The sequence below is a fragment of the Pistacia vera genome, unplaced genomic scaffold, assembly GCF_008641045.1.
Source record: "Pistacia vera cultivar Batoury unplaced genomic scaffold, PisVer_v2 Contig158, whole genome shotgun sequence".
Classification (NCBI taxonomy): domain Eukaryota; kingdom Viridiplantae; phylum Streptophyta; class Magnoliopsida; order Sapindales; family Anacardiaceae; genus Pistacia; species Pistacia vera.
In genome coordinates this window covers 810,426-950,737 of record NW_022195663.1, presented here as the reverse complement: position 1 = coordinate 950,737, position 140,312 = coordinate 810,426, and the positions used below count along the sequence as shown (strand labels likewise).

The window sequence follows — 140,312 nt, the reverse complement described above, 5'->3', positions numbered from 1 at the left end:
CCACGATGACGTTCTTCTTCTCCAAGATCACATCCGAATCAAACTTCTTCCGCTTTGCCTCAAACTCAGTATTTACAATGAACAAAGCACGACTCCGCTTAGAGAATGGCGATGGATCAAAGCCCAGTGACTCAAAAAAGACCTCATCGGCAACTGTAGACATATCCGAAAGTTCTACTAGAGCACATTCTCTTGCTCTGTTAATCAAAGAATTACCATCTCATTGACAAATATCTAAAGACTGGAGCCAAGCATCTAACCCAGTACTACGACTGTGCATATAAAGATTATAAAGTTGGGCAAGCGAATAAAGGCGGCAAAGCCAATCAATCTCAGTACTGTACGATCTCACCTCTTTCTCTTTTAAAGAAAGGCTTTCTAGTAGCTCCTTCTTAGGGAAGAGGAAGATAAGGGCATCCTATTTACGCGAAAATCCAGCAGGAAAGGAAGAAATCGCCCCAGCTTTTATAGCCGAATTCTTTTTTATTTTGCTGTTCGGCCAGAGAAAGAGGATGATCTCGTTTTCCTTATCTCGTGCAATTAAAGGGAAGGAGACTGGAAAGCCCAAACTGAGCCCGGCGGAGGAATGCTTACGGATACCGAAGCCGTTCCGCTCGTCCCTCTTTCGAGGAGGGACAAAGCAAAACTCTCAAGTTCTATACATACAAAAGTTTACCAACAACTGCATTTTTGTATGAGTATGATACGACAATTTTAATTCGATCACATTTCGCAACATGATATGAATTGTAGTACACGATAATAACCCAACCACATCATGCAACACGATGTAAACTGTAGCAGCACGATAGGACATGGTAGAACGATATGAACCCAATCCTGTATCAATACGATATGACTAAAGTAGAACGATATGAACACAATCCTGGAGCAGCAAAATACAAACGCAACACATATTTTTCACGCGGGGTTTACAAAACCAATTTACGTACATATCAATTAATCTTTAAAGTTTATTGAACATTCTATAAAGATAAAAAATTAGATAAATCACAATGTGATAAATAATTTTAAGATTTGAATCTAACAAATCAAATAAAACGAGTAAACCACCTTAATTGTGAGACCATCCCTTTGAGTTAAACTACTATAAACATTCATACATATTAAAATTGAAGAATTTCTTAATCTGCCAAAAAAAACAAAAAGCCACAGGATAATTGTTGGTCAAAAGTGTAGGCTCCTAGTCAACGAAACCATTCAACACTCGTACAAAAATGAAGGGGACCTCCACATCACATAATTAGAGTATCAACAAAGGAAAAGGTTTAACAAATGAGTTGCTTGTGGGGACAAAAGGCAGTCTGAGTGGCGTGGTCCCTGAGGCATTACACGTTGAAATGGGCCCAGCGCTCTCTCCTCAGAAGCCCATTTAGGAGACAAACCAGGTTTCCAATGCCTGCTTTGTCCTCAATTCTAGGAGCCATCCAAGTGTTTGATAAAATTATTTTACTCAATGCCATTTTGATTACCTCTTTCCATTAGTCCCTACAGAGCCTTTGCTTTCCAGTACAACACTAAGAAAAAGCTTTAGTTGATCCGATCATGGCAATTTGGTCTTCTGAAAATAATCTTAACAAACAACCCCAATTGGTAATATAGTTGATTAATTAGTCTCTCTACTTTATCTATCTTTCTCTCTTACAGATTTGAAGGTATCTTTTGCTTTACTTATCAAAGAGTATATTTGGGAGGATGTGTCGTTCCAAGAAACAAAAGCAAGTGCACAGCCCAATTCATTGAATTAAAAACAACACAAGCACAATACCAAATGCTTCAAGCTTCCTTGAAGTTTCTTCGAACAACGAGACAAAATATAACCCAAATCGGTGATTTAATCGATGTTGATGGTAAAGCAAGAACTTGGAATAACCTATAAATCCAATACAAAGGATTTTACATGATAAAATATATACCATTTACATATACTATCCAAAAAATGAGATATAGATGTTATACCAAAGGTTGCACGAATCTAATAGTTAATGAAAACTGAATAAATAAAAGGGTATTGAGAAGTTTTGCAAATCCCCATGAAGGTGGGTAGGATGGTAGTAATGGAGTAGCTAAATCATTTAACACATACTGGTTTGGAATGAGGCAATTACAACACCAACAAACAATAGCATGTGCTAATTTAAGGTTGAGTTGGCAAGTATATGGCTACATGATTTATACCACTACCAAGAAAGCTTATCAAAAATCAGTCGACAACAGGGCAGGGCAGGGCCCTCAAAACCATACTTTGTCTATATCATCATCCACTACCAATTCTTCTTGTATATATCATCAACACACAATTAGCCTCACTACACTCTCTCCACCAAGGAACAACGCACCCTTTAATAATAATGGAGAACCGCCGCCAAAAGTCGAGCTCCGGGGAGCTGTTCTCCTTCCCTAGTACCCGAAATCAAGACCAAGATTCTGACTTTGAATTTGGTTGCTTTACTCCTGACTCTCCCTCGCAAGACCCTTCAAGAAACTCACCTGCTGATCATCTTTTCTTCAACGGCCGCCTCTTGCCTCACTCTTTCCCATGCGATCAACGACCGTCTACTGACAACATTAATGCTGGTATATCTCGTGCGACAAGTCGAACGAGCAGTGTTAGTAGCAAGGATTCGCTCAGGTCGTCGAGAAGTAATAGTACTAACAGCAGGAGCAGTAGCTGCAGCAGCGCGAGAACGAGCTCGAGTGACAATTCGGAGAGGAGATTCTTGTATTACAATAACAAAAACACTGCATGCAAAGCGACGAAAGCGAGTAGAATCGTCACCGCTCAGCTGTATGGATCTTCGCAGAGGTGGCAACATCTGACGCCGGTGCCTGCTGCAGTGCTGAAACGCGAGACTTCGCAGAGGAGAAATGCCGGCGGAGCTGTGTTGAAAGATGGGTTGAGATCACCATCTTCATCATCATTAAATAGATCAGCTTCGCAAGGTACAGAAAGGAGGAGGAGTAGCCGTGACAGGGCGGCGGCGCAAGGGCTCTGCAAGAGATTTTTCATGTCGTTTTTGTTTGCTTGCAGAGAGTGCCATGCCATGGAACCATCCACGAAAGATGACATTTTGCAAGCAAGACATATAAAATTATAGTTTGGTATCTTGTTTTGGCATGTATTTTTGAGTAATTGTATATTTTTTCATCGAAAATATATAGTCATTTTCTGGAGTGAAGCTCATCTCTCTTACCTGAATGTCTACTAAATTTTTGTAGAATTACAAGATGGAGTAATGGTTTGAAAATGCTTTATTTTTGTACTTGGAAAGCTTTGTGATAGTATAATCGTTGAAGAGCTTGAGAAATGTACTTTGGCTGCAACAGAATTATGGATTTTCTGTTTTTCTTCTGCAAAAAGCCTGTACAATCATTTGGATCTATGTCCTTCCATTACTTATTCAAGTAATTAAGCATCAAGTTTGGCAACTCTATATACAGTAGTTATGATTAAGTTTAATTTTATTTAGTTAAAGTCTAATGCTTGCGTTTTTTCTTTTTTTGATGGCAGAAGGTGTTTAGGCCAATTTACGCACACCTCAACTAATCTTCTGGGATTTTGGAACTAAGAGTCACCCTACCTGAAACTACTAATCGAGTAAGAGCTCTAGTGACTACCTCTATTAGCACCTGATGAGAGACTCGAGATCGAGATCTCCTGAGTAATACACCCAAAAGACCTTATCGAATCGTTCGACTACCCAAAGGTAGCTGTCCAATGTTTGTGTTATTGATTGATATTCTATTCTAAAATAATATTCATGTCTTAAATCATTAGTGAATGGGTTTAAATTTTTATATCGATGTTTTACAACTTCATTAAAGTTGTGTTTGATACAATGTTGAAGGTGGGTTTGATGCCATCTTAAAAATTATATTTAAAATAATTTATAGTTAACTGAATTTTAATTGTTGGTATGAATTAAATTAGGGAGCTATAATTTAAGATTGACATGGTCAGTTTCTCAATAATTAGTGTCAATAATTTGAGGTAGATGATTGAGGTTGAAGCCAAAAAAGGCTCACTAGACCCACAGTTGAGCCATCAAACAAGCTTGGGGCCCAAATGTTGGGATAACATAAATACAAGTAAATGACCCAAATTTATAATTGGACCCGTCCTTTTCTACCATCAATTCAATTCAATTATTATTCTTGTTTGAACTGCAATCTTAAATTTAAGGTACCAAACAAAAGATTCATGAAGCCTGATGTTTTTTGTTTGTCTCTCAGCTACTTCCAGAAGCTTAAAACATGAAGATCCATTAAATTTGAATTAGTTCCTGGCCTTGCTCTAGTAACCATTGAGTTAATTTAATATTTATGTGATGTTCATGTGTCAATTTGTGATAATATTGATACAATACCAGTTTGCACACACACCTCAACTAATCCTTCAGAGTTCTGGAATTATCAACCAGATAACAGTCCCAATGGCCACCCCTATTAGTTACTAAAATGACCTCTTTTTACTCTTTTATCATCAGGTTATCCAGTGATGGTTAACTTCATCTAAGTTTATCTGCCTTCCGAGCTGCAGCACCACAGTTGCAATCTTGATTGATGTTCCACTTATGATTAAGTCATTGCAAACTATTGGATTGACATAATTGATGATATTATACTCAATTTTGTTATTGATATCATTGAGTTATCTCTTATAGGCATTAGGCAAATTGGGGGTTGAAAAATAAGTATCAAATGGTTGAACCCAAAGAAAAAGAAGCCTTGTTCCACTCTCCAGTACCGTTGAAACCGCCATAACTAGGATTTGATTGATGGGTGAAAGGAACTTATTCAACCTTTTAAGTTTGAAATTTGAATTAGGCCTAGCCTCAACCTAACATGCCAACATATAACGAACACACTGGAAGAACAAATTCTAAATTGTACCAGTATCCCAGAAAATTTGGTAACATGAAAAAAAAGAAAAAGGAAAATTTTATGGTAAAACTTATGTTAGGATAAACTACAACAAATGATTAGAAAATTTGTGAAAAGTACAAAAGAAACACAACATGGAAAAGGGCACTAAATTAAAACAAGCACAATAATTTAAGCAACAAAGAACCACCAAAAGCTTGCCTACCTACAATACAAATTCTCACCCATTTCTCCCCTCTAATACTGACTTTTCTAACTTCATTCCAAGAAGGTCTCCATAACATCATTGTACATCCCCGCCTCCGGATTCCTATATTCCATCGGTTGTTGTTGATGGTGATCGACTGATGTTGAGGAAGATGATGAAGCCATCCTTGCAGGCAAAGTAAAGCTCCTCTTAAACTTGTTGTCCATCTTCCTTGCATTCTCTGGATGACTGTCCAAGCTTAAGAACTCGTTTGGGTTTGCGCTGCCATCTGAATTCGGATTCAAATCTTTTCCCTCGAGAATGAGGTGATGATGACCTTGGTCTGGTTTGTTTCCAAAGCTTTCAGGGTTAAACAAGAGCTTGGCATCATCAGGCCTTGCAGTAAGAGCGTTGAAGAAAGACAACCCATTAGGCCACTTAATGTCGTTTTCATGTTCTCCCATCATGTCTTCCATTCGTGTTTCAGATGAATGAGGGAGGATAAACATGTGAGTCTCATCTTTGGTTTGTGGGAATCCAAGTCTAGCAGGATTCTGAAAATTGGGTGATGCTAGCATCGAAGTGGAAGACGGAATTGGCCTCTGACCCCAGTTGAAGAGGGGAGGAGGAGGCCGAGTTGGAATGGCAGATTGCTTCAAGGGAATCGAGGACGACGAAGAATTGTTTCTAGTCGACGAAAACAGCTGGGATAGATAGAAACCAGACTGATAGCCTAGAGACTCAAATGTATGCCTCATTCTTAGCACAAAATGCAGGTCTTCAGGTATCTGCATATGGACATTTTATTGCGCTTACGATATTTACATAATTATAGCAGATTTTAAATGAAATTACTCAATAAAAAGTTAAATCATTCAAAACTTAATTAACAAATCCTTCTTACAATCTTGCAGGAACCCAATTGCAGTAGACCGTGGCCAGCTTGAATTACAGCAATGGTCTAAAAAAGGAAAAAAAAATGAAACACCACAATGTCTAAGTACTACAAAAAAGGAAAGAAATTTGCAAACAGCCAAAGACTAACAATAGTAAAATACACTGTTTGAGTGCTGACCTGAATACCCGACTCAAATTGATCAGTCCATTCAGGAGGAAGCTGCAATTAATAACAACAAAAATAAAAGGTTAAGTATCAATAATTAAAAACTAAACATGGTGGCCACCAAATTCATGCTCTAAAAAAGATAAAATATTGATTTGTGGGAAGTTATTTACAGCATCAAAAGAACTCTGCCAGTAGTTGGAAATGTTTGGTTCACATTCTGTTGGCTCTTTGAACACCCATTTATGGCACTTATCCGAAGCAACCTTCCCCATTAACCTGCCCAAACATAAATTAATTCACCAATCAAAAGAAAACAGATGAAGAATCAATTTCTGCTCATTTTTTCACTCTATCCATAACTTTTCTGCAACAACTATACTTTTTATTTGCACATTCAGAGAGAGAAATTGAACCAAAAAAAATAATAGCACCTACCCAGTACCCACCCTTCTCCATAATTATATAATTGAATGGACATTTTGCTGAATGCTTTTCTGACAGGATCTTCACCATCCATCTCTTCCAAACAATCTGCAACTCTTCCTCGGCAAAACCCATCTTCCCACATCAACATCCTTCACAGAATTCCAGAAATCAGTATTTAACTCGTAAATCACAAATTAATACATACCAATCTGCCATTAACAACCATAAACTTGTTTTAATACTCAAAACACGTCTTTAATTAGCATTATTTATGGAATACTACTAAGCTAACTTGGGCTAAATTCTCATTTGACCCATTTCACATCTCTATTCACTACTCAAATGAAACAAAGCAAAAATTCTCGCAAGAAAGTAAGTAAAGAAAAAGAAAACTCACAAGCTGCCGTTATCGTCTCCAACCTTGCAGCCATTCCCACCTCGGACTCGCCTGCAAATTAAGATATAAAACAAACCCAGTTGAGTAAACATCTGAAAACACAAAGAGAAATTGAAATGATAGAAAAAGGAGAAGGTAAAGAGAGAAGTACGGTCGAGGACGAATAGTCCAGAAGACAGAATAAGTCCAGTCTGTGTTGAGACATACGCTTCTAAGGGCCTCATGAAGGGCCATCATCCCAACTGCTTCTTTGCTCCTATCTCCTGCTCCTGAGCCCACCATCTCTCTCTTTCCAGACCCCTCTATCTCTCTCAAAATATATATATTTATCAACAATTTTTCTTAGTCTTTATAAATTTTCTTTTCAAAACACTGCTCTTCTTGTATGTAAATGTAAGCAAGCAAGTGTAACTCCAACTCCAAGCTGAATTGCTTCTCTCTCTCTCTCTCTCCTTTATTGCAATACAGTACAAAATGCTTTTTAAGTGATTACTATTCTTTTCTGGGTTTAATTATATCACAAAGTAACAAGCTTTAGTAATCTTGACAACAGCCAGGTAAAAAGAAGACACAGAGAATGAGAAAAAAGAGATGAGTTTGGCAAGTGTTGTTTTAACCATGCAAAAAAATATATATATATTTTAAATTAAAAACCCAAGTGGGGACAACCTACCTTTTCTCTCTTTTTATCTTCTTCTTCTTCTTTCTCTCTTTGTTTCTCTCTAGAACACTACAGTACACAACAGTAAGAAAGAGGGAGACAGATGATTAGCTGGGAAGGAAAAAGAAAATGGTTGTGGTCCTTTGATAAAAGCGAAAAAATTACATTTTAATCCTTCGCCTATGGTGGGAATTTTAACTTAGACTGGTTAAGTATAGTTTGGTTTGGTTTGGTTTCATCTTCATTGACCTGGTTATGTTCTTGTACTGTAAAATCTTTTCCTTTTTTTTTTTTTTTTTTTTTTTTTTTGATGAAATATTCCAGCACATGATCTCCCATTCCAACCACTTTCTTTAATTTTTTAAAGGATAAATCTCTACCTTAGGGAATTGTTATGCTAGGTGTTGAATTCTAAATCTCAATATCTTAGTAACACGTAACATTATACTATATAATATTACAAGTAAGTTTCTAGTCTTACCGCTTAACTTTATAATACCATGCTTAAATAATAAATATCACTACCATTATATGAGTGAAGTATTATTATTCATACCATCTTCAATGAGTCAAATGTCAATCTAATTTTTTTTTTTTCTCTTTCTCAGTCTTTAAATAATTGTGATAGATAGATATTAAATGTAATAATTACTTAGCACACGTGTATTAGATACAATGTCAGCATACCATTTTTTTTATTTTTTTTAAGCGGGGGTGGTGTCCCAATAGTTTACGTCCACCTCAACTAATCTCCCGAGATCCTAAAATTACTGATCGATTAACAGCTCTAATGGCACCTTATTAGTAACTGAGGAGAAACATTTTGAGTAATACACTCAAAAGTCTCTATCAAATCACTGATCACTCAGGGTTGGTTTCATCAACATATCATTGTGGTACCATAGATTTTCTTTACGACTTAACGCTATTTTGTGGAGAATTGTTAACATAACATGTTGGGAATTCTGAATAATGTATAACATCGTTTTTCATTTAAGCATATATCCAAATATTCCACTATTTTTTTTTTTTTTCCGGTTGGGTAAGGGAGAAGGTAATTTAATTGCATAAGCATAATCCCTGTTTGGAAAGTCCATGCTTGTATCCTTGAACAATTTTTATGTCATTAATCTCAAAATGCTTTAACATTGCATCAAAATGGTGGAGGTGAAAGCAATGTTTTTAACCACAATGGGAGCAATAATGTAGTTAAAAATAGTGCTTAATGAAAGAGCAACAAGAGAAAGTAAACCATCCAAAAAGCTACTTAAAACTGTATCAATATAAAGGCCCCTTGATAAAACCATTACTTCTACAAGAGGTAACCTAGAAGCATATAAAGCTTTCAAATCTAACTTCTAATTTATTCACTTATATACCCAATACAAACAATAAACTATGAACTCAAGAAAAATATTCTTATACATTATATTGCAATACAACTGGTCTATAAGGAAGTAAGCATATTTCATCCATACTGATATATCATACTCTAATTATATCTCTATACATCTTGTTACAATACAATTGATCAATGAAAAAACAGATGTGGCATTTTTTTTATTTTTTTTTTTAATGATCGAGGTGTTCAGACCAGTTTGTATGCACTTATATTAGTCTCCAGAACCCATTGAATACCCTACAAACTTAATATTCCAAAGTACGTCACAAATGTGATGGGCGATCCCAATATTCGAACTCAAGAAGTGAATAAAACGAGCTAACTTTTTTTACCGCTAGGCCAATCCCTTAGGGTTTAGATGTGGCATATTCTCATTAGTTACCCATATTACAACATGATGCATAAAAAACTTTATACTAAAAAAATGTTGATAATATTATTGGTCACGTATATATATATTACACTTTTAACTAAAGTTATGGTGAATAAAAAAAATGTTTGGGTTATAATATTCTTTTTGGGGGAAACATTTCATCAAGTCATTAGTGTGTTCTTAAAAGGTGTTTAGAAAGAGGATTTTGTAAACAATTCGTAAACTTTTAGATTTCTTTGCTACATTATTCAATAAAAGAGGCTGAGTGTTAGCTTTTTGAAGCACAATCTTTGGTTGCAAGAGTAGCACATTTAGCAACACTTTTAATGACATTTACTTTACATTTATGACCACAAAAATAATTTATGTATCATTATCTTCACATTAAAAAGGTCCAAATAATATTAAAATACATACTTCAATTATTTTGGGAGCTATTCATGATAAAACTCATCTAACATTTATAGAATATGAATGTTAGCAATAATCTGTTAATTTTCTAAATACTATTTAAATATCTCTTTATGGTTTAAAATACCCTTATATTTATATATATGTAATAAAAGAGTGGTCTTCATGAATGTTTTAAGATTATTTGGATATATATTTTATATAAAAATAAATAATAAATAATTTTTATTATCTCAGAATTCAATTTTATAAACTTTCTATTACAACCGTGTGTAGTAGTTCATAATTTTTCAATTCATAATTCTATAGATAAAATCTATTATAAGTTGACCAATAACAAACTATCATTTTGAGATTATGACCGAAATTTTATGAGATTGGTTGTTAGCCGATCGTTACTGTAAGGTAATTTATAATTACTGTTTACCGCTAAAGACAACGGTTAATTGGTAAAGTGGATTAAGAAGCAAAGACATGTGATGTAAAATGATTTTGTTGGATTAAATTAATTAAAAAAAACAAAGAGAATTGGTGAGGCACGGAATCTTGAATGGTCAAAGTATACTGAAAATTAGATTTGGATTTATTATTTTATTTTCAGTAATATGATTATCATATTCTTGATATGTCAGTTCGTAAGGGCAAATATTTAAGCCTAATCATAATCTTTTTGTACGCTTCTTATTTTAACTCTCTTCTCTGGCCTACCTTCTTCCTTAAGCTAATGCCCAATACCAAAACTGCCCTTCTCTTTCTTATAATTTTACTTTTTCAACTAATTTTCACTAATTTCTGTATAAAATTATGGGAAAATAATGAGAAAAATTCTAATTATAAATATCATTCAAAAAAATTGTAATTATCTCTATTTGAAATCAACTAATATCTAATGTTACTCCTTTCAAGTATATTATAAATACAAATCATGTTGGTAAAATGATTTTATCGAATATTCTTAGTAAGGTAGAATGTTTAAATTTTATCAAAACTTTAATTTTATTATAATTGTAAAGGTGAAGGATCGATGGTTAATTCTTTAATTAGAAATATTATCAAATATATTTTTGACGAAATTGATAGTTTACTAATGAATATAATGTTATACAAATTTAATTAGTTGTCTATTTCGATTATTTCTTTACAAATCTTATACTACCAATATGTATATTTAAAAAAAAAAAAACTCAAATAGCAGGAAGGTGGGTATAATTGTCTTTTCACAAACAGGATAGTGTAGTGAATACCAAAAGATGGAGTGCTCAATTCACTTCCCGAAAAGCAAGCACTCCGTATATTAAAAAAATAAAATGGAAGTAATTATCATCAACAAATTAAACAGTAAACACAGAGAATATATTCATACAATTCAGATTAACGAGGTCACGTGCGCACGTGCTTAGGCAGTGAGTCGGTGCATCGTTTCTCATAAAAATTAAAATAAAAAAAAGCCTTACGCGCACGCACGAATTGCGGGGCACTGCGTCCTCTACCAACGACATCTTCCCCTCTCCTCCCACGCTCCCTCTCCCGCGTCCACTCCAACTCCCAACCACAAGACTCCCTGTCGTTGGAGCGTGAAGGGAAAAGGGCGCGCGTGGAAGAGGAGAAACGGAGGCATCAATCTAAATCTCTTTGGCTCCGCATTGACCGCCCTAGGCTTCGCTCAAACCTGCCGCGACCGTATCTTTGGTGGGGCCACGGTTCTTTGTCACTGAGAATTGCTCTGTGACCTAACCCCATTAAAAATAAAAAATTAGTTTTTAAAAAATGACCTTATGTAATTAATTGTGACCGAATTTGAGAGCATACTATGAATTCAATGAAATTATTTTCTTTGGTTTTACTTTGACCATTTTGTAGTTGTACTAGACCACTAGTAGAGTGTTAGGTCGTTTTTACTGTTTTCGGGTGTGTGTAGTCCATTCTTGTTTGCCAACTTAATTGAGGGCGATTTGATAGGGTCACACGTGTAATTTATGTAGATTTGTATTGTACATGTCTTTGGATTGAGAAAGTTGGCAACTAAATATTATGTTTTGGATTCTTAAGGCGGACAAGGAGATTCTTCATTTTATTGAGGTTTTAGGTTTAAATTTTAAGGCCATTTATTATATTATGATTTATTTAATTTTTTGACTTCATAAGATTTAATGGATTCTAGATTAATTGAGGTTTGCACAAACTGCTCAAACACTCCAGTTATCAAAAAAAAAAAACTCAATATTACGGAAGTGATATCCAAGTTAAAATGTATATATGACACCACAATATTGTTTAAAGTGGTGGAGCTAAGATTTGATTTTATCGAGGATAAGAGTCAAAAGAAAGAAATTAGAACAAAAATGAGAAAAAAATAATTTTTAAATTATAATATGAGTAGTACTACTCTCACAACCTTTTTATACAAACTTTTTTTTCACAAACTTATGTGGCAAAAGATGATTGGGTGATTTAAAATAAACTTTCAATCAATCATCTTTTATTATACGATATATAATATATAAAAACTTTTTTATTGGTATATTCTATTCACACGATAAAAAAGAAAAAAAGAAATGAATTAAAATATAGTTGATGTTACATAAAATAAAATGAAAGTGGTGAATAATGCTTGCATTTTGGCTATATTGATTAAAACAAAAAAAATGTTACTGTCAAAAACCTAGAGTAAAAGGATAACATTGGAATTTTGCCAAAGTCACTGGGGGCATGAGCCACCACTCGGACCTTCATGGCTCTATCCTTGGCTATTACAAATCAATACATGCTTATCACATAATTATTGCATTTAATAATTATCTCTCACGTTTAATGTAGAAAAAAAAAATTATGTTATTTTAACCTCAATATTACGATACACCTTTTAATATAAGTTTAGATTACACAAATATTCGATTTGGAAAAGCGAAATAATAGTGTAAGAGATTCCATAAATTATTAGATTAGGATTAGCTTTTTCTTTGATTAAAAATGTTGTTCATGATTAATTAAAGATTTAAAAGGATGGAGTTGCGATTTGATTTCATATTAAACATGGATTAAAAATACTAATTAAGATTAAAACACAAATGTGGAAAAGGTGAGTCCAAATCATAACAATCACGAAGATAATGTGGAATTTAATGACATACAGCTTTGCTAAACATTAACATAGCTTAATTAGGCGCTGATTATGCTTTACTTTACTATAATATATTAATATTATAACACCCACCATCTTTATATCATAAAGTTGTAATAATATTTTAAGAGCTAATTACATTGTCACTCAAATTTGTCCAAATATTTATTCCTTTCCAATTTTGATAAATTCACGCTAACATCCCTAAGCAAAACATCATACTGATTAATCATACTCTAATTATATCTCTATACATCTTGTTACAATACAATTGATCAATGAAAAAACAGATTGGCATTTTTTATTTTTTTTTGATCGAGGGTGTTCGCAGTTTGTATACTTATTAGTTCTGAACCATTGAAACCCTACAACTTATTTCAAAGTACGTCACAATGTAGTGGGATCCCAATATTCGAACTCAAGAGTAATAAAACGAGCTAACTTTTACCGTAGGCCAATCCCTTAGGGTTTAAGTGTGCATATTCTCTTAGTTACGATATTCAACATGATCGTAAAAACTTTATACTAAAATATATATATTATTATACACTTTTAACTAAGTTATGGTGAATAAAAAAATGTTTGGGTTAATATTCTTTTTGGGGAAACATTGCATCAAGTCATTAGTGTTTCTTAAAAGGTGTTTAGAAAGAGGATTTGTAAACAATTCGTAAACTTTAGATTTCTTTGCTACATTATTCATAAAAGAGGCTGAGTGTTCTTTTTGAAGCACAATCTTTGGTTGCAAGAGTAGCACATTAGCAACACTTTTAATGACATTTACTTTACATTTATGACCACAAAATATGTATTTCTTCACATTAAAAAGGTCAAATAATATTAAAATACATACTTCAATTATTTTGGGAGCTATTCATGATAAACTCATCAACATTATAGAATATGAATGTTAGCAATAATCTGTTAATTTTCTAAATACTTTTTAAATATCTCTTTATGGTTTAAAATACCCTTATATATATATATATATGTATATAAAGGTGGTCTTCATGATGTTTTAAGATTATTTGGATATATATTTATATAAAAATAAAAAAATAATTTTATTATCCAAACAATTTTATAACTTTCTATTACAACCGTGTGTAGTATCATATTTTTCAATTCATAATTCTTAAATAAAATCTATTATAAGTTGACCAATACAACTATCATTTGAGATTATACGAAATTTTATGAGATTGGTTTTAGCCATCGTTATGTAAGGTAATTTATAATTACTGTTTACCGCTAAGACAACGGTTAATTGGTAAAGTGGATATAGAAGCAAAGACATGATGTAAATGATTTGTTGTAAATAATTAAAAAAAACAAAGAGAATTGGTGAGGCACGAATCTTGAATGGTCAAAGATACTGAAAATTAGATTTGGATTTATATTTTTTTTAGTAATATGATTATCATATTCTTTGATGTCAGTTCGGAGCAAATATTTAAGCTAATCATATCTTTTTGTACGCTTCTTATTTTAACCTCTTCTCTGGCCTACCTTCTTCCTTAGCTATGCCCAATACCAAAACTGCCCTTCTCTTTCTTATAATTTTACTTTTTCAACTATTTCACTAATTTCTGTATAAAATTATGGAAAATAATGAAAAAATTCTAATTATAATATCATTCAAAAAAATTGTCAATTCCACATGAGCTCCTCATTCCAACCACTTTTCTTTTAATTTTTTAAAGGATAAATCTCTACCTTAGGGAATTGTTATGCTATGGTGTTGAATTCTAAATCTCAATATCTTTAACTTATATCTTAGTAACACGTAACATTATACTTATATAATATTACAAGTAAGTTTCTAGTCTTACCGTCTTAACTTTATAATAGCCATGCTTAAATAATAAATATCACTACCATTATATGAGTGAAGTATTATATTATTCATACCATTCTTCAATGAGTCAAATGTCATATCTAATTTTTTTTTTTTTTCTCTTTTCTCAGTCTTTAAATTAATTGTGATAGATAGATATTAAATGTAATAATTACTTAGCACACGTGTATTTAGATACAATGTCAGCATACCATTTTTTTTTATTTTTTTTAAGCGGGGTGGTGTCCCAATTAGTTTACGTCCACCTCAACTAATCTCCCGAGATCCTAAAATTACTGATCGATTAACAGCTCTAATGGTCACCTTATTAGTAACTGAGGAGAAACATTTTGAGTAATACACTCAAAAGTCTCTATCAAATCACTCGATCACTCAGGGTTGGTTTCATCAACATATCATTGTGGTACCATAGATTTTCTTTACGACTTAACGCTATTTTGTGGATGAATTGTTAACATAACATGTTAGGGAATTCTGAATAATGTATAACATCGTTTTTCATTTAAGCATATATCCAAATATTCCACTATTTTTTTTTTTTTTCCGGTTGGGTAAGGGAGAAGGTAATTTAATTGCATAAGCATAATCCCTGTTTGGAAAGTCCATGCTTGTATCCTTGAACAATTTTTATGTCATTAATCTCAAAATGCTTTAACATTGCATCAAAATGGTGGAGGTGAAAGCAATGTTTTTAACCACAATGGGAGCAATAATGTAGTTAAAATAGTCCTTAATGAAAGAGCAACAAGAGAAAGTAAACCATCTAAAAAGCTACTTAAAACTATATCAATATAAAGGCCCCTTGATAAAACCATTACTTCTACAAGAGGCAACCTAGAAGCATATAAAGCTTTCAAATCTAACTTCTAATTTATTCACTTATATACCCAATACAAACAATAAACTATGAACTCAAGAAAAATATTCTTATACATTATATTGCANATATATATATATATATTTTTTTTTTATCAAGGTTAATAACATTAATCCCCTTAAGATTTCGAAAATAACAAAAATCTCATTGTCATTATGGTTTTAGACAATGTTCTGAAAACTGGACAGGGCCTTAACCTGTTTAAGGGTCCCGTTCCCAGTTTGATCTGTTTGATTGGTTTGATTGGTTGGATCGGTCGGTTGGACCGTATCCTACAAAATTATTTTTAGTCTCTAAATGTTTGAAATTCATCAAAAACACCCCTAAATAATTATGCATGTGTCTCTAAAGGTTTGAAATCTATCCAAAACACCATTGTTGGTCGAAAAGACTGGTGAGTGATGGTGGCAACGGCGATCGATGGCCAATTGAAGTTTGAAATGATGGGGACTTTTGATGTATAAGTGCCAACGAATCTTATGGTGGTGTCAAGGAGTCCTAACGACACCAAAATTTTTCGAAATCAAGAAGGAAGGGTGACAGTTGCATGAACAATAGGTGGACAGCGATTGACGGCCAATCGAAGTTTGGAATGATGAGGCTTTTGATGTAGAGGTGCCAACATATTTTATGGTGGTGTTAGGGAGGTCTAACAGCGCTGAAATTTGCCAGAATCAAGAAGGAAGGTTGACGGTTGTGTGAACAATAGGTGGACAGCGAGCAACGAAAGGCTGAACAACAGCCACTAAAAATGGATGAGTTTTGTTGTGGAGATGTCGCCAAGTCTTATGGTGGTGTTATCTCCCTCGAACGATGTTGGATTCGACATGATTGACTCGCGATTAGACCACGATTTGGCACTATTCCGACGGTCCAACCATGACTCAATTCGGTTTGATTAAGAATACTGGTTTTCAGGGGAAATCGGACCGGAGATGACACCGATCCCCCGGTCTGGTCCGACTTTCAGAACACTGGTTTTAGGTGTTAAAATAATCGATAAGAGGGTAATTTGGTAATATTTATTGACTCATAACAACTTAAATTTTAAAGGCCTGCTAATAATTCANATATTATCAAGGTTAACAACATTAATCCCCTTGAGATTTCGAAAATAACAAAAATCTCATCGTCATTATGGTTTTAGGCAATGTTCTAAAGACCGGACAGGGCCTTGACCTGTTCAAGGGTCTCGTTTCTGGTTTGATCGGTTTGATTGGTTTGATTGGTTGGATCGGTCGGTTGGACCGTATCCTATAAAAAATTTTTAGTCCCTAAATGTTTGAAATTCATCAAAAACACCCCAAAATAATTATGCATGAGTCTCTAAAGGTTTGAAATCTATCCAAAACACCATTGTTGCTCGAAGAGACTGGTGAGTGGTGGCGGCAGCGGTGATCGATGGCCAATTGAAGTTTGAAATGATGGGGACTTTTGATGTATAGGTGCCAAAGAATCTTATGGTGGTGTCAAAGAGTTCTAACGGTACCAGAATTTTTCGGAATCAAGAAGGAAGGGTGATAGTTGCATGAACAATAGGTAGACAGTGATTGACGGCCAATCGAAGTTTGGAATGATGGAGCTTTTGATGTAGAGGTGCCAACATATTTTATGGTGGTGTCAGGGAGGTCTAACGGCGTTGAAATTTGCCAGAATCAAGAAGAAAGGCTGACGGTTGTGTGAACAATAGGTGGACGGCAAGCAATAAAAGGATGGACAACAGCCACTAAAAATGGATGAGTTTTGCTGTGGAGATGTCGCCGAATCTTATGATGGTGTTATCTCCCTCGAACGATGCTGGATTTGACAGGATTGACTTGCGATTAGATCACGATTTGGCACTATTCCGACGGTCCAACACCGACTCAATTCGGTTTGATTAAGAATACCGGTTTTCAGGAGAAACCAGACCGGAGATGACTCCGATTCCCCGGTCTGGTCCGACTTTCAGAATACTGGTTTTAGGTGTTAAAATAATTGATAAGAGGGTAATTTGGTAATATTTATTGACTCATAACAACTTAAATTTTAAAGGCCTGCTAATAATTCACTAACTATAGATAAAATTTTGTTATTTTAGAAACTTTAGGGAAACTTTTATTATTATATTATACGTCAGGGGCGTCTATGTCTTCAAACCTTTTTTATTATTGTGAATATAAGATAAAAATCTTGAATTAGAGAGAATTTTAGATGATTAAGAAAAAAAATGTCATGAAAAAAATTAAGATAACAGTAGTTAATTTGGTTCATCCTTAATATATAATGTTGAGATGGATATGGGCTTGTTTTTTCCTTTCCATTCCATAAACCAATAATCTCGGCCCATGCCCATTCATTATTTTTTTTTTATAAATAGCACTACTGATAACAACACTCCCTTTTCTTTGGCACTAATAAATGACGTTGTACCTCGATGAGGTAATGGGCAAAACTTTGGCACATCATAAATGTGATTTTGGAAAAAAAAAATCTTTTATGGGTTCAATAGTAATACTTGTAGTATTTTTTTTTTTTTTTTTTAAATGAATTTTGCTATCTATAGCTCTACCAATTTATTTTTGCCTCTATTCTTGGTTTATTCTTAATTGCCTTTTATTCCATGTTCTCCGCGTTGATTTATTAGCATAATTGACACATTTATATGGTAATGGGTTGACCTTTAAGTTTCACCGACTTAAACTTAAATTATCAATTAAAAAACCTAATTTTTTAATCCAAAAAAAAAAAACTTAAATTCCTAATAATTATCCCAAAAAAAAAGGTCAAATTCGTAACAAAAACAAAAAGAATATTACCAAACGACAAAAGATGATTAATATGACATACCAATTTTAGAATATGGTTCCATTTAGCCAAACCCAACAATAATTTGGTGAAGAGAAAAAAAATAAAATAAAAAACCATGAAACTTTTCTAAAACGCAGCGTTTAATGAACAAGAAACAAACAATATTTGTTTGGGTTCTAAAAAAAATAATTGCAGAGAAGAAAATATAAAGAAAAAAAAAAAGAAAAAAAGGAAGGAAAAACAAAGGTATCGTCCCGTTGTAGCTCTCAAAGCGTCTCTGCAATCTCACATAACATAGAGTCACGAAAACGTAAAGAAATTGTAAGAACGAAAGATCCACATCATCATCATGTAATCGTCGAACTAACAGGTAATAAAACAAACATTTTCCACAAATCTTCTTAAATCTCTCTCGAAATTTAACATGTTTCGTTCGTCCCAGAACCACCACCACGTGTGTGTGCTGTTTGGCTATCATTACTGTCCTTAAACGAATTGAAATCTGGTGGGTTGTCACTTTAGACACATCCATCTTCACCTAATTCAGAAAGATTTAATTTTTATTTATTTGTAATTTCCGATTTTGCTTTGAGTGTAAAAATTCTTTGTGCAATGTGTGTTTCATTTTCTTTTTTTTATTTATTTATTGGGACATTGGATTGTTTTTGATCTGGGTTTTGTTGTTGTGTGTGAGTTTGTGATATGGTGTGCTGTGAATTGTGTTTCAGGATTGGTTTTGGGGCACAATATAGGGATTAAACACCATTTGGGCGAATTGAAGTGGGTAGTGCAGAATGTGGAGGAAGTCTTGAATTGTTTGGTATATTTGTAAGTTGTCGTGTGGTTCGGTTTTTGTAACGAGGTGTTGTGCAAATGGCTGATATTGCTGGCTTACAAGAGGCAGCTGGTTCTAGATTTTCTTCGCGGAGTTGATTGGGAGAGGATCTTCGGGGATGTCTATAAAGCGTAAGTGTTTATTGTGATTGGTGTTATGCATTTTAATTTATGTATTCTTGTTCACATTGTTGATGGTACTTTTGGTTTATGTTATTGTTCTATGAAAGCTTGCTTAAGTATTATGACATATGTTTTAATGGTTGATATGTGTTTCTTGCTTTGTTAATTTAGAACGATTTAGCTTTTAGATGTTCTGGATTTCAAAAATGTTTCATGGAATAGCCATCTTTATTATTTTTCTAGTGAGTCAAACATTGAAATATTCAATGGAATAGCCATCTCCGTACTTTTCCACATTTTCTTGATTTGAGAAATTTGTATGATTGATGGAAATTTAGGTAAAACTTGAATTGAATAGGAATACAATTGCAAAAGTTTGTTACACTTGAGAAATTAGCTTTTCAAAATTAAAACCCACTTTGTGGTTCAATGTGAGTACTTGATTTTTAGACACTTGAGAAGTGTGATTAGTATCTTTGATATGCACTCTAACATGGTAAGTTTTTATTATGCTGACTCCTTGGATATATAGTACTATGTTAAATACGCTTGAGGGTTGAGTTTAATTTCCTAAACCATGGATTGGTACTGTAATTGGTCTTACCATGCCCTCGTATTGCTACATGTCCCTTGTTAGATATTGTAGTAGATGGATGTCCTTAAGATGCATACAAATTGTGTTTGAATATATGTTGTTTAAATTAGGTTTTGCAAATACTGATTGTGAGGTATGCATATTTCTACTGGATATATGTCTTGTGAAATTTAATGTCTTATTTGCTTTTTATATATGCTGAAGTTTATCATTATAATTTGAAGCTTATTTCTGCTCTGAGCTAGTGTTCCTGATGCTTTCCTGATTTGCAGGTTTGATAAGGAGCTTAACAAAGAAGTTGCTATTAAAGTTATTGATTTGGAAGAATCGTAAGTTTTTACTGTTGTTTATGTTATTATTTGTTTTTTATAATGGCTTTCGGGTTAGGTGCTTTATACCAGTGAGCAATATTTGTTTATGATTTTAAATTCTTTGTTTGCTTATGAGCTCTCTCTATCTGGTGGTGCCTGAGAGGAATAACTGGAAAACATGAATTACAGCAGCCGTTCTTCTTTGATAAATTTGTGATACGAATGGAGGTGCCTTGGATCAACCAACACCAACTTTACTTTTTAATCATGAGAAACGATTAAGAAGCTTTGTTATCTGATATGGACAGTATAACATCTGCTAAGGACTAGTGTAAACTTACATCAGTGTAGCTACAAGATTTGTCCAATCTTAATTTTGGCTACACACTGAAATGGTGCTGTGATAAGTAAAAAGAAGAGCATTTCTTGTTCAGTATAACCTCCCCAATGTGTATTCTTCATAGGTTTTTCTGTTGCATAGAAATAACAAAGCAAGGTAGGGGCAGGATTTTTTCTTATGGTTGACATTAGCTGGAAAACTAAGAATATGGATGATCTTGACCCTGAAAACAAATTTCCTTGTCAGAATATCGAAAAGACACAAGATTGGTGGAAAATTATGTGCCTGAAAGCTGGATGCTGAGTTGTGCGTATGTGAGTATTGAAGTTTAACTAAGCCTTTTCAGTGTGGAAAATGTGTTTTAATTTCTTCCATGTGGCCATGAGAATGTAAGGGATTTTCAATTGGAGTTTATGACTATCATGTTGTTGAAGAGAAATATGTTGGGAAGCTTCAGGCAGCATGCAGTGCATTGGACATATTTTTATCTGCCAGAAAAGGGGATAAATTTTTCTTTCATTAAGAATTGTTTTAACTTTTATTGTTTTCTTTTTTTGATAGGAAACAATTGTTTATTGAAAATGAGAATTGAAGTATAATTTCTAAGTTACAGTTGCTTGAAGACTTTATCAAATCCAGCATAGTTGTATGTTTGTATGTATGCATTTTGTACTGGAGAAGTCCTTGTCTTTGTTGTAGCAAATGGAATTGACAATATTTAGAAGAATTGGCATGCTTTTTTTTTTTTTATCAGAAACTGAAATTGTATTGAAAGAGAAAAGACGTAGAAAGACGAAGTGGCACTTAACAAGCTTAATTTGACAGATTTGCTTAATTCCTATGAAAACAGTGTTAGGCTTTATGTGATACTCATAAATTTGATATTTAAGTAAATCGTGAGTTGAAATATTTTTTTCAGAAGTAGTTTTACCTAGGGATAAGTTACTCCCAGTTGGAAAAGTGAGATTGAATTGCTCAAGCCACAGAATGCCTGTTGGCATTTTTATTCTGAACTATAAATAAGATCTTTCAAGTTTCTGCCTGAAACTGTGAGGAGAGAGTTTTCGGTGGATTAAACACTTTATATGACTTTTAATCTTAAATCTATTTACTGTGGACCCAGTAAGTGACCATTCTAGATGGTGACTTTTGGCATCTACAGAATTACATGAAGTCAATTAATTTATATAGTTTCTTATCTCAAAAAAAAAAAGTTAATTTTCTTAAATGCCACGTGCTTGGGAAGTTAAATGTCCTTTGGGTGTTTACACTTCCTCTATTTTGTCTTTCCTAATGATGCAAATATGTTTGATGTCAGGGCATTATAACTAATCCTATGTTGGTGAATTATCCCTTTTTGATTATCTTAGGGCCTCTAGTTAGAAGCCTCTTTTGCTGTTTGTAACTTGTGATTTGTAGCAAGGGAGTTTTTGTAGTATATAACAATCTTCTTTCATTTGCTCATTATTTATGCGATTAATGCACTAAAGCTTGTTTTTACTTTGTCTTCTTCAGAGAGGATGAAATTGAGGACATTCAGAAGGTATTATCTCAAATTTAGTCAATCTGTATGCTAGCAGTGGAGTGGCTGCTTACGTTGCTCATGTATTCATTGTTTTGCCAGGAAATTTCTGTTTTGTCACAATGCCGATCGCCATATATTACTGAGTACTATGGTTCTTATCTCCACCAGACAAAACTGTGGATAATTATGGAATATATGGCCGGTGGCTCTGTTGCTGACCTAGTAAGTTATACAGTTGGCTTCGCCGTTGGTTCTTCTTGTTTAATGCATGAGAATTGGTTCCTTTATTTGTTGACTCAGGAGAAATATAAATGACTCTATTTTAGCTTGATTTTTGTGGTAAAACATATTGACCTATGTGAGTTCATTGTTCACCGAAGTATTTTTGTGAGAAATTTGGCATATAATAGTACAAGAGTTTGAATACTATATCTATTCTTGGAGGAAACAAAAAATGATAGTCTTTGGCTCTTTCCATATTCTATACTTTCGGTGAATTATGTACCACTTCTGAGACTGTAGAGAGCAGAGTGATGTTTTTTTTGTAGGCTTTTAGTTGTTTTTTCTGCCACATATTGCTTTTTGTTTTTTTAAATGGTAGATTTATTTTGTCTAATCATTTTATCCTCTAGAAAATAATGTTTTCTTTTTACCCTAAAGACTATAAATAAAAGAAAAAGCAATATTTGAAAGAATTAGGATCTTTTCATTTGCTTTCTTCTTTCTGATTTCTGTATAATTGTGTGTTCGACATGGAGCAGGAAGTTAATATAGCTTAACTTGTCTTTGTTTTTACGACCTTTAGAAAATTAATGATATAATAATTGAGTATATACGGAAATGAACATCATAATTAATATTCAAATAAGAACTTTTAATTGCAATGTTTTTGAAGATGGCCTCTTCTTCTTATTAGTACCATGACAAGCTCTTCTTGGCACGATTTTCAACATCAATGTGAGAGTTTTCTAGTAGCACTTGAAGGATAGAGTTCCTTTTGCTATTTGTTGTATATTTTATTATGTGTGTAGACACATGGACATAGATATTTATTTGTAAGGATGTTATTCATGTATGTTCATTATATGCTCTTCTTAAACAAATGAACTGCAATGTTTTTTTTTTCTAGAAGGCTAATGTAGGTCTTGCTCCTGCAGCTCCAATCAGGTCCGCCACTGGATGAAATGTCAATCGCTTGCATTTTACGTGATTTGCTGCATGCTATTGAATATTTACATACTGAAGGAAAAATTCACAGAGATATAAAAGGTACTTCCTAAAGTCAAATCTCAATGTATTGTGGTGTCATCTCATTGAAAGTCTTCCACCTTTTTTTGATTTGAACTTGATACTAATTTGTCTTGGTGTAGTTTGCCTAGTTTCATGGTAATCTTGGATTAATAGTAACCTTTGCAATATTATTTTGGCAGCGGCAAACATTTTATTGACAGAGAATGGTGATGTTAAGGTACTCTTTTTTGGCGCAAACAGGTCCATGATTGTTTTGAGTTGTTTGTGTAGAGTGACTATCTAGAAGGATATAAATAATATTGGTTGAGTTACATGTATTTGCTCCTGGTCATCAAAGTTACATTAGTGACCTTGTAACAGGTTGCAGATTTTGGCGTTTCTGCACAATTAACAAGGACAATATCAAGGAGAAAGGTACTATTTTTGTTATCCGACAGTTGTATTTGTCTAGTGGCTATTGTGGGTTATTGTTTATTTATTTATTTTTATCTTAAATGGCCTATCGTTTTCTACTTTATTTTTGTCTTAAACAAATGTAAATCTTAGACTTTTCATTATAGATTTTGAATCTAGTGTCTCTGCTCAGTGGTAATCATTTGCTCTTTTTCTCTCTCTTTCTCTTGGTAAAAACATATCTTTTGGAAGCCATGATATCTGTATATCTTAGGGGTGAATGTGTCAGTGAAAGGGAGAACAATATATAGATTGCTACCTTATTAATTTTTACTTTCCCAGTTTTGCCACTATTTTTTTAAGTACCCTTACCATTGGCCCTTGATTTTCTTTTTATAGGTTGTTGTAATGTCTGAAACCAGCTTTTTGTAACAACATGTCCTTTAGTTTTAATTAGTGCTTCTAATTTTGGAGGATATATTTTCTTTTAATAATGAAAACAAGAATGGCTCTTCTTCTTTAGTTGTGATCTCTGATTAGTCATTGATATAGAGCTTAATGAGCTAATTTTAATGGAAGTTTACTTTAGCTTTCTAGTTTGCAATGCCATCTGGGCCACATTATTTTTGTGGTGTTCATATATGTCTTCATATTATTATGGAAACCTATATATTTTTTTGTCATGACTTGTGAGCAATGTAACAGATGGTGTAGTTTAGACATTTGGTCAGTGGTGCACTAATTTGTTTGACAATTACAGACATTTGTAGGAACTCCATTCTGGATGGCACCAGAGGTGATTCAAAATTCAGAAGGGTACAACGAGAAGGTAACTTTTTGAAGAAGCCCATGGGATCTTTTTTTTTTTTTTTGATGTCATATTGTTATCATGCAACCCCTCCATTCCCTCACTCTTTGTTCCCATTTTCGCTTTTTAGTTATAAACATTGCTTTACTGGATTGTTCGCTTGATACAGGCAGATATCTGGTCTCTGGGAATAACTGTGATTGAGATGGCGAAAGGAGAGCCCCCACTTGCAGATCTTCACCCAATGAGAGTTCTTTTTATAATACCTCGAGAAAATCCACCGCAGGTTTTCTAATCATGCTATGTTGTCTCACAGTTAGATACTTTGTTAAATTATTATTAAAGCAAAAAAAGGCTTAATGACTGAACGTAAGTAATATTTACTGTTTGTTTGGATTGTGCAGTTGGATGAACATTTTTCTCGCCCTATGAAAGAGTTTGTTTCATTGTGTTTGAAGAAAGTACCTGCTGAGGCAAGCATTTTACACTCTCCAATCCACTTTCGTTTGCATTTTCTTTGTCATTTCAATATTCTGGATTGGACAATGTAGATTTGATTGATTTCATATGAAATTTTAGATTCTGAGAATCTAATTTCTCTTAGGGTATATATTAGTTTGAGTTATTTTTGTGTATTTTATTAGATAGGAAGGGCCATGAACATTCCTTTTCATTCATAATGAATTCGAATGTTTATTGGCCTGCATATCATCATGCCATTTGTTTGCTATATTCTTTTAATTTTGTTTAATTGGAAATGGAGTGAAATTTACAATGTGGTTTGTATTTGTAAAAAATCTTTTTAATTTATCTAAAGTGAAAAACAGGAGTGAAATTCATCTTGTCTTCCAAAACTGTTTTGATGTGTATTGGATAAAGTGGTGATATCATCCCCTTTGTGAGGTTTGATTCTATTTGAATTTTTTTTGCTTTTGATGTTTTTTTTTTTTTTCTTAATTTTTACTACTTCGATTGCAGAGGCAAAGTGCGAAGGAACTTCTCAAGCATCGATTTATCAGGAATGCTAGGAAGAGTCCAAGGCTTCAGGAGAGAATAAGGTGTAATATGTTGCTATGGATCTCATTACTTGAGCATCTTTATAGTCTCTGGATTTTCTTTTTCTTGATTAAGGTTCTATCTCGAACACATTATTTGATGTCTAAAAAGCGTGAAGCACACTCGAAGATTAAGGCATTAATTCATCTAACATCTTTAATACATATATGTCTTTTTTGTTGTTTTTTGTGGCAAAGAAATTCGTAGTAATGTGCTTCCTTGTTACATTGGTGAGCTTAGAGTTGACATTCTCTATTTTCTTATTGATAGAGAGCGGCCAAAGTACCAAATAAAGGAAGATCCAGATACACCAATAAATGGTGTTAGATCTGTAGGAGACGGGTCTGGCACTGTGAAGGTGGCAAGAGATGTGAGAAGTGATGAAACCGTTCGAGCCAGGTCTATTGAAGCTGTTGATTGCTAGTTTTTTTCTTTTCATGATTGATGTTGACTTCTTGTGTCTGCAGTAGTCAGGGGCAAACCACTAGAAATGCTGGGTGGGACTTCAGTATTAGTGGATCACAGAGTACAGGAACTGTCAGAAGTGCTGTAAGGCCACCTCAGATTAGAGAAAGGAAACCAGAAGTTTCGTATAATCAAGCTACCCAAAGGAGAACTTTAGAGGGTGATAACCAGTGGTCTGGAAGTGCATTTCGTGAATCGCTAGAACTTTCTTCTGGAAAAGATGCTAGGGATTTATATCATGATGACTACGAGGATAATAGCTATGAAGATGTAAGTCTCTCTCTTTGATGCAACCTCCTCCAGTTTTTTGATGAGCTATGAGATTTTGTTCTTCTTTTACCATTTCATTCAGTTCTAAACTGGAAACTACTTTTAGTATTGGACCTTACAAAATATTTGGGTGGTTATTTCCCAAGTAGGTGTCTCCATTGGTTGAAACCAAATGCCTTAACCACCCAACTCAACCCTTGAGATTTGGTTTATTGGTTCTTTGACTTATATGGGGATAAAAGTGTCAGTAATTTTTGGGATGTTAACTACTGCATCTATATATTTGCCAGTTGATGGGTAATTGAATAAGAAATTCCAGTTAGCTCTTGATTTTAATGGTGCTGTCCAACCGTTTGCATGTTTGTTATTTCTTTATGCATCCATTTACTCTCATTGTAATTGGAAATTTGATATGCCTTAATTGTAGTATGTATGCTCCCACTAATTTTACCATGTGAAAAATCAGCTTGATCTTTAAATTGCGGTGGTTATTTTTGGCAATTGTTTCAGAAATTATCCGAACTGAGTTATCATCAATGTATGTTATAGTAGTATGATATATTAATACACAGAATTTCTGCTTGTATCCACTAAAAGTTGTTTGAAGTGCTCAATTTCCAGGATGAGGTGAGTGGCTCAGGAACCGTTGTTATAAGAAGCCCAAAAAAATCTCAATCATCTGGTCTCTTCCATGATCGAAGTAGTCTGGTATAGTTGTCCTGTTAATATGAGATTTAGTTAATTTAGTCCAGTGTTTTAGCTGTTGTAGCCATTTCATTAATTTTAGAATATTATTTATTGTGTAGTCTAGCAGCATGTATTCTGCTGTTGAAGACGCTTCTACCAGTGGAACTGTTGTGTATCGTGGTCAACATGATGAGCCTGATTATATTCGCACTCCAAAATCCAGACTAGGAATTCAAGAGAGAACTGCAAGTGCCTCACTTGAAGACAGTTCACAAAACCTAGCGGAGGTGGTTTTAGTTCTTGTCTTTTACAATGACTTTAAATGTTTTCAGTGTTTTAAGAAAGAATTTGGAAAAATCACAAAACTCCTTTCACTTCTCCAAAATACTAATACAATAATCTTTGAATTCTAGACAATAGATGGAATGAATACACAAGGACAGATATTTGAGTATGATTTGCTACTATATCAGAGATTCCGACCCTTTATCAGTAGATAACAATTTGCAACTATGGAAAACTGATTTTGCCTTTTCTAAATCTTGTTTTCTGAAATACAATCTGGAAGGGGTTTTTTTTTTTTTTTTCATTAAAAAAAAAAATGTAAAAACAGTAATGAACAGCCCCTAATTGTTGTTAAGTTTTCTAGTATTTATGTGAAATCCCTGAATTATTTTTATTGCTTTCAATAGTTTTCTTATTCTTGAAAGTATTTGTCTTCTGTAAATTTAAACGTGTTCCCTTGTCTGTTCTCAGACTTTTCATGTAGGGTGTTCTCACTGAAATTTTGTTGTATTCTATTTCCTGTTACTGGTTTTTTTTTTTTTAAACAATGTTGACGTGGTTCTTGTTATTAAGCTTCTATTGTTGGTTGATACATTGTTTAGGCAAAAGCTGCTATTCAGAGTGGGTTTAGGAAAGGGAATGCTAGAGAAAGATTAGGGCTGGGCAAGATCAATAATGATGGGCAGGAATATCGAAGAAGAGAGCAAATAACAAGCAGCTCTGATTCTTCCAGGTAAATCTAACAGTCACTTCTGCTAGTTTATCTGCCTCACATAATGGGATGTGTTTGATTATTCCAATTTCTGAGATACAATGCTCCTACCTCAGAGATTCCCGGGACTACTTTGATGCACAAAGAGCATTTTCTAGATCACGCCAAGCAAGTGATGATGAAGATAGTGCAAGAATAACATCATCATCTGCACCATTGTCAGTTTTGCTTATCCCTTCCTTAAAAGAGGTAAGCACTAAGATGATACCATTGTAATTAGTTTGATAGAGATAACCCATTAATAATCTAATTAATGACAGTACATAGCTGTTTGTGCAGAGACTAACATTTTGCATTGAGGGACCTGGTTAATGTTGCCAATTCAAACGTGGGGTAGCTTCTAATCAAATTAGGATGTTCATGTAGATGAAAAGAATTATTTTCTCTGATAATATGGGGAACATGAAACTGAGTTATTAATTGTGGGATCAAACTTAGAAGCTCATAATTCTTGTGAGAATCACTTCAGTAATGTCAGAGCACTCATTCAGTATAATGGTAAAAGCCTTGATCTGTACGCCGAGGGTTAGAGTGGGACCATCATTTTTTTTTTAATGCTCATTAATCTCTGTGAGAATGTTGATATGCAATTCACGTAGTTTTAGTGTTTGGCATCTGCTTATGAGCAATGATCACTTTGGCTTGCTGTTTTTCCTCTTACAGTTTGACTGCTTTTATGTTTAGGCAGTTGCTGATGATGCAGAAGGACCTGTTGTGCATCAGGTCATAAGTTCATTAATGAATATGGAACGCATGAAGCCAGGTTCTTGTGAAGTTCTTGTCAGAAAGTTGCTTCAGCAATTAGCAAGGTTTAAAACTTAATATTCTCTCACCAACCACCCCAATAAAATAAAAACAACAAACTCCTTTCTTACTTATTGAAATGTGATTCCTGTAAGCGATATTACTTAATCTCAAATTGAAGTAAATTTATGCAGTTCAAAAGAGTCTTCGATGAAAGATATCCAGGAGCTGGCTGCTCGCATCTTCGCAAAGTTCAAAACAACATCTGAATTAACACAAAATGTAAATTCCGAGGCTGATAACAAGAAAAAGCAACAAACAAAGGAAGTACCATCAAACGCTAATTTAAGCCCACTTGCGAGGTTTCTACTCTCAAGGTACATCAGTTGTTTTCGCCGAGATTTTTTATTTTGATTCTGGAAATTTTGATAAATTTCCCAACTTATGGCTATATTTATCCTCATATTTCCTTCTGTTTATGTTTATAAACATTTTATATGAAATATATGGTGGTGTGTAAAATTGGCGACTTTCTTACGCAGATGGCAAGGGCAAGCTTCTCGGGATCTCAACCCAACTTAAAACCGGATGTTGGAACGGCAATTACATCTTTGTTAGTGTGTTTTCTGTTTATGCATTTATTCTGATTTGATGTACATAACATTGTAAGAAATTGTGTATTTATTATCCACCATTATTATTTTTCTATCTCAAAATTTTGTTTTGCAGTTGCAGAAGCTTTGGTGCATAATTAGGTTTGCTATTATTAGCATTGTAATTTCACTAACATTAATTTTATCAATCAAGAATTCTCATTTTGCAATAACTTAATGAATGATTGTGCTTACATTAGTCTTTTCTACTTCTTTACTTGCCTCATCTGGTTGCTCATAACGTATGAAGCAAATCTGGAAACCTTCAAGATCATCATCTTAGCTTAAAATCCAGTTTCCAGATTTTGGTCTTCTTCTGGGTCCATGTTACCAATTCGAAATTGACCCACTTTGTGCTCTAATGATATCAATTCTCTCTGAAAATTATAAAATACTTGAAAGGCCAAAAGCATTAGTGATCTTAACTTCCATATCAGAACCAGTTTGGTTTGCCACAAAAACTTTAAAGGGTTGAAGTTGAACTATTCCTGACCTGGAATCAATAATTCCACCAGAAAAATAACATGAAATCTCAAAATTCCAGGGAATTGGTATTACAGTACTCTATATATTGGAATGTATTTTTACAAAAGGGTTACTTCTTCTCTCTTCTTCAAAAATAATATGCAAACCAACCAAGATATTGTATACTTACATATTGAATGTCAAAGTCAAACTGAAATCAGAATCTATCTGGCTTGCTAAGCGATTCATGATTTTTTTTTTTTTTTTTTTTGGTATAAAAGAGATTAGTCAATGATATAGCATTGCTTATATAAAAGCGACACTGGAACATAAAAATAATGATTCCTGTAATAACATTAAACTCCCAGCTATTTTTGTAGCACGCAAACTTGTTGATCTCTTGCAGCAAAACCAAACTCAAACCGAACTCTCTATCATCATATATTTATTGCTACCTGCCCCGAGAAGGTTGCTTTTGAGAAGCAAGCTTCCGGAATGCAGCATGCAAAATCATAACTACAGTACAGTATAAAATTTATCAGCTCAGAAAAGGAATGGCGACATCCATAAAAATGATCAAGAATATCTAGTATCTAATCTTTACCTGTGTAACCGACAGAGAGTGCATAGAAGAGAGCCATCTGAACATTCAAACATATCAAAATAATCACAGTAGCTGCAAAGATAAGAAGCAATTGATACTGTGAGATACAGAACCATTATGAGCATTCATACACTTCAAAGAAAGAATTGTTCAGAAATATTAAAGAGAAAAGACAAATCAGAGTGATACAAAAAAATTATGCTACCATCAATGGTGAATTTCCTAGCATCTTATATAATATATATAGACGAAAGCCAGCCTCAGAAAGGAGAGATAAGTGTAATTTTTTGAACCAGAGACCAATTTGCATATATAGCTAATGAAGAAAATATTAACACCGTATCAATGACATCTCAGATCATTGTATTACACTGATCCATAACGAGAGCTAATTGATCATGAATCATAACTATGATTTCCAGTAAAATGCCAGTGTGTACAACCTTTCTTGCTTATTTTGTAGTCAGAAAATTCTTAGTAAAATGGTCGAACCAAAATGTTTATTCTAGATAGTGACTGTTCTCGACTTTGACACTTGAACATAACATACTTCCCCCCGAAGTGCGATATTTTCTCAAGAAGTGATTAATGGAACCTATACTTTTCTTGTCTCATCTCATTTGCTTTTGTTAGCTTTATGGATTCTTTCTATTATATTAATTTTTAAAGTCCCTTACTTCCTAACCAGAACTTCACTAGCATTTTTTCTAACAAAACCAAAATCTACAAAATTTTAACCCCTAATCAAAACACAAAGAACAATAGTTCATACTGTACCCCAATAAGCAAGTTATGCGCTAACATTAACTATGCCCTCAGCTGCCCCATAAACATGGTTACTTTTCATAAATTTCACAACACTAGAACTAGATAGGAAGTCCTAAATTAAGTTCCATAACTGAAAGTACAACAGTTCATTACTATGGCATCGATATATGATGATGAAGAGAAGACCACATCAAGTTCTCTCATTGAAGGCAGCCATATATGGAAGATATGAGAACTCACCACATTGCGCAATACGAATCAGAATTTGCCGAATCACAGGATATCGATCAAATTTCCATTTATCACTACTGAACTTGAACAAATCCCAAATCGCCAAACTTGAGATCAACCCAAGAAGAGCTAGCGGCATCTGGTACCTATAATCACAAAGACAAAGAAAGTCTAACTAAACAAACAGAAACAAAAATCACATAAATTAACATTAAAAAAGAAAGAAAGTACCATATAAACATTAAATTTCAATCTTCACATTCTAAGGCCCAAGACAGAAATGATAAAATTACCAAAAAACGACTATTTTACTCATCAAGACACACAATTTCGAAATTTGACCACTTTCCTCAACACCCACAAGGAACTAAACAAGAACCCACGTATAAAAACACAAACAGAGAGAAAGAGAATAAAGATTCTTACAAGGAGCAGGCAAAGAAGAGAATAAACAAAGTAGCATAATTTCTGGCATATCGTTTGACGTTCTCTTGAACCCTCAATTTGAGAGTGTCTGGCGACGAGGGGAAGGAGTAAGAGCCTGCGAAGCCAAAAAACTCGTGCGTCCAAGAGGGGGTGCGGGCGGAGAAATCATCGGTGGTCAGCTTAGCAAAGGGGTTGACTGTGAGGAGAGAAAAAAAGGTCCATAAATAATGAAAGAGGCTGTGGGTAATAGTGGCACTGGTGGTGGTTGCGGTGGTGGAGGAAGTGGTGGATAAGGCGGCGGAGTTGGTGTCGAGAAGTTCAAGGTAGCCAGAGTCACGTAGCCATGACTCGAATGCCGGGTCAGGGAGGCTTAAAGATAAAGGGTTCGATGAGAAAGCCCTTCCCATTAACAACACCGCTAAATTACAGGGCTTTCGCGTCTTGTTTTGTTATATAGATATGGGCAGCGCCACACTGTTTAGTTAGTTGATGCTGAAATAATTATCGATATATTTAATCAAATTTAATACTCTTATTAGTCTATTTTAGGTAAATTAATTTCAGTAAATGAAAATTTGGAGGCTTGAAATAAATAAAATATCAATTTATAATTTTTTTTGGGTATTATTCGTATTAAAACCTTTCCTCAAAATGTGGAACACACAAGACACAACTCAGTTGAACTGCTTGTACCTTACTTGAGTTTTGATAAAGCAGTTAGTAATGTCTATGTCATTGAGACATTTCTTCAAACACTTTCCGTACACACTCGCCCGTTACTTAACTCACCCGCCATATCAGTATGCGGCTCCGCTTTCTCTCCTCTCAACTCTTTCCTTCAGAAACTACGAACCCACAAACCATTCAACACCCTCTTCGCTCTTCACTAAGAAGTTTTCCATTTCTTCTTCTGTTTATACTTCGCTGGACACTTCCTCCTCTCCTGCTTATCTTTCAGTTCGCATTCGCTGTCAGAAACATCTCATTGTTAGATTCTCTTCTTCTTTATAATTACTTGGATTACAAGGCATTGTTATTGCAAAAAACCCACGTTGCTGTTTTGGTTTATGAACTTGAACTGAGATAATTGAGTTTGGTACCACTGTTAGAATTAATGGTTTTCGCGATCCCAAATGACCATTTTAGTTAAAATATTAACAAAATTTATCTAACTATATTTGTGCTTCCTTTTGTTTTACAGGATGATTTTTCGGAAGCTCTTCTGTGTTTTGGTGCAAGTTCTACAAGCGTGGATGAAGAAGATGGATGTGAGAGTTCTGATGAGGTGAAAATTCTTGTTATATATATAGCGAATAATTTTATGTTTGAATTATTAAAGATGAAGTTATGACTGAGGATATGTATTAAAATGATAGCGAATTAATGATAACAAAGAGGTATTCTAGTGAAATTTCATTTGAAGGTTTGGTATTAATGATGTCAAAGTGAGTTTCAGAGTCTACCCTTTGAGACAAATTTTAGTGGATATAATGTAGGTAGATTGTCTTTAATTACTCTGTTCACTAGTTTGAAAAGGCAATAAGGAACAGAAATTTGTTGTTTTAAATTATGATAGCTTTTTTATGCAGATCTTCATTGATTCTATATTTCCTGAAAGCGAAGATGTGGACACATGCATCTCATGTGCTGTGGATTCCATAGGCTTAAAAGAGATACCAAGTTATGAAGTTAAAATTGGTGATCAATACAACTGGATACAGAAAACTCAGGTTCATCTACTTGTCTGTTCTTTGTCATCAATTGCATAATTGGTGTCAGTTTTAATGTTAGTAAGATGGTGCCATTTCATTTGATTGAGTTGTTTCTCTGCCTTCCACTTCATTTTGATGTAACCGGTTGGAAGGCAAACTTACTAATGAAAAGAATTTTGAAACAGATTTTTGTGCAGATTATGCCCCAGATCTTAGGAGTTAAAACCTGAAATTTAATTCATAAACAATTGACTTCAACGTTGACCTCATTCTGTCTAACTTGCATTTATGGAAATTAGACTCAAGGAAGCCAATGTGATCCTACATGAGCTATCTTTGATTTTCAAGAGAATACTGCTTTGCAATGATTTTTGAGGTACTTACAGCACTAGGAATACAAAAATGTGATTATTCCTTTAAAGGTGATGAACGCTCGTAATTTATTGTCATCTGGTTCTGTACTTTTGTTCTGCAACCTTTTTTCAATACCTTAACTATTTATTGTTTCCAATGTACTCTACCTCGCTTTGAGGATCAACTTCTGACTTGAGCTGTATGTGAATTTCTGTAAAATTATCAGGTTATGTCGAAAAATACAGGGATAACTAAATTTATTGTTTACTATCAATTATAATAGTTAGGTGTGCATAATTCTTTTTTCAGTACTTTATTGATAATGTTTTATGAATTTATTGCAGGAATCATTTCATCCTGTTAAGGTTACAAAAGGACTATGGATTGTACCTGAGTGGAGAACTCCCCCAGTATGATTTATAACTCTTACCTTTTTGGAGGTTTTATTTGTTGCAGTCGTTTCTGACTGTATATAATTAGCTCTTTTCTTCATTACTTTTATTTAAATCTTATAAGCTTGTTTCCTATGAACATTTCAAAATCACACTGTTAAAATTTCTTACACTAGTCAAGTATTTGATATTGCAACTTCTATTACGGTTGAACTCTCCATCTGATGGGCTAAGCATTTGAATTTGATTTGTAGATGATTAAGAAAAGTCATGAGGATACAAGCACTTGTACACACATTTCTGAATCAAGGTTCCTGATAGGATAGTCTGACTCTTTTGCTCATGAAACCTTTTGCAATTCAACTATTGTTAAAGCACATATTATTTATGAATAATAGTATTTTTGCTTCATCACTACAGGATGGTGAAGCAACAAATATAATTTTGAATCCCGGATTAGCATTTGGGACAGGGGAGCATCCTACTACTATGTTGTGTCTATTGTTGCTACAAGGCTTGATAAAAGGGGGAGAACTCTTCTTGGACTATGGCACTGGTTCTGGAATTCTTGCAATTGCTGCAATTAAGGTAATCAACCTTGATTTTAAGAGACGGTAGAACCTCATTGTGTAGAGTTGCTTACAAATATTTTTATGTCTTATATATATGTGTTATTGTTTAGTTTATGAGAAATTTCACCCATTCCTAATTTCTTCTTGAAGTCAGTGACGAGGAATGTTTTTATATTTCCCTTATCCATTATACTTTTTCCATGTCATGCCAACTGATTCTCAAATCCTAATTTATTGACTGGGAATACAGTTTGGTGCTGCCTTATCTGTTGGAGTTGATATAGATCCCCAAGCAATCACATCTGCGAGTCATAATGCTGCTGTTAATAACATTGGACCTGATAAATTGAAATTAGTCCTAGTTCCTGACAACACACGTCCTCCCTCCAAAGATGAAAGGGAAGATGGACTGAAGAACGATCATAACTCATATCAAACGGGAGCTGTCGCTGAGATAGACAAGTATGACGTGGTTATAGCAAATATACTTCTAAATCCATTATTGGAATTAGCAGATGATATTGTTTCTCATGCTAAGCCTGGGGCAGTAGTTGGCATCTCTGGTATCTTATCTGAGCAGGTATCTTCTTAGTCTTCATCAATGTTATTGATTATGTACTATTAAGTGATAAGCAGTTACCAGTTAGCAGCAATTGAATCAAAGTGGCTGCATTCTGTAAAGCTGAGATAGGAATGCTCACTGTCATTGACACATTTTACAATACTATATCCTGCTTCAATGATCAGACATCGATGTCCAAGTTTCTGTCTGTTACTAAAACAACACAATTCATCAAAACTCTGAATATCCATAAGAGATAAAAGGGTCTGCCATTTTTATTTCCAAAGCTCTTTGGAATGAGTTTGTACATACTTGAACCTGACTTCGTTGTCAAATCTTTTGCAGCTTTCACATATCATTGATAGATATTCAACATTACTGGAAGGCATATCGGTGTCACAGATGGATGACTGGGCCTGTGTAAGTGGCACAAAGAAAACAAATCCTGCTGACAGCTGAGGAAAATCATTAGCGTTGAACTGCAATCATACACAATAAACTCAACTCGGAAACTGGTGCATTATATTGTGGCTACCCCATTGTCGGTGTTCGCTGTCTAGCCCGTGGTATTGCGAAGAACTTGGAAGCAAGTTGCTACAAAAGCATCACAACCCAAAAATGTTTTGCAGTTTATGTAATTAATTTTCGTTGGCACCACTTCTGTGCCTGCCGAAGCTGGAATTGTTTAATTTATAGCTCTGTGGTTTGTCCTCAGAAAACAAAAAGCAGACCATAATAGTGGGATTCTAGTAGAAATTTTCTGGAACTGATGTTCGAAGACAAATTATTGAAGAGCTGAATTAACAACCTATATTACCTCGATGACCCTAATTAAACATGTACATACATGTTTTTATACAAGTGATTTGCATATAAATGTATGAGTATCAACTATCAAGAAACAATGTTAAAAAAGGAAATAAAAAGCATTTTCTTAAGTGTTTAAATGCAATAAAAAAAACCACTTCTGAGTGGCCGAATAGTTGAACAAAGATTCTAAATCTTAAATGTATTATTCAAGAAGTCTTGAATTCATCTCAGTTACTAATAAAGATGGTCATTTGAGAGTATATCTCAGTTACTAATAAGGATGATCATTTGAAAGTATACCCAATCATTATCTTTAAGACTTCAAGAGTTAATCGAGGTATGTACGAATTGATCCGGACACTCTAGTCTCTAGACTCCAATCACCAAAAAAAAAAATGCAATAAAAAAGAGGTCACAACTCACACAAAACTAAGGATATTCCAATTAATATTATCAGTTTATCACAGCCAAGGAGAAGTCACCAATAAACAAACTAATATATGAAAGAAAGCTAAAATAAACAGAGATTATAATTTAAAAGAAAAAATTACACGAAACAAGTTATTGCTACTTTTAAAATAAACGTCATAAAGATAGTCATCCTTGTGGCCAGAATAGATTACATTCTTTTAATGAACCTATGGTTACTAGTATTAGTATATACTGCAAGCCGGAATTCCCCAAGCTCTTAACTTCAGGTTCTGCATGAGACGTCAATCCAGAATGATAGTGTATCTCTTTCAAAGTTGCAAACAAAACGGTTGTATCTCTTTTTGTAAAGCTTTCTAATCAGTGCCTACTCAGACCAAAATTGTTGATGAGACATCAACGTTTGAGCGGCCTCCGAGACAAGGCGGGGGCTTTCTTAGGAATGTAGACCTTGTAGCTTACCTGGCCAAACATAAGAAGCATGAAATCAGACTTTGGCACATAACACGAAAAAAATTACATACAACATTAACAGCTTATAGTTTTGAGATGCAGAGGTCTATAGTCTATATCAAATTAAAATACTTACCTCTACCAGTTCACCACCCCGCATTACAGTCATAGTCTTCTGCTCTAACTGTGAATCGTCCTTGGCCTCATCTTGTGGTTTATTAGAGCTAATGCCTCCAGATATAGATTTTAAGCAAGAAGTATCATCAGAAGCAGAACTGCGGGCGTTATTAACTTCTTCACAATTAGTTTTGCCAAGTTGGTCGATCTCAGTTTGTGCTGTTTCTACCTTACAGTGAGCTACGCTATTCCCAGTAATTGACTTTGCTTGAGGGGGTTCCTCTCGCAAAGCAGATTCTTGCTTCTTGTTGATGGAAGCATTTGATGGTTCTCGCCTTGATGCTAATGAAATCAACCTTGGTTTATAAGATTCAGAACCGAAAGTCTTGTTGACCTTGTTGGGGCTGCTAGCAAGAGCAACCCGATCTGGTGGATGTGCAACATCATGCTTAGCCCCATTATTTTTGTACCCATTGTTCCCATCAGAAAGATTTTTATCATTCTGTGAAATCTCTGTAGGACTTTTACTTGCTGCAGGAATACTGTCATCCCCTGCTACTTGGCTTGTAACGACTGCTCTAGCACCCCCTCCCTTGGAGGATTTATTTTGAAACAATTCAGCCTTTGTGGAGGACAGTCTCTTCACATCACTATGAATTAGATCTTTCTGATTGACAGGAGCCTTTGCATCTGTCTGGTGCCCCCTTCGGAATGTCCTTAGATTTTCCAAAGCCTTTTGTCTTAAAATTGACTCCAAATTATATGCGTTTGGACTATCAGCAACACCAGAATCATCATTCCTTTTTTCCTCTAGAACATCATTCATCTTAAACCCATCACAAGGACTATTCTCGTCATAGTCATCACTGTCCTTGTCGGTTTCTGTGACTTTACCACTTCTGATGTTAGAAACAACTTCTCCTTTTTCATCTTCTGCATGCCTTTTCTCCTTTGTTGTGACATGATAATTATGGACAAACTCTCTCTTGCTCCCCCCATCATTACTATCATTGCTTCTGCTAGGAGGATAATCATCATAATCATATACCATCTCTTCTTTATGCTCATCTTCATTCATCCCTCTCTCCTCATTTCCCTCTCTAACAACAGTAATAACTGATCTCAGCCGTCTAACATTAACCTCACCTGTCAATTGTTCATCACTCCTGTAATCATTATACCTACTGCATGATGAAAAACTCCTCGACCTAGATCTGCTCCTTTTACTTCCACTTTTAACCTTTTCCACTCTTCTCCTATCTTTATCTCTTCTTTCAGACCAGCCTCTATTTTTCTCCACTTCGCTCTCATCACTGCTACCACTCCCACCCTGACAAGTAGAGCAACTCCATGACCCACTACTTGTGGAACTAACACTTACCTCCCATTTAGACTTATTCTTCTTCTTCTTCTTCTCCTTCTTCTTCTCCTTCAGCTTCTTCTTCTTCTTCTCATGGGTTTTTTTCCTCACCTGAAAATCACCATTTTTCTTTGATCCCTTTCTTTTTTTAAAAAGAGGAGCGTCTTCAGTCTTTTCACTGCTAGAGGACTGTCTTCGAGCCCTCTTCTTACTGCTCTTCACATCTTTTCTTGTTCTTGAACGAGATCTTCTACTTCTATGGTCATCCTCAGAACAAGAGGATGAAACAGATACCGAATTCATGGAATCATCACTATCGCTTGAATAAGATACAGAATCATCACGATGGGGAAGCTTCTTGGACTTACTCTTTCTCCTGGTCCTACTTTTACTTCTTTTCTTAATTCGCCCCTAAACACCCAACACACCCACATACATACAGCAATTTTAGATTGAAATCACAGAAATCAGAAAAAAAAAAAAAAAAAGGGCCATGTCCAGATTCTAATTTACAAATTGTTCAATCAATCAGAGTCTTGTTTCTCAGAAACCAAACAGAGCATTAAATCATATAACGTAAAACATCACACTGTTTAAAACTAATCTCTCTCAACAAACAAAACTGCGGCTAAAAAAATCTTTTTCTTATTCTACATAATCAAATTAAAGAACTTGTCCATACCTAAATTCCTGAGCAAAAAATTAAAAAAGGGCAAGAGATTTGAGCAACTTAACCATAGAACAATAAAATAATCATAGAAAAAACAGTAGATTGAGAAAGTACCCGAGAGGAAGAAACTTTCGATCTCTTCTTCTTAATAGAAGAAGACGATGTCTTTCCCATCTGGGTTGTGTTCTCTCAACCTGCAAGAACCAAAAATCAAACAGAAAAAGAAATATATGAAGACTGAGACAAAGAAGAAGAAAACAAGAGCGTTAATGGTAATGGGTTAGAATAGAATTGGGCATTGAAGAATAGGGTGATAAAGCCACTGCTTTTTCCCTCTTTTCTTCTCAAAGAACCGCAAAAACTCGAGCCAAAAACTGATATTGCTAAAACGACTGCCCATTTAATACCAATTTTGACGTCTAATATTTTAAGGCTGTGTTTGGAATACTTTTCTTCCAACATAAATCAATTAACCAAAAACATTAATAATATCTGTCAAAATTAGTTAATAAATGCTTTAATTAAAAAAAAAAAATTGTAATCCAATTGTTAGAACTTAGAAGAGGGTAATTAAAATAAGTACTTTTATAGATAAATTCATCAACTTTTAAATTATTAGATTAAAAAAATCTTAATAGAATTAATACATGTGACACTTTAATTATATATGCGATACACAAAGTGATTGACTCCTTACACATACATTTGCCTAACTATAAAGTTTATTTAATCTAAAACATTAACTAACATATTTACCAATTTTTTTATTTAATGACCGAGGTGTTCGGACCAGTTTACGTGTACCTCAATTAATCTCCATAATCTATTAAATATCGTACAAGTTCAATATTTCAAGTTAAACCACAAACATGATAGATGATCTCAGGATAGTTGAAACCCAAAAAGTCAATGAAGAGAGCAAACATATTTGTGCTGGGCCAACTTCTTGGGGTTTATTTTTACCAAATTATTAATGGAATGAAGTTATGTCATACTTGAATATATATTTAAGATGATATACACATTGTTGAGCTTCAAAATAAAATAAAAAAGAAAGTCTTCACCTTCCATCCATAAAAATCCTTATAACTGTAGGTTTAGAGATGTCTCTTCTGCAGCTCAGCTTCTTTATTCAACACAACAGTGAAGCTTCGTTATCTTAATTCCTTTTTTTTTCACTGGTTTTTAAGAGGCTTTTGGTTGATTATATGTATGGTTACTTGGGACCTCTTTAGTTGTTCAAGACAATTTGCCCTTTTCATTCTTAATTATATTTAACCTTGTTTTCTAGCACCATCACTAAAACACAAAAACTCCACAAGCTCTTAACTGAAAGTTGAAAGTGTTAAACAGATGCTCATTCCTGGAGATGGAGATGTTGCTAATTAAAAAATCAAAGAACTGGGAAGGAGAGAGATGAAAGAGCATAAATCTACGCAAAATTAAAGTGATAATACAATACTAGTACTTGTACATGAGAATCAAACTAGAACGCTGAGGTTTCCTAAAAATTGTACAGTCCACACATATACACAAGGGAAGTGCATCTGCTCTTATTGACAAATTATTTGGTGCAACTAGTTATAGAAATGATGCTACATCCTAGACATCTTCATTCTTCAGTGTCACTCACACTAGGACGAGTATCGATGTAGACTTCCGAAGAAAAGTCAATTTCATCAACAATCCTCCCTCTGTTTTATATAAATGCAACAAATTTAACAAGTCAATGGTACTGCCGGCCAAGTGGGAAAAATAAAATTATACCTTCATTTACTATTTAAATAAGAAGTACCTTTCAAGAACAAATTTCCCTTCTTTATACTTCTGGCTTTTCTCATGAGCTGCCTCCTGCAAGGATTGATAATGGTAGGAACAAGTTACCAAGAGCTAGCATGAACAGAAAGAAGGTAGCTGCTTATGTGTGTGTGTATGTGCATGAGACGAAGAAACACAGGAAGATGTATTACATATTTCCAGCCAACAATTTGGCCACAACAGCAGCAAAATACATCTCCCACGGTATGCATTCCTGAAAGCATCATCCTCTCCTCTAAAGTTCCAACTGTGACGTTCACCCTGAAATCAAATGCCAATGAGAACAATTAAATTTAGGAGCATACAGCTTGATTATGATTCATTCCTCTGAAATATATTTATTTAGGGAAAAGACTAGAAATGAGTCTACATGATTTCTCTCTTGCATCAGATATGGATGACCAAAAAAAAGGTATCAGTCACTATTACAGTTTCTTCTGAAACAACAAATTAATTTCCTAGTATTATTTACCAGTCCTAGTGAAGGTATAAATTTATAGCATGGTATGATGATCAAGCGAGAAATGAGCGCTGTGATCTCAGGTGAAGTTACCTCCTTCAGCTGGCCGGTATTTTCATGCCTATCTTCTAGTTTGTCCATTATCACAACATTATCACACAGTTGTTTTGCATTTGACTTAGCTTGTGTGACTGTACAACTGAAATATGTACTAAAGAAAAAGAAAAGCATACAATATGTTGAAACAATGTAGAAGTACAGCAGCAATATGCAAGCCAGGAGCCTAATCCAATTTTATTTTAGTATAAACAGCACCATAACATTGACAACTTAAGAAAAAAAATTGAAACCTAAAAAATTCAACATGTTCTGTAACAAAACAATCCGTGAAAGAACTTTATAGAACTTACGCATTATTGAAGAGGTATGCTTTTCCTCTGCGACAATGAAAAGCCTGAACAAATCAACCAAAAAGAGTTTATCAATCCAGAAGAGCAGCTAAATCACAATTCCAATATATCTAGAATGAACTTAGAACAATCAACAATTTCGAAATCATATAGAAAATGTAACGAAATGTTGCATGATAAATTGGATAAATTAGTGTATGCCTAGACCTAGAAAAGAGGGCTGGGGCAGGGTGACCCAAGGCCAGTCTATCTGTTTGTTTTAACAGTTGAGTATTATCCTGATGATTGGAGAAAGTAAATGAAAGGGTTGAATTTTTCTTTCGATCAAGAGTTGTGATATATTTAATCTAATCTTCAAAGACGATTTACTTCTTCGAGATGGTAAGCTGAATGGTATGTCTATCAAAGGAAGCTTTGGTGATTTGTTTACACAAATGAATTAAGCTCTAATATGCCCTCTCAGGTGCAAATGTCAAATTACTTAATGCACTTATCACGGTGATCAAGCACAAACACAAATTCAAAAACTACAGAAAAATTTCCATTTCCCTGAGCCTCCTCTGGAGTTCAGGAAACTGTCATGAGCAACTGAATAACGCACGGGAAGAATATACCTCCATTGAGTTACAGTAAACTTACTTTCCTGACTAAAAGAAGCAAACACACTTGTATGATTATTTATGCACTCTCTTTAACAAGTGAACTTCAACATAATTCTTGATCATTTAAGCACTTCAAATATCCGATAAAACATGATATAAATTACAAATCTTGGTGATTTATTTCCCATTTCCCTCACACATTCTTACTTATAAATACACAAGCTCTACATAATAAACCCAGATCAACTCAACAAAATCCCTTAACCAAGACAATCACTTTTCATGTTCAAGCAAAGACATTTGCAGCCAAAGACTAACCAAAAAATTCATATAATTCTAGACTTAATTTATACAAACACTAACAAAATCAATTTAAAAAAAAAAAAAAAAAAAAAAAGAGAAAAAAAAGGACTACCCTGGAAGCAAGATCTTCAGGAAGGGCCAAGTGGGTTTTGCAGAATTTGCATCTATAAGACCTTCCTTCTAGCTCCACCACAAAAATTCTTCCCATCTTCTTCTTCTTCTTCTTCTTCTTGTTGGGGTTAAGTTCAGAGAGAGGAGTTCCTGACACGGTGACACATGCCTTTGTGTTAAAGGAGTTTGGTTTCAGACAGTGTTGAAGATAAGAGTTGGGTGTGTCAATTGGGCAAGCTCCCAATGTCCTGTAAAATTATGAGTTGAGGTGGGCTGGGGTTGTTACAGCCCACTCAATCTTCTGGTTTTCACCATCTCATATATGTCAATTGGGCCAAAGGTTGGTGACTTGATGATTTACTTCCATGTAGTTTGTTTGTTTTATGATATAATGGTTGATATTCTTTTTATTTTTTTCAATCTTATTTTCACCAAACTCATTCGCACTCTCTCAAGTTTTAAAATATTGTGACACATAACAACCATTGGGTCCACTAGGTGGCCTAGCCGTCAACTAAGACTCTTGGGTGTATTACTCAAGAGGTCATGAGTTTGACTTACCTAGGTTGCTAATAGAGGTAGCCACTGAGAAGATTTATCCGACTGTCAACTTTAAGGTCTAGGGGATCAGTTAAGGTATGCGCAAGTTAGCCCAGACACTCTCGATCACCAAAAAAAAAATATTTGTGACACATCTAGATTACGATTTTGATACCATAGAATCCATACCATAGTCAAGGTCCATTTGTTTCAATATTTTTCCCTATCCTATTCCTATCATTTCCAAAATACACATTTATTTCCCTATTCTGAAAAATATTACTATATTTTATTCAATTATTTTTTAAATCCCCTAAGTTTGTTAATTTAACTAAACACCCTCCAAAAAAAAGTTTAGAAATTGACAAAAAACACTCCCACCACTCATATTTGCTAGATTCCGGCCACCACCACCGCAAGGTGGTTGAAATCTAGTATAATACTATAATGGAGCACTACCAGTTGAATCTAGTCGGTATTCTACCGATATAGCCTTTTTCGGCCAGATCTACCGTGGACCTAGCCAAAAAAGACTAGATCTATGGCTAAAGATCTACCGTGGACCTAGCCAAAAAAGACTAGATCTATGGCTAAAGATCTGGCCGTTGATGGCTAGATCTTTGGCCGTAACTAATCGTCAATAACGTCGTATTTTTGACTGTCGTTGACAATCAAATGTGATCTGGCTAGATCCACAATGGATCTGGCTAAAAAATGTCATCTCGGTGCACGATCAGCCATATCTAGCTAGTTGTGCGTCGATATGGCAACTCCGGCCACCTTCCGGCGATGGTAGCTAGCTACCGGTATTTAATAGGTAGGTGAAGGTGTTTTTGTAATTTTTAATATTTTTATTACAAGGGTATTTAGTAAATTAATAAACTTATGTGATGTTTTTGTTAATTTTTAAATCCTACCTCGTTATTCCCACTCAACTTTTACTTTTTTAAAAAGAGCAAACGACATAATCCCACCCGAAGTTTGGGGAAATCCCAAGTTGGTACCACTGGTTCAATTTATCCCGTTTTGCCACTCTTAATCTAACACCGTTCACTTGGTTTTAACAGCAAAAGGGTAAATTAAAAATGACATTAGGATAAATTAATTCAAATAATAAAGAAGCCTAGGGAAATGTTGCCAATTAAATTCAATAATAAAAAATAATAAAAGCCTAGGAATGTTGCAAAATTGTAAGTAAGATAGTATGACGGCTGGAGTATTGCAATGTCAGGTGAAATTTTTTTTTTTTCTCTAATATCTTTCGTTTTCTCTTTCAAATGAAAATGCTTCTCTGAAAAACTAACCCATAGACATTAACCCACGAACCTCATCACTTGTGAACAAAAATTGCAGCATAATCCTTCTGACCTTCTTCCCATCCATAGTCGAACTCGTAAGCCTCACCGAATCCTTGCGCTGTTTTTTTCTGCTTTGACTCCTAAACGAAACGACAACCAAACCTAGACCCATTAACCCGAAACATCGTACCGGTCGCGCAAACACAACCTTGGGAGGAATACAAGCCATTAACGAGAAGAGAAATTCGTCGGTTAGAGGAAGACGAACGACGGGTAAAGAAAGACAACAGTTCGACGAGATGGACGATATGGCGAAGTGGTCTGTAACAAGGTATCACAGTTTATTTACGTATTTTTTTGTATTGGTTTGTGTTGGATTTTTCGTGGATTGGCTTTTTTGTTATGGTTGTGGTGGTGGTGATTGGTGTAAAGGTTGTGGTGGTGGCGTTAGGGTGGTTATTGGGTGGTGGTTGAGGATTAGTGGTGCATGTTTGGTGGTTCAATGGGGTATGTTGGTGGTCGGTTGGTAACGGTGATTGTATAATGGCGTTAGAGTGGTTGTTGGGTGGTGGTAAGATGGTGATGGTGGTAGTATGAGGCTTTAAGACTACGGTTAGGGTTTTGGTGTAGTGGTGGTTTAGGATATTGGTGTTGCATGGCCGTGTGTAGTATTGGTTGTTGTGTGTATATGGTGACATAGTGGTGGTATAGTTGACAGTGGTGTTAGGGTATTAGGGTCTGTGGTGGTATAGTGGTGATGGTGGTATTAGGGGGGCTTTAGGATTAGGATTAAAGTTTTGGTGTAGTGGGGGTTTAGGATATTGGTGTTGCATGGCACTGTTAGTATGGTGGTGGTGGTGTATGGTGGTATAGTGGTGGTAGAGTTGATGGTGGCGTTAGGGTGATTTTGGTATATTGGGGGAAACCAGTAACTGGCTTAAATGCTGCTAGCAGTGGTTGACGACATCTGGTGTAACAATGCCACGTACCTTGGGTGGTGGTAGGGTGGTGATGGCTGTTGTAGGGTGGTGGTAGTTGATTTTTTTATGGTGGGTTGGGGAGATTTTTGGTATATTGGCTGGAAAACTGGTAACTGTCTTAAATGCTGCCTAGCAGTGGTTGACGACATCTGGTGTAACAATGCCACGTACCTTGGGTGGTGGTAGGGTGGTGGCAGTTGATTTTTTTTATAATTGCTTGGTTGTGTGTGTTTATACAGGCTTAACCAAATTCCTATGACTTAAAGTTGAAGTGTTTAATTTAGAATATGAAATACTAAATGTTGATCCGGATGAGTATAGTTATATATGTTTATTAAAGATGTGAACGATGTGGGCTTCGGAGAATGAGGTTGTCGAAATGACCCTTATGAGAAGTTAAGGTAGAGGTTAAGCTACCCTTGTCAGGGGCTAGATACATGGGGGAAGGGGATGATGATATGGAATTTATATTTGAGCAATAAGAGTTTTGGCAAGCGAGTGATAAGAGTCTAGTAGAAGCCATACCAGTGGACTTTATGAACGTAGAACTTTATTAGTAGCCCAACCAGAGGACAATGAGGGTTTTTGGAGCAGGATAATGAGGAAGCGAAGAGGATATTCCAGATGAGTTCTATTGGAGTGTTTGGAGTGTTGAAAGTGATGAAAGTGATCATGAGAAAGACCATGAGAGTGGGCAGGATGGACAGGGAAGTGGGGTGGTTGAAGGAATGGAAACTGGACAGGAAAGGGGGTGGTAAGGAATTGAAATTGGGCAGGAAGTGGTGGGGTTGAGGGAAATCAAACTGGGCAAGGTAGTGGTGGGGTAGAGGACTGAAGTTCAAGGGAATGTCTGAATACCATGAGGACAGTTCATATGAAGGGTCTACTGATGATGAAGATGCAGTAACTAGGTTAGCAAGCACATGAAGGGTCACAGTTTGCATATGGGGATAATGGGAAAATCCACTTCAAAGTTGGTCAAGTGTTTGAGGGAGTTGATCACTTTAGGAAGGTGTTTCGAGATTATGTAATTCAGAGGGGGTTTTCTGTTAGGAAGATTCACAATGAGAGAAGAAGATTTAAGGCTAAATGTAAGCAAACAAACTGTCCATTTCATCTATATGCTTGCTTTGATGCCTGATGATGTGTCTTTTCAGTTAGGAAGTATAGGCACTTAAATACATGCACGAGGGTTTATAATAATAGAGAGGCAACAACTGCTTGGGGGGTTGAAAAAATGGGAGACTTCATCAGATCCCAAAAGGGTTCATCAATTAAGCCATTGTAGACGCGTTGGGTGGAAACACTACTACCGTTGTCTAGATCCAAACTTATAGAGCTAATAAGCTGGCAAATGGGAGGTCAGACAAGCCATGCAGAGTCCTTTACTGGTTTGTTGAAATATGATCACATTGTCAAACATACCAACCAGGTTCCATATATAATGTGAAATCTGTTAGTCCAGAAGGGATCCAAACTTTCAGAGTGTTTCCTAGGATTTGCAGCACAAAGAAAGAGTTATAAAGGGTTGTAGGCATTTTATAGGTGTGGATGGTTGCCATCTAAAGGGTCTTATGTGGGAGTACTATTGTCAGCAGTTCTATGGATGCTAACAGTGGCATTTTCCAGTAGCAATTACCATTTGTGAGATAAAAAACAAGGAATCTGGAGATACTTTATGACCTTGTTGAAGGAGTTTATAGGGGACATTGACCCTTCACTATCATGAGTGATAAGCAGAAGGGTTGGTGGATGCACAGACTTGTGGCCAAATGCTAGTGTTAGACATGTGCTAGGCATGTTTATGCTAACTTTAGGAAAAAATTCCCGGGTTGAGGTTAAGGAACTTGTTTTGGGTTGTTAGTAGGGTGCCAATATCATTGATTTTAGCAAGCCATGGAAAAGTTGAAGTTGTAGATAGAGAAGCTCATAGGTGGATAATTGAAAATGATGTGAGATCCTGGTCAAGGCATGCATTCGACCTTGATTCCAAATCTGATCATGTTACAAATAACATGTGTGAAGTCTTTATAGCTGGTGGGAGAGAATAGGAATTACCCATACTAAGCTTGTTAGAGCATTATAGGAGGAGGATTATGGTACGATGCAAGCTAGGGCAAAGGCTAGGAATGATTGGGTCACAAATGTTCCCCCTGTTGTACATAGGAAAATCAATGGTTAATTGAGTCTGCTAGGAATATTGAAGTATTTGGCCTGGAAGTGATGAGTTTGAAGTGGTGGATAACAACTGCCTCTAGTAGACACATCACATATTAAACCTTCAATCTCAAACTTGTGACTGTGGAATGTGGCAACTTTCTGGAGTCCCTTGTGTGCATGCAGTCCGCTGTTTGCTTTTTAGGAACATTAGAAATATGGAGGATTATGTGGATCTTCATTAAGGATCACTTCATACGAAAAAACATATGCTGATCACATTCACCCCATACTTGACCCACTTAGTTGGCCTGACTTGCTTGGGGGTAGGCAGCTGAATCCACCTATCAAACATACCAAGGTTGGGAGGCCCCAAAAAGGCTAGAAAAAAGGATGCTGATGAAGAACCAAGGATGAACAAAGGTGCAACACTTAGTGTGGGATCTGTGAACTTTAGGACATAACAGAGACGCTACCCACAAAATCATTCAAACAACAAGAATCAAAGGGTATTTTAAAGCTTTTATTAACGTGAATAGTATTGTTTTTGTAATAGATTTGCTGCATTAACATTGTTTTCTATGCTTTGTTTAGAGAGGAGAAGCTCATCAGCCCCAACAAGTTAGACATGTCAACATTGAAGCAACTGTCAAGGATAGCAGGTTAGTGTAACATCAGTCCTTCAAATTTTAACATTGTGACATTGCTTCAAACTGTCAAGGGCAGCCCTTAAATTGATTTTATGATTTTTTTCAGGTACTTAAGGAGTGTGGAGTTGAAGCATCATTTTGTTTTTGGGTGTGTTAAAACTGTAGAAGCATGATGTTGGTTTTTTTGGATGTGTGGAGTTGAAGTAGCTGCTGTATTTTGTAAAATCTGGGAAAGTTGTACATAGGACTTGTTTGTTAGTCTTGGCGTGCAAAGCTGCAAATATGGGTGTGATATGACAGATAGCAACTGATTTAAGTTGTCTATTGTGAATGTTGTAATTGATTTAGGACTGCTGCAGTAGGTTTTTTTGATGTAATATGCAGCTTTAATTTCTTTTTTTGGGCTGTTGATCATCACATTTCAAGGCCATTTCAAGGCCAAATTATGTATTTTTCATATATATATGTTCAATGCAAAAGTGTTGTTCTAGTATGTATGGTTTTAGTATGATCTTTGATGTTGGTTTTGTATAGGATGTGTTTGTGTTCAAACTTGAAACTTTTCAGGATGTATGTCAATTTTTAAGAAATATTACTTTGCCTATACAGCTAAACCCTCAACATTCAAACAATTGTGCTGAACTTCAAACGGTCTAGGGGCATTAGGGTAATTTCACTTTTTTGGAAAATAAATAAATATAGGGGCATTTTTGGTTTTTTACAGTCTATTTAGTTTATTTGTTAAATAATCTAAAGTCAAAGGTTCAAGGGTATTCAGTCATTGTTACTCATTGTCACTGTGTCAGATGCCTCGTTATTAACACTGGAGAATAAGGGTGACAAAAAAGGATAAATTGAACCAACCGTATTAACTTGGGATTTCCCCAAACTTCGGGTGGGATTATGTCGTTTGCTCTTTTAAAATATATCAAAATACTCAAAGAAACACACGTGATGATTCTACATCTCTAGTTTTTCTTTTCTCATCTATATTTAAATTAATCATGATTGATATAAAATCCAAAGGGATCTTAACTTGAACGTAATTAATTTTCTTTTAAACTGTTATATGTGATGTTTTTCTATCAAATTTTGTTTAGCAAAATTTGAGGTCAATAATTTAGGCTTCAACCACCAAACATACTCACATGCAAAGGGGAAGCTAGTTAAGGAATTGAAAGAATAAGCAAAGCTAAGCTGGCCTAACCTAACTAAAATCCTATATCCAAGCAGAGTAGGAAAAAATCTGCCGCGGTCAAACAAAACCGATTTTAGGTATCCCTATTCCCTACACTTACCCCACCACCTTCAGCAGCACTTTTAACGGACAGGCCGGTCACCTGACAGCCCAACAAACTACGGTTTTATTGCGGGTCACACACACCACATCACAGCACATCAGCCGCCCCAATTCAAGCCCCACCCTACCAACATTTTTATTTAATTTAAACCCCTATCTTTAATTACATCGCCACGTGGCTTTCATCTAACGCTTCTCTCTTACTCTATCGCCGACGCGCCGGCTTAAATACCTCTGTCACCTACCCACACGTCACGGCCAGACCCCCTCACTTCCTCTGTGTCGTCCGTACATGTGCCCATGTGAATTAGTGAGGTGGAGGAATAGGATTCGTGTGTGGTGTCTGTATCATGGTACCAGTGCATGGAACTCATGCATGGATGTAGTTGTTATAAAATTTAATAAATGAAAACTTTTTATAAAGGATAAATAAACAATCTTGTTGGTGGATTCCAGACGACACGATGACTGGGACCCATCAAGTGCGGCCGCCGCGCCTTCTGTTATGAGACTGTTTCACACGTGGATGGATTTTTTTATTTATTCAATATATGGTCTTAGGTTCTTTTCTTGCAAGCCCGGCCTATTTTGAGGTTTTTCATTTTGGTACCTTTTAACTTTTAAGTGCCTTTTCCTCTTAACTCTTTTTTATCTTTGACTTCACAAAATAATAATTAAAAACGACTTATAATTTTTTTAGAGTTTATTATATTTTCCCTTGTAGCTTGTCGGATCGATTAGTATTAAATTCGTTCGTTTTATTCAAAAAACGTTAAATTTTGTCTATAATTAGTAAAAACTCATTAAAAATGCCAAACACTCTCTTACAAAATTATTAAAAAAGTTATATAATTTTTTTTGTTATTAATTTTATCTCATTAATAAATTTTGATAATCTATATCTTATCAAATTTAAAACATGACCATCCTTTTAACTACCAAGTAGGCAAGTACACGTGGTTTTTCTAAAAAACACAGTAATTAGTTGAAAAGTTGGGGCCAAATGTAATAAAACAAATTTTTAATCGGACGGTCGAGGTCCACGTGAAGACAACCCGAATCCCAACATGTACCTCGTCAACACGGAATTACTCTAACGTGGCCCCCACCACTTAGCAGCTTGCCGTCTGATTCGCTCTAACCGGTTACATTGTCGGTGCCGCCTCTATTTAAAAAACTTCAATTAAAATGAAATCGATATATAGGCACAAACAATTACTTCTATACAACGGACCCACACGATACCTATCAAATTTCATCCGTCGGATCCTGAGATCCTAGAGATGCATGATAGGTAAACCGGAAACGAATAAGTATGTGAATCACGAGGACATTGAGTGCGGGCCCGCCTTGGTTTCTCATGATGAGGCCGCTCTCTTTCTTTCTCTATTGGATGCGTGAGTATGTGGCTAGAGATTTTTTTTTAAACGAGAATAATTACTCTTTTTTTATTTTCTTTTTATAACAAGTTACGTGGTGAAGTTTCGTGGCGTCCGTACAAGAGTGGGGACAATGATGACGTGAGCACGCAAATATTAATAGCGTGACTCCGAGTCCCTCGCTGGGCTGCTAAGAAACCAAAAATAAAAAAATAAAAAAATAATGATAAAAAAACACCCACGCCATGAAGCCTCCCCAGCCCTCACCCATGACCCAATAATGCCGGCGACATGTCTGTTCGATCATCAATGCACTTATATCATAATATCTTCCATTTATTTTTTTCTTTTTTAAGAATTACGATAAAAAATATTTGAATTCTGATGGTACATATACCCGACAAATGAAGATAATCATGGAACAAAGATTCACCATTGTTAAGAAAAAGAAAAAAAATACTATGTTCTTCAACACACAATAAAAATTATAGTCCTTGGTTTACAACATCTCGAATTGGATTCGATGATAAAAGATTGAAATTGTAATATCTTATTTCATATCCGGGAGTGTACGTATTTGACTTCAAGCCTGATGGTGTAAAAATCTTTCTCAGGTTGTATCTTTTTTGTTGATTTTCCAGGCAACGAAACAAGAGCTACACTGATAAACAAGCCTTCCACTAAAGACATAGTGATAACTGATAAATAAGAAATATTCTCTCGGTTTTGATTTATAGAAATATCAAAACAGATGACTGATACGTACTGACAATCATCGTCAAAACAACACTAAGAAAACTTTTCATAGAAATTTTTTCCGTTGCAAAAATAGGAAGATCGACCCAATCTTGACGCTCTTCAGTTACTATATACACAAATATCCATTATCTTCTTCATCCGAACCTGTCAGTTATCAAACTACTAAAATACCCAACAAAACTCATGCAACTTCGGGTGGGGGAGGGAGGTTAAGATCAAGATTTAGATTCACCAATGTCCTCTCCGAACTGTGGTGATGATCGTAATCGACGACACCGGATGACGAATCCGAGTCACTCTGGGCGGTCCCCACTGGACGATCAAACCTGCACGAGTCGCGTGAGAACACGTCGAAAAACAAAACCGGACGTCCAACCGCGACGGGGTAGCACCCCACCCCGAGGCTCATTTGGTTGAAGTCTACCGCCTGAGACGACGGTTGAGAAGGCAGCGGAGGTGAGGACGACTCCACGGTGCTGCTCTGGCTGGGGCTGCGCGTGAAGGTGGTCTCCTTTGGGGTGGGGAAATTGGTTTTGGCTTTCACGCCACGAAACTCACGCGCGGCCGCATCGTAGGCACGCGCTGCCTCCACTGCAGTGTCGAATGTGCCGAGCCAGACACGGGTTTTCTTCCCCGGGTCGCGGATCTCGGCGGCGTAGCGACCCCAGGGGCGCTTTCTCACGCCTCTGTATCGGATCTCCATGGAGTTCGATCTCAGGTTCGGGTTAGCCGGCGGGTTGCTGGGCCTTTCTCTCGGAGCCATAGTGGTAAATATTACTCTTTAAAGGAAGAGAAATAACAGAGAAGTTAGCTCTTGAAGAAGAGAGACAGGTTGTGGCGGCTTTTATAGAGGAGGAGGATAGAGGGAGATAAAGCGACGTCGCTTTTGGAGGAGAGAGAGCTTGCTCGCTTGTTGGGTACAGTCAAAGCAAGGGATGTGGCTTTTCTTGCACGAACTGAGTTCAGTTGAATTGTGTTGGCTAATAAGATGTGCCACGTGTCAACTAAAGTGATTCTTCATATCTTTGCATTCAAGTGATTGGTTTTTATTTTAATCTGCATGTGTATAAAGGCTATTTCATAAGTTTTGGTCAAACTTACATAATTAGTACAAATTAATTTCTCTTTAATTCACCGTGGATTTAGTAGATGAATTTTTTTTGAATATATATGGAATTAATTTTAATTTCGAGGGGGCCCCGCAAAAGCGCTCCTGGCATGCCTCTCACGTGCCACAAACAGCGCCTAAGGTAATTACGCGGCTCAGTCAACGAGGAGTTTGACTCAATTGTTAACAAAATTATTGTGGGCTCTAGACGCCCAGCCGCAGCAGCCACTAGTAGTTCCCACTGGGAATGATAACACATCGACACGTTGCAGCGGTCTTTTTGAAAACGTAGCGTCAGCGGGCTCCAATGGTCGGCGCAGGATAACGGCGGTTATGACGGTGTTTGTTTCTTAGTCGCTTCGTAAGAAACGGAAATAACGGCTGCTTTTTTCGCTACCTTATTTTATTTTAATTTTTAATATTTTGCTTTCGTAACTATAGTTGAAGATTGTTCTGTATTCTCCGGCCTCTCGCCGCGGAACCGGTTCGGATCAGCCCGACCGCTTAGATGTTGAGTGGTTGAATTGTGATGAGGTGTCTTCATATAATTGACACGTGGTTCTCAAAAGTCCACGACAATATTGACAATGAAAGCACGATGAATTCTAGGGGTAAAATTATGGGACGTACACATATCTTACCATTAATAGCGAATACCAGTCAAAAAAAAAAAAAAAAAAAATTGTTACAAAATTTCTTTAATTATTTAATATATCGAAACTATATTACCCACATTTAGCACAAAATAATAGTTTTGTTATTAATGAAGATAATGATAATTATTTAGGTTTTGAAGATTAATTATCAAGACAAAATTGGGTCTTGTAAATTTCCTTATTCCTTTGAATAGTTTGTTTGTATGAAAATGGAAAAATAATTGAAGTGAGAAATTTCTCAATTACGGCTTGAAATTTATTAGTATATATTTTACCATAAGTCACCAATCAACATCTCTACTCTCTTAGGCCTATCTTTACCAACTGCCACCAACCAAATCTAATTTAATATTAGGTGTAATTTATATTAAATTTTAAGTGAATTCATTGTATTGGGCACAAAAATTGGGAAAGGTCAAAATATTCGTATTGTTAACTATTATTGGGTAGTGGAGTGGTCAATTGAGATTTTTAAGTGTATTATTCAAAAGATTATGAGTTCGATTCACCTCAACTACTTATAGAGATAATCACTGGAGCTCTTCACTGACAGATAGTTTCAGGATTTCAGGGGATTAATTAAGGTGCGCGCAAACTAATCCGAACACCCCTAATCATAATATATATATAACATTCATATTCATTTTTAACAAAATAAGTTATATTGCCAGCGTATTGTATTATGAGGTAAAGCTTAATACAATATCATAGTGATCCATTGGTACTAATAAGATATCAATTACTCTCTTGTAATGACCCAAGTGCAACTTTACTCCACGAGCCACACCATCAAGGAGTTTATCGTCTTAAATCTTCCCAATTATTATTATTTTTTAAATAAATGCTACAAAAATCTATTTTATATTACACTTATGACTTATTTAATCTATCAAATAATGTCTATTTTTACACCATCTAATATTGTCGGCATATATTTTAGGACACACATTTTGTTGGAGTATTTAGAGTAAGGAACAAGTAGAAATAATTGGCAACCACATAGCTAAAATTGAAGCATAGTCCCACCTGTAATCAAAAAGAGCAACATTACCAAATTTTGAACCACTCCCTACCCTTTCTATATTAAAACAATTACCCACATTTACCACTAAATAACACCTCTTGTTATTAATGAAGATAATGATAATCTCTTGAGACCATCTATTACCTTATTCCTTTGAATAGGTTCTATAAAAAAAAAAGAAATTCATTTAGATGCCAAATTTCTCAATTAGGGCTAAAATTTATTGACAGATATTTTACCATCTATGACTAATCAACATCTCAGCGAATCTTTCCCAACTCTCATCAATTAAGTCTAATCTAAAATTAGGTATTATTAACCACCATTGGATGACTTGATAATAAAACAGCAAAGTTTAAGTCCCCCCATACCCTAATAGGGATGACCACTGGGGTACTTATCTTTGACAGTTACAAAACTTTGAGGGATTAATTAAGGTGCGTGTAAACTAGCCTGAGCACCCTTGATGATAAAAAAAAAAAAAAAAAAAAAATTAGGTGTCATTAATATTAGACAATAGATTTGGGTTTTTTTCTTATTTAAAAATAAATTTATTTTATGGACTCTAATTAGAGAAATGTAGTTAATAAAAATATCATGATTTGAGGAGAATTTTCAATTAATAATTATTGGGTTAAGGGTAAAGAGATTGATTTTTGATTTAAGACGAATTGGGTAATGTTATTGAGAAGAAAAACTAAAGGTCCGTTTGGTTGGGGGTGGGTAATGTTATTGAGAAGGAATATTTTAAATTAAGTGCTTTTATGAAAAGCACTTTTTTAAAGAACCTTTTTTTATTTGGCTTGCGTTCTTGCCTGAGGACCCATGTTTCAAAGTTCAAACAAGGCTAAGTCCGACTAAATATACTAAAATGCGTAGTCCGCAATTTCGACCGTCGATAGCATTTTCCCGGGAAAATCTTCAACAGAAATTCAAATTCTACATTCAATTCACAAACAAACCCTCAATAAAACAAATCTCTTATTACTCCATCATTTCACACGAAACCTTAAATCCTTACCTTAACCCCATTAACAACTTCCTAGGCAAAACCAGAACCGCTCTGTTTGTTCACTCCCTTGCTAATACTGACAATCACGCTAAGTTTCAACAATACCCAGATGGTGAAATTGTGTCAAAAGTCCAAAACATTCTCAAGAATCATGGAACTAGCTCAGAACAAGAGATTGAGAATGCTCTAGCTCAGTGTGAGCTTGATCCGAGTGATGATTTGGTTATAAATGTACTCAATCTAAACCGTTTTGATTGGAAGCCGGTGTACTTATTTTTCAAGTGGGTCTCTAGAAGAAGTGATTATTCACCTGGATGTAATGTTTACAATGAGATGCTTGATATTCTTGGGAGAACCGGGCGTTTTGAGGAATTGATCCAAGTGTTTGATGAAATGTCTCACGGAGAGGGACTTGTGAATGAGAGTACATATGGAATCCTGCTTCGCAGATACGCCGCTGCACATAAAGTAGAGGAAGCAATTGGTATCTTTAATAAGAGGAAAGAATTTGGGTTCAATGATGACCTGGTTGCTTTTCAGAGTCTTTTGATGTGGTTGTGTAGATATAAGCATGTGGATGATGCGGAGACGTTTTTCGAGTTGAAGAAGAAAGAGTTTGGTTTTGATATAAAGGCAAGGAATATTATTCTCAATGGATGGTGTGTATTGGGTAATGTACATGAGGCCAAAAGGTTTTGGAAGGATATTATTGCGTCTAAATGTGAGCCAGATTTGTTTACTTATGGAACTTTCATAAATGCGCTAACAAAGAAAGGGAAATTGAATCCGGCAATGAGGTTGTTTCGAGAAATGTGGGGGAAAGGGTGCAAACCAGATGTGGTTATTTGCAGTTGTGTCATTGATGCACTTTGTTTTAAGAGGAGGATTCCTGAAGCTTTGGAAGTTTTCAGGGAGATAAATGAGCGAGGCTGTCTCCCAAATGTCTCTACGTACAACTCACTTATCAAGCATCTATGCAAGATTCGGAGGATGGACAAAGTATACGAGCTTTTGGATGAAATGGAACTGAAGAAAGGAAGTTGTTTGCCTAATGACAGAACTTATAATTACCTGCTCAAGTCCTTGAAGAAACCCGAAGAAGTTTCTGGGGTTTTGGAGAGGATGGTGAGAAATGGATGCGAGATGAGTAGTGACATTTACAATCTGATTCTGAAGCTGTATATGAACTGGGATTATGAAGAAAAAGTAAGATATACTTGGGATGAGATGGAGAAGAAGGGGTTGGGACCTGACCGGCGATCTTATACTATTATGATTCATGGGCTCTATGACAAGGGAAGGTTAGAGAATTCTTTATCTTATTTTCATGAGATGACATCGAAGGGAATGGTACCTGAACCAAGAACTGAGATATTGGTGAATGCCATGAACATCAAGTTGAAAAAGAAAGAAGCAGAACACGACAAAGTGGGTGAAGCAAAGGATGAGAAACCATTGAGACCTATGCATAAAAGAAAAAAGAAGGTAAAAACTAGATAGTATTTCTGCTTGAAGGTACTGTTACCTTCACTAACAAAACGATTGAAGCAGCATAATTCAAATATTGCATTCTCTGGACTTATGATTCGTAAGCATTGTTCGATGAATAGATGTCATGTAATGGCGTTGCCAAATTCTTGGAACACTGTAAACTGATTTTTGTACTTCAAGTGGAGAGAGTATTTTCTTCACCTCTTGTTGCAATCTATTTTGGTCTTGAAAAATACTAATAATTTTAGAATTATAATTTCATAGCAATAAGACTTTCAGTATTCATTATTCTCGCTCAATTATGTCACTGAAGTCTTGTGATATAGAGAAGAGACCTCTGGCACTTAAACCTCATCTGGTGAATGACAAATTTGTTTTCTCGACGACAATGATCCCTCATATCTGTTCAAGCTGCACTCTAGAGCTTATCAAATTCTTAAGACAATTGAACTTTTAAGTCAAGACCTATTGCACATTCAGAATCCGGAAACGAGTTCATGTGAATATATTTGGATATCAAATTCCTTTTAACATGACAGTGAGTATAATCAAGCTTCAGTATAAACCAAAAAGAAAATACAATCTTCTAATGTACTGAACCAGGAAAAACAACTATACCATATTGAAGAAGCAAAAGAAGATGGACATATGTAGTCTACCCTAACCAAAACTGGAATTTCATTCTCTCTCACTTCATTTTTACTTCAGCAAACTTAACATGGCGTTTTATAGTAGGGTCATACTTCTTGATATCAAGTTTCTTCATGTTCTTCGTATTCTTTTTCTTGGCGTAGAAAAATCCTGTCCCAGCTGATGAAGCAAGCCTGATTACTTTTACATTCTTCTTCTTCCTTGTCTCACCCCTACCTTTCCTTTTCCCAGTCCTCTTCCTCTTCCTCGTCCTTTTCTTCTCCGGATCACCACCCCTTTTTCTGCTCTTCATCTGTGGAGGAAAAAACTCTTGTCAGGAGTATTCAATTAGTTGTAGTTTATGGATGAATATGGTGCTTTTAGTTGAACAAAACAGGGGCCATGAATCGAAATACAACGCTAAAGCAGCAACTCTGCTGCAAGCAAGATAAACCCTAGAAAAAGCACAGCAATAGATCACTCAAATTACAAGCCAAACTTCTACATTTTCTCCAAGGAATTGACATAAAATAAACAAGCGAAAACATGAAAAAAAAGTTTAACTAAATGAACCCTTTGATCTCCCTTCTTGTCATTATATTTTTGCATTCAACATCTGATTAGCTCTTGCTTTCGATGGCTTTTTAGCTAATATAAGGCTATGTAAATTGAAGTTAACATTTTTTTCCCCAAAAGCTTAAGAAATGCTTTAGAAAATATATATATATATAAAAAATGTTATAATGACAGCCAAATAAATAAACAAATCCATGAAGAAAAATGAGTTATCAAAAGTGGGTATACCTTTCTCAACCTAGAGTTGGGAGCATATCTTCTGGCCATGCAAATAACAGATTGACGGATTGGCCTTTCAACATTGATCATTGACAAACAACCTAATGAAAAAAACAATGAATAGAACCCAAAAGTTTTACACTTGAGATTGTTGGGACCAAAATATTTAACCCAAAACAAAAACTTGGCTCAATCGTGCAGGAAAACATTACTCCACATCTTGATTTTTTATGGGGTGAAAAGGGTTCTTTCATATATATATATATATATAAAGATCATAAACAAATTCAGGTGAGATAGAGCAAAGAGAGAGATTGGCTAAGTGAAAAAGATGTAACCTTTGAAGAAGACACTGTGAGTTAGAGTTGCGAAGAAACAGAGGGACCTCAGAGTGACCAGAGTTGACTGAGTGGAAAAGGAAGAGTTGGTACTGAGGATTGGGTTTCTTGGTTTGCACGAAAGAGAAAAGAAATGAATAGCAGATGACATTTCTCTCTTCCCTTTCTATTTGAAAGCAGAATTACAATTTCAAGTTGAAGCTTTACAAACTAGGATCTGGGTTTATCAATTTGCTATACAGTAAAATAGCAGAATCTGCACACCAGAATAATATATAAATAAAGCACTAAAGCAGTTGTGTGTTGTTTAATACAGAACATTTCCAAACTTAGTAGAGCCAATAAAAAAAAAGGTTTTATACGATTTTAAAAAAAAAAAATTGGTAAGAGTTTAAATTATCGATAAAAGACTTTTTATGTATTTTTCAAAATCCAATTTAAAATATATATATATATGAGCTCTTATTATGATTTACATGAATCATTTTTCTTTTTAATCCTTGCTATAAAATATAAACGTTATTCTATTTAATTTTAGTTTTGTAAAAACAGAAAGCAGCTTTTAAAATGGACCTTATATCTTTTATTAAAAAAAAAAAAAAAAAAAGGACCTTATAACTTCTTTCAATTCCCAAAACTGAATTAGAACGTCTGAAAATGTGTTTAAACATATTGGTAAGTCTTAAAGTTGCAATTTTGCTTCCAAATTTTGATTATCACTATGAATTTGAGAATTTTTAACCTTGTTTTTGCTTCATGACATGGGAAGTTTCATATTGAATTACCCATTATCCTCTCTTTACACTGAGTTTTAAGCATTATATCAACCTTATTTATGGAGCTGCAAGTCATTCATACAACACAATCTATTCTTACTTTCCCGTATTAGGATTCAGCGGTCCTCAACGTGGACCTTTATCCAGCCATGACCATTTGCAAAGTTAATGACATCTCTAATTCTAAATGCCTTAATAAAAGAGTGTCCTGGAAGAAGATGGAATACATTATATGATAACAAAAATGTCGAGCAGTTCACAACCTCTACATACGAAAACAGAAGACAATTCCCCACAGCTCCTTGTTGACTAGACAGTTTGTGCAGGAGCTGCCTCTGGGGTATACCAGCCATGGTGGATTTCCACAGCCTTTTTTCTTCTAGCAAGGCGAGACTTCCTGCGAGCTCCAGTATTCCTGTGAAGTGTTCCCACTTTTACTGCTTTGTCAATTACTGAATATGCCTCTGCAATCAGCTTCTCGATTGGAAGGACTTCCTCAGGTTGTGCTTCAGGTTTTTTCCTGAGCCCGTCCAGTGCTTCCAGAACCTGGAAAAACCAAATCAATGAAAACAATCACACATTTCATTAGGACAATCAGATTTCTGGATAGATTTTAAGAGCAAAATCTTACAGAAAACCCACCCCATCTTTTACTAGCATTCATCCAGATGGATTGCTATAGCATGCTAACTACACTAGCAATTTGTGAACACAATATACAACAATGTTTATATGCACAGACATATAACTGCATACATAAACTGATAAGAACGTGTGAGCTATAACCCACAATCAACAAACATATACAAGCACACACAGACACATGCGACAGAGAGAGAGAGAGAGAGAGAGAAATAACAGTTGCACATAGTCCCATAACAATAATCATCCATCCTGAGAAACTTAACTCCTACTGCTTTAGTGTGCCTCAAGAAATATCTTTATGAGCTAATTCTAAATTGGCATGAATATTGGAGTTCCCCTATGGATGAGGATGCAGGAAGCAAACATACTATTCCCTTAATAAGTACTAGGTAACATGGCCATATTTTGTGCTCAAGAAGTACCACCCTAGACGGAAATATTTACTTTCATTTGAATCCACATGTGTGAAGAAGAAAACACGGTAAGGAAAAAGCTAACAAATTCTTCCATTTATTCAGTAATGCAGCACAGGCAATAAACAAGTGAAAAAACTCATATCTTACACGACCATGTCCTGAATGCAATTGTTAAACGGATATAAGTGTCTCATTATAGAAATATGTGAAACAGTTAATGAAATCCACCTACTTTGCTAATAAAAATTAGCAATTATAATTGTCGGATTGAGATGTGGTTAACTCTAAAACAATTCAATGAATCGTAGACAACTAGCACTTGTTACTATTTCTCTTCGCTCCACAGAAATATAAATGAGCAGATAATAGCAGCCAAGGATCTATATCTTTTATACGCATCATAGGATTTTAGAAATTGATCTTGGGAAAAAAAAAAAATATCCTCCATCTGTGAAAAAGACATCAATTACCCATAACACACCAAATAGTACTGAAAGCTACAAGAGATAAGACACTTTGCAACATAATTCCCAGTATTTTTTTTTCTCAATATATTAGAAAAAAGAGTGAATAAGCAAACAGCATCCATCTCAAACATAACTTTGCAACAATGATACCTTCTTCATGCGGGTTCTGACTTCGGATTTCTTAGATTTGTTGTAAATGCGCCTTTTCTCAGCTTGACGGGCTCTTTTTGCAGCTGAATCAGCTTTCTTCGTTGGAGCTGCCTCGCAGACAACTGAATGATGAATTGGCCTCTGGATTGTGCTCATTGTCAAAGACCCTAAATCCACAACACACAAGGAAATTCACTCAAAAGCATCCAACCAAACTAATTGAGTTATTTTGGTTATTAAAAGACTCAAATATGACCGAACTACTTGTGAAATGGGGTTCGCATAAATCAAATTTAACATTTTTCTCTAGAATCAACTCCACCGACCAAACAAAGGACCTCGTAAACAAAATTTAGCGTCTTTGTCATAAAAAAACCCAACTTTATTCAACGACAACAACTACCGCACTAAACTGAAATGAGTTTTTCTTATTGCAAATACCTTAAACCCCGGAATTGAAACAGCAGTATCCAACATTATCTCAAGCATTTTCTTGCAAACCAAACAGAAACAAGAAAAAGAACAAAAAAGAGCGAAATAAAGAGATGGGCGTGTAGAGTTATAAGACATTACCTTTGGAGAAGAGATTGGGAGAGAGGTTGGAGGAGAAGCTGAGAGAGGTGAAAGGGGCCAAGTTTGAGTGATGACTAGAAGAGTTGTTGTTTAGTGAAAGGGTTTTGAATTTCGACTGAATGTTCAAACAAGAAGAAGATAAGCAGTGGATTGCACTTGCCATCTCTTCGGGATTTGATTTCGCTTTGCTTTCCTTTGCTTTGCCTTGTTTTTGTTTATCCACTCAAGAAGGGTGGGAATGGCCTGGATGGTGATTTGTGAAGTAGTTTTATCTCATCCTTATCAGAAAACGACTTGTCGCTTCAATATTCAAGATTTCCGCTACGACATGTCGTTTCAATACGCTGGAACGATTTATCCTTTTAAATCACTGGTCTAATGCTAAAAATTGCTTTACATTGGCTGTTTATATCAATTTCTGTGATATATCCAATTAAGGGTTTAATTAATGCTCTCTTATAATAATTATTATTTTATTTTCACTATAAATAGACTACCACGACTTTTTTCCACCAAAATAATAGTGAGTGATACTTTTTCCACTTATAAACTTTTAAAATATCACTTTATTACTCAAATTTATATTTCAACAACCAATATAGAACAAACTCATTTCAAGTTATTGAGGCTTTAAGAGGGAAGGCTGATGAGTCTTTTGGTGATGGAATATTGAATTTTAATAATTGAGATTGATCAAAATTTGAAGGTGGGATTTCAATGATTGAGATTGATCCAAATTTAACTTGAAAGAAACGATTATGCAAATCTTAATCGCTCAATTACTGACAATTGATATGGTCAACGGGAGTAGAGTTTAAAGGGTTTTGATGTGTGATGAGTAGAGAAGAGTATGATGGTGGTGCAGAATTACAACGATGCCAAAATCGAAAACGAAATATAAAATTAGACAATAAAATCGTATTTTAAAAGTTTATAGATGTAACCAATATTTTAAAACCCGGTCCAACGCGGTTGGTTTAACCGGTTTAATCGAGACCCGGAAGCTTCAACGGATCGTGTTTATATTTTTCTTATTCACCCAAAACCCTAGGATGTGGGAGGATGATCGATGAACAATTGACGACTGGGATGTTGAGGCTTTTGAAGATAAAATGCCGGTGAATGCAATGGTGGTGACAGAGTTGATTTCCGGTGAGTAAATCGATCGGAAATCAAACAAAACTGGCAACGACAACAACCAGCTTTTGTTGACGATTGGCAAGACTAACAAGGATGGAGTGAGGTGCGCTTTGGTCGGAAGGAAGAGAGGAGTAATTTCTTGGTGATGGGTAGGATTATCGATGTCGATGAGATCTAGCCTAGAATGCAAATACCGGCATCAGTGAGATTTAGCCGAAATTAAACTTATTGGGTATATTTTTAGGGGAATGAGCTCAAGGGGTAATTTGGGTTGCATTTGGGGTGTTGCCGCCACCAACCAAACACCGACCGATTTGTATTTGAGGTGTGTTTACTAAATTTTAAACCTATAAAGACTTAATGTCATTGTTTGGAGTGTATTTACTGAATTTTAGAAGTTTTTGTCAAACTAGTTTGACCGCCGATCAAACCAGGACCGAGCAACTTTGCCAGGTGCACCCCGGGTTAGGTTTTAAAACATTGGATGTAACATTAAGCCATTATTTTAAGTGAAAAAAAGTCGTTTGCTAGTACAATATAAAGCATTAAGAAAGCTATTGTGTATCTTCATTATCAATTTTTCCTCGTTCAATTTTATAATAAAAAAGAGTTCATTTTGAACTCATTTCTCTAGCAGTCAACCTTTCAAAAAATTTCATCCCTCAAAATTTCCGTTCTTAAATTTTCAAAAATCTTCAACTACGAATGAGTTTTTCCCATATTAATTGATGGCTGAACCCACATTCTTCTCAGCACTGTTTCCGCAAGAGATATCAGTTTAGTCTAGAAATGTTTCTGCACACTGAATGTCAACCAAGAGGTGGAAATCCCAAATTGTACACACAAAAATTTATAAAGGCCGTGCAGTTCAGAGTCAACCTAGAAGAAGATATAGAATCTAAAATCTATCGGCTGTCATCACCACAGGTTGTGTTTCATATTGCTTTCTCGCGAGATATGGACCCCTTCTCACAGCTTCCTCCAACTACACAAGCATATTTCATTGTCAACGAGGGGAGACGAGAAAAGTAGGGTAAAGATCACCAGAATTACATTAAAGAGAGATCTAACCTTTCCAGCTATCCCAGCAAGAGTAGGGTCACCGATGAGTTTACTTGATATGAAAGCCTTATGGATGGCCTTGCAACAATTGTATCTAGCTTCCATACCTTAAATTTTTTCAGTGAACTATTGTCAATGGAGAAGGATAGAGAAGAAAGACTTGTAACTCTAAGCGTGATGAAATAAGTACATTTAGAGCTTCTTCTTTTTTTCTTTTTTCCATGTACCCTATCCCACCCCTCCCCAAGCACAAACATAAAATTAAATTGAATCCTGCCAACGACCTATTCGTCACCTTCAGTCAAAACCGATTATGTCTAATCCAAATTCCCTTTTTCCAGGTTAACAAACAGTGATTGGAGTAACGAGCAAAGAGAATACTCAAAACATCCAATGTAGAAATCATTATAATGACAAGAACATAAGAGTGTTGAAAATAGACCTATTTTTGTCGATTCGGTATTTGCATCAGTTACTATATCAATAATCCCTGCTTTTGAGCAAATCTCCATCAAGCACCAAGGCCGAACCACCAACCCAGTTATCATTCTATATCCCTGAAAATATTCCATTATAGTGCCATATCAAATATCTTTGATTAAGCACTAAAATACAAACAATATCTACCAGAACAACTACATTGACTTGCAAGCTGAAGCATATAAATTTTATCAATATATTCCCAAATTACTCGGTTCCTTGGAGGAGCAAAAAATGTACACTTTAGGAAAGAAATTACGGAGATGTCAACTCAAACATTCTTATGAGATTCTTTATGCGGATTGCCTACCCACCTGATCTCCCAGTATGATTTCATAATATTAGTAAATTTTCTTGTTTGCATCAAAAAAAAGATATTGTGAAAATGTCAATTCAAACATTGTGGATATGAAAGTCTTACCGCCAAACGGATTTCTGCAGCTTGTTGAAGAACTGATGAGAACAGCCCCTGCAGTTGTACCAAAAACTTAATAGAACTTCTATTTGGGTAGTGTAAAATGACTAAGAAAAACCATATGAACAAATGTATATATTTAAAGAACAGAGAATGTGCACTTAAAATGATTCATAACTGTAATTTTTAAATTATTTAATGATACACTGGTGTGCAGACAGCCCACCAGCACCTCGAGAAAATATGGAAGCTTATTGTCCAATGCAGCCACATCATATACTCACTCAATTTGAATTACAGGATAAATATTAAACAGTCCCATAAAGTCAAAGAGATGTAAAATTTGCAAAATTATTCCAGTGTAACAAGCAAAAAGATAAGTACTATTGATTGATTGGAAAAGTAAAAGGCTTACTGATGGAGTCAGCTTTGAACTCCTGGATGCTACTTCATATATCAAGCGTCGTAGGCTTTCTTCTGCATTACTGTTAAGAATCATGTTGTGCTCTGGTCGAGATTCTCCAGCTATGTTTGCAAGAGCATGCAGAGCAGCCTGCTTTTCCATTAAGAATCATCTAACTAATATATAGGAGGGAATAAAAATAAAAAAAGGTGCAGCAACTAGAAGCTTTGCAGAATATTTTATACAAGATCACTTCGAGCACATTTCTTAGAGCCAGTTTAATTCATAATAATGAGGGTACATCATACTAAATTTCATGCTCTGTTCACAGCCAAGAGGTTTTAGTTCTTCTATTTCAAAGATTCATTTAGCTACACTTAGACACATTGTTCACAGTAAAATTTGATGTACCACAAGGTCAAGTAAAACTCCAAGGACTTGAATGTATAAACCTATGAAGTATAGGATGTCTATATCTTAGATGGAGTTTCCTTTTGAGAGCAACTCCAATGCTACAATTGTCTAATTCCCCGACTCCTTATCCCCCTGCATGGGGATGGATCAGTTTGATCAATACCAATGCCATGCTCCAATAGGCCAAAAGATACAAGGCTCAAGTTTATATCAAGTTATCTCACACAGGGAAATCCAGGATATTACATCAAATTATTTCACAGGCAGTGTGCCAGCACAACACCAACAACATGTTGGAAAAACCAACCAGCCCACAGAAAATGGCACCTTTCTGGAGGCCATTATCGTTATGAGAAAATCACCTTCCCTATGCTCCTAATTTCATTAGAGTTACATGAATATCATTTCCATCTTGCTTATCCCTGTGAGTTTTGATTTGAAGAATCCTCTCACATCCACATGTGACAGCAAACAATGGAGAGATAAATTAAAAGGATCCAATGCACTCACCAACTGCTTAGTGCCTCCCTGCTTATCAAAGGCAGCATCAATCACATGTCTCGCAGCAGGTGGCACACTCAAGAGTAATGATGTAGCTCCTTGAATGGCTGAAAGCAACACAAATCAGTTGAAGCAAATAAAAAATATTTTAGAGAGCTTAATTAAAACTACTTCCCTTTTATTTTATAGCTTAAACTTTTGCATCAAATGTTAACTTGACATGATATTAGAGCAAAACTCCTAAATGTGATCAAATATCAACTTGACATGATATTAAAGCAACACTCCTACATGTCACGACTCATGTGAGAGCATTTATATTTGCATTTGTATTGGTATTTGGTATCGGATATAATTTGTATGAACCTGAGCATGGTCCACATTACATGCGCGTGGACCTGATGCAGCGTTAACTACTCTGGGTCCTTATCTGATAGGTTAAAATTTTAGATCAAGTGNCCGACCAGCACCTCGAGAAAATATGGAAGCTTATTGTCCAATGCAGCCACATCATATACTCACTCAATTTGAATTACAGGATAAATATTAAACAGTCCCATAAAGTCAAAGAGATGTAAAATTTGCAAAATTATTCCAGTGTAACAAGCAAAAAGATGAGTACTATTGATTGATTGGAAAAGTAAAAGGCTTACTGATGGAGTCAGCTTTGAACTTCTGGATGCTACTTCATATATCAAGCGTCGTAGGCTTTCTTCTGCATTACTGTTAAGAATCGTGTTGTGTTCTGGTCGAGATTCTCCAGCTATGTTTGCAAGAGCATGCAGAGCAGCCTGCTTTTCCATTAAGAATCATCTAACTAACATATAGGAGGGGATAAAAATAAAAAAAGGTGCAGCAACTAGAAGCTTTGCAGAATATTTAATACAAGATCACTTCGAGCACATTTCTTAGAGCCAGTTTAATTCATAATAATGAGGGTACATCATACTAAATTTCATGCTCTGTTCACAGCCAAGAGGTTTTAGTTCTTCTATTTCAAAGATTCATTTAGCTACACTTAGACACATTGTTCACAGTAAAATTTGATGTACCACAAGGTCAAGTAAAACTCCAAGGACTTGAATGTATAAACCTATGAAGTATAGGATGTCTATATCTTAGATGGAGTTTCCTTTTGAGAGCAACTCCAATGCTACAATTGTCTAATTCCCTGACTCCTTATCCCCCTGCATGGGGATGGATCAGTTTGATCAATACCAATGCCATGCTCCAATAGGCCAAAAGATATAAGGCTCAAGTTTATATCAAGTTATCTCACACAGGGAAATCCAGGATATTACATCAAATTATTTCACAGGCAGTGTGCCAGCACAACACCAACAACATGTTGGAAAAACCAACCAGCCCACAGAAAATGGCACCTTTCTGGAGGCCATTATCGTTATGAGAAAACCACCTTCCCTATGCTCCTAATTTCATTAGAGTTACATGAATATCATTTCCATCTTGCTTATCCCTGTGAGTTTTGATTTGAAGAATCCTCTCACATCCACATGTGACAGCAAACAATGGAGAGATAAATTAAAAGGATCCAATGCACTCACCAACTGCTTACTGCCTCCCTGCTTATCAAAGGCAGCATCAATCACATGTCTCGCAGCAGGTGGCACACCCAAGAGTAATGATGTAGCCCCTTGAATGGCTGAAAGCAACACAAATCAGTTGAAGCAAATAAAAAATGTTTTAGAGAGCTTAAAACTACTTTCTCGACCCTTTTATTTTATAGCTTAAACTTTTGCATCAAATGTTAACTTGACATGACACTAGAGCAAAACTCCTAAATGTGATCAAATAACAACTTGACATGATATTAAAGCAACACTCCTACATGTCACAACTCATGTGAGAGCATTTATATTTACATTTGTATTGGTATTTGGTATCGGATATAATTTGTATGAACCTGAGCATGGTCCACGTTACATGCGCATGGACCTGATGCAGTGTTAAATACTCTTGGGTCCTTATCTGATAGGTTAAAATTTTAGATCAAGTGGTAGCTTAAAAAAGCTATTACAATATCAGGTATAAAGCTTCGCGGATTAAGCAAGCAATTTAAGAACTTCTAATATTATTTGCAAAAGATAAAGCAAAAAAACTCAGAAGACTAGCTGTCAGTATGTTCCAAAACCAACAACTTTTTTTCCATACAATTTTTATCATTTTTCCCAAACTTATTGATTTAAAACAATTCCACTAGGTTGAAAGGGATTCAAATTTCAATCCCCAAGACCTCTTGCAAAACCCAGAAGATCCAACCAACATAAGCTACCACCCACACAAAATGAATAATAATAAATAAATAAATAAAGGGAACAATTTGATATTGCAACTTGTTTTTATTTCAGTTACTCATCACAAGAATTCTTCCCACCCAAATAGAGGTAGCGGGTTAAGCCTGAATAGGTTTTTCAGAAGTTAAAAAGAGTAATAGGTACTTCCAATCGATAAAGTAGCTAAAATAAAGAAGCCCAGGCCGAAATGGGATGCATGGACTGTGGACACAAATCCCAGGTTGCAATGAGCATTCATGCTCATTATCAATGGGCAGAATCATCCTACACATTGGAATTCAAACTCAAGAAGGGACAGCTATTTACTCACACAGTCAATATCACTGAAGCCATGTTTAAAATTAACTAACTTGTAAAGAAGTGAATTAAGTGAAGATCACAAATATATACTCAGACAAATAAAATTGCTTTGTCGCCTGGTTGTTATCTTCTTAGTCTATGATAGCTAGGGGCACACTTACATGACCCTATTTGACCCAATGCTTCAAGTGCAGATTCACATTCGTCAGTATCTTGACTTTCCAAAAACCCAAGTCTTCCATCAATTGCTGAAATCACAGTATTAATGCCTGAAATGGGAAGAAAATTAGTACATTTACAAACCACCGTCCAACACTTTTCAAATAATATGTTTCATCAACATCTGGAGCTTCGGGAGTAAGCAAAAGTCTTACTAGATTCATCAATGAACATTCGTGCATTCTCATTGGATAGAAGCCTTCCACTTATCATCATTGCTCTTGATCTTAAAACCGTTTCCATAGCTGAATTGCTACCAAAGATATAATATGGGGACAAAAAATTAATTATCAAGCATATAAGAGATTCTAAAAGCTAGAGTGAAGAAAGATTCTCTCTCAAGTAAGTACCCAATGATAGAACAAAGTAGTTGAAGAAGGGTGGTCCTAGCCAAGAATTCTGCACCATGCTGGATCTCTGCCAACTTTATCCATTGACCACACATAACAAAAACAAATTAAAAAATGCAAAAGTTTTGAATTATAAAATAATAAAGAATATTAAATCAAGCATCAAGTATTATCTTCTATGTGGGAAATTCCTTTGTTTCATGTATTAATCTTATATAAACAATGCCAGATGTAACAGACTTCATCTCATTCAATAGCTCAAGTAACAGAAATATACTTCCATGAAACCTACTTCAACAAAAAGGTAATAAGATGAAAATTTTGAATATATGACAGATGACACTTCTACCCTAGTCTAATATGCAATAACTGTGACTTGCACTTCAAAATAAGTGTTTGCATCACTTAGACAAAGAGAAAAGTGACCACAGTTAAATGGGTTCTGTTAACATGTGTAACTGTTAAGAGCTAACACAGTTGACTTGTCCAGAAAGAATTCTTCATACAGAGAAGTCAGCATATACAAAAAAGACAATAAGTGGAGATACACACAGATATAGGAAAGCGAAAGACTTTATCAATATAATTAACAGCCAACCTCATACAGGAGCTCCATAATGCTTAAAGTTACAAGGGTATCATCTGTATTGCTCACTCCTGCCTCCATTAAACTAAGCAAATTTGAATTGCATATAACTGATGCCACAGAGCTTGAAACTGAGAATAGCTTCACTATCAAAGATAAAACACGAACCCGTCCCTGAAAAATTACATGACTGCATCAATAAAACCAGTACCAAAGTAGCTTGCCTCCAACACATCAGCCTCAAAATTCAAAACGCTACTCTAACTACTTGTTGAGTCAGAGAAAAAGCACTAAAGCCGACATTTTTACAGTAAAAGAAATAAACAGAACTGAAAATGTTTCCATGGCTTATATAAATCAACAAAACTGATAGGGCTCCAAAATTATGCCCATGAATACAAGCCACAATTTTGATAATCTTCAAAATTATTAAAAGTTGTCATGCCCAAATTACAGAGGATTTAATCCAACACAAGTCATCAATTCTCATACCAGAGATGAACATCGGGCTGCTAAGTTTCCAAGGTGTGTAGCTTCATCATTATTAGCTGGAAAGATGATGTCCTTCATAAAATTTGCATCACACCGTTAGTAATTAAATTAACACTCGTTAACTTTAATTGTTAGAAGTTAGACTAACAGACAAGAAAAATAGTAGCCAAATCCTTACAATGCTTTTTGGAAAGCCAGCTAACTTCTTTATTGCCTCCATTGATGCAGTTGCAACTTGCTCATTGCTACAGAGAAGGGGAAATGCATTCACAAATTTTGCACAAAAATAACTCTTAAATGATTTGTAATCTAATATCTCATCCTCAGCCACCAAGAATTTTTGAAATATGCAAAACACAAAAACCAATTAAAAACATTACATGCTACCAAAACTTACCTCCAAATTCAAAACTCCAATAAATCCTTTCACCTGTGATATCATATAAGAAAACTCTACCAAAGTTATTCCAACCAATGAGGTTTCCCATGAAATGATTGCACATGCCTATGTAAGATGAGATGAATATTTTTTCTTTCCCCTCTGTGGGGTGAGAAGGACAAAGAGAATAAATATACCATATTGATACTTTCTATAACTAATGAACTTGGACATAATTACTTCACAAGACAAAATTACTCAAAAGATGACCATCAAAACTTTCTTATCCGTGTCATGATATAAGGAATAAAGAATGAGGGCAAGAAAAATGCTAATTGAGGACTAACTACAAGAGACCACAAAAAACAATAGTACACGGAAGCAATCAAGGAAGGATAAATACTATCAACAGATTTGTGGCTTTCAAGGCAGAGTTGAGATGCCCAACAAGCTGATCCCAAAGAGATGGAAAAAAAATCAAACATAAAGGTACTAAGCAAATAAAAAATCTACTTTAGTCAAGACAATCATATATTCATCTATTTATTCTAGGGATAAAACTGATTTATATCACATAAATTTCTATAAGTGCTATTTTGATGATTACAAGCAACAAAACAATTATGATGGAACAGATGACCTCTAGGCATAACAGTCAGGTTATCTATATATAATCTATGCTTGATCAAGCTGTCAAATACTGTAATCAAATTACAACACAACAAATACCATGGTCTCGACTAGAAAGGTATAATAGCGCAGAATTTTATATCCAGATTTTGCTTCAACAAGTGCTAAGGCCTTCTCATTTTCCATTCTCTTTGGCCTTAAGTGGATTAGAAATAAAAAATAAAAAGAAAATAAAAACCAAAATTTCCTATCACAAAGAATTGAAAGACCTATTCCAAACCGTGACTTGGTAAATATCATTTCTTACCCGTCAATTACGCAATCTAGCAATAGTGGATATATCTCATAGTCAATGATCAACTCTATAGCATGAGTCTCTTCACCAGAAATATCCAGAAGGCAAGCAATCTGTGAGGCAGTCAGCATGACAGTATAGGAAATCAATAACAGTGATATGGAAACATCCATTACATCAGAAGCATATAATTAAACAAATGCATTTAAATATTACCAAGCAATCATAAGTTGCATCAAATTATCAATTCCATTTAGTAAGTTTACAATAAATTGCTTCATACTAGTAATATACTTGGACTTGAAGGGGTACTGATAAGAAACTTGAATGAAAAGAGAGAACTGATGGGAAGTAGCTAAGAAAAAGGTAGATCCATAAATACTATCCGAAATAGCAAAAGATGCCTAATAATAGTCCATCCGTTGAAAGCCAGTGAATACTAGAGACCAGTAAAACAGTAGCTACTAAAGCATAAACTGCTCATTTTTCCTTCCCCGCCAGTGTAGAATGATAAGCCCAAACTACAGCAATCACACAATAGCAATCTTACCAAATCATGTGCTTACTTTAAACTCAAGCAAATCTAGATCTCCTTCTTTTATTTATTTTTTTTTTCTAGTTAATGGACCAAGAAAAGAGCCCTTCCAAAAAGGAGCTTTTGTTTTTTGTTTTATCAATGCCCATAAAGATGGATAGGAACGCTATGCTAAGGGAGCCAGGTATATCTTCAGTTAATTCGTCTACAATTCTAACACAAGGATGAACTTGATGAAGAATGAAGTGAATACACCAAACAACTATTGTAATAAGAGTGAGAATTTCACAAGCAATTATAATTTATTTTTAAACATTGCTTAAGCAAAGCTGGAAAATAGTGGCAATGGTGAATGCAGAGCTTTATCACATAAAAGATCCAACAAGCAAGTGCCCATTTTATCAGCAACATCAAAGTAAGTAAAATTGTACATGTTACACATGAACTCACAGTGTTGCAGGCCAAACATCTGACTGATTGAGATTTCGCTTTCAGACCTACTTGTACAAAAGCCTGAACAAACAGCAAATACAGGAAAAGCATGAGGGAAATTTTTTAATAACCTTAGATCACAAAAACAAACCCTCATTTTGAGCAGGAATAAACACAGAACTTCATTCTCATTGTAAATTCTTCAAGGTTAAGAGATTTCAAGAGAATGAATTACAAACTTATTCCCAATTCAAGACATATGTTGTTGTCTTACAAAGAGATAATTTTCAATACTCTAGCAATATGCTCAAGGAAATGAGCAATTTTACTGGCTTTAGAACTTAACATAATATCCATATGAAAGAATACACAAAAACCAATTTTCGGGTAACTAAATGCAAATCTCACTCAACATATTCACTCCACGCTATCACTAAATAGCTGACATAGCCCAAAGAAAGATACCAAAATACAAATGAAAATTTTCATTCTGCAGAAAAAACAAATAAATAAATAAATAATTATTTGCATACCATGTACTCAGGGATAAGAGAGGCACCATACTTTGTTTTGAATATCCTTTCTAAACAAGCAACCAGGGTAGTTTCTAAACCAGGCACGTGGCCTTTCGTTTGTAAAGCACTGCAAATATTAGAAGAAAATTACATCAAAACCAAATTCCACACAAGATAGAAATATGTTATATGATATGTCTCCAAAACAAAGTTATATAGTTTATAACAAAGGAAAATAATTACAAAAGACCACAAACGCAATCTAAAAGTCAAATACTATTCAAAACTGAAGCAAGCTAGTGCAAGGAATTATGAAAGCCAACTTAGACAAGACAAGTTAAAATGAATGGCTGACTTATCAATCCAATTTCAATCAATAACATTTCAAGCTGAGCACAGGTTCATTCAAAAGAATGTGAAAAAACTCAGTAAATAAAAAATAAAAAAATAAACCATAATACTTTTATAATTCATATTACCTAAGAAATGCAAATATGAACGCAAAACTTGCAATGTTTCTTATAAAATGTTGCAAATGATCAGTAAATAATTTATAAACTAAAATATTCTTACAAACTTATTAAGCAAACTTTACATAATATAAGCCAATAAAAAAAAAAACAAACAAAACAAAAACAATGTATTACTTCACAAATGAACAAAAGTTTCAGTTACTGATTATGACGGGAAGAGGAAAGCGGTCGAGGAAGTCCTTAGTGCGGCGTCGCTTTGAACACCTGAAATGCAGTGATTACAAAAGATTATTAATATTCTCTCCTTCTCAGATTATGCAAAAAAAAAATAATAATCAATTCGATTAAATAGTTACCAGGATGATTAGCGAAGTCAGAAGCCGAGTCAAGTAACTGAGTCGGATCGGCTATTGCGAATTCTTGTCATTGCTGAGAAATCGCTAAAACTTTGCTTGCTGTGAAAGCTATACTGCGATGGTGTATAGTGAGCCAGAAAGCGAGTAAGAAAGAAAGGGAAAGGTTTGAAACGACGCGTGGCGATTGCTTTGGTTGCGTGTCACGATGTCGTGCTGGGGCAAACCGACGCAGATTACAATACGCGGGTCAGGAAAATCCGATATGCTTCGGCTCTTCTCTTTCAAATTTTAACACACGTTGTTTCAAATAAAATAAATAGGATATAATTAGCTAATAAAGTTTTACATTTATAATTATTTTCTTGTAGGTTTAACAAGATAAGGTTGATGTGGATGATCTTCCGACGATCAGATTCGTGCCACCTGTCCTCCTACTAAACTAGGATCGACGGTTGAGTCCTACTCAGGTGTACTGATAGATGACTTCTCCAACAAGTTTATCAATATTAAGATGGTGTGTTCAGACTTCAATATAAAGAAGTTGATTCATATCCGAATTATGGAGATTATGTGTGAAATCAACCCTGTAACAACAACTCCTCACCATGGTGTAGCCTCAAAAAGTCAAGCCTATGTCAGCACAATTAATGTCTCTCTATACCAGCTGCCAAGCCCATATCTCCAAAGATATTCTCACCAACTTTATCTCATTTCAAGGAGATGAATGGACGAGAGCCTTCCATGTGTCAAGGCAGTTTGCAAAAGCTCTCATTGCATTGAGTGCAAATGTGAATAAATGGATTTTTCTCTTCCCGAAGAAGAGAGGCTGGTGGCTGGGCTGAGATTTAGCTTCAATTCTTTCTCTCTGTAAAAACACTTTATTTCTTCATCTTTGTATGCCTTACGGGCAAATTCATAGAAATAGTAAGAGATCAATAAAATAACAGTGGATGTAGGAGTCGCTTGTTGAGCATCCGAACCACTATAAAAACCCCTCTTGCCAATCTTTTACTTATATTTTCTGCAAAATATATAATCTCAGTTCCATATTCAAATCTCATGGATCCATCACGTGTGTCTCCTGAGTCAGCTCAGCGTTTCCCACGTGCGAGTCGTTGGCGTCCAAAATCAAGCGTCAACACATGGTGTGTATAAAAATGAGAAACCGCCTTTTTTTTAGGGATGGATGATTCACACAAGAACAAGAAATCACTTAGAGAGAGTTTTAGCTCGCTATTGCCTGTTTCCTCCCTATAATTAGCGCTGTCAGTCGAGCCGAGCCGCTCCGTTAAATACTCGAACTCGGCTAGATTATAATCAAGTAGAGCCGGCTCGAATTCGACTCGAGTAAGTTACCGAGTCGAGTTCAAGTCTACCCTGACTCGGCTCGCGAGCCAATAGTGGCTCGTTTAGGTTTTTTTGCGCATAATACAAGTTTTTGGGTTTTTTGGTAATTTGACATGTAAAAGACTAAAAGGTTTAAAAAATCACAAATTAACCCTTAACCAAATAACCCCAATTAACCCAAAATCAAATCACGTAAATTCATTCTCCCCCAAATCAAGAACCCTGAAACAAGAAACCCCAAAAACAATTTCCCGATTATCACACCAAGCCACCCACAAACACAAGAACCATTGGAGATTCAACTTCCGGAAGTTTGAGTTCTATGCTGTTTTGAGCATAATTTTGATGTATTTTAATGGACATTTGTGTTTTTTTTTTTTTTTTTTTGGGTCTTGGATTGTATAATTTGTTGTGTAATAGGTTGTTTATGTTGATTTGGATGTGATTTATGTTGATTTAGATGCAAATTTATCAAAAATTGGATATGATTTGTGTAAAACAAGATCAGCATGTTATATTAAAAAAGGGCCAAACGAGCCATAATCGAGCTAATTCGAACTCGCGTTAAACGAGCCGAGTCACAAGCTGAATTTTCTTGACTCGGTCGACTCGTGACTCGACTCAAACTCGTCTAATGCTTAACCGAGTCAGGCTCGTTTAGGGTGATACTCAGCTCGTTTACACCCCTACCTGTAATCACCTTGTATATAAAGCAAATACAAAGCAATAATATAGTAGTGGACGTAAGTTTGATTCATACTTGCTGAACCACTTTAAAAACCTCTCTTGTCATTCCGTTGTTAATTTTTTAATCCATTTCAAACTGGTTATTCTTAATCACGCACACACTCTACCCAATCCCGTCGTGATCGATTAGGTATCACCCACTGTTATGAGTTTTCGTAACAACATGTTTATTGCAATGTCACCCTTTAGATTTGTCTCAAAAACCTTAAAATGGTATAAACTATAAAATATATTTTGATCCAGTTGTTAATATTTTCCCCTAAACAACTAGTTTTAATTAAAGGATTGACAATTTTGGACAAACCTTGAAAGTTTTGGTCGTACGGTTAATCGTTTTAATACTATTATAATTTTTGAAAGTAAAAATAATCAATTTTGACCAAAACCATCAATTAATTATTCAAAATGTCTTTTCTTTTTTGCGATGTTAAATCTAATGAACAGAACCTGGAGATGATAATAAAATTAGTTCGAAAAAATAATTTTAAATAAATTTTGAAATATTAAAAAAAAAAAAAAAAGAATCACAAATAGAATAAAAACAAACATGCATTGTCTTGTACATCAATTTTCTAAATAAAAATAAAGAATATATTCCATTTATTTTTTAAAGAATAGATAACATATCAAACAAAGTATGTAGCCCAAGAAGAAAATGCTTTTTGTTGAAGAAAATCCAGGAGGACAGAAAAGAAAAGATAGCCCACAATGTGATTTATTGGGCCTCATTTATTTTTGAACTTCATGTTTCACCGTTCATATCTACCATAAAAAGAAACACAAATGTCCAGTCATCCATGGCTGTGTCTCCTTCAAAATATGAAATGGGGCAAATTCCCAACACAAAATGTTAAAAGAAATGATCACATCAAAGAGTCTTAAGGCATGTAAAAGTTAAAACCAACTCAAATAATAATTCTCTTTCTCTTTACATAACATCCAAACCCCAGCTTTTGGTGTTTGGAATTTGGATATATTATTCAAGAGCAAACATTTCCTGCAGGGGGAAGTTAAGTTAAAGGCCAAAACTTTCATCAATATGGTACATGGCGTGCCATGCCATTTCTATGGCAGAAGCAAGCCACAAGCCAATGAAGGCACTGGTCCCAGTTGTTGGGCTGTCCCAGAAAACCCAAAATGTTACTGTACTGATTGCCTTGCCAATCATCCTCATATCACATGCCAGTTTTCCACCTTGTGGCTTGCTGTGAACAACCTGACCACCCCACCTCATCACCATCATTTCATTGGGAAGCATCAGCATTCTGCAGGCAGATCAGATCAGAGTTTGTGCAATCTTTGGCACTATGTACAATTTTAATTTCTTCAAGATTTTGAACTATAAACTCCTGACGAAATGGAATGTAATTTGGAGATTAACCACCTAAGTTTTGATCAGAGAATATGATATCTGAAAGCATAAATGAAATACCACAATGTGCCTGAATCTCTGCAGTTGTCATAAAGTTTGGACGATTATGGAGAACATTGTGGAGAAGAATCGGTACTAATTACTCAACTTGTGTGTATCTCCAACTTCCACAGTACAAAAAAATTATTAATTTAAATCTCCAAGCTAGTCGGCCATAGCCATTACTTGCCTATACATATATTTTTTATTTGCTTCATCGGTGAAAAATACTATCTCACTGGGTGTATTAGATTTGTCCCTTCTGCAAGTAGCAAATGAAGTCATGCTCTTGAAGCTCAAACATGAAGCAAACCAGACCCCACATAATAATTGTGGATATGATTTAGACATTTTAGCACATTCATTATGCACCAAATGGCCTAACCCCAACTACCCATTTAATGTTTCATTCAAGAAGACATTACATGGGATTGATTCTAAGTAGGAAACCAGACGCCATATTGTTAAACTTAAGTGTTTTAACACAACAGAAAATCATCCATCATTAATGCCTACAAGTAGTTAACCATCTGATACAGAAGCATATAAAAACATAAAACATATTGCTGGTACAAATAAGATTAACTTTAATGGACGATAATGAAAATTACACATTATGAAAAGTTTAAAAGCACACCACAAAAGGAAATCTCTCTATGGCTGGAGAAAAGCCGAGTCTCAGAAATTCAATTCCTGGAAACTCTTTCACGAGAGTTTCACTTAGTAAGTCCACATGCAATCAAGTTCAGTTGGCCCCACAGACATCCTGGCACCACCACCGGTTCCTCCTCCTCCGGCCATCATGTCTTGCATCACCGGCCAGTTTGAGGTACCACCCTGGAACGGCGGGGGAGGAGGTGGGGGAGGGTAAAAGAAGTTAGGCAAATGGAGATTCTCTTGCAAAGACCTCAAGCTGGGGAAGTTAGAGACGCCAAGGTTTCTTGAGAAACGACCAACTGGGTCAATCCCGTTGAGCGGTGGGGCCAGGTCAAAAGTGGGGTTGAATGTGGAAGCAGCAGCAGAAGCAGCAGCGGCTGCAATGGTGGAGAAACAGGACACGTGCTCAGTGGGAGCGTGATTGTCAAAGGAGCAACTTTCAGTAACGGCGGCGGTTGTGGTGGTGTTGGGGTGGTCAAGGAGAGGCGGCAGAGAGACCGAGGAGGGAGAACTCGGCTCTGGGTATGAAAGGTTTAGTGTTGAAGTTGCATTTGAGCAGTTCATGCGAGTTTTCTTGGAATTGTTCGCAGTGGAACCAATGCTCTTCTGAAACACCCTGGAAATCACCCATTCATCCTGAAGGTAAACAAAACTTGTCACATATCTTACTTATAATCTCAACAAATGACACAAAAAGTTAATATCCGACTCTGCATGATTATTATTGTCACAAAAAAAAAAAAAAAATTGTTACTTTGCGAAGTAAATGTTATAAAAGATTAGGTTATCTTGAGGTAATAAGGCAATGTGACCATAAACGACAAGATTAGGAGTAGTTAGTTTAAATAGACATGTGGGAAAATAAACATATAATCCATGGATTCTCACTCTTAACGCGAGAAATGAGAAGTGGGGAGCCATTAAAATGGGTGTAACAACTTGAATATTCTGAGAAGGAAGCTGTTTAAAGAGTAATGATAAAGTTATTGGGGGTTTAAACTCAATAAAAACATAAAGTCATTCCACTTTCTGCAATGTAGCAAAGTATTACTCCACTATTAATTCCGCACCCTTTCCTTTTTTAGCTCCTTCAAGGAGCAACTTTGTACCATCATCAACAAAATGTAATTGGGATTTTTAAGCTTATGCGATATACCTTGGAGCTCCTGGAGAGATAATGGTAAGAAAATTTGCCTTCAAGGCGATATTCATGCATAACCCAGTTGCTTTTTTCTCCTTTGGGGGCTCTCCCTTTGTAAAACACGAGAGTTTTCTTCATGCCCACAAGAGCACAGGTTCTTGAGCTGTAAATCTCTCTGTCTTTCCCAGTGGCCTTCCAGTAACCTGCTTCTGTGGCCCTGTTAGTTCTCAGCCCAGTTGGGTACTTCCTATCCCGTAGGCTAAAGAAGTACCACTCTTTCTCTCCCATCTTCGCCTTCTCTGCCAACGAAATTAAAAAAACAAAACAAAACGTCAAAACTTGTATCAACTAATAACTCGAGTTCAATAAATGAAAATTTTATGTTACCTGGAAGCTCCCAAGGCTCACACTTGTTGAGATCAACTTCAGCAATGGCTCGCCCGGAAAAGTTACTGTCAAGAACCTTCTTGAGAAGATAAAACGTGATGAGTTCTTCATCAGTGGGGTGAAACCGAAAGCCAGGAGGCAAATGGGCATCAGAGTTGTCAAAATGATGATGGAATGTATCCATGAAGAAGAAACAAAAGCTATATAGACTGAACTGAATACTCAACTAAAACACAAGAAGAAACAAAAAACCAAACTTGATCGCTTATATCTTGATGAAACTTGAAACTTCAGAACAAAGAGAGAACTTTTTCTTATGTTGCTTGTGGAACTTGGTTTGCGTAGTTGTGGGATAGTGTGGTTTGAGAGAGTTGAGTTATGTTATATTGGGTAGTTTCCATGGGGATTTGATGAATGGATTGACAGGGGAAAGGTTAAAAGAATAAAATAAAATAATTAATAAATAATAAATAACAACAATAATAAGGTATGATCTGGGGTTGGAAAAATCTCTCTATGTTTTCTCTGCAGTGTCCTATTGCGTTTTCTCTCTCTCTGTCTTATAGGGGCTCTGGCAAAAAAGCTGATCATAACACCATAGGTAGAGAGAAAGAGAGAGAGAGAGGATGATGTATGTTTCTGAAGAGTGGGGCTCTGTGGGGTACTGTTTTGAGTATGCGTGCGTGCGTGAGAAAGTGTGCAGGTATTCTCTATTAGTGAGGAAAATATAAGAGGGAACAGAAAGTAGTTTTATGAGAGGGGCCCTTTTGAGAGAGAGAGAGAGAGAGAGAGAGAGAGTAAATATAAAATAATAAAACCAAAAAATATGCATATATTATATATCTACAAGAGAAAGAGAGAGATACATTGAGATTTCACCATGTATCGATAAAGCTGTTTCGTATCTCTTCTGTCTGAACGGTACAAGATTAAATTATCAACTCCACAGAAACCCGTCTCATTTACACGCCACCTTCATATTATATCTTTTCTTTTATCTCTCTCATTTTATAATTTTCACTCTTTATTCATATGTGTTTGTGTTACTGTTGATTTGTTGAGGTTTTGGTAGTATTTCTGCAAGTAATTGTACAGCAGCTAGGAGCCACAGTTTTCAGCACAAGAGACAAAGAAATTTCCCACAGAATGAGGCTAAAAGCAAGATGGCAAAAGAGCTTTACCTTTACCCTTTACCATAATGAAATGATTTGATGATTTTGTTTTGTTTGTTTTTGTTTGTTTGTTGTAATTATTTGTGAAACTTTTAATACCTCTTTTCTTTTACCTACTCTTCCATGGTGGATACTGCATATTAAAGGTTCTGCACGATCCCCTACCCAGCTCTGTATTTATCTAATTTAGGTGAGAAGTTCTAATTTTTCAAGGCAATTAAATTAAATTAAATTTGACCAAGAACAACAGAACTTAAAGTATAGCTAAGTTATGGTGGTAGCTAGGTGTATTATATATGCGTATATATAGGCACCATCAATTCATGAATCAATTATTGAGGCTAAAATCTTAGGGTTTAAATTGATGTTTCAACAACTGTAAAACAGTGAAAATATATTGCATGCAAAATGAAGAAAGATTCCCAGTATCATTGTTGATTGAGATTGAAGCTGCTGAATATCCTTTTGTCTTCATCAAAAATCCCTGCTCTTAAACCTTCCTCATGTTACAAACAACACATAATTTTCATTACCCATCTCTTTCATATATCATGTCCAAAATAGCAAAATCACTTCTGATGATATGCAGAAAGACTACTCACCATCATCATCATCATCATCATCATCACCATCTTCAACTATTTCATCATATTTTTCATGTAAAAGTTTGATAGTAACCCCAACTTTTGTTGCCATATCTGCACTGAAAACTTCACCATTTCAAACGAAACTGGAGAGTATTTTTCAGATGTAGCTATCTAATAAAATAAGGTTTTATATTAGTGAAAAATGGTGAAAATGGAGTTTACAGTAATACAGGGAAACGACAAAAACTTCTATTTAATGTGAGTGATGGAAATGAAATGATTATTAACCTAGCTGACTACCCATCACCATGCATGATGCATCAAGTCAAGCAATCACATCCGTCCATCGCGTCCATCTATCTATCTATCAATCAGTTGATGCAATGGGATATTAACGCGTCATGCTCGGATTTTGATGGATACAACTCATTAACCCAAACAGAGGTGACCCATCCCCACCCTTTACATCAAATCTACTTCCTCTTGCTAATTCCTTTATTACCCTTTCCCTTTTTCACTCTAATTTAAAAAAAAAAAATGAAAAGAAAAAGCCAATGACATTGTTACTAACAAATGACATCAAAGAAATAAAAGATTGGATCCATTGCTTTTTATTTACGTTATCCGACGAGGTCAACGGCTTTTTTAATATTACAATATTTTATATTTAATTTACATAATTATTGGAGAGTTAACAGCCTTTTTCTATTCAAATAATAATTTAATAATATTTTTTCGTCCACAAACTTACAAAAAAAATTAATTTATTATTCAATTTTATATTCCAATAGTGAATAAAGAACAAACTCGATTCAAATTGTTAAAACTTTTGAAAAAAGGAAACCAATGAGTATTTTGATGGTAGATGTTTGGATTTTGATGATCGGGATTGATCGGAATTTGATTTGAGAGGAGCGACTGCACAAACCCTAATCATTCGATTGTCGGTAATTGAAGGGGTCAGTAGGAGTTGGGTTTGAAGGGTTTTAGTGTGTGATGATTATAAAAGAGAATGGTAGTGGTATGAGGTTACAACAATGCCAAAATAAAAAATGAAATATAAATTTAAATAATAAAATGATATTTTAAGAAGCTCAGTGTAAAAGTATTGTTAAGCTATTATTTTGATAGGAAAAAGTCATTAACTCATTATTAGATTTTCGTAGATAGCGCAGATGACCTTCAAGTCTTCAACTCCATCCCTAAACCGAACCCTAGTTTTTTGGGAGCATGCATAGGGGCAAGTAGAGGTGTAAACGAACCGAGTTTTAGGCTAATTGAGCTCAACTCATTTGTTATAGTGTCAATCTTGAGCCTAACCAAGCTTGAGCTCGAATCTTGAACCCACCAAAAAAACAAAAAACTCTCCAATTCTTCATTTTTTTTTTTTCCAATCGAGTTTAAGTTCAGAGTCAAAAACTGACGAACTCAAACTCTACTCAACATTGTAGCCGAGCCGAGCTTGAGTCCCTCGACTGACACCCTAGGGGGGTATCTCTGTTTAATATTTTAAGTTGTTTAAAATATTTAAGAATCAGTAAAATTTAATTTCTGATTTTTAATTTTGCGAAAACACAAAAATAGTAGTTATTAGAGTTCGTATCACGATGCGGCATGTGATGTGAAATAGTAAATGTGGCACGGGCTTCTCGCAATTTCAACATTAATAAATAATAATGTGGTTTAGGTTATGAAATTCAAGTCTTCTTTTTAATGTGCAACAACAATCCCTGTCTTCAATTAAATGTTGTTCCTTATATTATGACACAAATATATAAGCCAGTGACTCTGGTAGGATTTATTACATTACATGGACACACAATAATATTTGATATACATGTCATGTAGTTAGGAATTTATTTTAGATGGGGTCTGCCGGTCTGATATGAGTCCAACAGAATGAATTTAATTTTTTGACGATTATAATAAAGTCTGGAATTCCTATATTTAATATCACTCCTTCTGTCCTTTCCACTTTTACTTCTCCAAAATTATTATATCACTCCTCTTATTGGTATATTTTATAAAGTTATCATTTAATTATTTCGACTGAAAAGATGACTGATTAACAAAAAATAAAATAAATATATTATAAAAGATGTTACTAATTTGATTAAAATCTTGTATTTTATTAAATTATTTATACAAATTAATACGTGTTAATATAGGAGTGAAGTAGTATAATTTAAAATGATTTTAATAAATTAATCACGACAGCATCAAATTATATTATTTATAGGGTTATCACTTGTTAAAATCACTAATGCTTCGTTTGATTGGATTTTGGGAATACTACTTTTAGTATTCCCAAAAAAGTTAAACAGTAAAATACCAAAAAACTCACAATATTATTCAACTTTATTCAACATTTTTTAAACCCCTTAAATTTGTTAATTCAATTAAATACCCCTAAATATTTTTAATGTTTTTGTTACGGCGACTCCGGCCACTCTCCGGCGGTGATGGCCGGCTGTCCGTATTTGAGGGTGGATTAGGGGTGTTTTTGTTAACTTTTAATGTTTTATTATAAGGGGTGTTTTGTAAAAAAACAAACATAGGGGGTATTTTACAATTTGTAAATCCTACATCGTAATACCCGCCCAATTCAACTTTTTTTTAACTTTTTTCAAAAAACTTTTCCCAAAAACACAAAATTGTGAGCCAAACGGAGCCTAAAAGACTAAAATTTTACTCATTTACTTATTGTATAGAAAAAGACAAAAAAAAAATCGAATTATTGTAAAAATTTTATTTTAAGGCTTTTAATGTTACATTACATTAATTTAAATGAGAAATTTATACATAATGTAATGCAGGTAATATTATTTGGAACCAGGTGCATAGTCAAAGTATACTCACTACTCAGTGATGTCTGTTGACCCAATTAAAATTATTAAAAATAAGTATATATTTTATAATAATTAATAATTTTGATTTAGTTAAAATTACCCATATTTTATTGATCTCGAGATTAAAAAATATTTATATTTTTTTCCAAATTTCTCTTTTCCTCAGTTCCTCTCATCTTCTCTCATACTTTCTTCTTCTTTTGGTTTGATTAATCAAGAAAAATTACTCATTTGGAGGTCACAAGATAAGTTAATACTCATTTTTTTGTTATTTTACTTAAAAAAATCTCATTTTCTATCTTTCTTAGTTGATGAAAAATAGAAGAAGAGATTTTTTGACTTGGATATCTAATAATGAATTTTTGACATTAAATGGAATTTATGCTCTTGCTAAAAAGTTGGTTCAAACAAAGAAGACACATGGTGTATTACTTAGTTTATTTACTTATGAAATTATTAGTATTAAAAGAGTATTTTCTGCAATAAAGATTGTTAAAAATCAATTACAAAATTGAATAGGAAATCAATTATTAAATGATTGACTTATTAAATAAATTGAGAGATATATATTTGATGAAAAATAATCATTGATAATTATAGAATTGAAATTTGTATGTATACCTTTTAAATTTTTAGATTAATTTTTTTATACTTATTACTTTAATATATATTTTATTGTACATTGGTTCGTGAAGTTATATATATATATATATATAATTTCAATGACCTAAGATGGTTAATTATTTCTTAAATTTGATTTAATTAAAAAAAACAGATTTAAGTGAAACGACCATCATGTTTCAGTTAGGTTCACGTCCAGTTTAATTTGGATCCAAGGTTCCAACCAGACAAGTATTTGCTAACGCTGTCTAGTTATCTTTGCCGAACTACAACCACTGTTGTAACCAGATAGCAGTTGACTTCTAAATAAAATAATAATAAACTATATATAAATATACTACCAAGAACCCTAAATTATTATTGAGTTTTGTGCACTCCTCGTAATTTCAGAAAATCATTGACTATTTGCCCATTCTTCAATCTGTGTTCTTCACTTTTGAAACTGAACTGAAGAACTGAAATTCCATCCTGAAAAATGATGCAAATGATTCGCTTTATCAAATTCACCTTTTATTGTAACTTATTAAAATCACTCTTCCAATGAGTTTTTAGCACTTGTTTATTAAGAAATTTCCTATTTAAGTGGATTTTTAATTACTAATTAAGAAATATTAAGTGATGAAATAAAAAAATATAAAAAAAGTTTCTCATTATCAATACGAGAGTGGGAATAATTGAATACATACATGTTTATTAAATTATTTTTCATATACATTTTTATAAATTATTTACTATTATATCATAATAGTGTAAAGATGTACTTCATTAAAAAAATTATTACATCAATACAGTCTATCTATCAATACATACATAAATTTAAATGTTTTAATAACTAATAAAATCAAAATATATGTCAATACTATCCTTATTTTATGATATTTTTAAACAATAATATTATATTTATAATTTATAAAGAATTCTTATAAAAATTTTATATAAAGCGAGATGATAAAAAATGAAGAAAGAATAAAATAATAAATTTATTATATTCACTATTTTATTTAATTTTTGTTATATTACTTTAGATAGAGATTTTTGTAAGATTTGTGTGTAAGTGTATTATTAGAAACGATAGGGTTGTAAAAGATATCCACAGTCTAAAAATAATAAATGATTAAAAAAAACACAAGAGAACTCGGACATCGAGAGATAGAGAAAGAGAAATAGATATGAGATGACGAAAAGATGAAGTAAGCGGCGCCGCCCTCCGCCTACGCCTCTCCGTCCTCTGTGCTTAGTATTGCGAGTCCACTTTTGCAGTCTTTTAACTTCATCATCTGCTTCTGGGTTACCCATTCCCTCAGTTTTAAATTTCATCGTCCTTTTCTGTGATCTCCACCAATTATCTGCTCGTCTCCCTCCTTTCACTCCTGCTGATCTTTACACGTGTACGTCTTCTTGTGTTACCTACGTGTCAACAACTGTTCAACTAATCACTGTTTAACTTAATGAGTACATTCGTTGCAGCCAAGAAAGAAAGTTCCAAGGGATTTCAGAATTGGGCATCAAAATTCAAAGCTTTCTGGAAAATGAATCTCCACCGTTGAATTGATTTTTGAATTTAAAATATTGCATCAACGTCAGACTGAAACCAAATGTGGTAATTTAGTAATTATGTACATGTAAAAGAAATCGATTTTTTTTTGGTCCGTCTTGTTGATTATTATGATACTTTTATAATAAGATTTTGAAAAAAAGTTAGATTGAATGGCTATCACGGTATAGGATTTAAAAATTAATAAAAATATCTCATATGTTTATTTATTTATTTATTAAATATATTTATGATAAAATATTAAAAGTTAACAAAAACACCTCTAATCCACTCATTAAATACGGACAGTCGGTCACCAACGTCGAAGAATAGCCGGAGTCGTCGTATTGGCGCATGACTAATTGGATCTTGTCATTCGTACGTCGATATGATTTTTTTTTTTGGTCAGATCCACCAGAAAAGGCTAGATCTACAGTTAGATCTTGCCATTGACGGTCAGATCTAGTCGCATTTGGTCTTCAACGACTGCCAAAGATACGACCATCATTGATGACTAGCTACAGGCTACGACCAGATCTTTAGCCATAGATCTGGTTGAAAAAATGTTAGATCGGCGTATTACAAGCCAGATTCAGTAGGTAATACGCCATTATACCATATTTCGGTCAGCTTCTAGCAGTGGTGACCGAAATCTAGTAAATGTGGGTTATTGGGGTATTTTTATAATTTTTAAAAAAAATTAGGGATATTTAGTTAAATTAACAAATTTATAAGAGTTTAAAAGAAATTAAATAATATATAATAGTATTTTGAGAATAAACCAATTTTACCGTTTAATTTTATTAGGAAAAACCAAATAATATTCTCAAGAAGGTAACAAACAGGGCCCTAGATTTTGACTTACTGTAATGTATTAACTACAAGGAATTACTTTGTTAGTCAATAATATTTGATCTTTTCTTTCAGAGTTTAAATTTTTGAGTCATGTACTATAATAATATTGTAACTTATTTGATTTTTTAAGTCCGTAGAGTATTCAATAGACTCCAAAATTAATTTATGTATGTAAATCGCCCTCGAACACCTACTTAAAAAAAAAAAAAAAAAAAAACTGAATAATGTTTTAAAATGGATAGGCCCGTCCTTCGATGAAAGGAAAACGTTGAATGTGATTAACGCTACCCGTGACTATGAAACAACATTAATGTATTGTATTTTGAAATTTTGATAGGACAATCGAAAATCAAGGTCTCGTAATATAATTATCATGGGACGCTTGATTATGATTTCACTTCTCCATCCAATGGTGATCACATTACGTACTTCATTCAATTTATGAACGTGTGATAGCTGTACAAATATCTTGTCATTTGTACTAATTATCTTAATTTGAGTCCAATCAACCCAACTCAATTGTGCCCAATAAAATTGGTTACATCTCTTAAGTTGTTGGGTTTGGATTTCGGACCCAGCCCAAAGTTTAACACGAGAATCAGAACAAGAGAACCAAAATATATATATATATATATAAAAATAATAATAATAAATTGGAAATGAAAGGCGTCCATTGTGGCATTGTCTAATGGTTAGGAGTTAGGACAGAGGTCTTCCAAATTTTCTGTATAGGTTCAAATCCGCATGTTTACCTTAAAAAAAGCACGTGGGTTGGCACGGTATGGCACAAAACAAAACAAATAAAAATAAAAAAAATTTAATAAAAATGAAGATGCATAATAATTTTTAATCCTAATTTCTAAATTTGTATTTGTAATTTATAATTATAACTTATAAGTAATAAAAAATGTTGAAATTCAATTAATTTTTCAATGTCTCATTATTTTATTATATTTCATAGTAATTATATATTTTGTAATTAATATAAATACAAAATGTCACTAAATATAACATATAAAATATTTTTATAATAATTATTAATAATAAATCAAAATTATCATAATTTATAAATATTAAAATTAAATATTTTTACAAAGCACATGGATCGGCTGAAGGCACGACACGATATATAACAGGCCATGCCGTGGGCTTTCAAATCTGGTGGGTCAGCATGGCATGACAGGGCACAAATATTTGCTTGTCTTGGCATGGCACGACCCATGACACAATGATTCTTGAATTTTTAGGCATAGCATGACCCATTGCCATCTCTAACTCCAACATTTAGTTTAATACTTTAATTGGCAAGATACATGGACTTGGGGTCCCAAGCCATTAATGGTACCACTATGAGAGAGCTAAAATTCTAACCTTGTGTCACGACCATTTGAAATTTTCTATAACATCAACAAATTATTAACTTCCACGGTGTAAGAGAAGTTGTTTGTGAAATTAAAATTGAAGATAACCACCATTAAGTGGTCGAGCGGTCAACTAGGACAGTGACGGATCCATATTTTTGCCGAGAGAGGCCTCTACGGCTCTGTCATTATTTACCAATCAAGAGGTAAAAACTTTTAAAAAACCACTAAATCTTGAGCAAAATAAATAATGTAATAACACAATATTTTTCTATTTGAATAAATCCTTGAGAAGCAAAACCATGCGTAAATGTGTTGAAAATAACATTCAATTAACAAGGAAATACAATAAAATTTTTACACGGAAAAACCTCTTCAATGTAAAGAAAGCAAAAAATCCTAAATCCTAAACCCTGACTTAATTTGCCTTCAGTTCAAATTATTGTCTTACCAATTGATGTTATTGATATCTTATGGAAATTTGTGATGAACATGGAAGGGAAGAAGCAAGGACCGGATGGAAAAATAAGTTGAGTTATATGAATTTTTAAAGTAATATTTTATATGATTAAGTTTTTTTTTTTTTTTAATTAAATAGTAAACAATTATGTTTGTTCTTAACACTAGATTGCCATGGTAAAAGTTCAACGAATGATTCAATTGAAACATAATCTAATTATAATTTTTTAATTATGTTATGTCATTATCATTAGTTGGAGGGTATACTTGTAAAAAGAGTATAACATAATCATTTGAAATTTATTAAAACCATGGGAAGATAATGATAATTATTAAGTAAATTATTTGTTTATAGTTATATATTAATTTTTATTCTATTAAAAAGGGGCGTAAGTTACAGCATCAAATATTTGATTAGTAGAGGGAATGCATGTTTGTTAAATAATTAATTAGGTTGAGGGATGAAAGACAAAAATGAGGTAAGTAAGTATGAAATGAAAAAGAAGCCAGGTAATAGAATTAAAATTCGCAATATAGTGATTTGTGTGATATACTGTAGGGACTAAATTAGGGAAAAAGGGGAGGACAGAAAAGTCAAACTACTAAATGGAAGAGTTTCCCATAGAAAAAATGGTTTATTTTTTATTTAAGAGTAGATCTAGTCCACCATTAACTAGGATTTTTGGGTGTATAATCAATAGTATACTACTGAAGAGGTCTTATGTTCGATCTACCTCGACTATTGATAGAAACTGTTACTGGAGATTCAATCGTTAACTTTAAAACCCTAAGAGATTAGTTGTGCTAAACACAAATCCCAGCAATTAAAAAAAAAAAAAAAAATGAAGGTCCAATTTGGCAGTTTAATAGACAAAACTCAAAAGGGTGTGAATTACCATGCCACGTAGGCATGGATAAGCATGAGAATTGCATCTTGCGATTGCTGACTTGGCTCGCCAACTTGAAAACGTTGTCATTGGCATTGTTTTTCTTATTCCCAAATCAAAGAATGTGATTCAATGTATTCTCCAAGATAAACGTAATATATATATATTCAATTATTTTATTATTAATTAGGATATGATTGTGAACAAGATCATGTTTTAAGGTAACATAAAAATCAGGATTAATAAAATAAATTATGGGATCTAATAATATAAAAGTTTAATTCTATAAACCCACTTTGATTCATCCTATGTTGATGATAAGCATTAATATCTTATAATCGCTTGTTCTTGAAGGGGTTCCACGTATAAAAGACGTCCATGATCAGTGTTCTTCAAACTTATCCTTTAAATTACTTCAACACCCTTCACCATTTCTATATAATACTATTTCCCCTACAAACTTGGAACACATAAACACAATCAACAATTTTGTTTCAAATCTCTACCATTTTTGGTGCTTCCTTCAACTCATATCAACACTGCCTCTGCCTCAAAATTCAAGTTCAATCTCCCAATTTCCAGGTACTTTATTTCTTCTATTTTTATTCATAACTCGAGTTTCTTTAAGGTTTTTCAAATGAAAACTTAATAGTCGAAGGATTTATGTTTCTGTAATTTCAAAAATTTTAAAGCATTTTTTTGTTATTAAAAAAAAGGTGGTTTTTTTTTTAATGAAAAATGGAAAAAAAAAAATCCCCACAAGAGGAGAAAGCAAAATTGAAACTGGGCCGTGGGCCCATGAAGCGGTGTCACCGGGTGAGTAAGGACAATCTAGAAAAGACACCCTATAGAAGTGGGGCCAAAGACTTGTCACCATCAGGTGACAAGAAAAGACTAACAGTAGTAAAATTAAATGATAGATCGCGACGTATGTGAAAGTTTTCAGAGTCACTTTCTCGTTGGGCCTAGCTGGAAATGGTACTATGTAATTTCTATTTATAATTGCAAATTTTAGGTTCATATGATGAACAAAAATGATGACGAATTGCCACGTGGCGAGCAAGTGGTTAGTGATGGGATATTGTTGGTATCATCTTCGTGATGGTGATGTCCTTTATTTATTAAAGAGTTCTAAAATAGTGGGTATTTTTGCAATTAATAAAAGTACAATGTTTGGTGGACCGATGAAATGTTATCAATTTCAAAGTTTATTTGATAATGATGTAATATTTATTTAAATTTATGAACGCTGATGTCAATGTCTGTTACGTAGCTTACGTAACATTACAAAACAATTTTCTTCAATTTTTTTTTTTTTTTTTTTCAAAACACTCATTTATAAAATAAAGCTAATATAGAGTTAACACAGTAATCCCCTTGGAGTTTGATTGACTACAAAAATCTCCTGGCTTTTCGAATAATAAAGTTCTCTTGTGTCCCGAGGAATTTCATTTTTGAGGTTTTTTAAGTGCCCTTTGGTCTTGTGAATAATGATTTAGTCCTTGAAAAATGAAATTATCAAATCTTAGGACCAAGGCAGTACTAAAAAATCCTTATGACTAAAAGTGTTACTTATACCAAATCTTAAGGGAAATTGTAATTGCTTCTAATTATTTATATTTCTTAACGGTCCATTAATAACAGCAAGGGTTTTTGTATTTCAAAACTTAGGGCGAGTTTTGCTATTGCGTCAAAGCTCTAGCGGGGTCTAATGGGCCAGGATGGGGGATAGGCATTTATCCATTAATGGGCCATGATTCTACTCTGACAACTAACTTATTTTTTTTCTCAATTTCATTTTCGTTTTCACTTTCAGATTCCAATCCGATCGAAGAGCGAATAATTTCGTCATAAAAGGTAATTTATTATTTATTTTAATTTTTTCATAAAAATGTTGTATGCTTTTGTTAGAATTATAATATGATGAATACTAATATTGCAATTTGTATATGAAATTACAGTTTTGTGAAAAGAATTGTTTTCAAACTTTGTGAGAGGGAACCCCAATCCCACATGGCAAAAAACAATCAAAATGTACTTTGAAACACACAGAAACCAAACTTTCGTTTTCATTTTGAGAAATCGTTTTTTTGGCTAAACACGCGGAAACGAAATAGTAAAAGACGACGGCCGATTGGTTAGGAAAAGGACAAAATGGCTTTGTTTCTGCCTTCTGGATACAGAAAAGCCCACGTCGAAGTTTTATAGCTTTCACTAAAAAACGAAAACGAAAACGAGGTCAAAATCAAGAAAAAAACGAAATTTTCAAGATCAATCAAAAAGTTTCGTGTTCAATCAAAACGGATTTGTGGCCGCTAGAGGAAGTTCGTTTCGTTTCGAATTCTTTCTACTCGGCTTGTGAAACACTCGGCGACCAATTGGGTCAAACAACTTAATTATTCTAGAAAACAAATCAAACAAAATTTAATAATATTGTTGCTTGGAAATAGAAAAAAAAAAAAAAGTTGATTTTTAGTTTTAAATTCAATATTTATTCGATAATTTGTTTTTATGTATTATTTAATTAGATTTAATCTCAATTTATATATTATCATTGCAACGTGGTGTGAAAACATGAAAATAAAGTATTTTCATGATGCATTTTATGGAAACTTTTTATATTATTTTGTACTTTTTAATTCTCTTTCCTTTAGGCTAACATAATATGCATATATTAAACATATTTATGGAAACTTCATGTTATTTTATACTTTTAAGTAAAACACATTAAAATTTTTAGTCGTTAATCAATTTTTGGATAATATCGATATATATTTATGAATTTTACTATTGTGATGTGAAATATTTTGTCATTTGCAACTCAAATCGACTTTTGATATTATAAATTTATCTTTATCGTTACAATTTTACTACTAGCTTATCCTACATTAATAACATTTAAATATATATGAACTATAATTAACATTTATAATTCTTCGATATAAGTTAAGTCTAACATTTCATTAGAAGTTAGTGAGAAATTTAATGGTTCTTTTATGAGTTTTATGTTTCTATTTTATGTTTTTTAAAAACAGTGAAAAAGATTGAAAAGTGAGGAGAAATAAAAAGGCATTTGATATATTTATTTGGAAAAAAAAATGTAAAACACAAAATTTATCATTTATAAAATCGATAAAAAGCATTCAAATATTGTTATTTTATTCGTTTTGAAGAATTTGTCTCAAACATGTCAATTTTTTGTTGTATTTCTTTATGATTAAGATATTGATTTGAAGATAAAATTTTTATTTTATAAAAAAGAAGATAAAAAATAAAAGAAAAGTTAAATATTTTATTAAAATATTTCTCTCCTCACTTATAAATTCTGTGTTTTGTGAAAATAAAAACAGAAAATCATATCCCAACTAACAAGGGCTGCGTTTGGTAAACTTTTGGAATACTACTTTTAGTATTCCCAAAAAAGTTAAACAGTAAATTACCCAAAATTTCAGTTTTGGGAATACTACTCCCAAAATTATTCAATTTTTTTAAACCTTTAAATTTGATAATTTAATAATAAACCCCTAAATATTTTTTTTTAAATTACAAAAACTCCCCAAATCCAAATTACCAGATTCCGGCCACCACACCGAAAATGGCCGGAATCTGTAGTGTAGAATGCGCATACGGCTAAATCTGGCCGGCAGTGCGCCGATCTAGCCTTTTCCGGCCAGATCCACGGGGATCTGGCCGGAAAAGGCCAGATTCTTAAAAAATTAAACAAAACCAAAAAAAAAAAAACCTAACATTAAGTAAAAAACATCCAATTCCCCCACCAAAGTTAAATCCCCCCACCATCTTCCCATTCAAACCCAAGGCCAAAGATCTGGCCGTTGACGGCCAGATCTTTGGCGTAACACTCGGTCACGACGGCCAACAAACGGTCGTCGTTGACCATCAACGACGACCGTTGTTGGCCGCGTTGAGAGTAAATACGGCCAGATCTGGCGTTGACGGCAGATCTGACCGTAGATCTGGCCTTTTCGGCCAGATCCACCTGGATCTGGCCGGAAAAGGCCATAGCGACGCATGACCGGAAGATCCAACCGGTCATGCGCCCATATGGCGACTCCGGCCACCTCGGTGGTGGTCGCCGGGGGGGTGTTGAGGGTGGGTTAGGGGTATTTTTGTTAACTTAATGTTTATATAGGGGGTATTTTGTAAAAAAAACAAACATAAAGGAGATTTTATAATTTATAAATTTTACCTCGTAATACCGCCCAATTCAATTTTTTAACTTTTTTCAAAAAACTTTTCAAAACCCCCAAATTTTCAACCAAACGCAGCCAAGAACCTTTTTTTTGGGTAATTTCATATTATTTTTTGGGTAATTGATAATAAGCATATTTAGAAGGGATAAAAAATGAAAAAGGGACAAAACGATTAGGGTCCATTTGTCTACGAGGTTTGACCTCAGTAAAAACTCCACTCCAGTAGAAATTCCAGTAACATTTAGTCCGAAAAAGATTATTGGGTGTGTTATTTCCAGTAAAACCGGAATATAGTAGGAGTAAATGATATTTTAAAAATATATGGATAAAAAGTGTTATAAACTATTATTGGGTAGAAAAGTTTTAACTCTTAATTAACCATAAAATAATGTAAATAAAATTTGTTACTGTAAGATCACATCCAACATTTTTTATTTTTATTTTTTCCATATTTAACATTAATTAATTTATTTGGACGAAAAATTCATAGCCGTACTTCAAAATGATACGTTGTCTATAAAAGCCACAGATTTGTTTCATGCAGAGAGTACAACGGAAGCTGCAACGTGGCGGTGGGCGTGCACTTTCTCCAACATTTAAACTCTCAAAAGCTCGAGAATTATATTCAGAAGCCACAACTTAATGGGTTTTTAATTTTTCTTTGTTTTGTTTTTAAAAACTGTCAGTTTGAAACAAACATGGAAATTAATAACGGAACGATGAAACACGGAGTGGATACGAATTCTACATTACCATCAAGGGGATCTGAGTCTTTTAATGCAGAACAACTGATGACAGAGACGGTAAGAGAGTTCTCTCTCTGGGTATGGGTGACCCTTCTGCTTATTCTTGCTTCCACACTACTCATGTTGCTCCAGAAGCTGTTATTGACGCTCTTCAATCTGATAAATCAATGGCTATGCCCCCCATTCTGGTCTTCCCAAACAAGAAGGTATTTTTTTTTAATTTTTTTTACTTGGGTTCACATGCAAATTCTTGATTTTGGAGATTGGTATTTGTGTTGTATTTACTGTTCATTGCTGATTGTTTTCATGTGATTGATTGTGGATGTAATCCATTGAATCTAATCAAGAAATTACCTGGCCAAGTTCGATTTAGCTTTTGATTCTTTTTTGTGTTGGTTTTATTGGGTTGTTTGGTCCTAATTTATTTAATTATTCCGAGTTACATCTGGGTTGTTTAATGTTGTTCTTGATTTTCAATTTGAAGTTATCTAAGAGTATAGTGTGGGTTTATTGTTCATGAACTAGTGCAGGTTCTAATTTCTTAAAGTCTGAGTTCAAAGCCGGCAGTTTCTCTTGTGTTTGTTTAATATAGCTTCAGTTTCTCACTGATTAAGTTATCTTGAAGTTCCAGAAATTAGCAGCAAAGTACTGATTTGGCTGTCTCCGCTTGTTTTCCCCTGGAGATTTTTTTGGAGGGTTTTTACTCACTTCTGATTATTGTTCTTTTTTAAAGGGCTGTTGCTGAATATCTCTCTCGGGATCTTCCTTACAAGTTATCATCGGAAATGTATTTATCACTTGTGGTGCACGCAAGCCATAGATGTTGCAATGGCAATGCTTGCGCGCCCGGGTGCAAATATCTTGCTTCCAAGGCCAGGCTTCCCAATCTACGAAATTAGTGCTGGCTTTAGACATCTTGAGGTTCGGTATTTTGATCTTTTGCCTGAGAAAGGTTGGGAGGTTGATCTTGATGTGTTGAAGCTCTTGCAGATAAAAACACTGTAGCAGTGGTAGTTATAAACCCCGGCAATCCTTGTGGAATGTATTCTTACCAACATTTGAAGAAGGTTAGTCAATAAAGTGTTGCTTCAAGTGCTACAAAGATTATGTCTTCAGGGACAAAATTTACATTTAACTAAACAAGCGGAGTAATTCAATTTCCTGTTTTGTGCTTAGATTGCAGAAACTGCAAACAAGCTAAGAACTCTTGTCATCGCTGACGAAGTTTATGGGCACCTTGCTTTTGGGAGTAAGCCATTTGTGCAATGGGAGTTTTGGCTCGATTGTTCCCGTTCTTACTCTTGGATCTTTATCAAAGAGATGGATGTACCTGGATGGCGACTTGGTTGGTTCGTGACAAGTGACCCTTGCGGCATGTTTAGAAACCGAAGGTTTATCCTTGTCTCTTGTATATGTGATCAATGTTTTCTAGAACTGCTTAAGTGTGTGCTTTTAACTTCACAAAAAATGAACTTAATTAGCTATAAGTGATTTGAAGTCTTTGTATTCAAGCAGTCACACAGCATAAGAGAAGTGAGTTATTTAACAGATAAACTTCTCTCATCTTGACTGCACTAAATGGGTGCTGTAATGAGCTTCGTCCGAGTTCTATGGTTCATACTGTTTAAGGTCAGGCTAGTTGGATTTCAATTAGAGGATGCAACATTATGCAGAATTGGATTAGTTGTTTTTTGGTACTACGTCTAGTTCCAGTTGACCTTTGTTACCGAGGGGCAATGTCTTTTACTTTCTTCAAATACCTGGTAGTTCACTCCATTCCCTTTTGTTACAAGGGCTGGTTTTACTTCATATCATAATTTTTTTTACACCTTGTTTGCATTTTTTTACATCTCATGGAGTTGGTTTTCATCATGATCTCTTCTTCTCAGGTTGTTGAGCGTATTAAGAAGTACTTTGATCTCCTTGGGGGCCCTGCACCTTCATTCAGGTTTGTTTTTCAAATGCTTGTTTGAACACCTCAAGGCACTTTTCTTTATTGCAACGTATGTTTTATACCCAAATATATCATTAACAAGCAATTTTCATCACAAAGCAGTTGAAGTTTCTGAAGTCAATAATATGCTGAGAACAACAAATAAATAGAGGAAAATAATATGATAAAATAACATATCCATAGCTTCCTAGCAACTAAAGTTTTAATAAATCAACTACTATGAATGTACAAGTGCTTGTATTAGGTACCAAATTGTTTGGATAACTTGATCAAAAGGTTTGTTTCTCATCTATAAATGCATTTGTTGTGTCAGGCAGCCGTTCCTCGCATCATCGAGCAAACTGATGAGCTTTTCTTCCAGCAAACCATAAATATACTGAAGAATAGCTCAGTATCTGCTATGAATGGATAAAGGAGATTCCTTGCATTAGTTGCCCCTACAAACCAGAGGGTCATGGCTGTAATGGTAAGAAATAGCGAATTAGCGTTCTCGTAAACAAAAGCCTTATAAAATTAATCTTACAAATTTAATTTTTTTAATTTGATGCAGGTGAAACTTAATGTTTCATCCTACGATATCAGTGATGATATCGATTTCTGTTTCAAGCTGGCAAAAGAGGAATCTGTGATCATTCTTCCTGGTAAGAAACAAACAAATTTGAACATGTAACTTATCAGTCGTGGGCATTCAATTAAGTATACCATTCTGAATTATTAATATATCAATCAACTCATGGTTACCACAAATGGAATTGCATCGATTCTGTTTCGCAGGAACTGCTGTGGGGCTAAAAGATTGGCTCCGAATAACTTTTGCTGCTGAGAATACTCCCTCGAGGAAGCGTTAGGCAGGGTAAAATCTTTCTGTGAAAGGCATGCCAAGCAATTGGAAGTATATTAGAAAGCTCAAGTCAGTCAATAAGAATGCTATTAATCAACCTATTCGAATCCTTGCCATGGCTAATTGTTACAAAGACAATAGTATTTATCCAGTGGGTTCATTTATGTTGTTATATTTATTGGGTGTTAAATAATATTTACAACAAAATCAACACTACCAAAGCTGATATTTATCCAGCAAAATTTACTTTCAACTTTCAAATTGTTTCAGGCAATAGATGTAATAGCTTTCTGAATGTTGTCTTATTTGTTGTATGTAGCTTTGTGAAAGAACATAAAAGGGGTTGGTCTCAATCAGAACCAATTATCTTACATTATATAAAGTTCAGATTCTATAATGTCACGTTGTTTAATTGTGTTCTTTGAACACTAGAGTTTGAAAGAATGTAGCCATTAGCTAGAAGTTAAAATTTGGCCCAATTACATATACTCCGTGCCGGCCAACTAACACTTCAAGAGCATTATAAAAACAAAAAAAAGGGATTAAATTCCAATAGATTTATGTTGATTCTTATATTAAACGTATCAAGAAATATACTGCTTATTATAATAAGATTAGATTTCATGTAAAAAAGTTCGTTTCACAAGAGCTTTCCCATTTGTAGTAACCACTTCTCATTTTAACCATGTCTGGATGTCGAGTGATTTGATAGGACTCTTGGCTTATTACTCAAGAGGTCTTGAGTTCAAATCTATCATTGGTGCTAATAGGAATAGCTATTGGAGCTCTTGTCCGGTCAATAATTCAGGTGCTAATAGGGTCTTGAGGATTATTTGATGTGTGCGTAAGTTAGCCTGTATACCCTGATTAAAAAAAAAAAAAAAAAACTTCCCATTTTTTTGATACAATTTGTGAATTATATTGACAAGACGATGACGTGCAATCCCATAAACACACCATTAATATAACAACATATTCCTCTCTGTATTTGATTTATTTCTAAGTATGTTTTGATTTGGTCGATAATATAGCCAAAACCCCATGGTCAAAATGCAGACAGAACAAATGGCACTCCAAACTGAGAGTAATTGTGTTGAAGTTCAACTAATAACCAATCACTTTTCAATACTATAAGACAAAGTGCTAAGGTGCTGACACAAAAAGGATTCCATCTCATACATAATTTTTTTAAGCTTAAAGTCTTAATTATCTCTATTTAAGTCCTATATTTCTATGACTCTCTTCTTCAAACAGCAAAAGGGTCTCTCTCATTTCTAACCTAATCACTGTGGATAAAAAATCTGGTAATTTTGTTTATTTCGGTTAGAGGTTAATTATGTTTGGTGATTTATTGAATTTACTAGGTGCTTTGTTTTTTTTGATTTGAAGGTGAAATGGCTGCAGTGGAGGCTGAAATTGGCTGTGATTTTAAAGCTCACGTGTTCTCGTCCTCATCAGAAGTGGAAAACTCAGAACCCCATCTTTTCTATCACTTAGTTATTAATTTCTTTCAGTGTTTGAATATTGTGTTGTTGTATGAATTGTACTCTTTCATCCAGCTGAATTATTAATCATACATTATAGATATAATGAACATGGATAGCTTTGTGTGTTAGTTTCCTCCATAGAGATTAAGAATTCAAGAGTGAAAGTTTCTCTTCTAATATTGAAGTGTCAACTGCTTTGTCATTCTAATTCATTTTTTTTTTTTAATTTGTAGCTTTTTTGGAGAAATGCATTGTTTTTGACTTTCTTGTTGCTCTCATACTGTTTATAAAACCAGTTGCTTGAAAAGCTGCACGAGAAGTGGAGTTCAGTGGAAAAGAAACCATACCCAGCTATGTATTCCAGCATATTTGGTGGAATTATTCTTGATCCTGCTATGATGGTAATTCCCATTGATGATCACATGGTTCATCGAGGGCATGGGGTGTTTGATACTGCTATAATTTTAGATGGGTAGGCATAACTCATTTCTATTTGACTTGTGTGGTTAGAACTTGCAATTTCATTTTAAGCAGCAAATGATTGTAAAGTCTGATGATATTCTAGATTTGTTGGATCTCAGTAATGATGAAAATGTTTGCTTCTGATTACCGTAGATATCTGTATGAGCTTGATGTCCATCTAGATCGTTTTCTTAGATCAGCTGCAAAAGCGAGGATATCGTCTCCCTTCCCTCGAACAATGCTTCGAAGCATTCTTGTGCAATTAGCAGCTGCATCACAGTGCAAGAAAGGGACTCTAAGGTATTGGTTGAGTGCCGGTCCTGGGGACTTCTTGCTCTCGCCTGCAGGCTGTCTAACACCGGCATTCTATGCTGTAGTCATCGCTGATGACATTTTGCAATGCAAAGAAGGGGTTAATGTCATTACATCCAGTATCCCCATGAAGCCACCACTTTTCGCCACAATGAAGAATGTAAACTATCTCCCAAATGTCCTTGCAAAGATGGAAGCTGAAGAGCATGGAGCATCAGCTTCTATTTGGATTGACGAGGAAGGTTACATCGCGGAGGGTCCAAACGTTAATGTGGGTTTTATAACACATGATAAGGAGCTTATTTTGCCTCATTTTGATAAGATCCTTGGTGGATGCACTGCAAAGAGACTTCTAGAACTAGCACCCAAATTGGTTGAGCAAGGGAGATTGAAAAGCATCAAAACTGCCAATCTCACGATTGAGGAAGCTAAAAATGCAGCTGAAATGATGTACATAGGAAGCACACTTCCAATATTGCCTATCATCAAGTGGGATGAACAACCCATTGGAGATGGTAACAACAATCCTCAATCACTAATATTATTTACTTTAATCTTGGTAACTGCATTTTAGGGCTGCGCTGCTATATGTTTTTCCAAGAAGTATGAACTAGAAGTCATATTCTCACAAATTTTTGTTGTGTTTGTAACAGGTAAGGTGGGAGAATTGTCAATGGCACTGTCTGATCTGCTTTGGGAAGACATGGTAGCAGGGCCTGAAACACACAGGTTTCGTATTCCCTACACACAGTGAGGACAAGCCGACCAAGATTGCTGAATAAATGGTTTCATGTAGCACTTAGCCGCCTTATTGCTTTTTATTTTCTCGTGTACATTAGCTAAAAGAGCCTTGTGCTTGCCTTATCTGTGCTCTTGCTGTTTATGAATATAAAAGCAAGTTTGAATAAAAGTAAAACAATCTAGATGCTTGTTTGCATCATGAACCTCTTTACTTGAAGGTGACATTAACAAAATCATTCAAAAGCATATTTCTGTTGGTGAACTTGATTTCTGCACGCATAAATCATAACTCATAAAACCATGATACTTGAATATGATCATAGTTCTTGCAAAATAATTATGTTCAATGAATTATAAAACTGCAAGGTAATAAAGGGTATAGTTCATATTGAGTTTTCGACTCAATTAGCACAAGAACTGAATCTTTCTGCAGTTAGTTCTTCAATGTATTATGTTGCCATTCGCCATTTGCCAAAGCATGTTTCTGTTTTCCTTATGTGTGTTCGTATTCGATAAAGTTTAAGAAAATGCAAATGACAATGGAAGTGGTGAGCACAAGAATAATGAACAGGTAAAACAGAGTGAATGAACTCCAAAGAAAAACACCTTCAAACACAAAGCGTAGCTCTGTTTCTGATCCAGAGGCAAAAGCAAAGACAACATTTTTACAAGCACGTACTGAAAAATTCATGATACATAGATTTCAGTCATCTGAAGGGATAAGACGCAAACAAAATGTAATCTAAACATAGATAATAGATTTGAGAAAAGACCAATGGACATCAAGAGAGACTGGAGTTACTCGAGACAGATCAACATTGCAGGACTACTCCCAGCTCTACAAAACATCTTAAAAAAGAAAGAATAACTTTTCCCATGCCACCCATTTCGAGAAATGATGCAGTATTATTGATCTGAGCCTCATCATCAGTGGGTCTCCATGCTTCCATCACTTCCATTACAAAGCCTGGCAAAGTGATCTCTCACTCTATGCAAAACCAACACAAAAACAATGAAATGAAACGCTCTGATATTATCAATAGAGTGAGAGATCACCTTGCTGAACAATAATTTTCTTTTTTTTCTCTGTAAAAGAAGAAAGTGTAGGTGGAGTGGTTATAAATTGGAAATGATGCAATTCTTGAGTGGAGATGGAGAAATTTCACACCATGGAAAAAGCATCTTTCTCTTCTGCTATCATCATTTAAGCCATGCTTATCTTCAGTCCACATCTTGTTGTGTCCTTTATTGGGTAGTGGGGCTCAGGTTTTTGAGACTTTTCGGATGCATGGAAAATGGTTCATCTAGAAACTATTTTGACCCCCAACCTATGGCGAAATGACAAATTTCCCCAAATGTTGGAAATAGATTTAGTAGTCTCCAGTCTCCCTCTATCCCATCAAAATTAGTCTTTGGCCGGTTTTGATTATTAAAATACCATTCCATCATTAAAAAAAAAAAAAAAAATCTTATACTAACCCTTGATTAACCCATGAAAGGTTAATCGAATAATCAAGACTATGGTTTGCTCTCACAAAATCTAGGATTCGAGCTCTGAAAATGACCTTTTACCATGGAAGTTGACATTTGATATTTAAACATTGGGGCCGACTGACATTCCGTGTGGGGAAAATGTCTTTTGCCATAGATTCGGCCTTCTTAATTCATCATTTGCTCATTGAATCGACTTGTGTAGTCTGCAGCGGACGGTAGGTGGATAGTTTGTAGACTTACCCTTGCAATTAAACCCGATTCCTAAGGCATTGATTGAGTCCTTGGCAAAGCATGGTGATGATGCTTCATGTATTTTTCACACAAATTGCTCAGACCTCCCAACAATCAAACATGTCATTCAAATTTTCTTATGTCTTCCACAAGAGCCTTTCTCATCAACTCAAGCCAGAATTCATTAAAATTAGTGATGGTGCAGCAAATTTTAAAGATTTTCCTTTCTCACAGAGTAACAAGATATGACATGTCAAAAAAGATGTTAGTAACTTACCTGGTGGAAAGTTAGATAGGCAAAATATGATAGGCAAAATATCGAATTAGAAAGGCTATATTAATGCTTGTTTACATTCCACCTTCGACAAAGGCCCCAAGCCGTCCCTGCCAACACCTTACGAAACCCTAATCGATGGTAAGTCATACTGAATTAACAGCATTAAGTTTGCTTGTATTAACATCTATTAACTAATTCCGAACTAAATATACCAGTCATAACAAAATATTACCAAGCTGCAACGTATTACCAGGGAATCACAAAAAAAACTGTTGTAGTTTCAAAATTCTCAAGTACTCTTAGCTTCAAATATGGCTGTCAAGGGCTCCCCGTCACTCCTCTGCAACATTCACTAGCTCATACTCGACTAAAGAGAGATTGTTATCATCTTTGACAACAAATTCTGCAGGCTCTGTGACCTCAACACGGCCCCATTTGTCAACTGCTAGCCTCATAGATCCCTTAAACATGTCAATCTTTGCATTACGGAGAATAACAGTTGTACCAGGCTTCATCATGTCGACTGATCAATAAGCATCAGAAAACATTGGAAAGTTATTAAGGTAGAACAATTGAATTATAAAAAATGGACAAACTGTAACATTTCCCAGCCACTTAATTATCAAATAATTTGTATACCATATTCCAACTTAGCTACTTTCATTAAAATCAAGTAAACTGTTACATCAACATTCACTTAAAACACGAAAATAAAACAAGATTCCCTCCAGTCAATGAGGTCAACAATGATATATTGACCAGGAAAGGGAAAGATTGGATAATTTTACAGCATTCATCAGTGCAATGTTGGCAATGCTCTTCTAGTCAATGCTAATCTATGAGACGCACAATTATAAATTAATTTATACTTAAGAGGAAGTATAACATTTTAGATTGGTGTCAGAGTAAACATGTGCGATGCACACAGACTGTACTAGTAGGAAAGTAGACACACAAGTGGTATACAAATCTATACTATTAACACTATGGCACCTTCCACGAATGAATCTTCAGTCAGTGAGCCGTTAGCATACTACAATCAGCAAGAATTCAAGGCAAATAGTTTGTGCTGAGTTAGGCAAGAAAGAAATACCTTAGCCAAGACCTAGGCAGCAATTGAAATTACAACCCTCCTATCAAGGCTTCCAAAAGTTACCTCTTGCCACCAATCACATCACATCATAATTTTGAAAACATATTGAACCATAAACAGTTTTAAATTCGTGGTCTTCTACTATCAAGTGATTAGTAAAAGTACAGATCAAGAACTCAACGGTGGAATGTCCAAGATAAATAGTAATTGACCAAAAAAAGAACATTTAGGAGCAAACCGAATAATCAGCTTAACTTAACTAAGACATAAAGCATAGAGATAATCAGGAGGGTGTTGGGTGAGCTAGGGGAAGTAATCAACAGCTTCAAATTTTATAAGGTAAAATGCACTCCCAAGCACCAAGATATGAATATCAAAGAGACGATTAAAAAGGACAAACCCAATTTCACCAGCAACAAAGACACATTGGCACCTTTAAAAAACCAATAATTACAAAGGAATCATTCACATTAAACTGTAATTTTTCTTGCTTCTTTTACTGTTCTTCCAATCTCCCATCAAATAAAAAGAGCACGAAATACGAATCAAACACTGAATCTACAATAAATAGTTGTTAACAATACAACTTAGTACAAGGAGTGTCATGAATAATGTAGGTCCCATTATATCTATAATATTATTAAAATCTAAAAAATAAGAGAGCCAAGCCTAATCAGCAATCGCTACACATTTGTCACTGGCCAGGAATACCTCGTCACCACACAGCCTAATTTAACAAAAAATGTTTCCATTTCTCAATCCAAACAACAAGAACTTAAGATCCCATGCTAAACATTCTATAATGTCATCGTTGTTAATTGTGTTCTTTGAACACTAGAGTTTGAAAGAATGTAGCCATTAGCTAGAAGGTAAAATTTGGCCCAATTACATATACTCCGTGCCGGCCAACTAACACTTCAAGAGCATTTATAAAAACAAAAAAAAGGGATTAAATTCCAATAGATTTATGTTGATTCTTATATTAAACGTATCAAGAAATATACTGCTTATTATAAAAGATTAGATTTCATGTAAAAAAAGTTCGTTTCACAAGAGCTTTCCCATTTGTAGTAACCACTTCTCATTTTAACCATGTCTGGATGTCCGAGTGATTTGATAGGGACTCTTGGCTTATTACTCAAGAGGTCTTGAGTTCAAATCTATCATCTGGTGCTAATAGGAATAGCTATTGGAGCTCTTGTCCGGTCAATAATTCCAGGTGCTAATAGGGTCTTGAGGATTATTTGATGTGTGCGTAAGTTAGCCTGTATACCCTGATTAAAAAAAAAAAAAAAAACTTCCCATTTTTTGATACAATTTGTGAATTATATTGACAAGACGATGACGTGCAATCCCATTAAACACACCATTAATATAACAACATATTCCTCTCTGTATTTGATTTATTTCTAAGTATGTTTTGATTTGGTCGATAATATAGCCAAAACCCCATGGTCAAAATGCAGACAGAACAAATGGCACTCCAAACTGAGAGTAATTGTGTTGAAGTTCAACTAAAACCAATCACTTTTCAATACTATAAGACAAAGTGCTAAGGGCTGACACAAAAAGGATTCCATCTCATACACTAATTTTTTTAAGCTTAAAGTCTTAATTATCTCTATTTAAGTCCTATATTTCTATGACTCTCTTCTTCAAAACAGCAAAAGGGTCTCTCTCATTTCTAACCTAATCACGTGGATAAAAAATCTGGTAATTTTGTTTATTTCGGTTAGAGGTTAATTATGTTTGGTGATTTATTGAATTTACTAGGTGCTTTGTTTTTTTTGATTTGAAGGTGAAATGGCTGCAGTGGAGGCTGAAATTGGCTGTGATTTTAAAGCTCACGTGTTCTCGTCCTCATCAGAAGTGGAAAACTCAGAACCCCATCTTTTCTATCACTTAGTTATTAATTTCTTTCAGTGTTTGAATTTGTTGTTGTTGAATTGTACTCTTTCATCCAGCTGAATTATTAATCATACATTATAGATATAATGAACATGGATAGCTTTGTGTGTTATTTCCTCCATAGAGATTAAGAATTCAAGAGTGAAAGTTTCTCTTCTAATATTGAAGTGTCAACTGCTTTTGTCATTCTAATTCATTTTTTTTTTTAATTTGTAGCTTTTTTGAGAAATGCATTGTTTTTGACTTTCTTGTTGCTCTCATACTGTTTATAAAACCAGTTGCTTGAAAAGCTGCACGAGAAGTGGAGTTCAGTGGAAAAGAAACCATACCAGCTATGTATTCCAGCATATTTGGTGGAATATTCTTGTCCTGCTATGATGGTAATTCCATTGATGATCACATGGTTCATCGAGGGCATGGGTGTTTGATACTGCATATTTTAGATGGGTAGGCATAACCTTCTATTGACTTGTGTGTTAGAACTTGCAATTTCATTTTAAGCAGCAAATGATTGTAAAGTCTGATGATATTCTAGATTGTGGGATCTCAGTAATGATGAAAATGTTTGCTTCTGATTACCGTAGATATCTGTATGAGCTTGATGTCCATCTAGATCGTTTTCTTAGATCAGCTGCAAAAGCGAGGATATTCTCCCTTCCCTCGAACAATGCTTCGAAGCATTCTTGTGCAATTAGCAGCTGCATCACAGTGCAAGAAAGGACTCTAAGGTATTGGTTGAGTGCGGTCCGGGGACTTCTTGCTCTCGCCTGCAGGCTGTCTAACACCGGCATTCTATGCGTAGTCATCGCTGATGAATTTTGCAATGCAAAGAAGGGGTTAATGATTACATCCAGTATCCCATGAAGCCACCACTTTTCGCCACAATGAAAATGTAAACTATCTCCCAAATGTCCTTGCAAAGATGGAAGCTGAAGAGCATGGGCATCAGCTTCATTTGGATGACGAGGAGGTTACATCGCGGAGGGTCCAAACGTTAATGTGGGTTTTATAACACAGATAAGGAGCTTATTTTGCCTCATTTTGATAAGATCCTTGGTGGATGCACTGCAAAGAGACTTCTAGAACTAGCACCCAAATTGGTTGAGCAAGGGAGATTGAAAAGCATCAAAACTGCAATCTCACGATTGAGGAAGCTAAAAATGCAGCTGAAATGATGTACATAGGAAGCACACTTCCAATATGCCTATCATCAAGTGGGATGAACAACCCATTGGAGATGGTAACAACAATCCTCAATCACTAATATTATTCTTTATCTTGGTAACTGCATTTTAGGGCTGCGCTGCTATATGTTTTTCAAGAAGTATGAACTAGAAGTCATACTCTCACAAATTTTGTTGTTTTGTAACGGTAAGGTGGGAGAATTGTCAATGGCACTGTCTGATCGCTTTGGGAGACATGGTAGCAGGGCCTGAAAACACAGGTTTCGTATTCCCTACACACAGTGAGGACAAGCGACCAAGATGCTGAATAAATGGTTCATTAGCACTTAGCCGCCTATTGCTTTTTATTTCTTGTGTACATTAGCTAAGGCTTGTGCTGCCTTATCTGTGCTCCTGCTGTTTATGAATATAAAAGCAGTTTGAATAAAAGTAAACAATCTAGATGCTGTTTGCATCATGAACCTCTTACTTGAAGGTGACATTAACAAAATCATTCAAAAGCATATTTCTGTTGGTGAACTTGATCTGCACGCAAAATCATAACTCATAAAACCATGATACCTGAATAGATCATAGTTCTTGCCAATAATTATGTTCAATGAATATAAAACTGCAAGGTAATAAAGGGTATAGTTCATATTGAGTTTTCGACTCAATTGCACAAGAACTGAATCTTTCTGCAGTAGTTTCATGTATATGTGCATTCGCCATTTGCCAAAGCATGTTTCTGTTTTCCTTATGTGTGTTCGTATTCGATAAAGTTTAAGAAAATGCAAATGACAATGGAAGTGGTGAGACAAGAATAATGAACAGGAAAACAGAGTGAATGAACTCCAAAGAAAAACACCTTCAAACACAAAGCGTAGCTCTGTTTCTGATCCAGAGGCAAAAGCAAAGACAACATTTTTACAAGCACGTACTGAAAAATTCATGATACATAGATTTCAGTCATCTGAAGGGATAAGACACACAAAAATGTAATCTAAAAATAGATAATAGATTTGAGAAAAGACCAATGGACATCAAGAGAGACTGGAGTTACTCGAGACAGAGCACATTGCAGGACTACTCCCAGCTCTACAAAACATCTTAAAAAGAAAGAATAATTTTCCCATGCCACCCATTTCGAGAAATGATGCAGTATATTGATCTGAGCTCATCATCAGTGGGTCTCCATGCTTCCATCACTTCCATTACAAAGCCTGGCAAAGTGATCTCTCACTCTATGCAAAACCAACACAAAAACAATGAAATGAACGCTCTGATATTATCATAGAGTGAGGATCACTTGCTGAACAATAATTTTCTTTTTTTCTCTGTAAAAAGAGAAAGTGTAGGTGGAGTGGTTATAAATTGAAAGATGACAATTCTTGAGTGGAGTGAGAAATTTCACACCATGAAAAAGCATCTTTCTCTCTGCTATCATCATTTAAGCCATTCTTATCTTCAGTCCACATCTTGTTGTGTCTTATTGGGTAGTGGGGCTCAGGTTTTTGAGATTTCGATGCATGGAAATGGTTCATCTAGAAACTATTTGACCCCCAACTATGGCGAAATACAAATTTCCCAAATTTGGAAATAGATTTAGTAGTCTCCAGTATCCCTGGATCTTCCTTACAAGTTATCATCGGAAGATGTATTTATCACTTGTGGCTGCACGCAAGCCATAGATGTTGCAATGGCAATGCTTGCGCGCCCGGGTGCAAATATCTTGCTTCCAAGGCCAGGCTTCCCAATCTACGAACTTAGTGCTGGCTTTAGACATCTTGAGGTTCGGTATTTTGATCTTTTGCCTGAGAAGGGTTGGGAGGTTGATCTTGATGCTGTTGAAGCTCTTGCAGATAAAAACACTGTAGCAGTGGTAGTTATAAACCCCGGCAATCCTTGTGGAAATGTATATTCTTACCAACATTTGAAGAAGGTTAGTCAAATAAAGTGTTGCTTCAAGTGCTACAAAGATTATGTCTTCAGGGACAAAATTTACATTTAACTAAACAAGGAGTAATTCAATTTCCTGTGTATTGTGCTTAGATTGCAGAAACTGCAAACAAGCTAAGAACTCTTGTCATCGCTGACGAAGTTTATGGGCACCTTGCTTTTGGGAGTAAGCCATTTGTGCCAATGGGAGTTTTTGGCTCGATTGTTCCCGTTCTTACTCTTGGATCTTTATCAAAGAGATGGATTGTACCTGGATGGCGACTTGGTTGGTTCGTGACAAGTGACCCTTGCGGCATGTTTAGAAAACCGAAGGTTCTATCCTTGTCTCTCTTGTATATGTGATCAATGTTTTCTAGAACTGCTTAAGTGTGTGCTTTTTAACTTCACAACAATGAACTTAATTAGCTATAAGTGATTTGAAGTCTTCTTGTATTCAAGCAGTCACACAGCATAAGAGAAGTTGAGTTTATTTAGCAGATAAACTTCTCTCATCATTTGACTGCACTAAATGGTTGCTGTAATGAGCTTCGTCAGAGTTCTATGGTTCATACTGTTTAAGGTCAAGCTATAGTTGGATTTTCAATTATGAGGATGCAACCATTATGCAGAATTCGGATTAGTTGTTTTAGGTTACTACGTCTAGTTCTCAGTTGACCTTTGTTACCGAGGGGCAATGTCTTTTTACTTTCTTCAAATACCTGGTAGTTCTCACTCCATGTTCTCCTTTTGTTACAAGGGCTGGTTTTACTTCATATCATAATTTTTTCTTACACCTTGTTTGCATTTTTTACATCTCATGGAGTGTGGTTTTCATCATGATCTCTTCTTCTCAGGTTGTTGAGCGTATTAAGAAGTACTTTGATCTCCTTGGGGGCCCTGCAACCTTCATTCAGGTTTGTTTTTCAAATGCTTGTTTGAACACCTCAAGGCACTTTTCTTTATCTGCAACCGTATGTTTCTATACCAAAAATATATCATTTCATTAACAAGCAATTTTCATCACAAAGAAGTTGAAGTTTCTGAAGTCAATAATATGCTGAGAACAACAATTAAATAGAGGAAAATAATATGATAAAATAACATATCCATAGCTTCCTAGCAACTAAAGTTTTAATTAAATCAACTACTATGAATTGTACAAGTGCTTGTTATTAGGTACCAAATTGTTTTGGATAACTTGATCAAAGAGTTTGTTTCTCATCTATACAATGCATTTGTTGTGTCAGGCAGCCGTTCCTCGCATCATCGAGCAAACTGATGAGCTTTTCTTCCAGCAAACCATAAATATACTGAAGAATAGCTCAGATATCTGCTATGAATGGATAAAGGAGATTCCTTGCATTAGTTGCCCCTACAAACCAGAGGGATCTATGGCTGTAATGGTAAGAAATAGCGGAATTAGCTGTTCTCGTAAACAAAAGCCTTATAAAATTAATCTTACAAATTTAATTTTTTTAATTTGATGCAGGTGAAACTTAATGTTTCATTCCTCGACGATATCAGTGATGATATCGATTTCTGTTTCAAGCTGGCAAAAGAGGAATCTGTGATCATTCTTCCTGGTAAGAAACAAACAAATTTGAACATGTAACTTATCAGTCTGTGGCATTCAATTAAGTATACCATTCTGAACTTATTAAGTATATCAATCAACTCATGGTTACCAACAAATGGAATTGCATCGATTCTGTTTCGCAGGAACTGCTGTGGGGCTAAAAGATTGGCTCCGAATAACTTTTGCTGCTGATGAATACTCCCTCGAGGAAGCGTTAGGCAGGGTAAAATCTTTCTGTGAAAGGCATGCCAAGCAATTGGAAGTATATTAGAAAGCTCAAGTTCAGTCAATAAGAATGCTATTAATCGACCTATTCTGCATACTTGCCATGGCATAATTGTTACAAAGAATAATATTATTTATCCAGTGGGTTCATTTATGTTGTTATATTTATTGGGTTGTAAATAATATTTACAACAAAAATCAATCACTACCAAAGCTGATATTTATCCAGCAAAATTTACTTTCAACTTTCAAATTGTTTTCAGAGCAATAGATGTAATAGCTTTCTGAATGTTGTCTTATTTGTTGTATGTAGCTTTGTGAAAGAACAATAAAAGGGGTTGGTTCTCAATCATGAACCAATTATCTTACTATTATATTAAAGTTCAGATTCTATAATGTCATCTTTGTTTAATTGTGTTCTTTGAACACTAGAGTTAGGAAGAATGTAGCCATTAGCTAGAAGTTAAATATTTGGCCCAATTGCATATACTTCCGTGCCGGCCCAACTAACACTTCAAGAGCATTAATAAAAACAAAAAAATAGGGATTAAATTCCAATAGATGAGTCATTGATAAAATATTTGAGATTTATGTTGATTCTTATATTAAACATATCAAGAAATATACTGCTTATTCATAATAAGATTAGATTTCATGTTAAAAAAAGGTTCGTCTCACAAGAGCTTTCCCATGTGTAGTAACCACTTCTCATTTTAACCATGTCTGGATGTCCGAGTGATTTGATAGGGACTCTTGGCTATATTACTCAAGAGGTCTTGAGTTCAAATCTATCATCTGGTGCTAATAGGAATAGCTATTGGAGCTCTTGTCCGGTCAATAATTCCAGGTGCTAATAGGGTCTTGAAGGATTATTTGATGTGTGCGTAAGTTAGCCTGTATACCCTGATTAAAAAAAAAAAAAAAAACTTCCCATTTTTTGATACAATTTGTGAATTATATTGACAAGACGATGACGTGCAATCCCATTAAACACACCATTAATATAACAACATATTCCTCTCTGTATTTGATTTATTTCTTAAGTATGTTTTGATTTGGTCGATAATATAGCCAAAACCCCATGGTCAAAATGCAGACAGAACAAATGGCACTCCAAACTGAGAGTAATTGTGTTGAAGTTCAACTAATAACCAATCACTTTTCAATACTATAAGACAAAGTGCTAAGTGCTGACACAAAAATGGATTCCATCTCATACACTAATTTTTTTAAGCTTAAAGTCTCTTTAATTATCTCCTATTTAAGTCCTATATATTCTATGACTCTCTTCTTCAATCCACAGCAAAAGGGTCTCTCTCATTTCTAATCCTAATCACTGTGGATAAAAAATCTGGTAAATTTTGTTTATTTCTGTTCAGAGTTTTTGATTATGTTTGGTGATTTATTGAATTTACTAGGTGCTTTGTTTGTTGTTTGATTTGAAGGTGAAATGGCTGCAGTGGAGGCTGAAAATGGCTGTGATTTTAAAGCTCACGTGTTCTCATCATCATCAGAAGTGAAAACTCAGAACCCCATCTTTTCTATCACTCCGTTATTAATTTCTTTCAGTGCTTGAATGTTGTTGTTTGAATTGTACTCTTTCATCCAGCCTGAATTATTTAATCATACATTATTAGATATAATGAACATGGATATGCTTTGTGTGTTAATTTCCTCCATAAAGATTAAGAATTCAAGAGTGAAAGTTTCTCTTCTAATATTGAAGTGTCAACTTGCTTTTGTCATTCTAATTCATTTTTTTTTTTTTTTAATTTGTAGCTTTTTTGGAGAAATGCATTGTTTTATGACTTTCTTGTTGCTCTCATACTGTTTTATAAAACCAGTTGCTTGAAAAGCTGCACGAGAAGTGGAGTTCAGTGGAAAAGAAACCATACCCAGCTATGTATTCCAGCATATTTGGTGGAATATTCTTGTCCTGCTATGATGGTAATTCCATTGATGATCACATGGTTCATCGAGGGCATGGGGTGTTTGATACTGCTATATTTTAGATGGGTAGGCATAACCCCGTTCTATTGACTTGTGTGCTTAGAACTTGCAATTTCATTTTAAGCAGCAAATGATTGTAAAGTTGATGATATTCTAGATTGTGGATCTCAGTAATGATGAAAATGTTTGCTTCTGATTACGTAGATATCTGTATGAGCTTGATGTCCATCTAGATCGTTTTCTTAGATCAGCTGCAAAAGCGAGGATATCGTCTCCCTTCCCTCGAACAATGCTTCGAAGCATTCTTGTGCAATTAGCAGCTGCATCACATGCAAGAAAGGGACTCTAAGGTATTGGTTGAGTGCCGGTCCTGGGGACTTCTTGCTCTCGCCTGCAGGCTGTCTAACACCGGCATTCTATGCGTAGTCATCGCTGATGACATTTTGCAATGCAAAGAAGGGGTTAATGTCATTACATCCAGTATCCCATGAAGCCACCACTTTTCGCCACAATGAAAATGTAAACTATCTCCCAAATGTCCTTGCAAAGATGGAAGCTGAAGAGCATGGGCATCAGCTTCATTTGGATGACGAGGCAGGTTACATCGCGGAGGGTCCAAACGTTAATGTGGGTTTTATAACACAGATAAGGAGCTTATTTTGCCTCATTTTGATAAGATCCTTGGTGGATGCACTGCAAAGAGACTTCTAGAACTAGCACCCAAATTGGTTGAGCAAGGGAGATTGAAAAGCATCAAAACTGCAATCTCACGATTGAGGAAGCTAAAAATGCAGCTGAAATGATGTACATAGGAAGCAACACTTCCAATATGCCTATCATCAAGTGGGATGAACAACCCATTGGAGATGGTAACAACAATCCTCAATCACTAATATTATTGCTTTATCTTGGTAACTGCATTTTAGGGCTGCGCTGCTATATGTTTTTCGAAGAAGTATGAACTAGAAGTCATACTCTCACAAATTTTGTTGTATTTGTAAAGGTAAGGTGGGAGAATTGTCAATGGCACTGTCTGATCGCTTTGGGAGACATGGTAGCAGGGCCTGAAAAACACAGGTTTCGTATTCCCTACACACAGTGAGGACAAGCTGACCAAGATGGCTGAATAAATGGTTCATCTAGCACTTAGCCGCCATATTGCTTTTTATTTCTTGTGTACATTAGCTGAAGCGCTTGTGCTGCCTTATCTGTGCTCCTGCTGTTTATGAATATAAAAGCAGGTTTGAATAAAAGTAAAACAATCTAGATGCTGTTTGCATCATGAACCTCTTACTTGAAGGTGACATTAACAAAATCATTCAAAAGCATATTTCTGTTGGTGAACTTGATCCTGCACGCAGAAATCATAACTCATAAAACCATGATACCTGAATAGATCATAGTTCTTGCAATAATTATGTTCAATGAATATAAAACTGCAAGGTAATAAAGGGTATAGTTCATATTGAGTTTTCGACTCAATTGCACAAGAACTGAATCTTTCTGCAGTTAGGTCTTCAATGTATATGTGCATTGCCATTTGCCAAAGCATGTTTCTGTTTTCCTTATGTGTGTTCGTATTCGATAAAGTTTAAGAAAATGCAAATGACAATGGAAGTGGTGAGAACAAGAATGATGAACAGGTAAAACAGAGTGAATGAACTCCAAAGAAAAACACCTTCAAACACAAAGCGTAGCTCTGTTTCGATCCAGAGGCAAAAGCAAAGACAACAGTTTTTTTCAAGCACGTACTGAAAAAATTCATGATACATAGATTTCAGTCATCTGAAGGATAAGACACACAAAAATGTAATCTAAAAATAGATAATAGATTTGAGAAAAGACCAATGGACATCAAGAGAGACTGGAGTTACTCGAGACAGAGCGACATTGCAGGACTACTCCCAGCTCTACAAAACATCTTAAAAAAGAAAGAATAACTTTTCCCATGCCACCCATTTCGAGAAATGATGCAGTATATTGATCTGAGCTCATCATCAGTGGGTCTCCATGCTTCCATACTTCCATTACAAAGCCTGGCAAAGTGATCTCTCACTCTATGCAAAACCAACACAAAAACAATGAAATGGAACGCTCTGATATTATCCATAGAGTGAGGATCACCTTGCTGAACAATAATTTTCTTTTTTTTCTCTGTAAAAAGAGAAAGTGTAGGTGGAGTGGTTATAAATTGAAAGATGATACAATTCTTGAGTGGAGCTGAGAAATTTCACACCATTGAAAAAGCATCTTTCTCTACTGCTATCATCATTTAAGCCATTCTTATCTTCAGTCCACATCTTGTTGTGTCTTTATTGGGTAGTGGGGCTCAGGTTTTTGAGATATTCGGATGCATGGAAATGGTTCATCTAGAAAATATTTGACCCCCAACCTATGGCGAAATGACAAATTTCCCCAAATGTTGGAAATAGATTTAGTAGTCTCCAGTTCCCTCTATCCCATCAAAATTAGTCTTTGGCCGGTTTTGATTATTAAAATACCATTCCATCATTAAAAAAAAAAAAAAAAAAAAAAAAAAAAAAAAAAAAAAAAATCTTATACTAGCCTTGATTAACCATGAAAGGTTAATCGAATAATCCAGACTATGGTTTGCTCTCACAAAATCTAGGATTCGAGCTCTGAAAATGACCTTTACCATGGAAGTTGACATTTGATATTTAAACATTGGGGCCGACTGACATTACATGTGGGGAAAATGTCTTTTGCCATAGATTCGGCCTTCTTAATTCATCATTTGCTCATTGAATCGACTTGTGTAGTCTGCAGCGGACGGTAGGTGGATAGTTTGTAGACTTACCCTTGCAATTAAACCCGATTCCTAAGGCATTGATTGAGTCTTGGCAAAGCATGGTGATGATGCTTGATGTATTTTCACATAATTGCTCAACCCCCAACAATCAAGCATGTCATTCAAATTTCTTATGTCTTCCACAAGAGCCTTTCTCATCAACTCAAGCCAGAATTCATTAAAATTAGGGATGGTGCAGCAAATTTTAAAGATTTTCCTTTCTCCAGAGAACAAGATATGACATGGCAAAAGATGTTAGTAACTTACCTGTTGGAAAGTTAAGATAGGCAAAATATGATAGCCAAAATTACGAATTAGAAAGGCTATATTAATGCTGGTTACATCCACCTTAGACAAAGGCCCCAAGCCGTCCTGCAAACACCTACGAAACCCTAATCGATGGTAAGTCATACTGAATTAACAGCATTAAGTGCTTATATTAACCTCTATTAACTAATTCCAACTAAATATACCAGTCATAACAAAAATATACCAAGCTGCAACGTATACCAGGGAATCACAAAAAAAACTGTTTGTACTTTCAAAATTCTCAGTACTCTTAGCTTCAACTATGGCTGTCAAGGGCTCCCCGCACTCCTCTGCAACATCACATAGCTCATACTCGACTAAAGGAGATTGTTATCATCTTTGACAACAAATTCTGCAGGCTCTGTGACCTCAACACGGCCCCATTTGTCAACTGCTAGCCTCATAGATCCCTTAAACATGTAATCTTTGCATTACGGAGAATAACAGTGTACCAGGCTTCATCATGTCGCTGATCAATAAGCATCAGAAAACATTGGAAAGTTATTAAGGTAGAACAATTGAATTATAAAAAATGGACAAACTGTAACATTTCCCAGCCACTTAATTATCAAATAATTTGTATACATATTCCAACTTAGCTACTTTCATTAAAATCAAGTAAACTGTTACATAACATTCACTTAAAACACGAAAATAAAACAAGATTCCCTCCAGTCAATGAGGTCAACAAGGATATATTGACCAGGAAAGGGAAAGATTGGATAATTTTACAGCATTCATCAGTGCAATGTTGGCAATGCTCTTCTAGTCAATGCTAATCTATGAGACGCACAATTATAAATTAATTTATACTTAAGAGGAAGTATAACATTTTAGATTGGTGTCAGAGTAAACATGTGCGATGCACACAGACTGTACTAGTAGGAAAGTAGCACACAAGTGGTATACAAATCTATACTATTAACACTATGGCACCTTCCACGAATGAATCTTCAGTCAGTGAGCCTTAGCTACTACAATCAGCAAGAATTCAAGGCAAATAGTTTGTGCTGAGTTAGGCAAGAAAGAAATACCTTAGCCAAGACCTAGGCAGCAATTGAAATTACAACCCTCCTACAAGGCTTCCAAAAGTTACCTCTTGCCACCAATCACATCACATCATAATTTTGAAAACATATTGAACCAAAACAGTTTTAAATTCGTGGTCTCTACAATCAAGTGTAGTAAAAGTACAGATCAGAAACTCAACGGTGGAATGTCCAAGATAAATAGTAAGACAAAAAAAGAACATTTAGGAGCAAACGAATAATCAGCTTAACTTAACTAAGACATAAAGCATAGAGATAATCAGGAGGGTGTTGGGTGAGCTGGGAAGTAATCAAACAGCTTCAAATTTATAAGGTAAAATGCACTCCAAGCACCCAAGATATGAATATCAAGAGACGATTAAAAAGGACAAACCCAATTTCACAGCAACAAAGACACATTGGCACCTTTAAAAAACCAATAATACAAAGGAATCATTCACATGAAACTGTTATTTTTCTTGCTTTTTACTGTTCTTCCAATCTCCCATCAATAAAAACGAGCACGAAATACGAATCAAACACTGAATCTACAATAAATAGTTGTTAACAATACAACTTAGTACAAGGAGTGTCATGAATAATGTAGGTCCATTATATCTATAAATTATTAAAATCTAAAAAATAAGAGAGCCAAGCCTAATCAGCAAACGCCAAAATTTGTCACTGGCCACGAATACCTCGTCACCACACATGCCTAATTTAACAAAAATGTTTCCATTTCTCAATCCAAACAACAAGAACTTAAGATCCCTGCTAAACCTTACAAAATTGCCTAATAGAAGAACTTATCCTAAATTTCATTCTTCACCCGACACGTTGGCCTAATTACAAAGCAAATACCCTTTTTAAATATAGGAGGGGAGGTCTCTAGTAAATTTCATGAAAGGGGAACTCAATAAAAGACCATTAAATTTATTCACATTTCAAAATCCAAACTTTTTCCTAGAAACAGAAACCCAATACCAAAAATGAATAGATTCAAACCAAAAAAAAAAAAAATTCATAATACATTGTATACGATATTCATAAAATACCTTGATCGTTACGGGCTGTGAAGATTATGGTTCAGTGTCGTCACCGATGAGGCACTCTGCGATTCGGGTCTGGCGAAGGTGGTTGGAAGCCGATCGGCCCTTTTGCGAGACGGGGTTGGACAAGGACCTGTGCGATCAATGTGTGGCCATGGTGGCCGGGTTTGAGCTGGTACTTTGACGAAGACGGGCTTTCTGAGTCCTGCGTTTACATCGCTCTTGTTCTTTGTGTGGTGGTGGTGGTGTCGGTGCGGGCTGACGTTGACATTGCTGTTTAGTAAGTGGAGAAAGAGAAACCCTAACCCTAAATGGAGTTTTAACCAAAGGAAGGAAAGGAGCTAAAGGAACTAGCTTTATGTATGTACTATGTAGTAGGAGATGATGCTGATCTAACAAATTTCATGGGAATAATATTAGAGCGTTTCATTTCATTATTTGAATATTATTTTAGGAAATATAACGCATAGTTTTTAAAATATTATTCAATATTTTTAATTTAATATTTTACAATGTAAAAAATATTTTTGAAACTTATTCTATTTTTTGTTTTAGAAAATGGATAATAGAAAATGTTCACCGAAATCTAAAGAGAACCTATATTCGTTATATGAAAAGTCTATTAGTGGTTTAATCAATTTATTAATTGGCCAATTTTTTTTTTTTTAATTTTTTATATAAAGCTTAAGGAAAAAGTTTATTAAAAGTAGAGTTTTTATAAAATTCGTTAGTTGTTAATTAAAAAAAATTATATAAAAGGGTTGTACAATTCGATTCACCAAACAAGGTTTAATCACAAGAAAAAATAAATCAAGGTTTAAATAGTATGGAGATATTTTTGAAATTTTAATAATTTAAATAGCTAAAATAAAGCGTATAGAAGAAGTTTAAAGTTTGAATTCTTTAGTAAATATAAAATAACTTATTTAAATCCATCAAACACTTTCAAACAATCTAGAAGAAATAATTTTAAGCTCGTAGGTAAACCTAGTCAAATGGACACTTTAAGAGTTGAATTTCAAAATTATCTCTATGTTATTTTATTAATTTTAATTTCATCTTTTCTTATATTATAGTATATTCTTTTTTAAATATAATTTAAGAATGAAAAGCTTTTTCTACATTTTTTCTAACTAAATAATTGACAAATTTTGTTATAAAAAATATATTTTCATAAGCCTTTTATAATAATCTCTAATCTACTTGAACAAGACTTACTAAAAAGGACATGAATACAAAGGCATTGGTTATAAGTTTATATATAACAAGGCCTTTATATATAGGTGCAAAGAAGTATGTAACATTTTATCGAATAAACCATCACTAGATTGTCTAATGGTAAAAAAATAAAAGAGGATCTAATATACTCTCCCAAGTTCGAGTATATTTAATGATAAAAAAGCAAGAGGAGGATCTAACATGATCTCTTGAGTTTGAGTCCTCACGATTGCTAATAGGGGTGGCCATTGGAACTCTTACTTGACCGGTAGTTCTAGGATCATTGGAGATTAGTTGAGATGCACGTAAACAGGCTCGAACATCCTCGAACATAAAAAAAAAAAAAAAATTCACGATGTATGTCTAGTGATTTATGATCCAGAGTTTTAATGTTACGTGAATTGAGTTTTTATGCTTACATATTCCAATTGACTAGGATGACAGGTTCATATGATCTGGTTGTAAGACATTTATCTGTAATCTAAACAGAAATACAAAGAATATAATATTCTTAAACTATAAACCAGGAATCAAGAATTACCTCCAGCCATTGAAACAAACTCATGCAGCTGTATTTTGGCTCTTCTAAGCTCTCAAGACACTCTAATATTGATGGTGTATAATTTAGTATAATCGAGTTCTTAAGCTTAGGGATCAAAATAATATACATAACCAAGCTTCCATTAAGCTTTTGATGACATGCTTAATGGTTGCCATAAATCCCAAACGTTTAAAAACTGAAGCATTTAAAAACTGACCAACTAATGTGGACCATCAAGGTCTAAAACTGATGAAAATCAAAAGGTTATTTATCGTTATATAAGTAACGTAAGTTTTACACTCGTAATTTTTATTTCTCTTGAAGTTCTTGACTCAGACTTCATGAAAGTCTTCTTCATTCAAAATACGTGTAACAATTATATTTAAAACATTAATGAAAAGACACCAACCCAGCAGTTGGTAGGTAATGTGCAAGGGATTATATTGAGTTTTATTGATTACAAATTGACATCAAATTGGTTAGAGAAAAGAAAAATAAAGTAGATTAGAGTTTTGTTGGAATGGTATCAATCAAAAGACAACATTAGTATTTATTATATTTATTTATTTAAATATAACTAAGTTCTTTAATTAGAGAACTTTATTCTATAATACAGTTAGGATGAAAACATAATTTTGTTTGAACTTCTTGGTGAATTTATGAACAATAGCAGGAGCCTTTTGGACATTTTGTATCGTTTGGATCTTGACAACAAAAGCCTTTTCCTCCCGGGCAATCTCGATGGCAATCATCATCATGGTAGCAATAATCTGGTCGAACAAACCCAGCTTCAACTATTGGTAACTCAACCAATCATATACCTGTAATCAAATTAATTAAAACTAATTAAACACATGAAATTAAAATCGTAGACATTAATTAATAGCATGTGAAAAAAGAAGAGGAAAAATGAATGGACCAATTACATGAGGTTGTGACAAAGAGGACAATCAAGAATGACAATTTAGGTGAAATCTTCTCCATTTTCTTCTATGTAAATTAAGTTGTATAAAAGGAGCTTGTACTGAAACACGATGTGCACTCTACTACTTCGATAACCTTTATTTATAGTGATATAATTAGCAAAGGAATACAACCATAATCCTAATTACTAGATAAGATTATAAAAGCTCTTCTATCTTTAGAAATTGAATATAACAAATACCATAATGATATACAGGGATAACAACTTTCACCACTTATATAAATTTTTGTTTGCGAAGGGGATTAGTTTAACAAAAAATTTAGGGATGGGATGGCAAAGGAATTATAATGACTTTTTCATTGTAATTCCCTTCACACCCTTCAAAAATAGTTTGATTCACTGGACTTGAATCTCAAATAATTTATCCGGGAGTAATGCTATAATTATCTAAGGATGCGCACCGAATTCGTGCATCGAATGATGTGACACAATCTTGATCGTTGATTCATTATAAGTTAATATTAATCAATGGTCAAGATTTTATCATGTCATTCGGTGCATGGATTCGGTGTGTAATTTTTGGTAACTCTATCATTTTCCTTTATCAGGTCTATTGCCTCTCACACGCTTGGCCTTTAACATCCATAAACTCGACCTTTCCAACAACAGTTTGTCAGGATCAATTTCTCACTTGTTGTGTTATGAGATGATTGAGGCAAATTCTCATCCTTAGAAAAAACTTCTTCCACGGACAATTACAAGATTGTTTGGTGAATAATTGGCAAAACTTAATTGTCCTAAAATTAGATAACAACAAATTTACTGGTGTTCATATAAACATCTCTCTTGGAACTGTTGGCCGGGTAAGAGCCTCAGTGGTCATCCCTGTTTGGGAAGACTAGAACTCAAGAGCTCATAAAGTCTCATTTTACTCTTTTGTCATCAGGTCACCTAATGGTAGTTAACAGATAATATGTTACCATTATATTTCATATAAGTCTTTAGCTTCATTAATATCACCATGTCTTCTGGTTTTCACCTTGTTCACTACTTTTTTTAATTTTTGGCTTCAATCCCTCAAATTTTGTATCTGCCACATATGTGAGCTTGGCACTTAGGTCTGTTGTCGATCGGTTTCTGTAATATAGTAGGTCCTTTACTTATCAGCAAGAGATAGAAATACATCGTTTCTTGGATTGCATTGATTCATGTTTTGATTATTGACTCTTATAAACTGTTGAGATATATTTTCTTTAATTGATATACCATTCATCCATATTTATTGAGCAATATTTTATTGAATAGACTTTTCAAATACAAAAATACATTCATTTATTCATTTTGACAATTGTACCACGTCAATTCTATATGAGAATTTGTATTCACAATTTTTACGTATTGTATTACTTATACTAATAATGTCACAAGTACTGAGATTAATGCATGCTAAAAATTTGGGAGAAAAAAACTTTGTGGAAACTAATATCAAGGCAAAAAAAAAAAAAAAAAAAAAAAAAAAAAAAAAAAAAAAAAAAAAAAAAAAAACTACTTCTAAATAGTTTGATGGTTCGCTTGAGACTCTTGGATGTATTACTCAAGAGGTCATGAGTTTGAATCCCTACGACTACTAATAAGGGATAGCCATTAGAGGCTTATCTGACCATTAACTTCAGGATTCCGAGAAATTAGTTGAGGTATGCGCAAGCTGGTCTGGACACCCCAGATTCAAAAAATGAAAAAAAAGATATCGAGGAAAAAAGAAAATCGTAATAACTTTTCAAGTTGTTGCAGGATTTCTGTATGGTATAAATTAAATTAAGATTCTTGTATAAAATAATTATATGAGATTTAAAGATTGTTTAAGAGAGAGAAAATCTTAATAAGGGGACATTAGAAATGAGGAATTTCTTTTCTCAATCCATCATAACTAGGGATGGGTGTTTGGCCCGGTCCCACAGGGATTTGGCCCGAATGGGGCGGGGAATAACCGAAAATATTGGGGATAGGGCCGGGGATGGTCCTAAAAAAAATCTCCGCCCCGACCCATCAACCCAGCCCCACCTTCTTTTATTGAGAATTTTATGTTTTTTTTTTTTTTTTCCTTTGCGAGATTGTATATAAAGATAGAGTTTAAATCATGGTTTTAACTTTTAAGTAATGTGTAACGCCCACATTGAGGTATGTAACTTATTTATGCTTTAATGCCCTTAGTTTTATTTGTTTCAAGGTGAAAGATTGAGAAATTAGAATTTGCAGACTTCGTCGCGGCAATGTATGCTCTGGAATGTCTCGCTGAGGCGAAGGAAAAGCTTCGCCGGGGCAAAGAACTTGTTGGCATTTTTGAGAAAATTCTAGAAAACTTCCTTAAGGGCAAAATGGTCATTGCACCCATAATTAGTTGAAAATGCGGAGAGTGAAAAATATTAGAATTTCATGGAGAATGCAATGGAATTGAGGGTATTATTGTAATTGATTAAAGGGCAAAGAAGAAATTTCATAGAAAGTACAAGGGCAAAATGGGAAAGTGTAAGTAACAAATGAGATATTAAGGGTTTAAGAATGAAAACCCTACCATTCTCTACCCCTCACACGCCACCTTCATCCCCAAATTCTCGCAATTTCTTCATCAAATTTCTAAGTCAATTTAGAGGATTTTTGGTTGGATTTTGGTATAATTACAATCCTTAGCATCCAAAGGTAAGAATTCTAGCAATAAGATGTGAGATTAATTTTAAAGTGTTAAATTCTTATAGTTTATATGCTTAGGGTTTAAGAAGAAGAGGAAGTCTACCAAAGAGAGAGATTCTAGTGTGGACCTACCCAAGATCAAGGTAAATAAATCCAACCCTAGTCATGGTTTCAGCAATACTTGAGTAGAGAATTTTCTTATACGTATTTATATGCTTCAGTATTGAGAGTTGTTGGTGGAATTGATGATGATTCATGGTTAGAATTCTACCATGAGGAGTGATGATTGTGTTTATAGAAATTGATGGAAGTTTGGATGAGTTAAGAAAGAATTTGAGTAGGGTTATGGAGTGTATTTTTCTGGCCAGTTTGAAGTTGTTTTTAGGGAGCTTTATTCCAAAATTTTGGTTATTAGAGATTGCTATGGGAGTGTAATCACCTTAGTGCTTGGTTTGTGTATACAAAGTGTTTGATGAAATTTTATAGAGAAGTGCATGTATGAGTATGTTGATTTATTATTTTGATATGAGTTTGTAGATGGTAGAGAAAGTAGAGAATGCCATGTTTACATGCCATATTGCATCCTCGCATTTAATTAAGAATTGAGAAAGAACAATAAGAAAAGCCCATTTACATGCGTACATGCATATAAGAATATTAAAGAACAAAGAAAGAAAATAAAATCATTAAAGAAAAGAAAAGAAATTGAATACTAATTTTTAAAAGAAAGATAAGAGAAAATAAGGTGATTGCGATGGGGAACCTGTGAGTGACAAGAAGAAGAATATTCCCACATACACGCCACCTTTAGTGAGTGGCCTAAGAATAAGAAGAAAAATTTGTACAGTTCGTAAGAGTGCATGTGGATGAGGACTGTACCCAGAAGAATATATCTACATGCACGCCGCCTTTAGTGAGTGGCCTAAGAAGAAGAAGAATTATACAGTTCATAAGAAGTGCATGTAGATAAGGACTGTACTCACTCACACGACTAGGGTTCTGAATCCATGCCTCAACTGAGTCCGATCGGCAAAGAATAAGAAAGAATGCAAGAAAAGAATAGAAAGAGAAGAATAAGAAAGAAGGAAAAGAATAGAAAGAGAAGAATAAGAAAGAAAGAAAAGAATAGAAAGAGAAGAGAGAATAGAAAGAAAAGAAAGAAGGAAGAGAAATAGAAAGAAAGAAACATAGAAAAGAAAGAAAAACAGAATAAGGAGCAGAAAAACAGAAAAGAAAATGCACATCATATGCATTTGTGCTTTTGCATCATACTTATGCATGATACCATGCCTACTATCATGAGTAGTGAGAAATTAGAAATAAAGAAAGAACAGAGAGAACTAGAAATAGAGAAAGAACAGAGAAAGAACGAAGAAAGAACTGAGAAAAATGGAAAAGTGTGATGTAAGGAAAGAAATTCAGAATATGAGCAACGGAGATAGAAGGGTAGCATAACAGATTTACTTACTGAGCCATTAGTGCTCATTTTGTTGATTTCTCTGTTTTTGCAGGAAATAGGTGAGGAGCGGTCGGATGGAATGTCGAGAGCGGAGGAGAATGACACTACTGCCTACTATGTATGAGTTTATGTATATGACACTTTTGTTAATATAAAGAAATTTTTGGGCCCACTATTTTGTACTTAAATACGTATATATTTTCTATGATATATTTAGTGACTTCATATTATATTTCCGAAAGTATAATAGCTAGAAAGAGTTATTACATAATGTATCTAAATTTACGATATTTACTTTTATAATACTCTCTAATGTTTGTATTAAATTTATAGAAAAAATAATTTTAAACGAGGGAGTATAATAATTAAATATATGTATTATTACTTTGTGAAATTCACAAAATAATAATACATGCCCTAAAAATAAATTTGATTAGATTATTACAATTTACCAAACCAATATAAGAATATACACAATTGCTTAGCGGATTACAAATTACACAAATTCAATCATCCTTGTAATTAATTAATTGAAAAATTCCCAATTCTGGGATAAATCCCCACGGGGAAATTTCCTCGTGAAACCCCATTCATCGGGTCGGGCCAAGATGGGGATGGGAGTGATTCCATCCCCACAGGCCAAGGACAGTCACAAGAATTGTGCCCGCCACCGGGGATGGTCATGGGAGCAGATATTGGGGACGGGGAATGGGGTCCTCGGCCTTGGCTCGGCCGACGCCCATCCCTAATCATAACTTGCGCCTTTTTCTCGTGAATAAGCAGATTGTTTTTTGCAATTTATGAAATCAGATAATGTGGTTTGTAAGTAAACAACTTTGTCACGGTTTACAAAGTAAAAAATTCAGAAAACAAGGAAAAAAAACGCAAACGAACATATTAGGATCTATATTTCCATCATAAACTCTATTATGATAAACTCTATTTTAATAAGCTCTTATATACTTGAAGAAGAGTCACTAAATGACCTTAAATATAAAGGAGTTGTTATAAGTTCGTAAAAACAACAAGGCCTCACTATATAATGTTAGGGTAATACCATGTTGACAAACGAATCTCACAAATCGATGTAGCATCTGAGTTGACATTAACACGTCAACTGACAGTTTTGACTAAATATAAACAGTCGTTTCTTAGGGACAAACAGTTGTTCCTTGTGAAGGAATGACTATTCCTTCATAAAGAATGGATATGAAGGAATGACCATTCCATACGAGATGTCCATTTTCGTATGAAGGAATGATAATTCCTTTACAAAGAATGACCGTTCCATGGTTGTTTTTCATTCATATATGGCCGTTCCTTCAAGGAACGATCCGTTTCATAAGGAAGGAATGGTTGTTCCTTAACGACTATTCCTTCCGTGAGAAATGACCATTCATTTTATGAACGGTCATTTCTCAGGTCTAGTCAAATTCATTTTATGTCTTGGGTGTGGTGGAGTTACCAACTCATTTTATGTCTTCGATTGTTTATGAGAGAAGTTACCAACTCAGTTGTCACGTTAAATTTTGATTCTTTCAGTAAGGAAAATCTTGAATATGGAATAATTAATACACTCAAAATAAAACCAAAGTGTAAAAGAGCACAGAATTAGGGCATCTCAAGAGTCAAATCATCATAGCATAAATTAATACTTAATGAGATAAATCAAGTAGTCCAATTGATTTTGAACTACTAAAGAAAATGAAGGGTTATGTAATAATTCCTTACTACTTTTTCATAAGACAAGCTATTAATCGTTTAAGTAAATATAGATGAATAATCGTTCATATATAAAAATTTAGAGGGGGCAAATATCGCTTTTTGGAAAGCGTAATCTTACGTGTTTCAAGTCTTTTCATTGAATTTTCCCAACATTTTCTCCAACCATTCAGTTATCACTTATATAGTAGTCTATTGCATGCTTCATGTGTTAGTGCAATTCTTTTCTTGACTTCAAAACGTATTGATTGCTCTTGAAAATTTTGGATGACATGATGAGTTGATAACTAATTAAAGTGTTTTGGAAATTTTGATTCTTTTAGTAGAGGAAATCTTGAATATGGAATAATTAATACATGTAAAATAAATCGTAGTGTAAAAGAACACTTAATTAGGGCATCTCAAGAGTCAAATCATCGTAGCATAAATTAATACTTAATGAGATAAATCAAGTAGTCCAATTGTTTTTGAACCACTAAAGAAAATGAAGGGTTATGTAATAATTCCTTACTACTTCTTTCTCATATGACGAGCGATTAGGTAAATATAGATGAATAATCGCTCATATATACAAATTTAAAGGGGGCAAATATCGCTTTTTGGAAAGTTTCATCTTACGTATTTCAAGTCTCTTCATTGAATTTTCTCAACATTTTCACCAACCATTCAATTATCACTTGTACAGTAGTCTCTCGTGTGCTTCATGTGTTAATGCAATTCTTTTCTTGACTTCAAAACGTATTGATTGCTCTTGAAAATTTTGGATGACATGATGAGTTGATAACTAATTAAAGCGTTTTGGAAATTTTGATTCTTTTAGTAAGGAAAATCTTGAATATGGAATAATAATACACGTAAAATGAAACCAAAATGTAAAAGAGCACAGAATCAGGGCATCTCAAGAGCCAAATCATCGTAACATAAACTAATACTTAATGAGATATCAATTAGACCATTTGTTACTTTTCCAAACTAATTTTCTTTGTTAGAAAAAATTTAAAATATCACTAGATATATCATCTATATAGCTAACTGAGAATTTATGTTATCATTTATGAGTACTTATTAAATAGGGTTAATAACAATAATTCAAATAACAAAAGTTTCCCATGTGGTTAGTGAAATAATAGAAATTCTTTACCGTTGATTTTTCAATAATAAAATAAACGGTAAATGGGTAATTAGGTAAATATCTATTAATCTATCACGTTATAAATTGCAATGGTTAACTAATGCTAACGGGACTTTCGTTATTTAATTAAACCTCAAGCAGGTCAAGAAAAAACCCCTTTTAAATATGAAAATTACAATGTGTACATGTATCAGTTTGTGGTATTTCAGCAACAACACCATAAACTTTCTTTATTCTTCAGTTATCGCGTGGAATTAAATTATTTACAAATTCTTTAAATTGGATTCTTGGGTAATTGACCATAAATTGATTTCACGTGCAATTTTTTATTTCTTATTGTTGACTTGGTACTTCATAAAAGTCACCAACCCACTGGTCGGCACGGCACGTAATGTGCACGGATTATATTAAGTTTTATTGATGGGTGGAACAAGACTATAAATACTAACCTATTGATAAATTATACCGTATACATTTTAAGCCTTCAAAACCACAATCATGAGCGTTGTCGCATTTCTTTTGCTTGAGTTACTTGCCATAACAGCCATCAATATTAGCTTCTGCAATGGAAGCTCTTACATGGGTTGTATTCAAAGTGAGAGAGAAGCACTTTTAAGGTTCAAGCAAGATCTTGAAGATCCTTCCAACCGACTTGCATCTTGGAATGGTGACGGAGATTGTTGCACATGGGAAGGTGTTGTCTGCAACAACTTCACAGGCAACGTCCTTGAGCTCCACCTTACAAGTGAGTCCTATCCCATATCATATGATTTCTCTGCTCAAATAGATCGGCGAAGGTCAAGGTTTGGTGGTAAGATAAATCCCTCTTTGCTTAATTTAAAGCATTTGACTTACTTGGACTTAAGCGCAAATAATTTTAAAGAGATTCAAATTCCTGAATTTCTTGGTTCTATGGGTAGTCTAAGATACCTTAATCTCTCTTCAGCTGGATTCGAGGGTATAATTCCTCACCAACTTGGAAATTTATCTAATCTGCAATATCTTGATCTCGGTCATAAAAATGATTTCCAGTCATTATATGTTGAGAATTTTTCTTGGTTGTCCGGTCTTTCTTTGTTAAAGAAGCTTGATTTGAGCGATGTTAACATAAGTAAAGCCTCAAAAGAGCTTCTGGTGATAAATGCACTTCCTTCTTTACAGTTTTTAAGTTTGTCAAATTGTGGTCTTCATCGCTTTCCTCCGTTGTCTTTTGTGAATTTTTCATCTTTAACCTTCCTTGATTTGAGTGGTAATAATATTCAAGGTACAATACCTGATGGACTTCAAAACTTGACATCTCTTAAGTATCTTAATTTAGGTTACAATGATTTCAATTCATCAGTACCAAACTGGTTGTACAAACTTGGCCGTCTGGAAGACCTTTCCCTTGCTGGCATCCACTGGCAAGGAACGATTTCAAGTGCTGTAGGAAACTTGAGTTTTCTCAAAACACTTGATCTCTCTTCTAGTAATCTTGAAGGGGCAGTCCTGACATCTTTTAGAAGATTTTGCAACTTACGGTCAATCTCTATGTCATTGATGAATTTGAATCAAGACATACATGAAGTATTAGAGTCTCTGTATTTGGTTTGCAGTAATCTTTTTGGTCATTTGACAAATCAACTCGGACAATTTAAAAATTTAGAATTTCTTGATCTTACTAACAACTCTATTTCTGGTCCTTTTCCATCATCTTTGGGAGAGCTTTCCTCATTGCGAATTCTAGATCTTTCAGATAACAAATTGAATGAAACTCTTTCTGAAGTCCACTTTTCCGGTCTCACAAAATTGATAGGTTTTGCTGCATCTGGAAGTTCTCTAATGTTCAAAAACAGTGCTGAGTGGATCCCGCCGTTTAAACTTCAAATTTTGCTATTGAGGTCGTGTCATTTGGGGTCTCAATTTCCATCCTGGCTTCATTCACAAAAGCATTTACTTGTTCTAGATATATCCAACTCAAGTATTTTAGATACTCTTCCTGCTTATTTATTTAAAGCCCCTTTCCAAATTGTTCACCTGAATCTCTCTCACAACCAAATGTATGGAAAGATTCCAAATCTAATGGAGTCATCAAAACTTGATTCACTGGACTTAAGCTCAAATAATTTATCAGGTCCATTGCCTCTCACACCCTTCAACATGCATGAACTCAACCTTTCCAACAACAGTTTGTCAGGATCAATTTCTCACTTCTTGTGTTACAAGATGAATGAGGCAAAGAGATTGATGCAAATTCTCATCCTTAGCAAAAACTTCTTCCACGGAGAATTACCAGATTGTTTGGTGAATTGGCAAGACTTAATTGTCTTGAAATTAAATTACAACAAATTTACTGGTAATCTTCCAACCACCATTGGAACTTTAAGTTTTCTTCAATCACTACACCTTCGCAACAACAAGCTCTCTGGACCATTACCTGTGTCAATTAAAAATTGTACAAAGTTACAAGCCTTTGACGCAAGTAAAAATGAGTTTACTGGAAACATTCCAGCGTGGATAGGTGAAAGCTTTTCAAGAATGAAATTTCTCAACCTTCATTCAAATAAGTTTTATGGACTTTTACCGGTGGAACTTTGCCATCTCACTTCTCTACAAATCGTAGACCTTGCGAATAACAATTTTTGGGGAATCATACCAAGGTGTATCGGGAATTTCAGTGCCATGACTACTCAGAATCATTCTGTACAGGTGGATGAAAACAATATTGACTATTCGTCAGATGCGTATTTTTCTCCCGAGGATTTTCTTGAGGATGCGTCACTTGTGATGAAAGGGAGGATATTCGAGTATAGCACAATTCTTAACTTGGTAAGAGCTATAGATCTTTCCAATAATAATTTCTCAGGAGAGATTCCGGTAGAATTGACAAATCTTGGAGCACTGAAATTATTGAATTTGTCACATAATCATTTTACCGGTAGAATTCCTGAGAATATCGGTGTTATGCTATCGTTGGAGTGTGTTGATTTTTCTGGAAATAAGTTGTCTGGTAAAATTCCACAGAGCATTTCAAGTATGTCGTTCTTGAGCTCCTTGAATTTATCCAACAATAACTTAGTTGGAAAAATTCCTTTGTCCACTCAGTTACAATCCCTTGAGGCATCTTCTTTCACAGGCAATGAACTTTGTGGACCGCCACTTATCAAGAACTGCACTGCAACTATTCCAACGTCGGACCATGATAGTGGAGGAGGAAATGATGATGGTAATGAACATGAAGTTGACTGGTTCTATGTAGGCATGGCACTTGGATTTATGGTGGGTTTCTGGGGTGTAATAAGTCCTTTACTTATCAGCAGGAGGTGGAGGGTTATCCATTTTCATTTCTTGGATAGCCTTTGGATCAAATTTTGCGCTATCGTGAGAAAATGTTTTTAGTTGTTTTATGTTTTAGAGCTATAGTTAGCTTTTTACTGAGCTAGTGTTACAGAAAAAATAAATAAAAGAAGTTGATGCTGGCGATTGCATTATTGAAAATATTATTTAGTTCCTATGTGTATGCATACTATTTTGCTTGCTACATACTCTCTTGTTTATTATATTCCCATAACAATTGGTTTTATTTTTCCCATGAAATGAATGATTCAAGATCTGAGTTTCTATCTTACAGAAGAAAACGAAAAAGAACTTGAAATTATATTTTGTTATATGGAGCTGGTCTTACATAACTGTTGGAAATAACATAGAATAACATATATCCTAACATTATCCCAAGATCATAGTCACCATTGTAATCACATTTGTACATAAATGAACTACAATGAATTAGCACAGCATAAATATCTCATTTCCTTATCTCTGAAGCAACAAAGTAATCTGGAAGAAAAACCACAAATCGTATTTCTGTTTTCCAAATTCTAGAGAGAGAGAGAGAGCGTATTTTCTTTTTGCGTTTTTGAGAGTGACAATGTTCATGTAAAAGAAAGAAATTTTTCTTTTATATGTAGCGGTTACAGAGAAACTGCATTTGGCAGTTTCATTTCATACACGTCGCTTGGGGTAACCCATCATGGGTGTACCCTTATCCAATATCTCCCACTCACACATGATGTGACTATCTCTCTCTATGCTTCTTTAAGGTTCATACCTTAGTAAATATGCCGTGTGACCATGCATACTTCGAGAGCACGTTAGTCATATATCTGTTAGGAATATATAACTTCTCGAATTGTGAAACTTAGGTTGTATGTTGTATGCAATACCCTAGATTACTTATCACATTTTTCTAACAATCTCATTTACAAAAAANCTGGAATGTAACCATAAACCCTGGCGATTCGAGGAGCCAGGAACCTCCACTGTTTTATCAATGCCAAAAAGATAACCCTGCTGCTACGACTCTCCCTGCTTATATACAATTCCCCTTTCCACAATTACCCTCACTCACACAATTCATATTCTCAAAACAGACTCTCATCCATGACACCTGTGCTTTGTGGACCCTACTCCCTTAACAACCTTCCTAATGTCTATTACGCCCGTTAAGGGTGTAAACTTTATGTACTGCTGGTTTATCAAACTCAAATTTACTTTGCAAGAGATTATCTTACATTTAAAATTCGTGAATTCATGATATGATAATTTTTCAGATTCATTGGAGCTAAGATTGAATTGTCTCTAGAATAATAAACAAGAGAGAATTCGAACAATAATCTAAATGGAAACCTTTTAGCTAGTCAGAAATCTCAATCAACTCAACTTATGATTATTTTAATTTGGCTAATTTCCTTTTGAAACAATAAACAAGAAACATTTTCTACAACTAAATCATAAAAATTCAACTAACAATCACTTCAACTGATAATCATAGAACGAAAAGTCTGCAGTATACTTGCGAGTTGTGACCATACTCAATAGTGTACTATACCAACATCATAGAATAACATCTGCATTAACTATACATCCTAATCAACGTTACTTATTGAAATCCAAATGGAAAGAAAACTTACATGGTTTTTTAGTACTGCCAACCCATTGTCAACTATATCTCTCATGCATCTCATTACATAAAACCCACATTCAACACTTCCCAGTTGGATTGGTCCCTACACAATATTAATTCGAAAGTAAGCATTATTCAAAAGGTAAAACACTATTATAATGGAAAATTAATTGCTATTGATAATAACAATTCTATTCACCAATACTTTTTGCCATGTGATAGTAGCCCCTTTTTTTGGACTTCTTACAGGCGGAATGAATGAAGATACCACTGTGAAAGTTAAAAAACAAATTCTAAATTTATGAGCAGAAATTTATATTATATAAAGCGTAAAAAATGACATAAGTAGGGCTACTAACTTTTGCACCACTTCTTGTAAATCATGTCCCATATCTCCTCTCAAGGGATCAAGATAGTACACAGTTAAAAGTCTTCATGCTAATACTAACAAGAATCCAATGAAACCTATTAAGAAACCTAATAAGTACCCAACATAACAACCACAAAGAAGCAATAAAATAATCATCAAGCAAGAACCCAATGTAAGGAAATGAATGAATTACTAACCCTGGATTCTATGGAACTATAATTAAATTCTCGTTTTTAACAATTGCCAACCAATTGGTAAGCAATTGTGCCCTTTGAGTTCTTGTTCCCATGACATTACTGCTACCTGCTATAGACAATGCGTTGGGGCTCATGAAACCAAATCCATTTCCATCACCACCATTATCCTTCAACTTCTCATATAAAGCCCAGCCCCAATTTAAAAAATACCAAAATAATAATCATACGCAATATAACACCCAATTAAGATTAAATCATAATCTTCACATTCGTTTTCAATGATTTATGTACATATTTCACATTTGTTTTAACTCTCCACATTCTCCTTTGTCCTATTCTATACATGCTACCATTATCAACTTCACATGCCTACCACCATACAACTCATTTGTTTAAAGATTTTCAGATCCTATGGGGTCAAATATTGGACAGTCCAGCCCATTTATTTACANTAGTCGCCTGACTCAACCAGCATGGGTTCCAGGTTACGTTACTATATTTGTTGTCTAACGGATACTTCAATTACTTGCGAGATGTTAATCTAACAACTGCCGACAAGGTCCGCTTAATCTCTCTGTTGAAGTCTGCTTCAAAATAGTCTTTTTAGTTAGTGGGGTTTAATCAGTCTTTGGTTATAGGTTGAAAGACTTGATGTGTTGCTTTCTATTTAGTTACCCGATTCCTATTTTTAGGAGTATTTGTCTTTTAGCTCTTACTTTCTTTAATTACTTTTGTCTTTTTGCACCGAATACAAGAATCTCATCGTTATGGAACTTGGTTGCGTAGTTATCAAATCGCTAGTAGATCCAGATGCAGCAGTCAATAATCAACTAGCTTTGATAAGGCGTGAATGTAACCCAAATCTCCAATCTGTAATTGCGATCATGGAAGTCAATCCAAATGTTCTCATAGTAGACCTGTTCAGACTAGAAGGGTTTAAGTCTTTTAAGATTGCCAACCAGTTTTGATAAGTTAAAATATATCTTTCATAGTTCCAGATATCCAAGGTTGATGGGATTTTGGTGAACACGTGGCATGGGATGAGTTGAAATAATAATGCTACAAGCACCAAATTTTTGTATCGAACGACGTGGCATCAAGTTAGACACATACATATTGGATAGAAAACACCTTTCCTATGAATGGACTACCATCCATATTTTATGGATGACCGTTCATCATGAACGGACGAGCATCCACAAAAATATCAATAGACCCCGTCCATATTATATGGACAGGTGTCCATTTACTATGGATAGGCGTCCATACCCGTCTAGAAAATTTTAAAACCAAAATGATTGACTCCTGTCCATCTAATACGGACGGGCATCCATATACAATGGACGGCCATCCATATACAATGGACGATCGTCCATAGTAAATGGACTTTTGAAAGAGTATTTGGAGTACTATCATTTTAATATTATTGTAAAATTAACTCTGTAATAAATGTTTATTTATCAATAAAAGACATATTCTTCTATATCGTGTAAATCATAGTTACATGTAATGATATATGTCCTTAGGATGGTAGAACCTTGAAGAGTGTATCAAGTGTTTTAAATCTTGATAGTGAGAACCCTATGATCATATATGGTGGCCATTCTAGAAACGTCCGTAGCCCCAGTATTATTCTGACCAAGGACACAAATAATATGGTAAGACTATCATAGTGATGGTAAGACTATCATAGTGTTGAACAACCCTAACGAAAGATAGTGACTGATCTCATTTGCCAAGGTTGTTTGCCGATAACCTGCTGCAACACATAGGTGCTTGCTAGAGGCAAGTTCACTGGACAGACTCACGAGAGGATTCCATATAGATGGTAACCCTAGTGTCTATGAAATAAATCCTCTAACGGATGGTGGTGTATGTGATCCTTAGACTTGAGATCACCAGAGCGCCTTGTGCACCAATTGGTGTAGTTTGACACTAGCCCAACGTAGTTCTATTCAGAGCTATCAATACAGTAGTGATTGGCTACATTGAGAAGTGTATCGAGACTATGGTGGATCGACAAAGGATTCATTATTTTTGGGTACGGGAGAAGTTATCTCACTAGGTAATTCAGTAAATGACAATGACACTAAATATATGGCCACAGTGGGATTGAGTTGATGCTTAATCCAATTTATTATTCCGGTCATTGGTCCATTCACTGAATACAAACATGTCGAGGATATCTGAGGTTGACACTATTTTTGTACCTCAATTTGGATAAGATAACAGATGATGAAATTATTGGATTGCACAGTAACCATACCGTGACAGGCTGCAGTTTCATTGAATCCGAATCTATCAGGTGGCCATGATGCCTTGCTAGGGGCCAATCTTGGTCTGTATGTAGTGAGGCGATTAAATGGTGTTAATCGCGATACTACACATTGCCGATATGATGAAGAGCCTACGGGTCACACACTTAGAAGATAATTTAAGAATCAATTTGTGAGAAGGGTACTTTCGTCTTTCAAGACGAAAGGGTATTTTGGTAATCTCATAGTGTAATTAAATTTGCTGAGGTTGTTGCCTGTATTTAATTTTAATATTAAAATTAAGTTAGTGAGATTATATTTAAATGAATTATTATTATTAATTAAATGTTAATATATTATTATATATTAATTGATTTTAATTATAATAATAATTAATTAATTAAAATACCATAAAGGGTGTGTTTGGTTGCAAGGGTGAACTAGGGTTGGAGCCCATGGCTATTCTTAAGTGGAATAGGGTTTTAATTGTTGCACTATATAAGTGCAACTTAAAATTAAAACAAGGTGATATATTCATTCAATCAAAAACCCTAGCCACCCTATCTCTCTCTCTCTCACGTTACACTCTTGTGTGAAGAAGAAATTTTTCTTGTTCTTCTTTTCTTGCTTCTTGAAGCCCTTGATTGTTCTAGCAAAATAATCAAGGGTTCTGCAGATTATCTTCGTGTGGAATTCCGTGAGTGTGATCCTACATTGGATCGATTAGCGAAAAATCACGTGAACAGTGTCAATGAATAGTATCCACTGAACAGTTCAGTGAACAGTAGTCGATGAACAGTGTTCGTGTCCGAAATCAGAGATATTCGGAGGAGCCTCCAAACATCGGTATGAACTAAATCCTTGTATGGATTTGTTTTTATACAGTTTTATTTTACGTTTCAATTTATGCATGAAAACATTATAATCTGTACTCGGATCTTGGTTCGTGTAATTGATCGATTCCTTTTAAATATTTCATTTTTGCCGCTGCACGAATCCGATTAGTTACTAACAGTGGTATCAGAGCCTTGGGTACCAGATTATCATGTTTAATCGTAGATTGATAACATATATATTTGATTGATAACATGTTGATGCATAAATTGATTATTTTTAAATCTGTAAAATTTTGTTTAATTGATCAATTGACTAATGATGTGTTGATGAGTGACTTATTGGTTGGTTGATGTCGTAGTCGAATGCTTGTGCATTCGATTTGATTTGGATCCATATTGTTACGTGAAAAAACTGCAAAAAATGTTACTGTGCGATTCATTGTTTTGTGGCGTTAGCCGTAGTGAAATAACACTTCGTCGTGGGTAGGGTTGTGCAAAACCGTGTACCCGCTCCGGTTTTGACCAAAAATATTCGGGTACCTCTAAAAATGTACCCGCTAAGCGAACCGGTTTTAGAATACCCGGTTTTGCTGGTACCCAAAAATTCGGGTCACAAACCGGGTATCCGATTTTGTTACCCAAATTTCATTAAAATTAGTAAATTACACAGCACAATGCAGAATTATATCACTTTGAAATTCATGTGTGTCAATCTTAACTATTATTCAACAATGTCCAACACAAATCATTGAACCATACTAATCAAACATATTCCAACAAAAAAGTAATCTCTAAACCATTATCATATATTCCCTGGGACCAATTCTTTTGATGCAGATCATATTGGAAGAATGGAAACAAATTACTTTCTTCAATTGAGCACCAATTTTGAGTCTTGACAAAATAGATCACAGGGGAATCTATCCTGGTAGAAACCAAAAAGAAAATTCTGCATAATTTCATTCCAGTAGTCCTCTATATATAAACTCAAGAAATTAGCACAAAACTTCTAATGACTGAAGCAAATAATAAATTTATATGGACCACAACCACATCTAATCATATATATTTCAAAGGATATAGAAATGTAAAACTTAAATCTTATTCGTGTAGTATCATTAGTTGCCCATAACATCAGCTTTTAATTTAATGCCTTAAATATTTAAGATTTAATATACACCAAATCAAATGTAATACTACAGCAAACATACTTAATATTTAATATAATTAAGAAATGAAAAATGTCTTTTACATGTAAATATTTAATCCACCAAACATAATACTGCAGCAACAAACACTTGTACAGAATGGCAAAATGCCCCAGAATTACACCAGCAAAGAGCAAACTTATACAGCAGTACTGTAGAGCTGGCCAAGAGAAATTGCAAGTTGAAGTATGTAGTTGTATGACTTTCCTTTAGCTATAGCAATCTTGCAAAAAATCAGTTACCATTAAGACCATCATTCGTATGGAGTTTCAGAAAATAAAATCCGATTTTGTGAAGTGAAGTGAAGTCTTACACTGCTAGAAGACTAGCAGGGCCCTCCAGAACTGCAGTTAGTCCTTCAACAGCAACAACTCCTGCATCTCTTGCCATATATCTTGAATCACCTTTGCTGTATTCTTTCCCTAGCAGCTTTCATATATGAGTATCATCCACGAAAGGACTTATGGTTCAAGAGCAATCTTAACTGATTTTATGCCAATTTTCATAGATGAAAAGAAAGAAATGACTTACAAACTTCAGCCAGCCTCACTACCACCCATAAACTAGCATCATGACCATCAAAATTAACACTACAATTCAAAGTTTACTCATCATTATAAGCACAACCCAACAAACTTTACTCATCAATAAAGGCAATTCAATTAAAGTAAAGGGTTAATTCATCATTTGAAAAAGGATTTGCATATTCTACCTTTTACGGGCTGCAATCATCAATCATGTAGATGACCATGAATACGAGTACTCTCCAATGCCGTAGACGAAAATTCTACATAAAGATTGGAAATAACATTATATAAGTAATGGTACAAAATGGAGTCAATAAGTAAGATATAAGTTATAATTAAATATTAAATATATGAAACTAAAGCAAAAGTTTTACCTAACTCAATCTCCAATAATTCCTCCAAGCTCTCCTCAACAAGAAATGGTACACGTGTAGCCCGAATCCAATCCTGCGCACAAATAAGAGCCTCCACTGTCTTAGGAGTAAGAGAGCTACGAAATGGATCTAAGACATGACCCCCTGTACTAAAAGATGACTCAGATGCAACAGTGGAAACAGGCATAGCCAAAACATCGCGTGCCATCAAAGAGAGAATTTGATATCTTGCTGAATTTATCTTCCACCAACTCAAGATATCAAAGTTGTCATTCTCATCTTCAAGGCTTTCCCGTAAATATTTATCCAACTCAGATTTTGGCTCCAAAGCACGTCGTCCAGCCCTTTGTTGATTAAACATAACCTTCATAAAGACTTTTGGATCAACATTTGCATCAGTAACATCAATCCCTGCTGCAACTTGAGATTGCCCACTTGACTACACACTAGGACAAGCCTTACGCAAACTATATTCCTCAAATAAATAGAACAAAGTGTCATTCACTTTTTTTTTCAACCTCTCAGCATCAACATCATCATACGCACTATCAATAGCTCAATATGCGTATTCTAACTTATGCCTAGGATCTAATACCACTGCAATGAATATCATTAAGTTGATATTATCAAGATTTGCCCAATATTTATCATGTTTTGCTTTCATCTTAGTTGCCATTAAACGTAAGCCAGGATCACTACTGTTACACCATGTATTAATCTTCAATGCAATGCTATATATCGCTTCCATGTATCCATTAGAGGTAACATAAAGAGAGCTAGACACTTGTAGAGTAGTATCATAAAAAACCTTCAGAAAAGGTAACAAATATCGAGCATAATCCCAATCAGTAATTGTAGGCAAACCCCTTGACCTTTCCCCGACAGTAAGCTCATCTTTATACTTAGGGTCTTGGATTTCCAATAACTCAAATGCTTTCTAAAATTTTAAAGCCACTTCCAACATCAAATAAGTGGAGTTCCATCTTGTTTCTACATCAAGAACTAGAAGACTTTTAGTTTCCAATTTTTCTTGCTCCACACACTCCTTAAACCTTTGTAATCTTGCTGGAGAAGATCTCACATACCTCACTGCAGAACAAATCCTAAATATTGAGTCATCCAGCTCTTTTAACCCCTCTTTAACAGTTAGACTCAATAAATGCACAGAACATCTCATATGAAGAAACTTACCCTTCAAGACACTTCCATTCCAACGTTCTAACCGATGCTTAAGATAAGTTATTCCAACATCGTTAGAACTTGCATCGTCAACAGTCACAGTGAACACCTTTGAGATACCCCATTTAATCAAACATTTCTTAATTGACTTGCCAATAGTTAAACCTTTATGACTGGTAATTGGACAAAAGTTTAAAATCCTTTTGTTCAGTTTCCAATCATCATCAATAAAGTGAGCAGTAAGACACATATAATTGAGGTTTTGGCAA

General features: G+C 34.7%; 16 protein-coding genes, 2 long non-coding RNA genes and 1 pseudogene across 21 annotated transcripts; 10 read left to right on the top strand and 9 right to left on the bottom strand.

The window, feature by feature from the left end:
- The first annotated feature begins 2,287 nt into the window (after nucleotides 1-2,287).
- On the top strand, nucleotides 2,288-3,732 carry LOC116124989. The gene is made up of 2 exons (XM_031410730.1): nucleotides 2,288-3,426; nucleotides 3,533-3,732. Exon 1 carries the CDS (start codon nucleotides 2,373-2,375, stop codon nucleotides 3,117-3,119), a length of 747 nt encoding a protein of 248 aa, XP_031266590.1. The 5' UTR covers nucleotides 2,288-2,372; the 3' UTR covers nucleotides 3,120-3,426; nucleotides 3,533-3,732.
- A 1,207-nt stretch (nucleotides 3,733-4,939) lies between these two features.
- LOC116124927 (protein RICE SALT SENSITIVE 3-like) lies at nucleotides 4,940-7,666 on the bottom strand. 2 transcript variants are annotated; one of them, XM_031410682.1, is made up of 7 exons: nucleotides 7,133-7,666; nucleotides 6,982-7,032; nucleotides 6,605-6,733; nucleotides 6,329-6,434; nucleotides 6,168-6,209; nucleotides 5,997-6,053; nucleotides 4,940-5,880 (listed from the first exon to the last, which is right to left on the bottom strand). In XM_031410682.1, exons 1-7 carry the CDS (start codon nucleotides 7,261-7,263, stop codon nucleotides 5,164-5,166), a joined length of 1,233 nt encoding a protein of 410 aa, XP_031266542.1. In that variant the 5' UTR covers nucleotides 7,264-7,666; the 3' UTR covers nucleotides 4,940-5,163. The 2 variants fall into 2 exon arrangements, with proteins under 2 accessions (XP_031266542.1, XP_031266543.1); XM_031410683.1 differs by lacking the exons at nucleotides 6,982-7,032; nucleotides 7,133-7,666 and having other exon boundaries at nucleotides 6,594-6,702.
- Nucleotides 7,667-19,313: 11,647 nt separating this feature from the next.
- On the top strand, nucleotides 19,314-29,710 carry LOC116124939 (germinal center kinase 1). The gene is made up of 20 exons (XM_031410694.1): nucleotides 19,314-19,440; nucleotides 20,299-20,355; nucleotides 22,193-22,220; nucleotides 22,302-22,424; nucleotides 23,360-23,471; nucleotides 23,633-23,670; nucleotides 23,814-23,867; nucleotides 24,607-24,675; nucleotides 24,824-24,940; nucleotides 25,059-25,127; nucleotides 25,633-25,712; nucleotides 25,981-26,109; nucleotides 26,178-26,445; nucleotides 27,067-27,153; nucleotides 27,252-27,419; nucleotides 28,020-28,150; nucleotides 28,246-28,378; nucleotides 28,874-28,998; nucleotides 29,128-29,310; nucleotides 29,476-29,710. Exons 4-20 carry the CDS (start codon nucleotides 22,389-22,391, stop codon nucleotides 29,513-29,515), a joined length of 1,839 nt encoding a protein of 612 aa, XP_031266554.1. The 5' UTR covers nucleotides 19,314-19,440; nucleotides 20,299-20,355; nucleotides 22,193-22,220; nucleotides 22,302-22,388; the 3' UTR covers nucleotides 29,516-29,710.
- A 379-nt stretch (nucleotides 29,711-30,089) lies between these two features.
- LOC116124933 (PRA1 family protein H) lies at nucleotides 30,090-32,524 on the bottom strand. The gene is made up of 4 exons (XM_031410689.1): nucleotides 32,081-32,524; nucleotides 31,664-31,800; nucleotides 30,656-30,727; nucleotides 30,090-30,567 (listed from the first exon to the last, which is right to left on the bottom strand). The coding sequence occupies exons 1-4, from the start codon at nucleotides 32,485-32,487 to the stop codon at nucleotides 30,503-30,505; spliced, it is 681 nt and encodes a 226-aa protein (XP_031266549.1). The 5' UTR covers nucleotides 32,488-32,524; the 3' UTR covers nucleotides 30,090-30,502.
- A 222-nt stretch (nucleotides 32,525-32,746) lies between these two features.
- Nucleotides 32,747-36,510, top strand: LOC116124937 (ribosomal protein L11 methyltransferase). The gene is made up of 7 exons (XM_031410693.1): nucleotides 32,747-33,067; nucleotides 33,282-33,365; nucleotides 33,670-33,810; nucleotides 34,491-34,556; nucleotides 34,959-35,126; nucleotides 35,361-35,690; nucleotides 36,018-36,510. The coding sequence occupies exons 1-7, from the start codon at nucleotides 32,804-32,806 to the stop codon at nucleotides 36,129-36,131; spliced, it is 1,167 nt and encodes a 388-aa protein (XP_031266553.1). The 5' UTR covers nucleotides 32,747-32,803; the 3' UTR covers nucleotides 36,132-36,510.
- Nucleotides 36,511-36,981: 471 nt separating this feature from the next.
- Nucleotides 36,982-39,908, bottom strand: LOC116124928 (uncharacterized protein DDB_G0287625). Its single transcript, XM_031410684.1, has 4 exons — nucleotides 39,626-39,908; nucleotides 37,501-39,252; nucleotides 37,248-37,373; nucleotides 36,982-37,213 (listed from the first exon to the last, which is right to left on the bottom strand). Exons 1-3 carry the CDS (start codon nucleotides 39,683-39,685, stop codon nucleotides 37,308-37,310), a joined length of 1,878 nt encoding a protein of 625 aa, XP_031266544.1. The 5' UTR covers nucleotides 39,686-39,908; the 3' UTR covers nucleotides 36,982-37,213; nucleotides 37,248-37,307.
- A 1,051-nt stretch (nucleotides 39,909-40,959) lies between these two features.
- Nucleotides 40,960-43,451, bottom strand: LOC116124925 (protein yippee-like At5g53940). Its single transcript, XM_031410680.1, has 5 exons — nucleotides 43,217-43,451; nucleotides 42,200-42,243; nucleotides 41,482-41,590; nucleotides 41,307-41,362; nucleotides 40,960-41,205 (listed from the first exon to the last, which is right to left on the bottom strand). The coding sequence occupies exons 1-5, from the start codon at nucleotides 43,310-43,312 to the stop codon at nucleotides 41,124-41,126; spliced, it is 387 nt and encodes a 128-aa protein (XP_031266540.1). The 5' UTR covers nucleotides 43,313-43,451; the 3' UTR covers nucleotides 40,960-41,123.
- An 8,595-nt stretch (nucleotides 43,452-52,046) lies between these two features.
- On the bottom strand, nucleotides 52,047-53,105 carry LOC116124940 (ethylene-responsive transcription factor 4). The gene has a single exon (XM_031410695.1). It carries the CDS (start codon nucleotides 53,039-53,041, stop codon nucleotides 52,460-52,462), a length of 582 nt encoding a protein of 193 aa, XP_031266555.1. The 5' UTR covers nucleotides 53,042-53,105; the 3' UTR covers nucleotides 52,047-52,459.
- A 2,829-nt stretch (nucleotides 53,106-55,934) lies between these two features.
- LOC116124979 (putative pentatricopeptide repeat-containing protein At3g15200) lies at nucleotides 55,935-57,873 on the top strand. The gene has a single exon (XM_031410720.1). The coding sequence runs from the start codon at nucleotides 55,938-55,940 to the stop codon at nucleotides 57,576-57,578; it is 1,641 nt and encodes a 546-aa protein (XP_031266580.1). The 5' UTR covers nucleotides 55,935-55,937; the 3' UTR covers nucleotides 57,579-57,873.
- A 212-nt stretch (nucleotides 57,874-58,085) lies between these two features.
- Nucleotides 58,086-59,573, bottom strand: LOC116124988. The gene is made up of 3 exons (XM_031410729.1): nucleotides 59,333-59,573; nucleotides 59,004-59,095; nucleotides 58,086-58,512 (listed from the first exon to the last, which is right to left on the bottom strand). The coding sequence occupies exons 1-3, from the start codon at nucleotides 59,481-59,483 to the stop codon at nucleotides 58,258-58,260; spliced, it is 498 nt and encodes a 165-aa protein (XP_031266589.1). The 5' UTR covers nucleotides 59,484-59,573; the 3' UTR covers nucleotides 58,086-58,257.
- Nucleotides 59,574-60,199: 626 nt separating this feature from the next.
- On the bottom strand, nucleotides 60,200-62,567 carry LOC116124931 (30S ribosomal protein S20, chloroplastic). Its single transcript, XM_031410686.1, has 3 exons — nucleotides 62,360-62,567; nucleotides 61,787-61,953; nucleotides 60,200-60,654 (listed from the first exon to the last, which is right to left on the bottom strand). The coding sequence occupies exons 1-3, from the start codon at nucleotides 62,520-62,522 to the stop codon at nucleotides 60,418-60,420; spliced, it is 567 nt and encodes a 188-aa protein (XP_031266546.1). The 5' UTR covers nucleotides 62,523-62,567; the 3' UTR covers nucleotides 60,200-60,417.
- A 1,675-nt stretch (nucleotides 62,568-64,242) lies between these two features.
- On the bottom strand, nucleotides 64,243-78,009 carry LOC116124959. The gene is made up of 17 exons (XM_031410709.1): nucleotides 77,775-78,009; nucleotides 74,498-74,534; nucleotides 73,841-73,949; nucleotides 73,326-73,388; nucleotides 72,353-72,453; nucleotides 71,215-71,281; nucleotides 71,037-71,108; nucleotides 70,557-70,718; nucleotides 69,959-70,032; nucleotides 69,764-69,861; nucleotides 69,551-69,658; nucleotides 68,340-68,437; nucleotides 67,428-67,565; nucleotides 65,463-65,510; nucleotides 65,004-65,118; nucleotides 64,571-64,668; nucleotides 64,243-64,484 (listed from the first exon to the last, which is right to left on the bottom strand). The coding sequence occupies exons 1-17, from the start codon at nucleotides 78,007-78,009 to the stop codon at nucleotides 64,398-64,400; spliced, it is 1,710 nt and encodes a 569-aa protein (XP_031266569.1). The 3' UTR covers nucleotides 64,243-64,397.
- A 748-nt stretch (nucleotides 78,010-78,757) lies between these two features.
- LOC116124978 (protein CUP-SHAPED COTYLEDON 2-like) lies at nucleotides 78,758-80,525 on the bottom strand. Its single transcript, XM_031410719.1, has 3 exons — nucleotides 80,342-80,525; nucleotides 79,970-80,253; nucleotides 78,758-79,449 (listed from the first exon to the last, which is right to left on the bottom strand). Exons 1-3 carry the CDS (start codon nucleotides 80,523-80,525, stop codon nucleotides 78,877-78,879), a joined length of 1,041 nt encoding a protein of 346 aa, XP_031266579.1. The 3' UTR covers nucleotides 78,758-78,876.
- A 10,614-nt stretch (nucleotides 80,526-91,139) lies between these two features.
- Nucleotides 91,140-111,706, top strand: LOC116124917 (probable aminotransferase TAT2). Of its 3 annotated transcripts, none has more exons than XM_031410676.1 (10): nucleotides 91,140-91,248; nucleotides 92,483-92,523; nucleotides 95,564-95,829; nucleotides 96,357-96,408; nucleotides 109,241-109,528; nucleotides 109,639-109,857; nucleotides 110,379-110,438; nucleotides 110,772-110,927; nucleotides 111,014-111,107; nucleotides 111,244-111,706. In XM_031410676.1, exons 3-10 carry the CDS (start codon nucleotides 95,576-95,578, stop codon nucleotides 111,369-111,371), a joined length of 1,251 nt encoding a protein of 416 aa, XP_031266536.1. In that variant the 5' UTR covers nucleotides 91,140-91,248; nucleotides 92,483-92,523; nucleotides 95,564-95,575; the 3' UTR covers nucleotides 111,372-111,706. The 3 variants fall into 3 exon arrangements, with proteins under 3 accessions (XP_031266536.1, XP_031266535.1, XP_031266534.1); XM_031410675.1 differs by having other exon boundaries at nucleotides 95,422-95,829; nucleotides 96,357-96,380; nucleotides 109,213-109,528; XM_031410674.1 differs by having other exon boundaries at nucleotides 95,422-95,829.
- On the top strand, nucleotides 96,917-98,029 carry LOC116124923. The gene is made up of 3 exons (XR_004127271.1): nucleotides 96,917-97,014; nucleotides 97,513-97,571; nucleotides 97,891-98,029. It is a non-coding gene; the product is annotated as an uncharacterized LOC116124923 (long non-coding RNA).
- LOC116124922 lies at nucleotides 98,147-98,592 on the top strand. The gene is made up of 2 exons (XR_004127270.1): nucleotides 98,147-98,218; nucleotides 98,352-98,592. It is a non-coding gene; the product is annotated as an uncharacterized LOC116124922 (long non-coding RNA).
- Nucleotides 99,669-101,680, top strand: LOC116124920 (D-amino-acid transaminase, chloroplastic-like). Its single transcript, XM_031410677.1, has 5 exons — nucleotides 99,669-99,722; nucleotides 99,808-99,878; nucleotides 100,202-100,377; nucleotides 100,521-101,194; nucleotides 101,333-101,680. Exons 2-5 carry the CDS (start codon nucleotides 99,813-99,815, stop codon nucleotides 101,431-101,433), a joined length of 1,017 nt encoding a protein of 338 aa, XP_031266537.1. The 5' UTR covers nucleotides 99,669-99,722; nucleotides 99,808-99,812; the 3' UTR covers nucleotides 101,434-101,680.
- Nucleotides 111,707-111,922: 216 nt separating the features above from the next.
- On the top strand, nucleotides 111,923-114,523 carry LOC116124921 (annotated as a pseudogene).
- Nucleotides 114,524-128,653: 14,130 nt separating this feature from the next.
- LOC116124958 (receptor-like protein EIX2) lies at nucleotides 128,654-131,533 on the top strand. The gene has a single exon (XM_031410708.1). It carries the CDS (start codon nucleotides 128,654-128,656, stop codon nucleotides 131,531-131,533), a length of 2,880 nt encoding a protein of 959 aa, XP_031266568.1.
- Nucleotides 131,534-140,312: the final 8,779 nt, after the last annotated feature.

What these genes read in the sequence shown, in the direction of transcription:
- LOC116124931 (XM_031410686.1), bottom strand. Translation starts at nt 62,522, where the DNA reads ATGGCAAGTGCAATCCACTGCTTATCTTCTTCTTGTTTGAACATTCAG. An exon ending in TCCCAATCTCTTCTCCAAAG is followed by an intron (nt 61,954 to 62,359) that starts GTAATGTCTTAT and finishes TTGTGGATTTAG; the next exon opens with GGTCTTTGACAATGAGCACA. An exon ending in TCAGAACCCGCATGAAGAAG is followed by an intron (nt 60,655 to 61,786) that starts GTATCATTGTTG and finishes TGGTTTTTCCAG; the next exon opens with GTTCTGGAAGCACTGGACGG.
- LOC116124927 (XM_031410682.1), bottom strand. Translation starts at nt 7,263, where the DNA reads ATGGTGGGCTCAGGAGCAGGAGATAGGAGCAAAGAAGCAGTTGGGATG. An exon ending in GGAGACGATAACGGCAGCTT is followed by an intron (nt 6,734 to 6,981) that starts GTGAGTTTTCTT and finishes AATTCTGTGAAG; the next exon opens with GATGTTGATGTGGGAAGATG. An exon ending in AATTTGAGTCGGGTATTCAG is followed by an intron (nt 6,054 to 6,167) that starts GTCAGCACTCAA and finishes TTCCTTTTTTAG; the next exon opens with ACCATTGCTGTAATTCAAGC.
- LOC116124988 (XM_031410729.1), bottom strand. Translation starts at nt 59,483, where the DNA reads ATGTCATCTGCTATTCATTTCTTTTCTCTTTCGTGCAAACCAAGAAAC. An exon ending in TCACAGTGTCTTCTTCAAAG is followed by an intron (nt 59,096 to 59,332) that starts GTTACATCTTTT and finishes TTTTTTCATTAG; the next exon opens with GTTGTTTGTCAATGATCAAT. An exon ending in CCAACTCTAGGTTGAGAAAG is followed by an intron (nt 58,513 to 59,003) that starts GTATACCCACTT and finishes TTTCCTCCACAG; the next exon opens with ATGAAGAGCAGAAAAAGGGG.
- LOC116124989 (XM_031410730.1), top strand. Translation starts at nt 2,373, where the DNA reads ATGGAGAACCGCCGCCAAAAGTCGAGCTCCGGGGAGCTGTTCTCCTTC.
- LOC116124940 (XM_031410695.1), bottom strand. Translation starts at nt 53,041, where the DNA reads ATGGCTCCGAGAGAAAGGCCCAGCAACCCGCCGGCTAACCCGAACCTG.
- LOC116124917 (XM_031410676.1), top strand. Translation starts at nt 95,576, where the DNA reads ATGGAAATTAATAACGGAACGATGAAACACGGAGTGGATACGAATTCT. An exon ending in CTTACAAGTTATCATCGGAA is followed by an intron (nt 96,409 to 109,240) that starts ATGTATTTATCA and finishes TTATCATCGGAA; the next exon opens with GATGTATTTATCACTTGTGG. An exon ending in CTTACCAACATTTGAAGAAG is followed by an intron (nt 109,529 to 109,638) that starts GTTAGTCAAATA and finishes TATTGTGCTTAG; the next exon opens with ATTGCAGAAACTGCAAACAA.
- LOC116124920 (XM_031410677.1), top strand. Translation starts at nt 99,813, where the DNA reads ATGGCTGCAGTGGAGGCTGAAATTGGCTGTGATTTTAAAGCTCACGTG. An exon ending in TGTTCTCGTCCTCATCAGAA is followed by an intron (nt 99,879 to 100,201) that starts GTGGAAAACTCA and finishes TTATAAAACCAG; the next exon opens with TTGCTTGAAAAGCTGCACGA. An exon ending in TGAACAACCCATTGGAGATG is followed by an intron (nt 101,195 to 101,332) that starts GTAACAACAATC and finishes TGTTTGTAACAG; the next exon opens with GTAAGGTGGGAGAATTGTCA.
- LOC116124959 (XM_031410709.1), bottom strand. Translation starts at nt 78,009, where the DNA reads ATGCTGATGCTTCCCAATGAAATGATGGTGATGAGGTGGGGTGGTCAG. An exon ending in ATTGGGTCAAATAGGGTCAT is followed by an intron (nt 68,438 to 69,550) that starts GTAAGTGTGCCC and finishes TGTTGCTTTCAG; the next exon opens with CCATTCAAGGGGCTACATCA. An exon ending in AGGGAGGCAGTAAGCAGTTG is followed by an intron (nt 67,566 to 68,339) that starts GTGAGTGCATTG and finishes ATGGAAAAGCAG; the next exon opens with GCTGCTCTGCATGCTCTTGC.
- LOC116124928 (XM_031410684.1), bottom strand. Translation starts at nt 39,685, where the DNA reads ATGGGAAAGACATCGTCTTCTTCTATTAAGAAGAAGAGATCGAAAGTT. An exon ending in CGAAAGTTTCTTCCTCTCGG is followed by an intron (nt 39,253 to 39,625) that starts GTACTTTCTCAA and finishes TTGGGTGTTTAG; the next exon opens with GGGCGAATTAAGAAAAGAAG. An exon ending in GGGGTGGTGAACTGGTAGAG is followed by an intron (nt 37,374 to 37,500) that starts GTAAGTATTTTA and finishes ATGTTTGGCCAG; the next exon opens with GTAAGCTACAAGGTCTACAT.
- LOC116124937 (XM_031410693.1), top strand. Translation starts at nt 32,804, where the DNA reads ATGTCTATGTCATTGAGACATTTCTTCAAACACTTTCCGTACACACTC. An exon ending in GCTGTCAGAAACATCTCATT is followed by an intron (nt 33,068 to 33,281) that starts GTTAGATTCTCT and finishes TTTGTTTTACAG; the next exon opens with GATGATTTTTCGGAAGCTCT. An exon ending in TTGCAATTGCTGCAATTAAG is followed by an intron (nt 35,127 to 35,360) that starts GTAATCAACCTT and finishes CTGGGAATACAG; the next exon opens with TTTGGTGCTGCCTTATCTGT.
- LOC116124958 (XM_031410708.1), top strand. Translation starts at nt 128,654, where the DNA reads ATGAGCGTTGTCGCATTTCTTTTGCTTGAGTTACTTGCCATAACAGCC.
- LOC116124978 (XM_031410719.1), bottom strand. Translation starts at nt 80,525, where the DNA reads ATGGATACATTCCATCATCATTTTGACAACTCTGATGCCCATTTGCCT. An exon ending in TGAGCCTTGGGAGCTTCCAG is followed by an intron (nt 80,254 to 80,341) that starts GTAACATAAAAT and finishes TTTCGTTGGCAG; the next exon opens with AGAAGGCGAAGATGGGAGAG. An exon ending in ATCTCTCCAGGAGCTCCAAG is followed by an intron (nt 79,450 to 79,969) that starts GTATATCGCATA and finishes GTTTACCTTCAG; the next exon opens with GATGAATGGGTGATTTCCAG.
- LOC116124939 (XM_031410694.1), top strand. Translation starts at nt 22,389, where the DNA reads ATGGAATATATGGCCGGTGGCTCTGTTGCTGACCTA. An exon ending in GTGGCTCTGTTGCTGACCTA is followed by an intron (nt 22,425 to 23,359) that starts GTAAGTTATACA and finishes TTGCTCCTGCAG; the next exon opens with CTCCAATCAGGTCCGCCACT. An exon ending in CTCGAGAAAATCCACCGCAG is followed by an intron (nt 24,941 to 25,058) that starts GTTTTCTAATCA and finishes TGGATTGTGCAG; the next exon opens with TTGGATGAACATTTTTCTCG.
- LOC116124979 (XM_031410720.1), top strand. Translation starts at nt 55,938, where the DNA reads ATGCGTAGTCCGCAATTTCGACCGTCGATAGCATTTTCCCGGGAAAAT.
- LOC116124933 (XM_031410689.1), bottom strand. Translation starts at nt 32,487, where the DNA reads ATGGGAAGGGCTTTCTCATCGAACCCTTTATCTTTAAGCCTCCCTGAC. An exon ending in CTCTTCTTTGCCTGCTCCTT is followed by an intron (nt 31,801 to 32,080) that starts GTAAGAATCTTT and finishes TTGTGATTATAG; the next exon opens with GTACCAGATGCCGCTAGCTC. An exon ending in ACTCTCTGTCGGTTACACAG is followed by an intron (nt 30,568 to 30,655) that starts GTAAAGATTAGA and finishes ACTGTACTGTAG; the next exon opens with TTATGATTTTGCATGCTGCA.
- LOC116124925 (XM_031410680.1), bottom strand. Translation starts at nt 43,312, where the DNA reads ATGGGAAGAATTTTTGTGGTGGAGCTAGAAGGAAGGTCTTATAGATGC. An exon ending in AAATTGTTGGCTGGAAATAT is followed by an intron (nt 41,363 to 41,481) that starts GTAATACATCTT and finishes CAATCCTTGCAG; the next exon opens with GAGGCAGCTCATGAGAAAAG. An exon ending in GGGAAATTTGTTCTTGAAAG is followed by an intron (nt 41,206 to 41,306) that starts GTACTTCTTATT and finishes TATATAAAACAG; the next exon opens with AGGGAGGATTGTTGATGAAA.